The sequence below is a fragment of the Hordeum vulgare genome, chromosome 2H (genome assembly GCF_904849725.1).
Source record: "Hordeum vulgare subsp. vulgare chromosome 2H, MorexV3_pseudomolecules_assembly, whole genome shotgun sequence".
NCBI classification, from domain to species: domain Eukaryota; kingdom Viridiplantae; phylum Streptophyta; class Magnoliopsida; order Poales; family Poaceae; genus Hordeum; species Hordeum vulgare.
In genome coordinates, this window is record NC_058519.1 from 27,381,905 (window position 1) to 27,526,083 (window position 144,179).

A 144,179-nucleotide genomic window follows, 5' to 3' on the forward strand; every position below is an offset into this window, starting at 1 on the left:
AGTAAGGCCACAGGATGACATCCCCTACGCTCGCAAGATTGTAACAAGCGCACCCACTGGTCGTCCCGCTCTATATGCTTCAAATACCAGAAAATATCACCAGTGGACCGGGTCCATAATGCATGAACACCGATGGTGTGTGTTTCAGTATTGAACCCTAAACATCGCGCAAGCCATTCTGTCAACTGAGTAACACACCATGTTTTAGGGAAGGACACCTGCACCTCTGTGTACTGAAATTCACTAAGATCAGCTCTCATCTCATTTGTTTGAACGGTACCACGACCATAGTGCAAACATAACGTCACTAAATCAGACATCTCTGCTGACCTAACATATTATTCAACAAGGAAAAAAATTAGAAGAACGACAAACGGAAATATATTTTCCAAATCTATCGGAGAACCTAAACATATTTACACTACTTCATTTACTAAACTTAATTTATACTAATCTACCGGAGCACCTAAAACTAGTTAAACAACTAAATTTATACTAATCTACCGGAGCACCTAAAACTAGTTAAACAACTAAATTTATACTAACCTACCGGAGCACCTAAAACTAGTTAAACAACTAAATTTATACTAATCTACCGGAGCACCTACAACGAGTTAAACAACTAAATTTATACTAATCTACTGGAGCACCTAAAACTATTTAAACAACAAAAATATTTTACCCTTGAAGCGTGCGCAGAAACGATGAACGACGAACGACTCTTGACGAACACCGAGATTAATCCCACACCACTACCTCCAACTCCACCAAAACAACCAACTACACCCACACCACCACCACCACCACCACCACCACCACCACTACAACCTCCACCTCAACCTCCACCACCACCACCAAAAATAGCTTCAAAACAAGCACCACAAACTACCCCATCGCGAGTGAGAAGGATAGTTCGGATGCCCTCCTCCTTACACAACAAATGTACGGTTCAAAAAGTGGAAATGGCAGATTTTTTGGGTGGGGGGAGAAGGTAGGAGGAGAAAGAAAGAAAGGAGATAAGGTAGAAAGGAGAAGGAAGAAAGAGGAAGGAGGAAGAAAGGAGGAAGGAGGAAGAGAGGAGGAGGGGCTGGGTCGGCTGGCTGGCCACTAGTCGGCCTCCCCCAGGCCGATAGCCCTATCGGCTACGCCAGGGCCGACTGGCCTATCGACATGGCATGGCCAATAGTCGGCCGCCACATGGCCGAGAGGCCCTTATCGGCCGCCACTAGGCCGACTGGCCCCCTGTCGGGCGCCCCGACGCCGACAGCATCCTGTCGGTCACGCCAGGGCCGAGGCAGGCCCACTTTTGAAACTATTCAAATGGGCGCATTATTTTTCAAAAATAATAAAAAAACTATACAAGAGATAGAGCCATATCTATGCTATAACAACCTGCCTAGGACAAACATAACACAACGCACATGTTAGACTTAGAGATATATTGTGACATATCGTTTGTAATCTCAACCTCTTCTATCTCTATCTCTCTCTCCCGTAGCTATCGTATTCTCTGTAACCACCGAATCCTATCAGGATCGATTTGCCTTTTCTTGTAAGCCAAGGCAAGGGTTTTGCCATGATCAGTATAAACACCCGCGGCTTCCTCTCGAGGGAGTAGGAACGCTTCCATCTGACATGGTATACAGAGCCAACCTCTTCCCATCTATTTAGCCAAAACAAAACTCCACCGATCGCCATAACCGATCGCCATGTCTTCTTCGGCTACCGTCGCCCTCAACCTTGGAGCGCCGCCCGCCGAGAAGCTCACCAAGGGGAATTTTCTCCTATAGAAAGACCAAGTGATGTCGGGCCTGCGAGGAGCACAGGTCACCGGCCTCCTGGATGGAACCGATGCAACGCCCACGGAGACAGTGGCGCAGCAGCAGGCAGACAAGACGACGATCATGGTGCCTAATCCTCTTTATGCGCCATGGTTGTCCAAAGTTCAACAAGTCCTCAGCCATCTCCTCAATTCTCTGCCAAAGGAAATCCTCGCCCAAGTTGTGAGTAAAGAAAACACCTTTGATTTATGGACTGCTATCATCACTATGTTTGCTTTGCAGTCCCAATCTCGAATCACAAATTTGAGAATTGCCATCACCACCACCAAGAAGGGCTCCATGTCGAGCACCTCTTACATCGCCCGGATGAAAATCTAGGAGATGAACTTGCTGCTGCAGGCCGGCCCGTCTCTGATCCAGAGATGGTGGACTATGTCCTTGCCGGTCTTGATCGGGACTACGACCCGGTTGTGGCAGCAATCGGCGCTGTTAAAACCTCCATCACCGTCGACGAGCTTTTTGCTCAAATCTCCGCCTTTGATCAACGGGTGGAGATGCTAGGTGACGGACCAGAAGCTGGCTACAACACCTCTACAAATATGGCTTACAGGGGGCGTGGCCAGTCCCGCGGCAGAAGACGCGGGCGTGGCAGCAGAGGCCGTGGTCGAGGGAGACGCTCACCCTCCTTCCCTTCTCCAAACGGCGGCAACAGGAGAGGTGGTCGTCCCCAACAACATCAGCAGCAACGCTCACCGCACCGGGACTACCCCGAGTGCCAGATATGTCTCAAACATCATCGCGGGGGTGCCCGTGAATGTTGGGATCGCTATGAGGAAGATGAGTATGAAGAAAAGGAGGCAAATGTCGCCTCCGACTCCTACGGCATTGACACACACTGGTATGCCGACTCCGGTGCCACCAATCATATCACAGGGGAGCTTGACAAGTTGACGGTCAGATATAAATATCGTGGCCATGATCAAGTGCACACTGCAAGCGGTTCTGGTATGAAAATTACTCATGTTGGTAGTTCAATTGTTAAAACCCCCATGAAAAATCTACACCTTAAAAAAGTTCTATATGTGCCCACAACATCAAAGAACCTTCTTTTTGTTCATAGATTTACTCTTGATAATCGTGTTCTCATTGAGTTCTATCCATATTTCTTTTTGGTAAAGGACTTGGACACGAGGAAAATACTCCTTAGGGGCAAATGTGTGGGAGGTCTCTACCCACTCATATCTTCATCAACACCATCCAATAAACAAGCCTTTGTTGCTTTCAAGCCTTCATCATCAAAGTGGCATAGTAGACTAGGTCATCCTTCTTCAGTTATTGTTAAATTTGTTCTTAGCAAGAACAATCTTCCTTATTCTCATGAGTCTAATATTGAGTCTGTTTGTGATCCATGTCAACAAGCCAAAAGTCATCAATTTCCATACCCTATATCTACCAGTATTTCCACTACACCTTTGCAACTTGTGTTTTCAGATGTGTGGGGGCGAGCCCCCACCTCTGTTGGCAGACATTCATATTATGTAAGCTTCATTGACGACTTTAGCAAATTTACATGGATCTATCTCCTCAAGAAACGATCCAAAGTGTTCAAGTCTTTAAGAACTTTCAGAATCGCAAACTAAACACCAAAATCATTGCCATGCAAACAGATTGGGGAGGTGAATACAGAAAGCTCAATCTATTCTTCCAAGAACTTGGTATTTCACATCATGTTGCATGTCCTCATGCACATCAACAGAATGGCTCAGCCGAAAGGAAGCATCGCCATGTTGTTGAAGTAGGACTAGCCCTACTAGCAAATTCATCTAAGCCACTAAAATTTTGGGATTAAGCCTTTTTAACCGCCACTTATCTCATCAATTTGCTACCTAGCAAAGTCATCAACTTTGAGACTCCTATCACTCGCCTCTTTGGCATCTCTCCTGACTACAAGTCACTCTGTATCTTTGGTTGTGCCTGTTGGCCTAACCTTCGGCCATACAACACACGCAAACTTGCGTTTCGTTCAAAAAAATATGTCTTTCTTGGATATAGTCCTATTCATAAAGGAGTCAAATGCCTAGATGTTTCCACTGGCAGAATCTATATTTCACGTGATGTAGTCTTTGATGAGTCATTATTTCCCTTTGAAACTCTTCATCCCAATGCCGGAGCACTTCTCAAACAAGCCATTCTTCTACTTCCACCACACCTCCAAACTTCCGATCATGGGGGCGAAAATTGTACTAATCCAACTGATAATTCTATTAGCAGAGATGTACCTCCATGTGTGCAGGATCCTACAGCAGCAAATGGCGCAGAAAATGGTGAAGAAAATGATCAAAATTTTGGAGAATTGCAACCTATATTTCATGCAGCAGAAGAGGAAGAAGCTGGCACGGAGCACGAGGAAGATCCGGCGTCACCTGAGACTCCTGTGCGCGCGCAGACCCGTACGCCAGTCAGCGTCGCCCTCGCTCCGCACCAATCGGCCGCTGCCACGTCAGGCGGGAACTCGTGCTCTGCACCGCGTCCCACGCGCGGGCCGACAGCAGCAGTTTCGGCGGGGCCCACGTCAGGATCGACAGCGACCGCACATTCTGCGGGGCCCGCGTCGGGATCCCTGTCCCGTGCACGCAGGCACACGGTCGGCAACGACGGATATTCTGCGGCGGTTTCCTCTGATACATCAACCACACCGCAGGCCACAGAGGTGGTCTCGGGATCTCCCGCGGACAGCGAATCTGAGAGGGTCTCAGGATCTTCTGCGCCCGAGACTGTTGTGTTACTTCCTGTGCCACAACCAGTGCGAACACGACGAAGCCAACTTCAAGCAGCCACAACTTCTCGTGTTACAACTCGGTCACAAAAAGGTATAAAAAATCCAAAGGTTCGAACTGATGGCACTATTCCATATGCCATGTTATATGTAGCAGGAGAACGAGCAAAATTGGAGGATGCACTTGGAGATCCAAAGTGGAAACATGCAATGGATGAAGAATATTCAGCGCTCATGAGAAACAAGACTTGGCATCTTGTGCCAGAGAAGAGAGGTAAAAATATCATTGATTGTAAGTGGGTTTACAGAATCAAAAGAAAAGCAGATGGCTCCATTGACAGGTATAAAGCTCGTTTAGTTGCAAAAGGCTTTAAGCAACGGTATGGCTTGGACTATGAGGACACCTTCAGTCCTGTTGTTAAAGCTGCAACTATTAGACTTGTGTTAGCTATATTTGTATCCAGGGGATGGAGTTTGAGACAGCTAGATGTTCAGAATGCGTTTTTACATGGTGTTCTGGAAGAGGAGGTTTACATAAGACAACCACCTGGGTATGTTGACAAGAAGGTACCTCATTATGTATGCAAGCTTGACAAAGCACTCTATGGTTTGAAACAAGCACCAAGGGCATGGTACTCAAGGTTAAGTTCACAGTTAAAACGTTTAGGCTTTGTTGCATCCAAAGCTGACACCTCTTTGTTCATTTATAACAAGGCAAATACAACTATATTTGTATTAGTATATGTTGATGACATCATAGTTGCAAGTTCTTCACAAAGTGCCACTAATGCCCTCTTGCATGATTTGAGTTCAGAATTTGCATTAAAGGATCTTGGTGATCTACACTTCTTCTTGGGCATTGAGGTAAAGAAGATTCAAGATGGCATAGTATTGAATCAAGAAAAATATGCCACTGAACTTTCTAGTTCGTATGGGAATGAAGGATTGTAAGCCTTCACCCACACCTTTATCATCTTCAGAGAAACTCTCAGCATTTGAAGGTGAGCCACTGAAGGAAGAAGAGATCACAAAATACAGGAGTGCAATAGGAGCTCTACAATACTTGATACTCACAAGACCTGATATTTCATTTGCCGTCAATAAGGTTTGTCAGTATCTTCATGCACGTACCAGTATACATTGGACTGTTGTTAAAAGAATTGTACGGTACATAAAACATTCTGTGAGCTTGGGTCTTCAAGTTAAACACTCTAAATCCACCCTTGTTAGTGCCTTCTCTGATGCTGACTGGGCAGGATGCAGTGATGATAGAAGGTCAGTTGGAGGTTTTGCAGTGTTCTTTGGCTCTAACCTCATATCTTGGAGTGCCAGAAAACAAGCCACAGTATCCAGATCAAGTATTGAAGCTGAGTATAAATCATTAGCTAATGCAGCTGCTGAAATCATTTGGCTTGAATCATTGCTAAATGAACCGGGAATTAAACAGCATCGTGTGTCATGTTTGTGGTGTGACAATCTAGGAGCCACATATCTTTCTGCAAATCTAGTGTTTCATGGCAGGACAAAGCATATAGAAATTGACTTTCATTTTGTCAGAGAAAGGGTTGCAGAAAAGAAGTTAGACATACGTTTCATTCCTTCCAGAGATCAAGTTGCAGATGGATTCACTAAAGCTTTACCAGTCAAGCCATTTGAGGAATTCAAGAGGAATCTTAATGTAGGATAATTGAGATTAAGGGAGGGTGTTAGACTTAGAGATATATTGTGACATATCGTTTGTAATCTCAACCTCTTCTATCTCTATCTCTCTCTCCCGTAGCTATCCTATTCTCTGTAACCACCGAGTTTGGTTTGCCTTTTCTTGTAAGCCAAGGCAAGGGTTTTGCCCTGATGAATATAAACACCCGCGGCTTCCTCTCGAGGGAGTAGGAACGCTTCCATCAGACAGCACACACCCATCATGACATAAGTCGCATCGTTACAACTCAAGTCTATTGTCTAACAACGACAATTTGTTACAATCATCGTGGGCTTTTGCTATGACTGCCAAGGAAAACATGCTACTCGTCCGTCACAGTTTAGAAGGCATGCACGTGTACATAGATCATCAATCTGACTTATATAAAATATATTATTTAACATCAAAATTATATCATTAAAAAATAAAACATCTAAAGTTTCTAATGATATATTTTTTTATATGCCTCTCATTAAGTTGGTCAAATTGACGACCTGAATACATGTGCCGGACTTGTAAATTGAGACGGAGGAAGTACGATTATTTCATGACGGTGACTGGTCAGTGGTGGTAGTTGTGCATGGAAATCGAGGAAAAGCCGGAACCGTCGATGGGGCGGAGCTTCAGCGGCGACGACGAGGATGGAGCGTAGACTTCCTGGAACGGCCGACGATGGTGGCTACACAAGCATGACTTGTGTGGTGCTGCGAGGACCTGATGCTCGAAGCACGAACTGGTGACCAACGTGATGCAATCAACATTGGCAAGTGGAGAGGGAGCGCTATGCGATGGTGCTGCCAGGGTCGCCGACGCCGACGGACGCGGCCGTCGTGTTCCGCGAAGGAGTACCGATGGGCGATGGAGGACGTCGTGTTTGCATGTGATGACCAGTTTCTCTTCTCGTGCTTGTTGTTGTGATTTGGGGGGCAAAAGGAAAGGGTGCAACAACGAGATTACGAAACAAAAACATTTTTTTTCAAAACAAAAACTGACTGATAAGATCAGATCGTGGCATACACGGAAACAACAAAATACTTTCCGGTGCATCGCTTCTGGGCATGCCAACATTCAGTCCTATTCTGGCAATGTGTGCAATCGGAGCTGAGGGTTCGGTTGGAAGGCCCCCCTGGGCACATCGAGTCCCACCGCGCTCTCGCAGCTTGGCTACTAGGCTCGTTCGCTGGGGCTTCGGTCGACGAGAAGGAAATCATGCTGCAGGCAGTGAATGGCCTCTGGCTGGCTAGGAACAATACCCGAGATGGACGACAACTTGTACAGCCAGAATCTGCTCAGAGGTGGGTACCTCCCGCACATGGATGGGTAAAGATCAACTCCGATGGCGCAGTTTCAAGGAACGGGGAGCATGGAGGTGGTGGGGCGGTATTCAGAGATCATAATGGGGGTTTCTTGTTAGGGATGTGCCATTTCTTCCCAAATTTGTGTGATCCAGAAGCGGTAGAAGTATTGGCCTGTAAGACGGCACTTCAGGTGGCTGTTGAGAGGAACTTGCAACGGGTCCATGTGGAGCTAGATAGCAAGGAGGTGGTGAGGCAGATTAACCAAGCATCCAACAATCTGTCAGCGTTGGGACATTGGATACAGGATATCAAGGACTTGCTTCGGTCAAGGATGGAGGCCAAAGTATCTTGGGTTCGTCGTTCAGGAAATGGTGTTGCGCACAAGCTTGCTAGAGTTGGTGTAGATGACAATAGGTCACAGCTTTGGGTGGGTTCACCACCAGACTTTATCCTTAGTGTAATTTCTGACGAGATTCCAAGTGTGGGTTAAATAAAGTGCGGCACTAATCCTAAAAAAAAATACTTTCGGTCGGTTGGACTGTGTATATATATCTCACCCGATTACAACTCTATATAAACGGGCTTCTTCTCTTATTACCAATCCCATGCATGCATGCATGCATATATATAAATCGTCTTTTCAAAACCTAAAGTTTCGTGGCGTCGATTTTATCAAGTCGTGAGAAAGACGATCGATGCCGCCTTACTACGTGCCCTCGGATAATCTGCCACGCGCGGAGGCCTCGGGGTCCACCGTGGCCACCGTCGCGGTCGGCGCCGGGGAGCACACGCTCTGGGTGTTAGGATTAATCTTGATTGTATCTGCATGTTTGGTTTTGTTCTGCATGTAGCTTAGATAGATTAGGGAGTTGTCCAATAGGAATTCAGGCACGACGGGAAGAAGCGAGATGTCAGCCTGCTACGCGAAGGGGCATGCAAGACGTGATGTTGTGGTGTCGTGTGATGCGGCACGGCCGTGAGAATCGGCCAGGTTCGTGATGGGCTGGAGTATTGGACGCGTCGGTTTGGACATGAGAAGAATCAGCATGTTAGTTAGTTAGTTTTGCATGTGTACAGGCCCTAGAGAGATTCTAGGAGAGATGGTTATCTTGACGTGGGTACGTGACTTAATGGCCGGTTGTGGAGGCTGGGTTAGTACATGCGCAAGACTATTTAACACTTGTTGTCATGTTTGCTTTGAACGGAGAATACGAGAGAAAGAAAAGAGCTTGGCTGTGAGAAACAGCAGCTCATCAAATTTCTTGTGTTCTTGTGTGTGTTGTGTGAAACAACAAAGAGAGAAGAGGTGAGCTGAGAGAATCAGCTCCAACATTTGGTATCGGAGCTAGGTTGAAGATGACGCGTGACTCTTCAGCGAGTGGAGCGCTGGTGCCGGCAGTGTCCGCGACGGCGGCGGCGGTGACGGCGACGGTGGCAGCGGGAAAGCTTCCATTCCTGCTGCTAACAAGGACGAACTACGCTGCATGGGCGATGAGGATGAAGTACCTCTTGCGAGCCAACGGCGCATGGGCTGCCGTTGATCGCGAGGCGTCGTCCATGGAGGTCGACAAGGGCAAGGAGGAGATGGCCATGACAATCATCTCCCAGTCGATCGACGACATGACGCGGTTGCGCATAGCGGAGAAGGAGACCGCTGTCGATGTGTGGGCGGCTCTACGCTCCATGCACGTTGGCGTCGAGCGCGTCCGGGAGGCGAGGATTCAGTCCTTGCGCTCGGAGTTTGATGGCCTCAAGATGGGTGATGCAGAGTCCGTGGATGATTTCGCGGCGAGGCTCACGACGCTCGTGGGACGCATCCGTGAGCTTGGTGATCCGTTGAAGGAGAAGTACGTCGTGAAGAAGCTGTTGCGAGCCGTCTCCAACAAGTTCATCCATGTTGCTTCTTCAATTGCGTTGTTCGGCGACACCAACAAGATGGCCATGGAGGAGGCCATTGGTTCACTCAAGGCACATGAGGAGCTCGTCAAGGGGCGGGAGACGACGCGTGAAGAGGAGCAACTTCTCATGGCGAGAGGGCATGACTCGTCGCAAGGACGGGGTCGTGGCCGTGGACGTGTCCGCGGACATGTCCGTGGTGGAGGGCGCAGAGACAAAAGCGAGGTACAGTGCTATAACTGTAATGATTTTGGACACTTTGCCTGGGAGTGTCCGGAGAAGAAGAAGGACAACAGGGAGAAAGCACTGCTCGGCGTCGAGGATGAGCTGGCTCTTCTCTGAATGCTGCATCAGGAGTGAAGAATCAAGATTACGGAGGAGAATGTTAGGATTAATCTTGATTGTATCTGCATGTTTGGTTTTGTTCTGCATGTAGCTTAGATAGACTAGGGAGTTGTCCAGTAGGAATTCAGCCAGGGCACGACGGGAAGAAGCGAGATGTCATCCTGCTACGCGAAGGGGCATGCAAGATGTGATGTTGTGGTGTCGCGTGATGCGGCACGGCCGTGAGAATCGGCTAGGTTCGTGATGGGCTAGAGTATTGGACGCGTCGGTTTGGACCTGAGAAGAATCAGCATGTTAGTTAGTTAGTTTTGCATGTGTACAGGCCCTAGAGAGATTCTAGGAGAGATGGTTATCTTGACGTGGGTACGTGACGTAGTGGCCGGTTGTGGAGGCTGGGTTAGTACGTGCGCAAGACTATTTAACACTTGTTGTCATGTTTGCTTTGAACGGAGAATACGAGAGAAAGAAAAGAGCTTGGCTGTGAGAAACAGCAGCTCATCAAATTTCTTGTGTTCTTGTGTGTGTTGTGTGAAACAACAAAGAGAGAAGAGGTGAGCTGAGAGAATCAGCTCCAACATTTGGTATCGGAGCTAGGTTGAAGATGACGCGTGACTCTTCAGCGAGTGGAGCGCTGGTGCCGGCAGTGTCCGCGACGGCGGCGGCGGTGACGGCGACGGTGGCAGCGGGAAAGCTTCCATTCCTGCTGCTAACAAGGACGAACTACGCTGCATGGGCGATGAGGATGAAGTACCTCTTGCGAGCCAACGGCGCATGGGCTGCCGTTGATCGCGAGGCGTCGTCCATGGAGGTCGACAAGGGCAAGGAGGAGATGGCCATGACAATCATCTCCCAGTCGATCGACGACATGACGCGGTTGCGCATAGCGGAGAAGGAGACCGCTGTCGATGTGTGGGCGGCTCTACGCTCCATGCACGTTGGCGTCGAGCGCGTCCGGGAGGCGAGGATTCAGTCCTTGCGCTCGGAGTTTGATGGCCTCAAGATGGGTGATGCAGAGTCCGTGGATGATTTCGCGGCGAGGCTCACGACGCTCGTGGGACGCATCCGTGAGCTTGGTGATCCGTTGAAGGAGAAGTACGTCGTGAAGAAGCTGTTGCGAGCCGTCTCCAACAAGTTCATCCATGTTGCTTCTTCAATTGCGTTGTTCGGCGACACCAACAAGATGGCCATGGAGGAGGCCATTGGTTCACTCAAGGCACATGAGGAGCTCGTCAAGGGGCGGGAGACGACGCGTGAAGAGGAGCAACTTCTCATGGCGAGAGGGCATGACTCGTCGCAAGGACGGGGTCGTGGCCGTGGACGTGTCCGCGGACATGTCCGTGGTGGAGGGCGCAGAGACAAAAGCGAGGTACAGTGCTATAACTGTAATGATTTTGGACACTTTGCCTGGGAGTGTCCGGAGAAGAAGAAGGACAACAGGGAGAAAGCACTGCTCGGCGTCGAGGATGAGCTGGCTCTTCTCTGAATGCTGCATCAGGAGTGAAGAATCAAGATTACGGAGGAGAATGTTAGGTTAATCTTGATTGTATCTGCATGTTTGGTTTTGTTCTGCATGTAGCTTAGATAGACTAGGGAGTTGTCCAGTAGGAATTCAGCCAGGGCACGACGGGAAGAAGCGAGATGTCATCCTGCTACGCGAAGGGGCATGCAAGATGTGATGTTGTGGTGTCGCGTGATGCGGCACGGCCGTGAGAATCGGCTAGGTTCGTGATGGGCTAGAGTATTGGACGCGTCGGTTTGGACCTGAGAAGAATCAGCATGTTAGTTAGTTAGTTTTGCATGTGTACAGGCCCTAGAGAGATTCTAGGAGAGATGGTTATCTTGACGTGGGTACGTGACGTAGTGGCCGGTTGTGGAGGCTGGGTTAGTACGTGCGCAAGACTATTTAACACTTGTTGTCATGTTTGCTTTGAACGGAGAATACGAGAGAAAGAAAAAAGCTTGGCTGTGAGAAACAGCAGCTCATCAAATTTCTTGTGTTCTTGTGTGTGTTGTGTGAAACAACAAAGAAAGAAGAGGTGAGCTGAAAGAATCAGCTCCAACACCGGGTCCAAGGCTACTCGCGGCTCAAGACCATGAACGGCGGCTACCTGGAGTCCAGCGCGTTCGAGGCGGGAGGCCACACCTGGAGGATCCGCTGCTACCACAATGGGTCGTGCAACGAGAACGCCGGCTTCATCTCGGTGTTCCTCAGGCGCGTCACCGCCGATGCAGCCGCCGATGCCGTCGACAAGGGGAGCGTCGTCCAAGCCGAGCTAGAGTTCGCCCTGGTGCACCACCGGGGCACACTGAGAGCATCTTCAACAGTCCGTATGTTCAATCGTCGGTATAAGTGTCCACATCAACAACCAACAGCACGTCATACAAGCTCTTCAATGGAGTGTATGTTAATCGTACGTAAATAACTAAACGGGTCCACTAAACATGAAAGAAACAACCATGCTTGCCTCAGAGCTTGTGTGTGAACCGTTGCTTCAAGTTCATACGATTTCATTCTCTCTTCTTTTATTATGCGACATGTCATCAAAATCATCTATGTGACAATTTTACCAACGATGATCATACAACCATTGGAGATGGCTCATACTCAGATTGGCGGACTTCTCCGAGAACGTCTCCATGGGCTACCCGCGGTTCGTCGGCGTGGAGGACCTGAAGCGTTCCAGGTTCCTCAAGGACGACAGCTTTGCCGTCCGGTGCAAGGTCACCATCCTCCAGGTCCAGGAGTGGGCCGTCAAAGGGGACCCGAGGCCCCGTCGGACGGTGTTTGCTAGGTTCTTTAGTTGCATCCGTGGATAGACGTGCCCTGTTGAAATAATTTTTGCCCATGTTGGGAGAAAATTTATTAAGATATCTGGATTAAATAGGAAAAATGATTCTTGTCAACCGGCTGATTTCTTGGATCCCATCCGCCGCCTCGCTCGCACAACACGCGTTCCACCTGACACGCTGCTTTGTTTCTGGTGGTTTTTTAAATTTTTGCAACACCATCTATGATGCAAGTTTCTTTCATAACATTAGCTATGTTGCATAAACACGAGACAAAAAAATAATTGTGCAACAAATGCTCTATTGCAAAAATAAAACAGCAATCTTCGTTGCAAAAAAAGCATAAAGACGAAGACGAAAAAAAATCTGCAACAAAATCTCTGTTGCAAAAACAAATCTGCAGTAAAACTCTAGTTGCAAAAAAAAGTGCAACATGATTTTTGTTGTGGAAATTTTTTGCAACAAGATCTATGTTGCGGAGATGAAAGGCGTCGATGCACCAAATCTAACGTTCGACGAGCCGGCCGATCTTTTAAAAAGATCAGCCAGCGAACGCGTAGCAGTCCCCATTAAATAGAGTGAGAAAAAACGGCTCGGACCAATAGTTTGCAAAAAGAGGTCGTACCCAAACCTTTCCGCCCCCATGGCCTTCTTCATATCGCCATCTCGTTGTACCTCCTCTCTCCCACCTGGTGGTCTAGCTGGAGTTCTACCAGTCATTGGTTTCCTTAGGTTTTTGTTTGCTATCGGCATCGACGAGGTGGTGATGTTGATGCCACATTGAAATAAGGTCTCTCCGGCATCTCCTTACCTCAACGACGTTTGATCTAAACATCAACAACGGGCTTGTTGCAATTCGTGCGTCAATCAAGGAAAACGGTGGGTTGCCCTTGGTGCCGCAACTTCGACATCTTCTTTAGATTTATTTGCGGGCATGATTTGTTTTCTCCAACCCTTTTGACTAGTGGTGATTGGTGAAGGATTACAACCGTGCATTGCATGGGTGATGCCCCGACCGATGTTCCTTCATGGATTATTAGATCTCGTTTCTAGCAGCACGTGGCTATTGTTGTCTTTGAAGTCTCGTATAGCTAGGTTGTTTGCAGCTGTGTCTTTCCCTTGCTGGTTCAGTGCAATATTATGCTCACACAGGAGGTCTGCGTTCAAGAAAAGATAATAATAAATTCGCAACAAAAAGGATAATAGTACTAGCATAATATACCACTATTTATCAAGAAAAACATTTGTATGTACTATATTCGCAGCACTCGGTTGCATGGTTCTCTTGGTTTAAAAAAAATCTATGTTAACTTGAGCTAATTGATTAGCATGTATATCAGTTTAGTTACGAGGCATCCAAAGCAAGGAGAGGATGGATGAACTCAACAATTTTGAAATTTGACCCATATTTGGTCGGGAAAGGCCCACGGCAACCCCAAGGGACTGTTGGTCGAAAAGGGCCCATGGCAGGCCCAACAAGGATGTTGGTCGGGAAAAATACTCTATGGTCGACAAATAGTTGGTTGGGAAAGGGTGTTAGTCGGCAATAATCTTTCATGGCCGACTATCTGTTGGTAGAACTTGTATTCTCAACCAACCTGGTTGTCAGGGATGTAGTGTTTTTTTTAACCAGACGAGCCCCTTTCCATTACTAAACATAACGGAAATACAAAGTTCGGAACAACAAAGAAACCAAAATGGAAAGCGAGTTCAAAGCATTTTTGAAAAACCCGCCATAGACACTCGTCATCGAGCAACATACGGCAGGATGAAAACCCAGAAACACCATAAAATGCACCAGCAAACCTAACCAACAAAGCCAGGGGAAACAAGTCTTAAAACCACTACATGATGTAGTGTTGCGGTGTAGTGAGAGGAGCATTCGATTCAGTAATTGAAATTGGATATGGAAGTCAACGACTCTAGCCTTTCTACAAACATCGCGCACCAACTCATTATTAAATCCACTAAAACATGGAAAATCATTTCAACTAACCATTTGCTTGATTGTAGCTATCAAATGATGGCCTTAACGACAATGACACCTTCTGAAGAAGGTTTGGTGGCAGTGAACACACGCTTGCTTGAGTTGGATGAAGTGGACTTCGGGAGGATAACTCCCACCACCCTAAATCTGCCTTGAAAGTAGATTAATGCCGGCTTAGGAAAGGCGTCTACTGGTAGTCTATCGACAAGGGATCACATGGCCGAGACATGGGATCATGATCCGCGTCCATACGAAAGAGGATGTGCTACACAGTCTCTTCCTCCTCTAGCGTCTTCCCGATAGCAGCATTTTTGCGGTTTCATCACCTAACACCTTTTATCTTGCCGATATATTGGCCGATTGTGGGCTTCCTTTTCTTAGCGCATCCGGATGTTCACCGTGCGCATATGAGTGTGCAAGGTAATAAGCCATGCCCCGAACAAGCTTCAACTAAAGTTGGTGTTAGACTGTATATACGTAGCGTCTTTATATATAACTGTATATGACTTGTATGGTACCTCTTGGTACCCCCCTTTATAATGAGATAGCCGCACCCACGTTTAGGGTGTCGAGCAGTTCCCAAAACACATTATCTAATATGGTATCAGGTTAGGTTACGATGTCGTCTTCCGCTGCCCTAGACGCCGCCACCGGCTCCCCCGCAGCACCGGCCCTAGCCGCTGCTGCCGCTCCTCCCGCCGTGACGGCCTCCGCCGCTGCTTCGCCCTTCCTCGCCTCCAACCCCCTCGCGTGGTGGCAGCCTCGATCCCCGGCTCAGCCCTCGCTGGGATCGGTTCCGCCGCCGCCTGCTATCGGGCCTGGTGCGGGGGGCGATCCGCCGCTGTCGGTCTCCTCTGGTGGCCTGTCTGCCTCGACCAACGTGGTCGCGCCGTCACCCCCTCGTGGCCCCGCGCCCGTCCCCTCTGGCGATCCCTCAACGCACACCCATGGCGCCACGCTCGCGCTGACCTACGGCGCGCCTCACGCGTCGGCCTACGGCGCCCCGCCCGCGTCGCACTACGGCCCCCCCTGCCTATGGGGCCCCATCGATGCCGCCGTCCTCCTGGTTGGAGCCTCCCTACGGTGCGCCGCCTATGCAGCCCTACGCCGCGCCTCCGGTGCCGCACTACGGGGTCCCACCTGCGTCACCCTATGGGGGCCTACCTGCGCCGACCTACGGCGCCTACCCGTCGTCAGCGTATGATGGTGTGGCGCCTGCTGCTCCTGCACCGTCCATGGATACGGCGCCACTGATGGGCCACTACGTGTCTCCGCCATCGGCTCCCGTTGATCATGCCGCGACACCGTCGCCCTTCTACTTCTCGCACCTCATCCCGGTGCAACTCACGCCCGACAATTACCTGTCTTGGCGTGCACAGGTGTTGCCGCTCCTTCGGAGTCGCTACCTGGAGGGCTACGTCGACGGCACCCTTCCGTGCCCGCTGGTGTATCATCCAGCGTACCATACGTGGGTGGCACAGGATCAGGCCATCCTCTCTGCCATCCAATCGTCGCTCACCTCGAGCGTCTCGTCGCTGGTCCTCTTCGCCTCTACGTCGCGGGATGCGTGGACGGCGCTCCACACCAGCTTTGCCTCTCAGTATCATGCTCGGGCTCATGCTATCCACACTGAACTGGGCGAGACGAAGCTCCGTGACAGCAGCATCACGGACTACTTCAACAAGATGACTGGCCTCTCTGACACGCTGGCCTCCATTGGCCAGCCGCTTCGCCCCGAGGACTTCACCACCTACGTCTTGAACGGCCTCGACGACGACTATGATAATCTCATTGAGAACATCAACGGTCGCGACGCTCCTCTTCAACCTCGTGAGCTCTACTCACGCCTCCTCGGCCGCGAACAGCGCATCAAAGCGCGTCATGCCTCCCCGAGCTTCTCCGCCGCCAACACCGCAGCCCGCGGCAAACCTCAGAAGCCGTCCCCTGGCGGCAAGCCGGCGACCGCCCCTCAGCAGCATCCCCGCGCCTCTGCGCCTTCCGTCACTGGCGGGGGTCACCCGCGCGCTGTATGCTCCTCTTGCGGCGCCCAGCAAGCTTGCCAACTGTGCGGTCTTGAGGGTCACATCGCCTCCCGCTGTCATCGACGCTTCAAAAAGGACTTCCTCGGCATTGGAAACAATGGCAAAGGCAATGACAAGCAGGCTGCTGTGGCGAGCACCGAGCATGGGCACACTCCGTCCTACTCCACTGATCCGGCATGGTACATGGACACGGGAGCTACCAATCACCTGACGAGTGAGATGGGCAAGCTCTCCACCCAGGAGCCATACCGCGGTCATGATCAGGTTCACACCGCCAACGGAGCAGGTATGCGCATCTCACATCTTGGTCAGGCCGCTCTTCTTACACACAATTCCAGAAAACTGCACCTTCGTAACGTTCTTCGTGTTCCTTCTGCTACACGTAGTCTGTTATCTGTTCCTCAGCTTACTCGTGATAATCATGTCTTCGCTGAATTTCACCCTTTCTTATTTTATATTAAGGATCGGGACACGAGAGCCGTTCTGCTTAAAGGTCGTCTTCGCCATGGCCTTTATGCGCTTGATGCGCCACCTGCACCTCCTGCGCCACATTCCCCCCAGGTGTTCGCTGGTGTTCACGTGTCGTCTTCACACTGGCATGCGCGCCTTGGTCATCCTGCTGCTCCCATAGTTCGTCATGTCCTGCATCGTCATGAACTTCCAGTTGTGTCCAATAAAATTGCTGAAACTGTCTGTGATGCTTGTCAGTAAGGCAAGAGTCATCAACTTCCGTTTTCTGAGTCTAGTCGTGTCGTTAAACAGCCTCTTGAGCTAGTGTTTTCTGATGTATGGGGTCATGCCCAAACGTCTGTCAGTGGCCATAATTATTATGTGAGTTTTATTGATGCTTACAGTCGGTTTACGTGGCTTTATCTTATCAAGCGTAAATCTGATGTGTTTGATGTGTTCACTCAGTTTCAAGCACATGTTGAGCGTCTCCTTAAGCATAAGATTCTTCATGTTCAGTCAGATTGGGGGGGTGAATATCATCATCTCAATTTGTTCTTTAATAAGCTTGGGATCTCGCACCGTGTGTCTTGTCCTCATACACACCAGCAGAATGGCGCCGCTGAACGTAAGCATCGCCACCTTGTAGAAACTGGCCTTACTCTACTAGCTCATGCCTCTGTTCCGTTTCGGTTCTGGAGTGATGCTTTCTCCACAGCCTGTTTTTTAATAAATAGGCTTCCCTCACGACTCTTGAAAATGAAAACTCCTCTTGAACTCTTGCTCAATGAACTCCCAGACTACACTTTCCTGAAGGTTTTTGGATGTGCATGTTGGCCTCACCTTCGTCCATACAATAAACGTAAGCTAGAGTTTCGGTCTAAAAAGTGTGTTTTTCTTGGGTACAGTTCCCTTCATAAAGGGTACAAGTGCCTTCACGTTCCTACCAATCGCGTTTACATCTCACGTGATGTCGTGTTTGATGAGAGTGTGTTTCCTTTTGCTGCACTTCCGAACAACTCTACCAATCCTACACCACATGTGCACTCTACTTTACCTTCGCCTGATCAATTTGTAGATGTTGCATATGCTCCTATGTTGCTCCCTAACCATGCTGCAGGTATTGGACGTGGTGCTCGCCTTGAACTTCTGGATGATCAGGCGACCGAAGTCGCTCACGCTGGCGTCGTCGATCCCGTGCATGGCGCATGCACGCCGGGTCGCGCCCGCCAACCCGCTGCTGTGACGCCCGTGGCGGTCACGCCTGTGCCGGCCTCGCCTGTGTCGGCCTCCCCCGCGCCGACTTCTCCAGGCCCAGCTTCGCCCGAGCTGGACTTGCCCAGCCCAGCCTCCCCGGCCACCTCCTCATCGCCTGGCCTCGTGGTCAGCTCTGCCCCGGCTCCGAGCGAGCCGGCCTCGCCCGGTTCATCATCACCGGCCTCCTTGCCAGCGACGGACGCTGGCTCCCCATCGCCACACATCGCCTTGCCTGCATCTGGCTCGTCATCGCCACCAGCGTCCCCTACTGCTGTGGCTCTTCGCCCTCGTACACGCAGTCAGGCTGGCGTTTTTCGTCCAAAGAAGCGCACTGATGGGACTGTTGCATGGATTGCTGCCTGTGTTGCTCATGCCGTTGTTGATCCCACTGCTGAGCCTAGACATTTTCAGGCTGCTCTCGGTATTCCGCACTGGCGCGCTGCTATGGAGGAGGAATTCCAAGCTCTCTTGAAGAATGATACTTGGCGACTCGTTCCTCCTGTTTCTGGGGTCAATATTATTGATTCCAAGTGGGTCTTCAAGGTCAAAAAACATGCTGATGGTTCCATTGAACGCTACAAGGCACGGCTGGTTGCCAAGGGCTTCAAACTGAGGTATGGTCTTGATTATGAAGACACGTTCAGTCCAGTCATCAAGCCTACTACCATTCGTTTGCTGCTCTCTTTGGTTGTTTCTCGCGGATGGTCTCTCCGTCAGCTTGATGTGCAGAACGCCTTTCTGCATGGAGTTCTCGAGGAGGAGGTTTATATGCGTCAGCCACCTGGTTTTGTTGATCCTGCACGTCCTCAGCATCTCTGTCGCCTGGTGAAGGCTCTCTATGGACTGAAGCAGGCCCCTTGCACATGGCATGCACGCCTTGGTTCGGTTCTTCGAGCTCATGGTTTTGTTTCCTCCACAACTGATACATCACTGTTCATTCTGCAGCGTCCTGAGGTGACAATGTACATGCTGGTCTATGTGGATGATATCATCCTCATTAGCTCGTCTGATGCTGCTGCCGACCGCCTTGTTTCTTCACTGAGTGCGGTTTTTGTTGTCAAGGATTTGGGTGCTCTGCACTATTTCCTTGGTTTGGAGGTCTCATGGTCTTCTGTTGGGTTGACTCTCACTCAGCATAAGTACTCTCTCGACTTGTTGCGCCATGCTGGTATGTTGAAGTGCAAGCATGCTACCACTCCTATGTCTGCCACTGATCGGTTGTCTGTGCTTGATGGCGACCCTCTTTCGTCTGATGATGCTACTGAGTATCGCAGCCTTGTTGGTGGTCTGCAATATCTCACTATCACCAGACCGGATGTCTCTTATGCAGTCAACCGTGTTTGTCAGTATCTTCATGCACCCAGGTCATCTCATTGGTCAGCTGTGAAGAGGATTATGCGCTATGTCTCTCTGACCGCCTCGTATGGCTTGCTCCTTAAGCCTACTACATCTTGTGAGCTTTCGGCCTTCTCATATGCAGATTGGGTTGGTAGTCCTGATGATAGGCGATCCACGGGGGGCTATGCAGTATTCTTTGGTCCTAATTTGATCGCCTGGAATGCTCGCAAGCAAGCTACAGTATCTCGCAGTAGTACTGAAGCTGAATACAAGGCGGTTGCTAATGCCACAGCTGAGCTCATATGGGTACAGTCTTTGTTGAGAGAGTTGAGAGTCTCTCAAGATCAGCCTCCAATACTTTGGTGTGACAACATCGGTGCTACATACATCTCATCGAATCCGGTATTCCATGCCCGAACAAAACACATTGAAGTTGACTATCACTTTGTCAGGGAACGTGTTGCACAGAAGCTACTCCGTATCAAGTTTATCTCTTCCAAGGATCAACTTGCTGACATCTTCACGAAGCCTCTTCCACAGCCTCAGTTTGTAGGATGTAGGCACAATCTTAACTTGATTTGTACTTCAGGCCACAGTTAAGATTGAGGGAGGGTGTTAGACTGTATATACGTAGCGTCTCTGTACATAACTGTATATGACTTGTATGGTACCTCTTGGTACCCCCCTATATAATGAGATAGCCGCACCTACGTTTAGGATGTCGAGCAGTTTCCAAAACACATTATCTAATAGTTGGGGCAAAGGCGACCTGCTACGATGATTTTGCAAGCGCTCGTGAGGAGTAACGAGAGGTCCTAGGCCAATAACACTCCATAAATTGGGTTGGCCTCTCTTTGCGTCATCTTGCCGTCGGCCTAGATGATATCAATCTGTTCTGGAGGTGCCTTTCCGGAGAACAAAGGACTTGCAACCTTCATTACAGGATGTTGTCATTTTTCGCTGGGGTGGGGACTGTTAGATAGAAAATGGAACCACCGTACTCCGGCGATCACCGGAGACGAGGTGCCGTGACGAGAGGAAGAAGACAGTGGTTTTCCCGGCGCTCGAACACCTGTGCCGCCAGAACGGCGCGCTCTCTGTATTACTGGCAAGCTCGAACTCGCCCTGCCTCCCACAGCCTTACAACGACACCCACACGGGTTCTTATACCCAGGCCCAGCGCCGGCAACAACCTTGCGCTCCCGCCTCCCCACGCGGACGAACTGCTCCCGCTCTGACCGCGGCCACCTCGCGCACGCCTGCGCGCTGATCGCGTCGAGCCAGCTCGATCGCCGTAGACTCCCGGTCCAAGTCGCGATCCTAAAACTGCGGTGAGCCACACGCACGCACCCACGCACGCCCTAGCAGAACGCAACACACGCACGCACCCTGCCACGAATCCGTCGTGGCCCGTGCACGCGCACAGGCCCTCCTCCGCCGCGGTCCGACGCGCCCGACACATCGAGCTCGTGCCCATACACGCGCTGGACGTGCCCAACGCCTCGCCGCAGCTTATTGACCCCAACAATCTCGCCCTAAGACGCGGCTCAGAACAGGCCGGCATCCTCGACGTCGCCGTCGACCTGCAGTGCATGCTCCGCCACCGGCGCCTTCTTCCACTGCGGGCACTCGCGTTTGAAGTGCCCGCGTTCACCACACTTGTAGCAGCGGCCGCGCCGTTTCCCGCCGAAGCCCGACGCCTCGCTGCGCGCCCCGTCGCCGTCGTCCTCTCCATGTGCACCGCCCCGACGCCGCTCGCGCGCATGCCACTGTGCCATGGTCAGCAACAGCTGCTCGCCGCCGCGATCGCCGCCGTCTTGCCCACGCCTCCGCAGCCTCTCGTCGAATGCCTTGAGACGACCCAGCGCGTCCTCGAAGAGCATCTCCGACACGTCGCAAAACTGCTCGATCCCTGCCACCGCCGCGTACAGGCGGTCCGGCACCGAGTAGAGCAGCTTCTTCACAAGCGCGGAGTCCTCCAGGGTTGAGCCCAGCGCCGCGTACCGCGCCGCCATGCCTCCAAGCCTGCCGGCGAACGCGTCCAGGGTCTCGGACTCCGCCATGCGCAGGAGCTCGAACTCCCCCCGAAGCGTGCCGAGCCTCGCCGCACGCACGCGGTCCGCGCCTACGAACCTAGCCCGCAAGCTCGCCCAAATCTCCGCCGCCGTCTTCTTCGACGCGACTTGCAGCAGCAAATCGTCGGCGAGCGCTCGCAGCAGATAAGCGCGCGCCGGTTTGTCCTTCTTCGCGATCACCGCCGACGCTGCTTCCTCCGGCGGAACCACCGCCTCCCAGAGCCCGGCAGCGTCGAGGTCCGCCTCCACCTTGATAGCCCAGGTGGTGTAGTTCTCCCCCGTCAGCAGAGGAACCGACGTCGACATCGTCGTCCCCGACCCGCCGGAGTACGGGACCAGCGCCATGGACGTCGAGCTCCCCGGTCGCGCGTGGCTCTGATACCAAATGTTAGATAGAAAATGGAACCACCGTACTCCGGCGATCACCCGAGACGAGGTGCTGCGACGAGAGGAAGAAGACAGTGGTTTTCCCGGCGCTCGAACACCTGTGCCGCCAGAACGGCGCGCTCTCTGTATTACTGGCAAGCTCGAACTCGCCCTGCCTCCCACAGCCTTACAACGACACCCACACGGGTTCTTATACCCAGTCCCAGCGGCGGCAACAACCTTGCGCTCCAGCCTCCTCACGCGGACGAACTGCTCCCGCTCTGACCGCGGCCACCTCGCGCACGCCTGCGCGCTGATCGCGTCGAGCCAGCTCGATCGCCGTAGACTCCCGGTCCAAGTCGCGATCCTAAAACTGCGGTGAGCCACACGCACGCACCCACGCACGCCCTAGCAGAACGCAACACACGCACGCACCCTGCCACGAATCCGTCGTGGCCCGTGCACGCGCACAGGCCCTCCTCCGCCGCGGTCCGACGCGCCCGACACATCGAGCTCGTGCCCATACACGCGCTGGACGTGCCCAACGCCTCGCCGCGGCTTATTGACCCCAACAGGGACTGCTGGGTATGTTTTGGGACGGAGGGGATGGAAAAACTTTTTTTAGATATCATAGAAAAGTTGGAAAGCCTTCCTTATCCTTACACAACAAAAACCGAAAAGATAACGTCCACATGTGTGGACTTTTGTAAACCGCTTACACGCATGGATTTCGTACGTTTGTGGTTGCACGAATCTTGACGATTTTTGGCAGATTTTTATTCCACGTAGTAACGGGTTGCTGTGTGGACGTTTATCAGTTCGCCTACACACCTGCTTCGTGCTAACCCGACGTGTGGTGGAACTAGCTTCGCGCACACAAGCCCGCATGCCTGTTAGTTGCCATGTCTTTCCAGTGTTACATGGCAACTGAGTGGAACTGTCATGTCTGCATGCCTGTCAGTTGTCATGTCTTCCCAGTGCTACATGGCAACTGAGTAGAACTACCGTGCCCACATGTCTGTCATTTGTCATGTCTTCCGAGTGCTACATGGCAACTGAGTAGAACTACCGTGCCCACATGTCTGTCATTTGTCATGTCTTCCCACTGCTACATGGCAACTGAGTGAAACTGCCGTGCCCGCATGTCTGTCATTTGTCATGTTTTCCTAGTGTTACAAGACAACTGAGTGGGCCCAGCCACCGCACGTGTGGGCTGCGGGTTGAGACGCCCGGACGTGCGTGATGCATGCCACATAGGTCCTGCGACAAGTACCTCTCACCTGTCACGCGTACGGCAGATATCGCGACCCTAACAAAAAAAAACCTGACTCATGGCCCGTGGTGTTATACAACGGAAACTATCTCATCAAATCAAAGAAAATATCAAATCAAACAAAAGATCTTCCAGTTCACAATATACTCTGTTTAGAAGTTTACGAAGAACTTCCAAGCTACGGCTACAGCTCGAAGCTTCCTCGAAGCGAAGACGCAGAGCGCGTCACTTCTCAAAAGGAAAGGAGCGAGGCTGACTCCTGGCTGAATCCATCCATGTCGTCCCTTACCAATCTTCTGCATATATAAATCTTCCAAACATGATGTAAAGTCCCATCGCATTGCACCGTCGACTGCGTTCCCATCGATCTAGAGAGATGTCGTCGTGTCCGCCGTACTACGCGCCCGTGCCCTCGGATGACCTGCCACAAGAGGATGACTCCGTGTCCACCGTCGCCGCCACGGTGGTCGGCGCCGGGCAGCACATCCTCAGGGTCGAGGGCTACTCGCGGCTCAAGACCATGCACGGCGGCTACCTCGAGTCCGCCGCGTTCATGGCGGCGGGCCACGCCTGGCGGGTCTGCTGCTACCTCATTTGTATATATCTACAACCCTGATGAGGCATGCCAGCGTGGCCTGGGGCCGCTGTCAGTGACCGGATGATGTATTGGACGTCTAGAAATATTCAGCTTATATATTTTTCGAACAGATATAACACTGGAGGGCACACAAGTAAGAAACAACACAAATTGCATTGAGAGAAAATAATGACCATCGCTTCGAACCTAGAAAGAGTGATGTGACATTATGTGCACAACTAGGGTAGGTGAATTCTATATTCTTTGCTAACACTTTAAATTATTATTTTTAACTCGTCAAATGAAAAAAGTATCCAAGGGGCTCGAACCAGCAACCTGAAGATCTCAGATTAACTACCAGAGCCTCCAAAATTTGTTTGCTAAATAGGCTATTGTATTCAGACCTTACACAATATAATTTTTGACTTGTAAGTGTTGCACATGATTTTTCGTAAATGAACAGTATTTTGTTTCCTAAACTTCATAAACATTTTGGAAAATGCGAAAATGATTATATGCTGCATGAATATTTTTATTAAAACATAAATATATAAAATTATATGAATTCTTATATATATATATATATATATATATATATATATATATATATATATATATATATATATATATATATAATGTTCATGTAATCCAAATAATATCAATTTTGTTTTAAGACATTAATCTATATCTATACCTAATAATAAAGCGGCTACTACTTCCGACGGAAAACCCACCGCGGTATTTTTATAAAAAAGCCTCTGTATTTTTTGTTATTTAACCCGCGCTTCATCATTTATCTGCAACGTAAAAGAAAAAAACGATTCGCTGCAAAAATTATACCTGTACGCATCGCCTCCTCCCGTCGACCCTGGGCCACCCTGGCCTGTGCCCAGGCCGCCGCCACACCACTCGCCGTCGCGACCGACCTCAACCGCCACCGCTGTCGATCTCAACCCACCCGCCTCCGCGGCCGTACCTCTCCCCACTCACTGCCCCCGTTGCGGCGCTCGAGCGCATCGCGTCGACCCTGGTCCACCCAGGCATGTGCCCAGGCCGCTGCCACACCACTCGCCGCCGCGACTGACCTCAACCACCACTGTTGTCGTTCTCAACCCACCCGCCTCCGCGGTCGTACCTCTGCCCGCTTGATGCCCCCGTTTCGACGCTCGAGCACAGCTTCTGGATCAAATCAACGCGACAGCTACAGTGATTGGGGATGATGCGTCTGCTCGATGCAGAACGGCGGCGGCACGGCGGAGCGAAGTACTTGCAGGTGGAGGCGGGCCTCTATGGCTCACACGGGGAACTCCGAGGTTATGGCGCGGCAACAGCGACTCCTTATGGCCAGATAGAGGCATCTAACCCTTGCTCCCCTCATCATATCCCCTCCTCCGGTAGGAACTCATCATCTGGTGAGATCCCCTCTCCATGTCTCCAACCAAGTGCCAAGCACCGTCAATAAATTTTGTTTTGTGGGGATTTGTTTGCTGATGAATGAATGTATTGAATGTAAGATTGTATTGTTGTAGAGACAGAGAATGAAACACCACCTTCAATTTGTCATCTGATCCCACATTCTCTACCCCATGAGCGAAATAAGATAACAGTTCATTGATCAATTCACGTAGCCTCTTTGTTTTGCTTTGCTTGTCCCGCTCAATTTCTCATCATGGTGGAATTAACAATGGACGGGTTGATTTCTCAACAAAATAAATTTTATTAAAAACGCGACGGATAACCTTAGGTATGATCTTTATCTTTATTAGTATTCTTATTCGTGGGACAACTTATTGTCATTTATTGTTTTCAATATATTTAACCTCTATATAAATACATTAATATTTTTAAAATTTTATGAATATTTAGTTAAATCTATTTTACCTTAGTTAAATATATTTAAATAAATGTTTGTATTATTTGAATTAACTTTTTAAAAAACTAGTAATGCAATAAATAAAATTTCCAGACTTTTGGAAACTATTTATGTACTTTTAGGAAACAAAATATTTATGCTTAATGAAAAATCATGTGCACGTTTATAAATAAAATTTCCACTCTTTTGGAAACTGTTTATGTACTTCTAAGTGTTGGTTTGCACTGTGGGAATAGGAGGTCGCTGGTTTGAATGATGGGACCTTTTTCATTTGAGTTTAGAGTTTTAATTTATGTTGTTAGGCCGAACTGTTATAGAAAATATTTATTTTTGTAGGGCACCAAATGTCATCAGGCCTGGTGGTTAATCGCCAATTAGGTCGTACCTTTTTCATTTGTGTTCAAAAAGATTAATTTACGTTGTTAATCTAAAGAAAATCACTGATCCCACCTCAACAACAAATGTCATCGGTTGTTTTGGTAAGACGTGCTTCGAAATATTTCACAGTTTTCCCTCTAAATACGACTTGTGTTGTTTCTAACAGGTGGGCCTCCGAGTGTTATTTTGTATGAAAAAATAAAAAAAAACTATTCTTTTGCAAAAAAAAAGGCAGCCCAAACAACGTGTCCAAGTGTCTAGATTAAATATGGTAATGAAATAAGGCCATCTCCAACATGCGACTCCATCCTATCTGCCCGCGTCTGTTTGGGCCAAAACAAACAGATGACGCGGCCCAACGCACAGCCGCATCCTCAAATTATGTGTGTTCGATGTTCGGTTCGCCCCATTTTCTACGAAAACATGCACTTGCTTTGCGTTCACAGGAACGCCGAACAGACGGGCACGCGCCTGCAGGTCGTCTGCCTCGCTGACGCATGGCAGCTGCCCAACTACTTCAACCACCCAACTTAAATGCGCACACGTGGCGGGCCTCGGCTGTCAGCCACACATCATGCGGTCGATGTCCAAGCAAACCCTCGGCCTCCCCCTCTCCACCCCTCTCCACCGGCGACAATGGTGGGGTGGTTCCCTGGCCACAAGACGAGGCACGACCACGAGGCATGCTCGTCGTCCGATCACCATCACCGTTCTCACACCCCACCTCCACCTCCGACTCCACATTCACCTCCACCGCCCGCCTTTCATATCGCACTCGGCAGCGCCCCACCTCGCCGGCGGCCGTACGTCAAGGCAGAGGTGTGCTAGCGGTACTGGAAGACGTGCACGCCCTTGCCGTGGGGAGACGTGCATGCCTGTCCCGCCGGTGTCGGTGAGCTGTCGCGCCCGTCGGGAGGAGATCCATCATCGCCGCGCCCACCTGCCTCGGGACCGAATCCACGACTAGAGGTATGTCGTAGACTCGCCGCTCTGGGATACATGGTTCCGCGACGAGCACGACATCTGGCGGCAGTCCTATTTTGCAGGCCGAACGGCGAGCACGCGTCGCCCGTGCGCTGACCGCCGCATGCCCGCTCCCAGCGTGCCCCAGGTACGCAGCCGCAGGCAGGTTCGCGGCCTCACCCATCGTCGTCGTCGTCTCCCTCCCTACCCCTGAGCTAATGTCGGCCGCCGTGCAGGAGGAGCTCGAGAGGATGGTGTTGGAGGAGTCCCTCCACACCCACGACGAGCGCCAATGGGAGGGCCTCGAGGAGATGTTGCCCTCTCCACGGCCGGCACGTCGCCTTCCCCGAGCTCGACGCGTATGTGAAGGAGGAGGCCATGGAGGACGCGCGACCAGAGGTGGCGAAGGAGGAGGCGTCGGGACGGAATTCGGCATTGGTCGGGCAGTCCTGGACGTGGACGGAGACCGTGCCGTGCACGCCCGAGGTGGACGTCGTCCACTGTTCACCATCCCCACTGCGCGAAGAGGTGGTGCGAGACGTTTTAATTTTTTTTATTATCTTGTTTATATTAATGTCGAACTTGGATAATGTGGGCGTTTTAATGCGTGTATTTAATATTTTTTAGGTTGTTTTTAATGTTTAATTTGGGGTTTTGGGAATTTATTTTTGAGTCCAAACAAACGGACCGTTTGGGCTGCAGCCGGCACGTTGGACGCACCGACATCCGCACGACCGCAAGGCGACGGGCGTGTCCATTTTCCTGTCCCAGAAAAACAAAAAGTGGACGAACCGGACGTCCGTTCCATTTGGGGTCGCGTGTTGGAGTTGGCCTAACCTCATACATTACATCTACAAAAGGGACAGATCTTCACAACCACACACTCACTTGGTCAGACCAATAGTTTAGAGCATCTCCAGCCGGTCGGCCCCCGAGGGGCCTGAAATAGCGCCGCATGGGGATTCGCCGGCGCTAATAACGGCATGGGGGGTTTGGGTTCCCAGACGCCCACCCAAGGGCGCCCTCCAGCCGCCGCTTTCGGCCCAGATTCAGCGCAAGATTGGCCCACTTTTGACCCATATTCAGCATTCTTCAGCATAAATTGAACAACAATAGTTATTTTTTATCACATAGTTCATCAGAGAAATCAATACAAATCAAAAAATAGTTTAACAAGTCAATACAAATCAAAAATCGAAGTAGGTGTTGCCCATCAGCCTCCATAGGTGCTCCACCAAATCGTGTTGCAGTTGACGATGCACCTGTGGGTCTCGGATCTCCTGACGCATGTTGAGGAAGGCAGTCCAGGTTGTCAGTAGCTGGTGATCAACTTGGGCAGGAGGACCTTGCATGTAATATGGTTCAGTGTCAAACACTGGCCCCTCCTGCTCGCTCTCAATGATCATGTTGTGCAATACAACACAGCAAGTCATGACTTCCCATATTTGATATTTTGACCAGGTCTGAGCGGGGTACCGAGCAACAGCAAAACGAGATTGAAGCGCATCAAATACCCGCTCGACATCCTTCCTACAAGCTTCTTGACGCTTGGCAAAATAGGAGTGCCTAATCCAAAGGTCATGTGTGGCCACTACCTCAAGTGTGGTGTACCACACTGCAACATCCTTTGGCGTCTTTGTACATCCCTTGCTAAGAAAATGGACATTTTTTTTCATTTTCAATGCATGCAGTCCATACTTCCAAGCATCCCAAGAAATCCTCTTTCTGCATTCTGTACTTGGATCCGAGCAGTGTCTTCAGTATTGGGTGATCGTAGATATTGGGGTCCAAAAACTGCCACCACTGCCCTGCAGAACTTGTAAAAACACTCAATGGTGGTGGACTCAGCCATGCGTCCATAGTCGTTCAGAATATCACCGGGAGATCCGTACGCAAGCATCCTCATAGCTGTCGTGCATTTCTGGAGCGAGGTGGATCCAAGTGTGCTGGTGCAACCCTTTTTACACTTGGAGTAGCTGTCGAACTCCCTGATGAAATTCACAATTCTGAGGAAGAGCTTCCGGCTCATACGATAACGGCGCCGGAATACTTTATCGCCGTGCAGAGGTGCGTCTGCGAAGTAGTTGGCGTAGAGCAAGCAATAGCCTTCCAGTCGATGCCTCTGCTTTGTCTTCAGTCGGCCCGGCGCCGAGCCACCTCGCTGTGGCTTTGCGTTGCTCGCGAACAGGCAGGTCAGAGAGGCGAGGACCACGAGGTGCTCTTCATCCTAGGCGTCGGCATCGACTTCCTCATCCAGTAGCGTCGTGAACGCCTCCTCGTCATCGGAGTCCATCGTCCTGGCAAATAGCCGAACACCTGGCGGGTGTGGCGGCCGCGTACATGCCCGAAGCGCCGGGAAAACTCGCCAAGAAGCGGGGCGCGGGGTAGCGGGCGAAGCCACGGCGAACCCTACGTCCGTCGATGGGGAGATGGCCTTTGTTGCGGCAGTAGCCAGGTGGGCGGTGCCGGAATCGACACGGTGGCGAAAGATCTGGTGCGCGAGGGACGGTTTCGGAGAAGAAAGGGCCTTTTTTCTTCTGACAAGGGACCCGACGCGTCGTTTTTCCTTCCGCTGGCTTCCCCGGGCGTCCCCCAACGTGCTGGGTTCGGGTTAGGACCGTCGGGGAAAATTTTGACCCTAACCCACGGAAAACCGGTCCCTAAAGGTGTGACTGGGCCGTTTTTCCCTCGCCAGCAAAAAAAATGACCTGAGAAAGGCTTGTTGAGAGCATGGTTGGAGATGCTTCACAACCACAGAGTTACTTGGTCAGACCAATAGTTTAGAAGGTGCGGCCTCTGCCGTTGGCATCTTCGCCATGGTGGCACGGTGGCGACAGTCCCGCTACCGAAGGTGTCAGGGAGCATGTTCCCTCTCTCATTCATGGTCGACCGGTCGTTGGGAGTGGCAGCGGTTGATTCATCAGTGGTGTTTGTATCCTGCATCTCTGTATAATCGTGTACTTTTAGTCTAAGAATGGACTGGAATATTCTTTTTTCAACAATCATGTTCCTCTGTTCAGAGGGAGTATTACTTAAGGAGCCATCAAGACAAGTTGTTACACAGAGGCGCTAGAGAGCGAAGGCAAGGTATTGCCGCCAGGATACAGCCGCAGTCTTTTGTATATGCTTGGAAAATCCAAAACACTAAAGGGTAAAATCAGCTACAATTTTTGTGATAGTGAGATAGTGACTGACGGCTTCTCAAGGTGGAGGCATTCTGCGAGAACCACACCTTCCAAAGAATAAAGATGGCGACATCCGGCCACACCTCAGTATCGAGTCCCATAGGCGTCCTGACGTCCTAGATGTCGACGATGGAGGAGGGTGGTTATGGTCCAAGTAGAAGCCACACCACAAGAAAATGCAGGCATGTGAGGAAGATATGAGTAGCATCCTCCCAAGGGGCCCGGCACCTGGGACAGTCGCTGGAGTCGGAGATGTTCTTGTTGAGCTTGAAGAGCAGCCAGCCAACCATCCCGAGCTTGACGGGGATCCCGAGCGGACAGGATAAGGTCGCGTGGTGGAGTTGGCCTTAAGCCCAAGGGGCGGAATGCAGCGGTGGGGTAACTCCGGCGCTCGGCTCGCGGCAGTTAGGCGTCGGACTCGCGAGTGCTGCAGTGGCAGTGACGAGTGTGGTGGCACGGCTGGGCGGCTTGTTCTACCGGCGTGGAGGTGTCTTGGTGATTCCCATGGACACGGTGGGCTGCACTTGCTCCCAAATTTGGTTGGTGGTCTCCAATAGGATGTTCTGCTTCTCTGCGTGTTTGACGCCCGCGGGATCCCATTCGTATTGTACATTATGTTTATGTTTATGATCTATCATACCACACGGCATGACACGTGTGCTGGACTAGACGCACAGACTTGTGTGTCAAAAGGAAACATTTATGCTATTCAATGAGGACATCGGTTTTTCTCATATCAATAAAAAAAATCAAAAGCCCTCCATTCGAAAAGAACTTTCAAATTAAGCATGTTCAGGTTTGAGCAATTTCAGGATAGATGACCGATCGAAAAGTTATTTATGAATGCACATGAATGAAAACAAATCATCACCAACATGTGTGTCTAGGGTGTTACAAATCTTCAATGATACCTCCGCTACCACCGACAGGGGCAAGCGCATGGCTCTCCGACTAAGCTCGGCATTAGTCGAGGCGGCCCGCCAGCCCTATACACAGTGCAGGATGTAACGGAATGACTCTTCTGAAAGCTCCTGGCGACGATCGGGCATGCTGTCATGCCCTTGCGTCCTTCCAACGCTGGAAGGACAACAACACGGCCGGCAATTGAGGTGCCATAGGCCAACACGACCAGACGCACGAGGTACAAGTTAATTTAGCTTCTTTTAGATTTAAATTGAATGGACAAATATCATCCGGTTTGTGTAAAATATATCAAACTTTCGTTGTGTTTGCATGAGTTATGTTTGACTATACTTTGTATAGTGCATGGAGGTTTACGGTAAGTGTTGAACAGCCGGATGATTCCAGGACAAATACTACCCAGAAGCAGAGTGATACGTATATTATACAACCGGGTTTCGATTCTACCTAGAGGCAGGTCAAACTCAGGCCCTGTTTGGTTTCAATAAATCACGTCACTTATAAGTCAGGTGACTTAAAACCAGTGACTTATAAGTTACATCTGTTTGGTTGTCATCTGACTTATAAGTCACATTTTCATGCAAAAGTGAATGACTTATAAGTTTTAAGTTGGGGTAGAGCAACTAATGACTTATAAGTTGATGTGACTTATAAGTTGGATCTGTTTGGTAAAATAAGTCATTTTTTACACTTTTCAACTTATAAGTTGGTGACTTATTTGGAACCAAATAGGACCTCAGATGTCTCATCGCACATCTCTTTCTAATAATAAAGCGTTGACTGCTTTTTTTCATCCGTTATGCTATCTTTACAAAAAAGCCTCTGACATTTTCCGAAATCAACCAACAGTCCGGATTTAAGTCAGAAAACGAATCTTTTTTTTTAAACCTCATAATGTTTCAGGTAAGCAACCTGCCCTTCGTAGTCAACTGAAACCGAAACGTTTTTTCGTTTTAATAAAAAAACTGACTTTTCAGTTAATCAATCCACATTTTATCTAAAACAAAATTATCCATATCTTTTAAAACATAACTTTAATTTTAATATGTTATATATGAATTTGATTAAAAAATGTGTAGAATCTAAATAGGATGTTATTTTTAACTGTTGAATATTTCTTAAATATTATTTTTGATGCAAACTTAATTTGTAGTGCATGATCCTTTTTTCTCTCTTTCCGGCGACAAACGAATTGCAATAAATATCCATTAAATTAAAACCAAATTAAGAAAAAAAAACACCGTTAACCATACATGCACACCTTTGAAAACCTTATGGAGAGAAACAACATATTTCTCATCTTATTCCGAGTGACTGTACATTCAAACGCGTTTTTGTTGTGTGAACACTAAAAACATTGTCGGCAACATAAATGTGATGACATGTGAAAATATATTGTGTTCAGACCGCGCAAACGTGCGGGCTATTTTGCTAGTCTTTACCTAATAATAAAGAGGCTATCGCTTCCGTCGGAAAACCCACCGAGGTGATTTTACAAAAAAAGCTCTTACTGTTTATGACATTAAACTTGTAGTATATATTAAATATTTTTTTAAATACTCATATCTTTTAAACCGTAACTTCAAATTTAACATATTATACATGAAATTTGATTAGAAAAATATGTAGAATTTAAATATGATATTATTTTATCTGTTAAACGTTTAATAAAAATACTATCTAGGGTGCAATATTAATAAATAAGTCATTATTCGTCTTTCTTTTATACCGGTACTCATCCGGGTTGGGAATGAACACGTCAACAAAATCAGGATTAGAGATGAAACTGAAGGTCACTTGACTAATTCTTTGTACGTATTAAATCTACATGCAAGCCATATTAAAATAGAAGACCTGTAAAATTTTGAACTGCATTTTTGTAGGATAAGACCATCTTTATTTGTATCGTAACTATAAATTCTTAAATTATAGACATTTTTTATAAATTAAGAGCGTGTGTCGTGTGGTACTTCTTTCTCCCGTTGCAACGCATGGGCCCTTTTGCTATCTATACCTAATATAAGAGGCTATCGCTTCCATCGGAAAACCCACCGCGGCATTTTTATGAAAAAAACCTATATTTTTTGTTATTCAACCAGCGCTTCATTATTTATCTACAATGCAAAAGAAAAAACAATTCGCTGTAAAAATTATACCCGTACGCATCGCCTCCTCCCGTCGACCCTGGGCCACCCTGGCCTGTGCCCAGGCCGCCGCCACACCAATCGCCGTCGTGGCCGACCTCAACCGCCACCGCTGCCGATCTCAACCCACCCGCCTCCGCGGACGTACCTCTCCCCGCTCACTGCCCTCGTTGCGGCGCTCGAGCGCATCGCGTCGACCCTGGTCCATCCTGGCCTGTGCCCAGGCCGCTGCCACACCACTCGCCGCCGCGGCCGACCTTAACCACCACTGTTGTCGATCTCAACCCACCCGCCTCCGCGACCGTACCTCTACCCGCTTGCTGCCCCCGTTTCGGCGCTCGAGCACAGCTTCTGGATCAAATCAACGCGACAGCTAGAGTGACTGGGGATGATGCGTCTGCTGGATGCAGAACGGCGGTGGCGCGCAAATAAGGCGTGGCGGAGTGAAGTACTTGCTGGTGGAGGCGGCCTCTATGGCTCACACGGGGAACTCCGAGGTTTTGGCGCGGCAACGGCGACTCCTTATGGTCAGATAGAGGCGCCTAACCCTTGCTCCCCTCATCGTATCCCCTCCTCCGGCAGGAACTCGTCATCTGGTGAGATCCCCTCCCCATGCCTCCAACCGTGTGCCAAGCACCGACAAATTTTTTTGTTTTGTGGAGATTTGTTTGCTGATGAATGAATGTATTGAATGTAAGATTGTATTGTTGTAGAGACAGAGAATGGAACATCACCTTCAGTTTGTGATCTGATCCCACATTCTCTCCCCCATGGGTGAAATAAGATAACAGTCCATTGATCAATTCACGTAGCCTCTTTGTTTTGCTTTGCTTGTCCGGCTCAATTTCTCATCATGGTGGAATTAACAATGGACGGGTTGATTTCTTAACAAAATAGGATAGGACTGACTACATTAGTTAGTCAGCTTATTATTTTAATAAATCAAAATGATTATAAAAAGATTAAAAGTGTGTGGTATTTTTTTCTCCCGTTGCAACGCACGGGCCCTTTTGCTAGTACAGTATAAATCTTCCAAACCCAGAGTCTCTTCGCATTGATCGTGAGATTCGTTCGCCGCCGTCGAGCGTGTTTGCACCATCAATCTAGCCGGAGATGCCGTACGTCGTCTCCGCCCTACTACGCGCCCGTGTCCTCTTACGAACCTGAGGAGTCCTCCGCGTCCACCGTCGCCGCCACGACACGCTCAGGGTCGAGGGCTACTCGCGACTGGAGAACATGCACGGCGGCAACGGCAGGTACCTAGAGTCCAGCACCTTCAGGGCAGCAGGCCACACCTGGAGGGTCCGTTGCTAGCTACCTCGACGGGGCGCGCCCCCGCCGTTGCGGATGCCACCACCGGCAACGCCCCCGCCGCCGCGGATGCCACCGCTGAGAGCGTCGTCCACGCCGAGTACGAGTTCGCCCTGGTGCACCACCGAGGCATGCTGATAAAGTGGCCGTCGCGACCTCGGCCTTTCGCTCGAGCGACATGTGGGGCGTCTGGAGGTTCATCCAGGAGTGGACCGTCAAGGAAGAGGACGTGAGGCACCCTGGCCCTGGGAAGGCCGTTTCCTAGGTTTCTCTGTACGTCTCAATGTTTTTGGCATGCATGTTCAAGAGAAAATTGTTATGCGTTCTTCTTCTCGTTTCATGTGTGCCAATGGCTTTTTTTAAGTACTCGTATGCTTTTCTCTTCCTAGTCCTAGTAATAAAGCAAATTCGGTTTCTGGCCGTCCGTCTTGAAAATTACTCCTAAAGTTTGCATAAATTACCCACCATGTCACCGGTAAGTAATAAAAAACGTTTCATAAAACGAAAAATCTTGGACTGGACCGGTCCATGTAAAAACCTCCTATATTACGCTCTGCACGCTGGGAGAATATCCAGCACACCGTATGGGCCGGTCCATGCACAGGCCTGCTTTTAGTTCGTTTATTTATTTATTTTCAGTTCCTTTTTTTTAATTTAAATAATTTAGAACTTTAAATAATCTTTAAAATATTAATAAACTGAAAATTATAAATCAACATATTTAAAAAATTAAAATGTTTGTGACTTCAAAAACTGCTCGGAGTTTTGTAAAAATGTTCGCACATACAATAAAATGTTTCTAATTTTATAAAAATGTTTGTACAATAAAAATAGTCCATGATCTCAAATACAATTCCATGTATTAAAAACTATTAAATGCATTTAACAAAATGCTTTCTAATTCAAAATATGTCCTAAAATTTTAAAAATAGCTACTGCCTGTTTTGATAGTTTTTTTATTTAAAATTTTCCGTTCCATTTTTTTATTTATACTTTAAATATTTAGAATTACAAAAACTCTTGCATATTAAAAAATAGGAATTTGGATTAAAATGCTGACGAATTTTTATTTTGAACTAAAAATAGGATTCAAAAAAAGCGCCGGATTTTTATATTCTTTTTGCAAATTCCAAAACAAAGTCCATGAATTTAATAAATATATTACTGATTTATAAAAATGTTTTTTTATTCAGAAAAACTTCATGCATTTCAAAAAATGTTTGTGAATTTAAAATAAAATCCTCCAACATCAAAAATTATGTTCGTCTTTTCTTGAATTGGTGGCCAATTCAAAAGAAAATATTTAAACCCGTTCGAAATATAAAAAATATTCATGATTTTTAGTAAATGTTTGTAAATTGTAAAAAATGTTCTCAATTTTAAAACCGTTCCATATTTGTAAAATTGTTCACGAAAGATCTAATGTATGTAGTTAAACATTAATGTTTCTAAGTCTTTGTGACAATATACCTGTGTGAATTTTGAAGAATTAACCGTTGGATGGATCGGATTATTATTGTATGTTTTCTAAAAAAAAAAATTGAAATTCAAAATAAATCTTTGAGTTACCAAGATTTTTGACAACCATGATATATATTTTTTGAAAATGTAAAGATTGCTTCAAGTTGTGAATAAATTTAAAAGAAGAAACATTTTCTTGTGTTTGTGCACAAAATTTCTAAATCAAGCGATGATATGTGAACATAATGTGGTCATCATCATTGGAGATTATGTTTTTTTTTCCGTGACAACACATGTGCCATTTTGCTAGTATGTATTCAAAATCGTAAAGAGTTTTTGGTTCATACAAGCACACACTAACGCATGCACAAGTAACGAGAATAACAAAGAGCACCATAAAAGCATCTTCAACAAACACGTCACTTTAGCGCCCCTAGTTTTTTGTCTGCACGTGCAACCATTCTGGTTGCCCCAGCGGACGCATAAAAATCGTGTGCGCTATAGTAGGTTCAACGCGCGCAGCAAAACGGCATCGCGTGCTGTTTGTTTGGTGCGCCCGTTCGCACGCGCAACAAACTCTGGACTGCTACAGGTAGGGCCGCTGGATTAGACGCCGCGCTAGCACGCGTCTGTTGAAGATGCTTCAGTTCTCGCGCATTAAAAGTATTACAGTGACGTGCTAAAACTTTTATTGGACGTGAAATTTTTGTGTGGCCGTTGGAGATGCTCTAAAACAACTAAAACACCAAAGATCCGGGGATCCCCACCACCCGGGCTTCTAGATGAAGGCAAGAACGACGCCTAAGAGCGTCTCCAACAGACGCGCAAAAGTTTCGTGTCCAATAAAAGTTTTAGCGTGTCATTATAGCATTTTTATTGCACGTGAATCAATATAGCTTTTTCATATGCCAAAAAACGAACGCTAAAAAAACACACGGTGCAAATTATTAAATTGTGAAGTGCGCGTCATCCGACGCCCCAAATTTGCAGCCTGAAAGCCAGCGCGTCCAACATTTGCAGCGCGGGCGCTGGTGCTAGCCTGGCCCTATTTTACAGCCTCTGCTCAAGCATTGTCTTTTGTCTTCGACGCACAAAAATAGCAGTTTTTAACACGTAGCCTTTTTGATGCATGTTGGAGATGCTCTAAGCATGAACGGAGCACAAGAAAACTTATTCAGATGTGAAGTCGCCGGAACGGCATCAAGAGCGACTCTCTCAACCCTACCCCTATTGATAACCTATCCGACTCACAGATATGAGGTTCATGTGTACTAGTGTCTTGGAGGAAAATATTTGGGATTTACTAATTCTTCTTTCTTTTTACTGAAGTATATAGATTAAATAGAGTGAGGAAACAGATCCATATATGCATCTACAAAAAGGGTTAGATGTTGTAAAAAAACATATGTGCCACTTGATTTGACTGTAGTTTGGAAGAAAATGACCCCTTCGTTTTGCGGCCAGGCGCGCTGATCCGGCACCCCTGTATAAGCATATAGCTTTCTTTTCATGAAAAGACACATGCCTACTATAAAAAGTTCGGTCGGAGTACAAAACACCTTAAACATGATAAAAATTACATCACGATTTATGAGCTATCAAAAGACCATTACCATCCTCGGAATGAGCCGTCGACACGTCGTGGCATCACTCCCAAACCGGAGCTAACCTGACTTTACTGATGACAGCCGAAAAGTCTTCATGAACATATCTCTAAGGAGCGTCATGGCCTCACACTTATTGACGTTGAAGCCTTGAATCAATTTAAAGTGCCTAATATCATATCTCATCGTCGTGCATATATAATAAAAACCATAATATCAACGTTTCAAAGAGACGACATGAATCTACGTTGAAGCTCAATCAACTCTATCTTAACAACCAAATCCAAGGATCAAGGCCCAAAACACCAAATCAAAGATGAAGTGTCATCATCCATCTAATCGTCATCCTTAATCTAAAAAATCTTAACCTAAACTACTAGCTGAGGCGAGGCACCAGGATTCCCCATCACACCGCCACCACAGCAGCGAGTAACTTCATCGTGACAACCAAATCCAAGGATCAAGGCGTCATCATCTATATAATCATCACCCCTGCTCTTAAATATCTTGACCTAAATTACTACTACTTCCGTTTCTAAATATAAGTTTTTTTTAAACCATTAGAAGATTACATACAAATGTATATAGACATATTTTAAAGTATATTTTCATTCACTTTGCTTTGTATGTAGTCATTTAATAAAATCTTTAAAAAGACGTAAACAGAGGATGTAGATGAGGCGAGGCACCAGGATTCCCCATCCCTCCACCAGAGCAGCAAAGGGAAAGTGGAGTTTGGAGTAGAACTTTGGCATAGCTGCCTAAGCGTGAAAGAAAAAGAGCAGCAAGCAGAAGGAAGGCGAATACTTTTAGTCTATGAGTGGAGTGAATACACGACAGCACACACACAAGTATGTGATTCCATTCCGAAACAATTCAATGTAATACGTCTACACGAATGGTAATAGTACTGTCGAACTAGGTGATTAAATGAGAAGCAACAGCGATCATATACCAATAACGAGCAAAAAATGTGTTGGTGCGTGAAGGAAAACAAATGAGTCTCAGAACAATTCATTATCACAATAATATTGATCTCGCACAAACAATTACATTCATCAACTCTGCCAGCCTCTTCTCATGTAAAGTCAGCCACCTGGGAAGTAAAACCTCTGCCAACCTGAAGACTAGAGCCCAATCGACCCCGACAGATAACAAAAAGATTTGCAGAAAAATAGCCCGCAATAATATCCATGAAAACTCCAGCCGTCTCTTTAGAGTGGTCAAACCCACACGAAAGACCTAACACATAGAAGAATATGACCATCCAGAATGGAAAAACTGCTCACACCTCTCGCTATTCACACGTTAGTTCGCACTCTACACCTACACGATGAATTGGCGTCATCTTCGACAGTACATCACCGGACCGAAAAGCAGCGTATCAAATGGCAGCACCTGAAAAGAAAAATGAACATTAAATCCATCAAAGCATGCAGCTTATTGATCGAGTGTCGATTAATGTGATTAGTTACATGGTGCGTGGGGATCACCATGCGCTCCAAGCAATGGTGGCGCGTGATGCGCCAGATGTTCTTCAATGTATTCAAGAGAACATCAAAGAATCAGTTAGGAGGTATGCACATCTCATGCACTATTCAGGGCCAGCTGCAACTGAGCAAATGATGATGGATGGATCCTGCTGATGGCAGCATTGAAAGTCGAATCCCCGTGGTGGGCCGCACATGCGTTCAAGTTCTCTCTAAGTATGTTCTCTAGCGAAGCTTGTTTAATGGGATCTAAATCCTTTGCCTGGTCAAGGGAATTGTCAGAGGAAGAACCTAATAATCTAAACATTCAGAAAAGAGAAGTAAAAAGTGAAAAACACAGCTTACTTGTCGCTTTTTCAAGAATTTGCTCAGATAACCTGAATTATCATTGCCAAGCCAAGAAGAGCTTGTAATATCGCCACTGCAAACATTGTACCAAGAATTACGCATACAATTGAGAGAGGCCTTAAATATTTAGTTCAAATAAACAAGCTAAGGCATAGTAAGACAACAAATACAACACCTAGAATCATCCTCAGTCTTTACTTCACGGGCCCCAATAATAACAGTCGTGCAAACACTGCATATAATCATACAACCCATGATCAACAAACTACCAGACAACAACAGAGTCTTAATTTCAGTTATCATCACCAGAAATGTCCTACCTTAATATATCATCAAGTTTGTCGATGACTTGAGGTATCTGCAAGGTCAAAACTACAGAGAGAGCCATTGCGTATTCCTTCTGCTGTATAGCAGTTGCATTGTCCACCTGTCCAATGATATAGTGTTTGTTAAACAGGAATGCATAAACAAGTGGGACTTCAAGAAATTAAAAGTGCATGCCAACGCCTAAAACATATTAAGACTATATAATTGGACATACTTATCCTGTCAGTAAACATAAACTGCGCGCATTATCTGAACAGTAGATTCAAAGTTACGTTGACAATGCAAGCATATTGACAATATCGGCTGGGAAATTTTAAGCATTGCACAACATGCTTTGGTAAAAAAATGTCTAGAAGTCAGTATCACCTGGTAAGGTTTAACACTTCCAAAGAATATATTTACTGGTCTAGTGAGTTTTATAATGTGCACATCATATTTTCGTAAAAACATGTGTAAATCAAATGGTGGCAGTAAAGAACCTACATCATTACCCACTTGAACTATAAGAGCATGTATTAATTGACATATCAATCTCAGTCTAATAAACAGGGAAATGCTGCAAGATGTACCTTATCAATCCACATGTCAACCAAAGAAAGTAGCAGATTATCTTTTAGAGATATCCCTGACTGTTGAATGTTTGCCAAAAGGGCAGGCTCTGATAATAGCTGTGCCGAAAAGTTCGTATTCATCACCAAAAGCCTAGCGAGAATTGCTCCAGAGGATGCACGTACAGTTGTCCTAGAAGGGTTATGCTCATCATCTCGACTCAAAGATATGAAGATAAGTTTCTAGAGGTTGGCATGAATAAACAAGTAAGAATGATGGAAGTAAAAAAAGAACAGAATGGAATGGAATGGAAAGTCATTTGAGCATTCCAAACCTGAAGAGCGCTGGATATCAAAGGTGGAGCTTCCTGAGGAAAGAGCTGCACCCAAAAGCTACGATTAGATTGATAAAAAAAAGAAAGTGAGGGGGGAAAATAGAACTTACTGTAACATGTTGACATAAAAAGAAACAGACACCTATAGTTCCATTAGACGGTATTACAACCTAACTTGCACAGATTAAATGGCCATTAATTAGTTCACAGAGCATTCATTCCTTAACCCTGATGCTAGATATTCAGGGAGAACAGCGTTCATGCTTTCAAGTAGTAAGAAAACTTGTTCCCCGACATTGTCCAAGATGATGGTCAAGATTGCTATAAGAGCATGTGTAATGTTTCAAGAAACTTGGTGCTAAGAACAGCCCTAGCCCCAAGCTCAGCTGCTGCATAATGCCGATGCTAAGAGGGTTCTGCTGGAGTTGAATCCTGAACAGAGCCGAGTCCAGGGATAGAAAAAATATTTCTTTGCGGCACAACATGCTCTCACACATATCATTGCTCTTTCATGTCATGGTTAAAGTTGTCAACATTTAAATTTCTTTATCTATCTAATGGGTGCCATGAAGAGAAGCTAAACATTCAACGGGTTTTACTTTAGTGTTCTGACCCAGCTCATCTTGTTAGTTATCCTCGACTCAACAATGCTTATGCCATAAATGATCATAGCTACCAACATCAGGTAAAGTTCTGCAGAGGGTCAAGTTAATCCGAACTGGAAAATTAATAATAACCTGAATAAGAAGATCAATAACTGGAAGTGTGGTGCGAAGTCCCTTGTCATTTACATTTCCAACAATAGTATCGAGAACATTCGCCAAACTTGTACCGTGGCTTTTCAAAAATTCTGATCCACCAAAAATTGTGTAATCCTCAACTATGTTGATCGCGACCTACATCATCCAAAAGTCTTTCAAAAGGTCAAGAAAACAAAACCCTTCAAATCATTAATAGTAGCATGCAATATAAGGAAACAATCCAAATGACACGCAGTAGGTTTACTTTGTGCAGCTACCTATGACAAAATCATACTGTGCTTACAAAAAAAATCTTCCGGTAAAAAAGTAAGTGTCATCCTAGAAGGCCAAACTATTTCAACTTTAACCGGCAAGTCTTACTGTAAATAACCAGATCAATTATATGGAAATATAGTAGTTTTGTCTCAGAAATATTTTCTTAATAGTATAATATTCTGCATGTGCATATTGCGACCGAAACCGGCGATTGAATGTATATGTTTTGGAGTGCATCAGTGCCTACAATAACACTTGAATGTGACCCAAGATGATTCCCTCTTCTGTTTTTTTGGGTAGACAGGTGTGTATTCTAACCTCCAGATGGTCGAAACTTCTATTCACAATGCCCACAAGATGAGGGAACAAATCCATTAGTTGAGGTACAATAGATGGGGCATTCGAAAGGGTTGCTTCCCACAACTGCATTATGAAGCTCAATGTTAGATAATTTGCGGAAGTGCATGCAAGCCCATCGGTGTGTACTTGGTTAAGAACTACTCACCAGAACACTGTCCTCGAGAAGATTAAGAGCATCAGGGCTATCAACATTTATACCACTTTGCAGTATAGGCATAAGCATGTGATAAGAAAGAGGTGACTGGTATCCAAGAGAAGAAACAAAAGTTCGAAGTGCTGTTAGCAGTTGAATCTGTAGCAAGCTTTCACCTGCAGATTCATCCCAGATCTGGAAAAACACGCTCAAATTAGAATAACTAATTAATTCATAAAGCAGGAACAAAATTTGCATAGTTACTGAACCGACTGATAAACTCATTCACTAAGTTAAAAGTTGACATTGTATCACTTGTAAAAGTTGATAGTCAGTTGAAAGGTAAACTGAAGAAATCCAATTGCTTCGAAAGGCTAATTTCTCTCTTCTGAATCTCTGATGTATTAACAAATGGTACAATTTGAAGCATAAAATGCATAAACAGCTCAGCTCAAAACTAGTGTGCTTTGTCATCAGTCCATAAATAGAGTACCGCCAAAATGATAATGGGCTTTCTAGCACATATTCGGAACAGAATGCCTGAGCTATACCTTCTGAAAAAATTGTGATAACTGACTTGCAAATGGAATAACCTTGTCTCCGACATGTTCAAGAAGAACTGAGATGAAATTCAACACATGCACCTACATAAAACCAAAAGGAAAATATTTAGGTAAAGATAACGTTACCAGGCATGGGATTGACTAGTAACATAAAGATGACATTCAAAATGGTACAGTGGGTCAATGACCCATTTAGAAACCTCACAGAAACAATAGGTGAAGGAAACAAAAGATGTACTATGGGAATCCAAACCTTAGAATCAAATTCTTGGACATCTTCTGTCAACTTGAAACACATTGTCCAACATGTTGGTAGACATTCAAACAAATCAAGTTCTGAAAAGCTAGATTCTTGGAAAAGATAACACAGAGAAGAGCATGCTGCTAGCTGAAAGTACAATAGCATGAACAAGTTATTAAACAAAGTAGATGAATATATGGAAATGACTCATATTCAAGGAATCGTAAACGCAAAACATACCCTGACAGCTATGTCATTATCCTGCAGCAACTGAACCAACGCAAGGTAGACCAATTTCCGTGTGTCACCCTTGATCTGTAAAACTACAATTATCAGAAACTGAAGATGCGAGGAACCTACAGACTGCCAACTAAAACTCTGACATTAGTGATGTTTAGCTTTTCTAATATAATGATAGAAGAGTGAACCTCAGAAATCCATTGCCCAAGTAGCAATGCAACTTTTCGACGAATGATGCGCATATTGGGATGACCATTCGAAATTTCTATAGATAGAGATCCATGGAACCTGCAGAAATGAAAGAAAGAAAAAAACTAAGGAAAGGCAGTGAAGTAGGATTTGCTCTAGCTATTGATTTTGCAACCAACTTAGCTGTCCCATGAAAAAGAAAATCAATGTCCTTAGTGCATAACATATAATTGCAACATCCAGTTGCACTTGCAAAGAACTGTATAAAGACTGATCAAAGTTTACTAAATAATTTAAACCATTACAATTTACAAACATAAGCACGGATCAAATGCGCACCACACATCCAACCTTTTTGCAAGTCAATACAGATACATTGTTGCTATTCAACTTACCATTCATTAAAACTGAGGTAATTTGAAAGTTCATAATACACATGCCCAGCAGCTGTATAAGCAGCATCCTTTAGAAGCATTCCAGATGTAACATCTGTTTCGAGTGGTGGAGAAACAGACATGGCTTCTCGAAGAATAGAAACGACAACTGGAGCTAGTAGCTGGAAAACAAATTATTATATAAGCATTGCAGCATTCAACAGACTCGCAGGTTAGCTGAAAAGAATGTTATGATGTGCATGCCTCTCGATAGTTCTCAAAGATGACAATGAAGAGGGCTTCAGCGCATGGCCGTTGTTTCTCAGTCCACTGGACTAAATTCTGCTCATGGTGAAAGGATTCAGGATTCTCTGACCATTCCTCCAGATCTTTTGCTGTATAAATAAAGTACCTGCACAAGAATTGGTAAGTTCCTGAATCAAAGAAGGCTGGTAAAATCCAAAACAAAAATGTGAAGGCACAAATACTAGAAAACAATCCCCTCATCTCAGGAATCTGTGTATACATGTAGTGTGCATATAAGAAAATTTACAAAACAAACACCAATAATAACATATTCTATTACACCAGTACTCCACAATCCATAAAGAGGTTCATCAAGAATGTTGCATTATATGCTTTTGGTGCAGAAATAAAGTGTGCTCTGTAGCTCACAGCGGCATTTTTGTGTACCATTATATGTTTATATCATTTCTAAAGGCCAACTATCATTGAAATAAAGTGCACCAACGATGCCGGTGCCTCATGTCCAGCCACGACTCGCGCTCCTGCCCCAAGTGCCGGGAAGCCGCTGGGCAAGCTCGCGCCACCGCTGGTCGCACGGGGCCTGCCGCCGCGGGGCAAGGCCACCGCCAGGCCTCTCCCCCGCCGCCGCCCCGCCTCATGTCGCCCCTACGGCCGCCATCCCCACACCACGCGGGCCAGAGCCCGTACGGGTAATCATGGCGCATTCCGTCGCGATGGAAGAGGCTGAGGAGGTCCTAGGCCAGGCCATGGTGGCCTCCGTCACCCGCAACCGTCGAAGTCTCCGATGTGCTTCGCTCCACCTTCGAGCTCAAGGACGGCGACTTCACCGGGCACGCCCACCACCCAGAGGACTTTTTGATTCTCTTCACCTCGCACTCCGCCTGGACGAAGACCACTTCATCAGCTCGCCGCGGTTCTCGCTCTCCCTACGGCCCTGAAGCAAGCTCGCCCACGTAGGCTCCGGCGAGTTCGAGTACTGCGTCGAGTTGGAGCTCCCCGGCATTCCCACACAGGCTTGGCATTTCTCCACGACGGTGTACATCCTTGGAGAAAGCTGTTGGATTGAGCGCATCCACCCCAACACGCGCTCCAGGGCCGACCTTGACACCTTCCGGCTGGCTGGGCGCACGCATGACCACGACAGCATACGCCGCGCCGCCATCCTGGAGATTGTCCGGCGCACTTGAGCTCCGACGCGCCCGCCATCCGGACTCTCACATACCCCATCCCAATGTCGTGGCCCGCGTCATGGCGACCGGAGCGACTTCTCTCCGCGCCCGTCATGGCCCCGGACATGGTGGCGACGGCAACCGGGATGTAGACGGCCACGACAGCGCGCCTAGACCCAGCACTAGGCGGGCGCGCCGCCGAGGACACAAACGTCGGCACACGGACGCGCCACCGACCAACTGGGCGGACAGCATGGCCATGGACGACTCGCTTTCGTGCTCAAACAGCCATGCCCACCGCGCCGATGGAGCCGCCGTCGCATCCACCTAGCCCGCCCCCGCTGGCGTGTCTGTGCCGCCGCCACCGCCCTACTGCATGATCGGGGTAGCATGGCCCCATGGCCAGGTTAGCATGGGCCCCGTCACTCTCATCGCCATGCCAAAAAAGGGAACGGTAAAGGAGCTTTGCAGGTGGACCAACCGTGCAAAGCTGGAGGAAACGCAACAGGCACCAGAGCCGTGACGACACCGCCAGTTGGCTGCACAAAAGGCGGCGACCCGCCGTTCGTGGGGAACACTCCAGACACAGATCGGGATTTGAATCAAGCCGCACGTCGCCCACCCCAGGACGATTGCGGCGGGGGGGGGGGGGGGGGGGGGCTCTGGGTCGTCCGGCCGGATGCTTGGTTAGGACTTGCCTGCTTTGAGCGAGGTTCCAGACTCGCAGCAAACTCCACCGGATCGGCATGCGGACCTGTCAGGACAAAGCGGCGCTTCACCTACGCCAGCGACCACAACGGGGCCAGATGCACCCGCTGACCAATCGCCCGAGCCCCGCGTGCGCGTCGCGGTGGGCGGGGAAGCGCTTTCGGCCATTGGCGCGAAATCCCCCACGACACAGCCGGAGCCTTGCACGCCGTGACAATTCTACGAAGGCCTCGGACCCAACCAACCACACCCGATGGGCTGTTCGCGGCGCCAATTCCACTACCGGTGCTCTCGGCCATTGTAGCCCTGGTTGATCGTGAGATCCCTACAAGCTTGCAAGTCTCGACTGCGACGCGTTCGGCGCACAGCCATACGATCGCTGCTGGACACCACTTCCGCCTCCATTGTATGCCTACAGGAAACAAAAATGGCGTCGATCTGCTCGTCTGTTGTCCTCGAGAAGCTAGGCTCTGAGTTTGATGATTATACGTATCTCCCGACACAAGGTACCCGGGGTGGCATATTGTTGGCTTGGAAGAGTCGGGTTGTGACCATCACGGACCCGATGTTCACCACAAACGCCCTCACGGCCAAGGTAGCGACGTCCTCCGGCACGCCCTGGTGGCTTTCTGTGGTATACGGCTCTCAGGAAGATGCTGACAAGATCGCCTTCCTGCAGGAGCTTCACGACATACGCACAGAATGCCCAGGGCCTTGAATGTTATGCAGGGACTTCAACCTAATATTGCGCGATGAAGATAAGAGCTGTGAAAACTTGCACTGTCGCGTGATGGGCAGATTTCTCCGCATCATCAACGACCTCACTCTGATGCACGTGGTCGAACAAACAGTCACCACCAACCCTGGTGCACCTAGACCGCGTGCCCTGCACCTCGGAGTGGGAGGATGCGCATGGAAGCTGTCATCTGCAATGTCTTGCCTCCGTCGTGTCAGATCACTGCCCCCTCCTCCTCGACTGCTCGCCCACGCACACGGCACATCAGCGCTCCGCTTCGAGGATAATTGGCTCATGTTGGATGGGTTTCACGACACGTTGGCCGCCGCTTGGGGCTCGGTGCATGACACAAACCCCTTCCGTCGGCTAATGCTACGGCTCCAAGCCACGCCCCGCAAGTTGACGAGCTGGAGCGCCAAATCCAAAGGGAACATCCGGGACAATATGGCCATCTCCAGGGAGCTGACCTCATGCTTTGACAAGGCCTAGGAGGACCGCATGCTCTCCCCTGCTGAAGGTTGGCTGCGCAAGCAACTTAAGATCACCTATCTTGGGCTCGCTTCCTTGGAGCGCACCATTGCGAGGCAACTCACAAGAATCGCTTCCCTTAAAGATGGTGATGCCAACACAATGTTCTCCCATCGGCAATGCTCTTTAGGCGGCAAAAGAACCACATATTCAGCCTCACTGTGGATGGCAACGTGATCACAGACCAAGGAGGGGATGGCACATGCAGCTTTCTCACACTCCGACGAGTTGCTCGGCCTCCCCCCCCCCCCCCCCCCCCCGCGCGACCAGACCCGACGGGTTTACAACCGAGTTCTTGCGGGCATGCTGCGACATAGTACGACGGGATTTTCTAGATGCCTTCCAACAACTCTTTGAGTTGCCCGGCCGCGGCTTCAACAAACTAAATCAGGCCCTCCTGACCCTGCTTCCGAAGCGCGCCGATGCCTGCCAGCTTGGCGACTACCGCCCGATCTACCTCATACACATTGTGGCCAAGATTTTCGCGAAAGTGATCTCATTGCGCCTTGCCCCAAGACTTGGAGAACTGGTAAGCCACAACCAGAATGCATTCATCCCAGAGCGGAGTCTACATGATAACTTCGTCCTTGTTAGGCAATCGATGAAGCAGCTGCACCAGCTCGCGGCCCCGAGAGTCATGCTTAAACTGGACCTAACGCGGGCTTTCGACTCCTCATCCTGGCCCTTCTTGTTTAAAGTGCTCCGCCAATACGGTTTTGGGCCTCGATTTCGGGAGTGGATCGCGATCTTACTCAGCAACTCGAGCACCGGGACCATGCTCAATGGAGAGCCAGGGCCGCCTATATGGCACCGATGCGGGCTACGCCAAGGGGACCCCGTGTCACCGCAACTCTTCGTGCTTGCTGTGGACATCCTTGGCCGCCTCATCCGCCACGCCCACGATTGTGGCATCCTACAATAGCTGCACCCACGACCGAACATCCAGGCTATCTCACTATACGCCGACGACGTCATGCTGTTCTGCCATGCCACATCGAACGACATGGAGGCCATCAAGGGCATCCTCAACTTGTTTAGCAACGCCAGCGGCCTACGAGTCAACTATGCAAAGAACTCGGCCACCATCATGCACGGAGACCCTGACGCGACCACGATGATCACTCAAATGGGATGCACGGTGGTAGAGCTCCCCATCACCTACCTGGGCATTCGATTGAAGTTGAGATGCCCCACGGCCGCTCAGCTCCAGCCACTTGTCGACTCGGTGGCTGCAAGGCTGCCGACATGGAAGGCATGGCTCATGAACAAGGTCAGAAGACTCGCATTGGTCAAATCGGTACTCAACGCTATCTCGGTTCACCAAATGCTGGTATTCCCCCCCCCCCCAAAAAAAAGAAAGAAAACTCTAGAGAAGATCCATAGAGGCTTTCTGTGGGCCGGCCGCACCGTGGCCAATGGCGGGCACTGCCATGTCAACTGGCGCCATGTGTGTCGCCCGATTGAGTACGGTGGCCTGGGGATCCGAGACCTAGAGCACGTCGGGCTAGCACTCCGACTTCAATGATTGTGGTACGCCCGCAACAACGGAGACCGTGCATGGCAAGGACTCGACCTACAATTCTCCCGTGAGGAGCGAGCGCTATTCTTCGCATCCACTTCCATGGTAATTGGAGATGGACGGACTGCCCTGTTTTGGGACGACCGCTGGCTACATGAACAGTCTGTGCACGAATTTGCACCGGCGTTATACAAATGCATACCCAAACGGCGTTGCAAAACGAGAACACTGGCGGAGGGGCTCGCCGGCAACTCATGGACGCTTGACATCCAAGGAGTCATCGGGATGCACGAGATTGGATAATATCTGCAGCTTTGGAAGGACATGCAACACATCGCCCTCACGCACGAGCCAGACCGAATGATATGGAGATGGACAGCAAGCGGCACATACTCGGCACAATCATGCTACACCACGACGTTCCACGGCTCCACGCGTTGCCCCTCGTGGAAACTGAGGTGGAAGAGTTGGGCGCCGCCTCGCGTTAGGTTCTTCAACTGGTTGGCAAGCAAGGATCGATGTTGGACGGCGGAGCAGCTTGCTCGACGCGGCCTACCACACCACCCCCGATGCCTACTGTGTGACCAAGCCCCGGAGACTATGCAGCACCTACTGTTGGTATGCCCGTTTGCCCGGCAAACTTGGCACGACATCCTGGCCTAGACACGCATACCAGCACAACCCCCAACCAGCGAACCTACACTCATAGACTGGTGGCAGAGGGCTAAGGAACAGACACCCTCGAGGCTACGCAAAGGCATGCAATCAATCGCCATAATCGTCCCCTGGATGATTTGTAAACACCGGAACAAATGTGCCTTCGACAATGCGCGACCCTCAATAGACACATTAGTGGATAAGATCAGAGATGAGACCAAGTGTTGGGCACTCGCTGGGGCACAAGGACTACGGGTTGTCCTGCCCACATCCTGGGATGTACACTGATCGGGCGCACGACCCATGTATAACCAGCCTCTTAGGAGGATTGTACTTTCCATCTTTTCAATGAAATGAAACGCAAAGAGTCTTGACTCTTTGCGTTTTCTCGAAAAAACTATCATTGAAAATGCATTTTCATGTTATTTGCCGTATATGGAACCATCATAACTGATAAGAAAGTTTAATATGCTTTACTAATCACAAAAGAACAACAGCTCCTGGCTAAACTATTTTTACAATTCTTCAGTTCAAGGTTCATCATAAGGATTTTAAATTATTTCTCTAATGCAGAATATAACATGGTTGCCCAAAGGATGTCATCGTCTAGCATTAATGCATCACAAAAGACCAATAGCTCCTGGCTAATCTATGTTTGCAGTTCTTTAATTCAGGATTCATCATAAGAATTTTGAATTATTTTCTTCTGCGGAACATAAAATGGTTGGCCAAAAGATGTCCTCGCTCAGCACTAATGCATCTGTTTAGTTAAAATTAAGTCTTAAGTCATATCCTAACTTACACAGACTTAAACATGCAAACTAGTAGTATTGCAATAACCCAGTAGCTTTCCACAAACAATAGTATAAAAATGCTATTCTAAGTCAGAATGTTACCTCCTTATTAAAATGTTGCAAAGCAACACAACACGATCACCAGGCAAAACAACCTTCAGCATGTCACTAGCCACTGCTGCAAAGTTTTTTTTCTTCTGCTCTAGGCTTAAAGGTTGTGTACTTTCATTGATGACGCGGCCTGTGGCACTTGGTTTGTACTCTTTGCACTCTGATACGGATTTAACCAAAACCATGCATTGTATAAGAAACTCCTCAAAGGATGCGCCAGCCTGTTCAGGATTTGTGATTATATTCAAACAGAAGCCAACTGTAGCAGGAAGCACTGTTTGGTGTACGAAAGAATATGGATGTCTGCCTTGTAAGGTGACAAGAACTTTCATCAACTTAGTGCATGCCCTTTTTGCAAATTCCCATAGTTTAGCTTGCTTATCCTTAAAGGACGAGTCTGTCAAGTAAAATACAACAAGGAACAATTTACTCGTGAGAACTGAACTGAAATCAATCAGCACACCACACTTGACAGGTCAAACAAACTAACATCGGAGAGGGAACGTCCAAACAAAGGTTTAACATCATGAGCAGATATAAACAAGGGCCATTTACATAAATAATAATGTTATGTTCTTCAAGTTTTCTGGGGAGCAAAAGGAATAATTCAATCATATATTCAGTTTCTTGCATGTTCTACAAAGAAAAAACAGTTTTAGTTTCTTCCATGTTCTCACAAAAATAAGTTTCCATTTCTTGCTGTGAGATTTAATGACCAGGTCAAATAAAAATGCAGGACAACAAGATATACTTGAACCTTAACAGTTAATACTTGAAATGCCAAATATAGCTTATGATGGATCATTATTTGGTGAAGTCAGAGCAGTTTCTGTCTATTAGATCAAGACCACAAAGGAAGAGAGAATAATTCACTTAAAATTACAAGAGAAAAACTTACAGTAAGGAAGAAGAGATTGAATGGCACTCAAAACTGTTGGACATACTTCCCTGACCTGCCAGACTTCCTGCAAATTATAATAACTATTTACGGCTTTTGTTTCCTGGACCAGCTCATGAAGATCATATAACAGTCTAAGTATGAGCGACAAAATAACAGCAAATCTGACTACCTGCGCTGTTGTTGAATCACTTTCATAACCTGAAAAAATTAGTTGTCGGATGATCTTTAAACAAAGCAACCAACGGTCGCATATCAAGATTAGATCGTTTGATTGCTCCAAAATGGAATCTAAGTCATTCCTCTGAGAGAGCATAGAAAGATTTTGCAATATAGTCTGCACGTCGCTCTTCCAAAGGTTCCAGGTATACTCGAACAAGTGGCTAGTAATCTGCATATGACAAAAAATATGAATCAGAACATAAGACCGACTTTATGGTCAGTATTTTAAGTCATTTACTGTTTATACTCGACAAATTTTGCAAAAGGAATCAAAAGCAAGGTGCATGAATTCATGCTTTGAGAAAACAGTAACAGAAATGCTATGGATGGCATGTCTCTTGCCATACTTTGACAAAACAGTAACATAAAATATATGGATAGCATGTCTCTTGATCAATTTAAGAACTACTCTATTTGGTAGTAAAGGAAGGTTCAAATTATAATAATCCTCTGGCTTAGCACTTAAGATGACTTAACATGCTTGAATTCAAAAGTACTAGTGGAGTTAATGCACATCAGCTAATGTTGTGCGCCTGTGTGCGACGATGCACGTTACGGGCCAACTAGCTGGTACTATACCAAACTAATAATGAGAAAACCAGAAAATCGAGCACATGCACATCTTGAGTAGTGATACTACTTATAGATGGATATGTGATTTTTGCAAAATCAAATACCTCGGCATAATTCCTCTGATCAACAGCAAGCCGTTTACTTGACAGCTCCTTTAAAGTTCGAAACAAGACCATAAACACACGATGTGAAGCAAGAACATCAGCTGACTGCAATTGTTGTGCCAATATAGAGAAAAGGTCCCGCCTGAATGATATGACTGTAAGCAACAACTCAACCCATGTGAAAGATAGTTGATAAGAATTGTGCTAAGAATACTTACCATTCTCTTGGGTAATCCAAACGTGCAATCTTCGAGATTAGTACAGCTAGCTGAAGTGCAATCTACATTACGACATTAAGATAACATACTCGCATTAATACACATGATTATGCGTTTGATATCATAAGATCACATATCATACACATTATCTAGTTTGCACCTGGTTATTCTCCTCTCGTATGTTTAACAAGAGATTTTTACGAAGGTGGTCCTTCTCCTCATTGCTAATTCCACTACAAAAGATAATTCAAACCGATAAGTGATATCTAACATGTCAGAGTTTTTTAACAAGGTGTCAAGTGATTATGTACCAGAAACTTGCAACATTATAAATTATCAAAATAAAAGTAACAGCAGAAAATCTACTTCGGATGTGCAGAGATAGGCTTATAAACAAATCTAAAGTCATAATTTACTCCATAGAGAGGTGATCCATAACGAAACTAATATGACAGTGGATCAGCTACTGTTTCTTTTTCTTTGTTCTTTTTTGAGTGAGGATCAGCTACTACTGTTCTTTCCTGTTGGACACCATCAGCCACAATTCCATAGTTTAAGTTAGGACTTGACAAGGACATTCGACATTAAAGCAATACAATTATTCTAACACCACCATACTAACAATAAGAAGCGTAGGCAGAGCCAGATGGCCTCGGTCACAGTATGACGTTCTAACGCACATTGTCATTGCTGTCATACAATACACTCGAGGAATCATAATTAACCAATGGTACTGAACAGAGGGTGACTAGGAATCCGGGCGAGTCCACCAACAGTGGTTGATGCTATTCTCAACAAATTCACTCCATAGAGAGGTGATCTCGAATAAAATTGATACTGTAGTGGATCAGCTATTGTTCCTTCCTGCAGGAAACCCTCAGCTATTTTGTTCCATGGTATTATTATTATGCTAGGACTGTCAATGACACTAGGAAAACTGCATCGAACATTAACATTAACGCAATACAATCATTCTAACACCACCGTGCTGACAGTAACAAACTTAGGCAGAGCCTAAATCGCAGCATGATAATATTCTACCGCACATTGTCACTACTGTCAGCAAAAGGAAGTTGGAAAAAACACTCGATGCTTCATAATGAACCAACGGAGCTGAACAGAGAGTCTCACTAGGAATCCCGGCGAGTCCGCCAGTAGCGGTTGATGCTGTTCTTAAAATAAACCGTGGCGAGCAGGCGCACGTCCTCGCGGCAGGACGAGCCCCTGGCGGAGATGATCTCCTGCAGAAGCACCAGATCAGCGAGTCAGCACGCTCGAACCCCATGGCACCGCCCCCCAATCGCCCGTAGATCGGGGTAGGCCCGGGAGGAGGAAAAGCCCTAGAGCCCATTCCCCGCGAAGCGAATGAGGGGCGGGAGGGGCGGGGATGGGGCGGCTTACCAGGAGGCAGGAGCAGAAGCCGGGGCGGGGCTCGCACTGCGCGAGGGCCGACTCCGCGGGGTGCCGCGTCGCCTCGTCGGCGCTGAGCGAGTTGGCGAGGACCGCGTACATGGTCGGCACGTCGCCGGCGGAGAGGGCCATGCTGTCCTCCGACCAGCCGCGGACACCGACGGGGAGGGCGGCGGCGGCGGCGGTGACTGGGAAGGAATGATCGGAGAGGAAGGAAGGTCGCGTGGGGTTGCGAGCGGAACAAGGGAAGAAAGGGTGCGGAAGAAGGCTGAGGAGGCCTGGGACCTCCTGGACGGCAGAAGACGTCTACTCTTCCGTAATACGTACTCTTAAGCTTACGTTTTCGTTTCGGAAATACGCTTTCAGCTGCTCACCGTCCGTGGCCGCATGACGTATGCTCTGATTCACGCCAGTTTCCATCAAAAGAAATACTCAGTCCGTCTCATAATATAAAACGATTTTACATATTATGAAACGAAGGAAGTAAGGTTTTGACACATATAACAAATCAATATATATATATGTTTATTCCGTGATTACAAAAATAATAATACTATATGAAAATTAAAATATAGAGTGTCTCAAACTAACTCAAGAACGGAAATAAAAACGAGACGTATCCATCAACTAGCTCAATGCGCACCCCTGTTACAACAAAACGCCTTTGTCGCTTACAAGCCCACGTGTTAAACCACCAACTCCGGAGGAAAGACCCAAGTTCCAGATGAAACAGCGACTTCCCATCTTACCGGACTGCAAGTGTTGGACCTCATATTGAAGACTTCGCCGGTGTTGACAAAATAAATGCAATCCTTCTCCACATTACCCCAAGGTGCGGGAACCGACTTCGAGAAGCGCATGCTGACAAAGAGCGCCTGGTCACCATCAAGTCCATCGGTCATCGGAACCCATGTGTCTGCATTCGCCTCGAAAACCTCTGCCTGACAAGTAAAACGTGTCGGCAAACCAATAGGCGTGGTTAATTGCATATAATGTTTCACCATGAGCAACTTTCCGCGAGACTCTACAAGGTAGCGTACAATGCTGGTGAGAGCCTTGGATCCGTGGGTCGCGTCATCGTACACATAGTCAAAAGCATCGTTTATAGCATTCTCATCCCTCTCGCATGGCTCGTCATACTCCTCCTCGTATATGACATTCTCGTTTTCTGATGTTGTTGTGCCCCATTCTTCATCAACATCATCATGTAATGGCAGAGTTGCATCTTTGCCTGATGTCCTTGATGCATCTTCATCTATTTTTTTCGCTACCTCATCATCATCATACTCACTGAATGCCTTCATTGTCTCCTCATCAGATGCTCCCACCGCCTTCTCATTTGATGTTTCAGCTACACCCACATTGAATGTCCTAGCTGCCTCCTCGTCTGATGCTCCCGCTGCTTCCTCTCATCATCATCATCATCCTCCTCCTCGTCCTCAAAGTCGCTCCATCCATGATAGCCATAATGACTTATTGGTTGGCTTACGACGCGTCTGCCAACGGCAACCATGAGCTTACCGTCGCCATCCAAGCACATATGAATCGGAAAGAGGTTCTCATCCTAGGTGAGAGCGTAGAGTTTGTCTCCGACGAAGGCAATGTCGATGATGTATAGATAAATAAGAGCCCACGGCCCGGGCGAACAAACGTCCTTCCCTCCATGACTCAAGATGAATGAACGCCTGATATTGTTCGTCAGGATGGCCACGATCAGGTCGCCTGTGGTGGTAGACCGCACAAGCACCTTGCGGACTTCGGTAGCCTTGGCGATGACGGCGTCGAGTTCAAGGGGAACACTTTTGTTCAAAAAAGGATTGTGTAAGAGGAAGTTGCGTCCGTCGACGTGGTCGTGGTGGCGAAGGGCAATCCAATCGTCGGTGGAGCCGATGCAGATTGTGTCGTGTGGGAAGGAAGGCAGGGGATAAAAGCGGCCGTCGGACAGAGTCATGAAGCTGCCTTCGGGCTGAACAACTAGCTGTTGATGACCGTGGCGGCGCACCGCCGAGCGCCACGATCGGCACACCGCCCGGAACCGAGCGCGGTCGTTGGGGAACGGGAGGCGAGCGATGAGCTGCCCCATGAGGTCCCATGGGAGCTCGGGCCATGGCGACGCCATGGACGATACAGATCGGTCGATCGGTGCTTTTTGCCAAGACGCTGGCCGGATCTTGCGCCGAGACCGCGAGGTTTATTATATTGGCTGCGGAAGTTTGGGACGCAATGAGAAACAGAGAAAGATCGATTCGTTTACGTTGGAACAGGGACGTATTCGATCAGTTTACGTTGCCGTTTTTTTTATCGAGATGGATCGTACAGGCTCGTGACTTTCCCTGCACGCGGTTGATACTTGCTACGGGAACGAGGGACCGCGACGTCGTACTAGTTCGGTACTTACACTGCTTGCACGGAAAGGCCTCCTCGTGAGTCACGAGTCGTGTGGTGCCCCGTTCATGCATGTGCCCAGAGAGAGCCTCCTCGTGTTCTTTTTTTGCGGGAAGAGAGCCTCCTCGTGTTCGCCTACAATTTCAATACCACGAATCACCATTTTTAATATCAAAATTTTTAATACTATAATTCACGATTTCCGCGCCTTAAATTACAATTTCAATACAGAGGATCATAATTTTTAGTGTCATGGATGATAAAAAACAAAGATTTTTTCTATGTGAATCACAAGTCACAATTTCAGTTTAACAAATCACAAATCAATGTCCCCTAAAAAAACCACAAATCAATGTCCCCTAAAAAAATCACAAATCAATGTCATCTTATCAATATCAATATCACAAATTACCGGCAAAAATATATATCAATATCACAAATTGATAATAATGAAGGGATCGACTACGGAGCGGCACCGCACCTTGGTGCTCCCGTGCGGCGGCTCCTGGCTCCTGTAAACATGCACAACACTAGCAAAGTGAAGTAAAAAGAACATGATTGAACAGTACTACTAAGCTAAGTATTGTCATCACCTAAAAAAATGCTAAGTATTGCCATCATGCGCCGAGTTCCCTCTCTCTCCCCATTCATGCATGGGATGAGTCAACAAGAATCCCTTTAATGTTTGAAATTTAAAAAAAATTATCTTCAAAACTGTTAATTCTATTGATGTTCTTCTTTCATTGTTGGCTTTGTCGTGACAAGATATTCAAAGTAGATCTTATATCGACATGTTCCGACAACTTTTTTTTGCGTCCGTACTTGTCATTTTGTTTCGCTCACTTGTCATATTATTAACTACTTACTTGCTTGACAAATATAACTTAATTGCCATATTTTTGATGTCATTTCATACCAAGCTTGTCGGTGCTTATAAATCTAGTTGCCACAATGTTTTAATGTGGTTGTTATTTATATCTCTACCTAGTTTTCATGTTGTCTCATAAAACTTATTAATATTTAATTATAAAATCTAGACACCACAAATATTTTGTTGTGTTTATCATTTTAATCCTATCTAGTTATCATGTTGTATCATAATACTTGTCGGTTATTGTAAAAACTAGTTTCCCATAGTGTTTTGTTGTATTTATCAGTACAATTATACTTAGTTGATGTCTTGTCTCATAAAAACCTTAATGATTGTTCCAAAACTTAGTTGTCATGGTGTTTTATTGTGCTTATCAGTTTAATTCTACTTAATTGTCTCATAAAAGAGTGTCAGATATTGTAATATTTTCCCTTAAAAAACGTTGTAAAACTAGTTCTTGCATTATTTTGCCGCTTCTCATTTAAAAATCTACCTAGTTGCCAGTTATTTTCATAAAGCCTCATCCGTTCTTACTAATGGTTGTATGAGAGACAAAGAGATGTAAGTGTTGCAAAGTCTTTTGTGTAATAAATCCACTTTCAAGTAGATAAAGGCAGCCTCACACATTCATGCAACGTTACAGCTTTTCTTTACCTAAGCTCTTGTAGCCCTTTAAGGATCTAGTATAGTCTAAGAGCAACTCTAGCAGACCCTGTATAATCATGATCTGCAAACGCGTTTTACAGTTCGACGAAGTGGGGTTTTGTGGGACGAAATGTTGCGCTGCAGAACAGAACCCGCATAATGAAACTGCATAATTTGAAAAATAAACATTCACGGGCGAAATTGAAACCACAGTCATGATCATACAAACTGCATTCAGTACTAGAGGGGGGCATCACCTACTGGAGCTCTCATCGGAGATCGCCAGAGCTACTACCTATCCTACCGCACTATGCAAAATTGAGCTCACCGGAGTCGAGCTCGTGCAGTAGTAGATATCCTACATTCAGTCGTCGTCCTCGTCGTCCTCGTCAGAGGAGAGCTCGACGTAGATGCGCTTTTGCATAGTCGCTTCGCGGCGCCACTCCTCCACCTTGTGGCCGAAGGCAATGGCCGACGCGACACCCTGCTTGTAGAGCACGGTGTCGATCTCCTCCTCCCTCCGGCGGCGCTGCTGGTCCTCTTCCGCCTCTCGTGCACTCCGCGCCAGCAGCACGGGCAGAAGGCTATCCGCCTCCGCCGAAGGAAGGAAATCCTCCGGTCCAACGACGGCCCCGGCACGTCGCTCCGGCACCGCCTCGGCCTCCAGCTCCATCTTCACCGACGGGAGCTCTTCGAGCTCCCTCTTCACCGGTGGGAGGGAGGAGGACGAGCGCGAGCTCGACGCCTCGAATGAGCTGCTGCCGGAGAAGAGGCGGCCGCGCGCGCGGTCGTATTCCTTTGTCTCGTGACGGAGGAGCGACGGCGGCGGCGTCAGGCCCCACTGCGTGTACCAGCGGGCGGCGCGCTTACGGGCGGCGTCGGATCTGACGCAACGAGCCCTCTCGGGGTCGTCGTTCCTACGGCTACCGGAGCTGGCCATCAAGGGCGGTGGAATGGACCGGCTACGCGGCAGAATGGAGGCGCGCGACGGCGGATTGGAGGCGCCGGCGATGAGGTGGGGGGACTTTTCGTGTCGGCGGAGGGATAGGGTTTCGACCCGCATCCAGCGGTCGAACCGCAGTTATACCGGTCGAGCGGTCGCGTTTACGGGCCACCACAAAAGTTTTACGGGTCGGGCCACGTTTGCAGTGTCTGCTCTGACAGGAAAAACAGCCAAACCCGTATAGTCGCCGAATTTTGTGCGGGCCGACCGTTTTGCGGGGTCTGCTAGAGTTGCTGTAACCACTCACAAAAAACTAGCCCTAATTCACATGATGCGTGCATATTACCATATGTACGTGTTGCCAGCCACACAATGGAGCGCGCCATACACATCCGACCCGTCGCACAAGGCGACCAGGGTGCACACGCTATAGTATAGATTTTCTCAATAATGAATTTAGTATGATTTCACACATTCAAAAATTATATCCATCTAAGCAACAAAACTTGTCTCCATCAGACACAATATCAATTGTAGCGCATTCCGCCTTTAGGAAAAACACAGCAAGAATGTGGTGGGCTAGAGGAGACATATTATACGGCTCGTCAATGCGGGGTCTGTTCAGACGCCACCGCGTCGATCCGCAAACCGGAAAACCACCCAATAAGACATAATTGGAATTTAACAACGATTTCGACAATGAGTTCGAATTTAAACAATAAAGTATAGTTCGCGCGCGAAATAAGAGCATAGTTTGAAAGACAAACGCAAAAGGATTTCATGCATCCTGGTCGTTCTTCAGTCTGCACCATCGAGTTCATCGTCGCCCCCGAATCCATCGACTCCCCCGAATCCATCGCGTGCACTTGTTCCTACTCCGACACTTGTCCCTATTCCGACATCGAAATCACCGGTTTCGATTTCAGAGGATAAATCATAGTCACCATTGTAAGACGCAAGCATCCTCCTCTTCAAGATTTATCTCCTTGTCATATCATGCCATTCTTTGCTGATATCGTTCATGTCATTGTGGTTCAAAGTCATGATCATATTCTCTTCGGCAAGAAGGTTGGCCATGGTTTTGTTCTCAGCGGCACGTGCTTTTCTCTCCTCAAATTGCTTGAGCAATTTCCACCTCTCTTGCTTCTCTCGTGCCTTCTTCTCGGCCAACTCTATCTTTGCATCCAAAGACTTCGCCAGCAATACCTCATTTGATTGCAGCATGGAATCTATCTTGTCCCGCATGGTCGATGCTTCGCGTTCCCTTTTGATCTTCTCCTTTGTCCTTTTGCCACCATCAGGCGTGTTCAAGTTTCTTGGGCCATCATCATCTTCATTTTCATCCATGTTCGTAAGTGAACCTCTCTTCGGTGGGGATTCTCTGTCGATCGACGCCCACTTGTCGTAGTTTATGAGCAATTCCCAACAATGCTCTAGTTTAAAAAATCTGCCTTCAGAAGCATCCATGTCTTTCTACCGTTGTTGGGCAATTTTTTCCTACATAATAAAAACAAAGTCAAACTGATGGAATCATTGTACATTATGCAAACTAATGGAACCATTTGACATGAACCAACTCACATAGTCGGATTCGACGGTTCCACTTGGAGGAGCATTGTGAACTTGTTTCAAGCAAGTTGTCCAACGGCTACAAGTCGGCTTGATCACGTCCCAACGACCTTGGAGTGACTGAAAGTTCCGTGTTGTCCCGTTGGGATACTTGGCCATCAATTGGAAGTATTGATCTTCAATTCTTTGTCAATACGTCTTGGTGGATTGAGACACACCCGTGCAAGGATCCATAGACACCGCACTCCAAGCCTTGATCAACATTTGATCTTCTGAGATCGTGTAGTTCTTTGATCTCACACTTTTTTCCTTGCGATTGTTGATACGTCCCCTCATCTATCTCCTCCACCTCGTCTTCACCACCATGGTCATCAACGCCACCCTCCAATTCATTGTAATCGAAACCACCGACCAGGGCTTGATCGATGTCGACTGCGTTGGTGGCCAACAAGTTCACGAGCTCGACAGTGGCATTGTTCGAACCACGGCTACATCGAGTAAAAGCACATCACAATGGCGAATAATCAAAGCAAAAATAAGTGAGAGAAGATGCATACCTTCCGGCCCTTTCATCGAACACCTCGCCTGCGGTGGAAGCAGCGCTGTAGGAAGGCACCATCGGGGAACGTCTCACCGGGGCAGATGGAGTGGCCAGAGGTTTCGTCGTAGGAACCTTCTTCCGCTTAACGCCTGAAACCTTGTTCATCTTCCCCGCCAGCGGTCAGGCAGATGGCGCAATAACGGCGGCGCCTGGCGCGCCTTCCCTTCCGGCTGGGCCAGCAAGAATGCCACTCTGCACGACAATGTTACCCTATCGCTTGCGGGCTGGCACGTTGGCAACAACGGGAGCGGGGGCGACATGGCCGGCGACGAGATCCGCCGGACGGGATTGCGCGTGCGCGACCTCCACGTTGACGAGATTCACCGGCTGGAAGGCTTCCATGGCGGCGAAGAATGGCAGGGAAGAAGGTCCGGAGCATCCGGTGGGCGGGGCAACGACTGCCGAGGAGGGGGAATGGGGGGAACGACGCAGAAATTTCCCTCGCGCCAAATCTCGTTGCGGATAAGGAGCGAGCTCGGGTCGGCCTCCCACTCCGTGAATCTGAAGGTTGAAGGCGAACTTTTGCCGCGCCCTGCAAAAAAATTTACGGACCGGACGCATTTGTGGGGTCTGGTCTGGCAGCATTTTTCATCCCGACCCGTATTTTGATGGTTATTTTGCGTGTCGGTGCATTATACGGGGTCTGCTAGAGATGCACTTAGGCACGAGTGGATAGATGGAGACGGGAGGAGAGAATGGGGAGAGAGTGCGATCGGTGAATTGATTCGATATTTTATTCAGTTGTGATGGGGTCAAGGTGAGAGAAAATATATCTGATTTTTTAATATTCTTGTTCAAAATGTGTTTCTAGTCTCTCCCTAATAATAAAGCAAGGATAGTTTTTGTCGTCCGTCGTGACGCTTTTGTAGAAAGGCCCCTGTATTTTCCTCTAATTAACCCGTAGTCCGTTTATAAGTGAGGCCGGACCGTTTTTTTCGCATTTTACACAAACCCCCTCACTTTCGTGCTAAATAACCCGTGGTCCAAATTATAGTCAGAGTGAATCGTTTTTAAACAATTTTACGTAAGCCCCTCACGTATGCATTAATAACCTCGAAGTCCATTCAGAATAAATACGTATTTTCAAATAACAATATCTTTTAAACTGTAAATCCAATTTAATCATGTTATATATGAAACTTGATTAGAAAAATGTGTAGAGTTTGAATATGTTGTTATTTTACATGTTAAATATATTTAAAAAAAATACTATATAGGATACAATACTAATCAATATTTGTCTTTATTTCGTATCGACTATTTGTATTGTAACATGTTAACTTAAGCATCAATATTTGAGAAAATGTTATAATCTTTGGAAATTATGTATTTGCACTAGGTTCTTTCTTTGTACATATTTTATAATTGACCTTACATACGTGTCTTTTTTTGACAGTATCCACGCACGTTTTTACCAATGGACTACACTTTTTTCATTGTTCATTTTTCTTCCGTTGCAATGTACGGACATTTGTGCTAGTAGAAAACGATAGCGATAATGTTCAAGCATAACAAATTCAGATTCATAGTTTATGAACTTGTCAGTTAAGAAACATTATAGACAAATTGACAAAATCCTCACTCTAAGATCAAAATCAGCATGTTATATACATGTGTGTTTCTACAAGACATTGTGCATGTCTTTGATATAAGATGAAGCGGTGTGGATTTTTGGAACCTTGGTCTAGGCGCGTCCGATTAAGCAATTTTTTTTAAAAAAAATAGTTAAAAAATATATGAAACTTTTTTGGAACAAGCATTGTCTAGTGTATTACTCATGTGTAAAGTTTGTCTTCTATTGTATTGTTGGAAACAAAAGGTAAAATTGCAAGTACAAACTGTGTGAATAATAAGTTTGTATAGTGTTGATTTTGATTTGAATTGTTCAGATTACCATGAAAGTCATTTTGTCACCAAAAAATTACACGTGGGTAATACAGTCGAGAATGCTTGTTCCCAAAAATGTTTTAAAGTATTTGACCATTTTTACTCTCTTTTTTGCAACTCAAGTCATGTGCACCCATGTCCCAAGGTGTATTTTAGTAAGATGAAGTTGTAAATAAATTGTTCCATTCGATCCATATTACTTGTCGCTACTCGAGAGAGATGTCGCTGACAGCTTCAACTTCTTCTTGAACTCCATTTGCAACTTCAATGCTTCTTTCACTTCTTTGTGTAGTCCGTGTTGAATGGAATCCCTGTAACGAATTTGCAACATGAACAGTTGCACCTCAGTCAATCCACCAGGTAGATTTTAAAAACTGTGTATACGAGGATTCATTTACAAATGAAACAATGTTGTTACCTTTCTTTGCCATTATTGATTTTAGCCAATCAAAGCAATCTTTCTTGTAATGCCTAGTCTTCTTAGAGTGGATATGTGTATATTTGTCCACTCGGAAAGGCTTATGCGTGGGAGCTTTTCCGTGTGCCTTTGAAGGGGAACCATTGCTATTTTAATTGTAGTTCCTTTTCTTGTTCTCCTTCACATAGTTCAGAGAATCACCATGTGAGGTTTTAAATCTTTCCTCTTCTTGTACACACATGACTATGGTCTTTTAATGTCCCATTTTTCAGGCGACATGTCGTAGTTGACAACAAAAGTGTCAAACTCTTTTGGCAGTGAAGCCATAACCAGGTGAACAAGGAGCGCGGGTTTGAGCTCCAAGTCCGAATCCATGGGTTTAAGGTTAGCTGCCATGTTGCTCATCCTGTGGATGTGCTTTCTTATGCCATGTCCATCGCATGTGTACTTTTCTATCACCAATTATTTTTAACAACTGAGTAGCATATATCTTTGAAGAACCAGTGAACTGATGATGACCCACAAGTATAGGGGATCTATCGTAGTCCTTTCGATAAGTAAGAGTGTCGAACCCAACGAGGAACAAAAGGAAATGTCAAACAGTTTTCAGTAAGGTATTCTCTGTAAGCACTGAGATTATCGGTGACAGATAGTTTTATGATAAGGTAATTTGTAATGGGTAACAAGTAACAATTGTAGAAAAGGTGCAGCAAGGTGGACCAATCCTTTTTGTAGCATAGGACAAGCCTGGACAAACTCTTATATAAAGAAAAGCACTCCCGAGGACACATGAGAATTTATGTCAAGCTAGTTTTCATCATGCTCATATGATCCGCGTTCGTTAATTTGATAATTTGATATGTGGGTTGACTGGTGCTTGGATGCTGCCCTTACTTGGACAAACCTCCCACTTATGATTAACCTCTCTCGCAAGCATCCAAAACTATGAAATTGGAATTAAGATAAATCTAATCATAGCATTAAACATATGGATCCAAATCAGCCCCTTACGAAGCAACACATAAACTAGGGTTTAAGCTTCTGTCACTCTAGCAACCCATCATCTACTTATTACTTCCCAATGCCTTCCTCTAGGCCCAAATAATGGTGAAGTGTCATGTAGTCGACGTTCACATGACACCACTAGAGGAGAGACAACATATAACTTATCAAAATATCGAACGAATACCAAATTCACATGATTACTTGTAACAAGACTTATCCCGTGTCCTCAGGAACAAACGTAACTACTCACAAAGCATATTCATATTCATAATCAGAGAAGTATTAATAAACATTAAGGATCTGAACATATGATCTTCCACCAGATAAACCAACTAGCATCAACTACAAGGAGTAATCAACACTAGTAGCAACCCACACGTACCAATCTGAAGTTTTGAGACAAAGATCGGATACAAGAGATGAACTAGGGTTTGGAGAGGAGATGGTGCTGATGAAGATGTTGATGGAGATTGACCCGCTCTCGATCCGAGGATCGTCGGTGATCACGATGGCTTCGATTTCCCCCTCGGAAGGGAAGTTTTCCCGATGGAATAGCTCCGCCGGAGCTCTGGATTGGTTCTGTCGAAGTTCCGCCTCAAGACGGCGGCGTCGCGTCCCAAAAGCTCTCTTATGATTTTTCCAGGTCAAAACCCTTGATATAGCAGAAGATGGGCACGAAGGCTTGCCAGGGGGGCCACAAGCATGCAGGGCGCGGCCAGGGGGGTAGGCCGCGCCCCCTGGCTTGTGGCTTCCTGGTGGGACCCCTCCAGGACTTCTTTCGCCCATTATTTTTTATATATTCCAAAATAATTCTCTGTAACTTTTCAGGACTTCTGGAGCTATGCAGAATAGGTCTCTCAGATTTTCTCCTTTTCAAGTCTAGAATTCCAGCTACCGACATTCTCCATCTTCATGTAAATCTTGTAAAATAAGAGAGAAAAGACATAAGTATTGTACCATAATGTGTAATAACAGTCCATAATGCAATAAATATTGATATAAAAGCATGATGAAAAATGGACGTATCAACTGACTCTTTATCTTTTCAAGAAACTCCCCTACGGAAGTACATTCTGCAATTGAGCCCACAATAGCCTTCTTAATTGTGTTCTTTATGAAAGCCATGCACTTTTTATTGGCGGTGAGCCACTTTTGGTCGTTGAGGGTATATGGCATCTTCAGTGGAGCATAATCCCTCCTCTTTTTGTCCCAAGCATCATCATATGCATCTCTGACTGGCTCTGTTGGTCTCACCGGCTGTGGAATGTCCACAACCCAGTTCACCTCAACAAAAAACAAAAGGCAAGTCGACCTTCTTTCTCCATTCAGTGTAGTTGTCACCTCTGAGGGTTAAAACATCCTTGATGCAGCTCATCAAGTAGTACCCTCCTGAAAACCACAATGAAGTGAGATCATAACAACAATTGCATGCATTAATCCAACGTTGGTCAAAATTAAAATATACAACTCTTTGTGCAATTAAAACTATACCATCGTTGGGCAGAAAATAGAAATAAATGCACATGTTGCAACAATAAATCATGATCGTGTTATTTAGCAACGTTGGTCATAAAAAAATAACAGAATCATAATTGTTTCAATAATCACTTTGACATGCTCTTAAAATTTAATTCTCACTGTTTATTTTATTTACCTTTAAAAGAGCACTTTTTATTTTATTTGCAGCGAAAAACATGAATAAAATTCATGAACTTTATACTTTGGAGAAACAGTTCTTTTACTTTTCTATTTTCCAAAACAAAATTTTCGTTGGATAATTTTGAATAGAAAAAACTATATTAAATTTTCCCAAAAAAAAAACCGCGGCCTGTGCGATGCTCTGCCCGGCCCATGAGCCTGGACACGGTCTGGTCCGGTCCGGTCCCGGTCCGGTCCGACGTTTGGACCGGCCGCCGGCGGTTCGGTCCGGACCGGACCGAGCTCTCTAGCGGGCTTGTTCCCAGGGACCGGACCGGAGCAGAGCAAAGCTCGGTCAAGCTTTTAGGACCGACTGGACCGACTTCAAACCAGCTCCAGCTGCTGCTTAGTGTTATTTAGCTGCAGTTTAAATACTCTGATCAAGCTTTTTAGGCATGTGTTGGTATCTAAACCAGCTCCAGCTGTAGTTGCACTTGAAATATCACTAAACCAGCTCCAGCTGCTGCTATCTAAACCAGCTTCAGTTGTAGTTTAAATAGCAATAAACCTGCTCCAGCTGCTGCTATCTAAACCAGCTGCTCTGGTCAAGCTATTTTGACCGACTGGACCTATTGCAAAACGAGTTCCAGCCAACATGTGTTGATTGTTGAGAGCAAAACAATTACAAATACAACATTTTTTTGTCAAACGACAACATTTGGACAGCAAGCAGTGGACTAAATTTGGACAGCAAGAATAACTAAATATCACATCTACAAACAATTCATTTGGACAGCAAGCAGGATTAAATTTGGACAGCATTTCATTTGTTTTTTGGACATCAAAACAACTGATTTAGATAGGAATTTGGACAGCACAAATATCACATCCACAAATTTGGACAACACAAATACCACATCCACAAACTTGCAATGACAATTTAGAGTGCATGTCAATTGACAAGTTGAATATAACACAAATGAGAGGTTCATCTCCAAAGTTGCAATAGCAATTCATAGTTCATGACTCGACAAGTTCGAACATAACACAAATTCAATCTTTGATCTCCTCCACAACGGGTAACTTGATGGTCTCAACAGCATCTTCTTCATTCTCATCCCTTGGCTACAAGTGTGTAAGTTAGACAATGATCATATCACATACAACAAGACAAAAATTGGCAAGGAAGATACTCGAAACATACCACCATATTCAAGTCAACGTGTGCACCCTTGATATAAGTTGCAGCACAAACTAACGCCTCTACCATAACCGGCTTTAAAGAACTCCGGTAGGCATCTAGTATGAGAAGTAGTTCGAGGATGAGAAGTTGGCAAGTTTATATCTAAAGTTCATTTGTAGGAGTTGACATACCTAAAATCCGTCCGTTCGTGCTGAAGGTAGATTCCGAAGACACGGAGGTAGCCGACATAGCAAGGAACCTCTTGGCTATCTTGGCCATAATTGGGTACCTAGGAGCATTAATCTTCCACTAATCAAGAATATCAAGACATGTATCGGCAGCGGCAACTTCATCCTCTAAGTAGTTCCTCAACTCACTCTTTGATACTCTTGTTGAACGGGCTGATAAGAAGGACTGGTACCCAGCTTGAACCGGGATACTAGGAATGCTTGTAGTTGTAGATGAAGAACTTGCTCCATTTCCAGCTCGCTTATCTTGGGCAACACATTTGTCATACAAGGCCTCCAACTCTTTCTTCACATCACTCATTTCATTTCTGAACCTCGCAGTTTCTTTTCCATATAGTTCTCCAAAGGCCCACTCTATGTAATTCATCTTGTACCTAGGAGAAAATCAGCAAGTATTCTATTAAAAACAGCAAGCATATAGTTCTCCAAAGGCCCACTCAATTGCTCGCACAAACACAAGTATTCTATTAAAAACAGCAAGTATTCTATTAAAAACAACAAGTATTCTATTAAAAACAGAAAGTATTCTATTAAAAACAGCAAGTATTCTATTAAAACAGAAAGTATTCTATTAAAAACAGCAAGTATTCTATTAAAAACAGCAACCAGGAATTTCTATTCATACTTAATAAATATGTTGATGAACATAAGTTGATTAAAACATAAGTTGATGAACATAAGTTGATTAAAACAACAAGTTGATGAACATAAGTTGATTAAACAGCAAGTTGATGAACATAAGTTGATTAAAACAGCAAGTTGATGAATATAAGTTGATGAACATATTCAAGGACCTATTTGATTCCGCTGATTAAAACATAAGTTGATGAACATCAAAATGGACATAAAAACAACCTATGTGTAGACTCGGGAAGATGGAAAATATTAAAAACATCAAGCATACCATGGATCAAAGATTGTTGCAATCATCATGGAATCGTTCCTTTCTTCCCAATATTTGTCAAACTTATCCAACATCTCTTCACCCATTTGATTGTAGTGCTCACTATCACTATCAATTGCATGTTTGATTGCAATCTTGACACCAACAATGTATCACTACTGGAATTGAGAAATTTGCCATCTGCCATGCCTTTGCCGTCTGCTGACGCATGGCAAAGATCCTCTTTGCCATCAGCTGGCACAAAGCAGACGGCAAAGAGATTGCTGATGGCAAAGGTTTTATTTGCCGTCGGCCACCTCTTTGCCGTCTGCTGACGCATGGCAAAGGCCCCGGAGGCGGACGGCAAAGGGGCGCCACCCTAACGGCCGAAGCCCGCCCCACCCACCCACCCCTTTGCCGTCCGCCTCCCAGCTTCTGCAGACGGCAAAGGAGGGCTCCCCCTAACGACACCCAGCCCCCACCCCCGCTCCCCTAACGGCACGCTCCCCCTCGATCTCCTGCCTCATCTCGCGCGCGCCCCTGCCCACTACAGCACCGCCGCCACCACCCCCTTCACTGCTCCGGCCCACCGCCGCCGCCCTCCTCCCTGCGACCCTCCTCCCCGCGGCCCTCCTCCCCGCCGCCGACGACCGGCTCTCCCCGCTCCCCTCCTCCCCGCAAAGGGGCGCCACCCCCACGGCCGGAGCTCGCCCGCCCCTCCTCCCCGCACTACAGCGCCGCCGCCACCACCCTCTTCACTGCTCCGGCCCACCGCCGCCGCCCTCCTCCCTGCGGCCCTCCTTCCCGCCGCCGACGATCGACTCTCCCCGCTCCCCTCCTCCCCGCAAAGGGGCGCCACCCCCACGGCCGGAGCTCGCCCGCCCCTCCTCCCCGCGCACGTCATCCCCACGCCCCTCCTCCCCGCCGCCCAGGGCCGGAGCTCGCCCTCCCCTCCTCTCACTGCCCTCCTCCCACTGCAGGTAATTGTTTTTTCTTTTTTCTTTATTTCCTGTTTTTTCTCAGCTTAAATTGTTCATAGGAGGCTGGATTTTATTTTGCTAGTGTACATTTTTTTTCATAATCTTACATCAAGGTAAAGCCTTATTTTATTTTATTAGCTATAAAGTCTTATTCATAGTGTAAGTATGTTGATTCATGTTACTTGTGTATGTTTTAGAAAACAGTAAGAATCATCAATCATGTATCCCACAAGGAGGTGTGATCCCGGAGCTGAAAAGAGTTCGTATACGATAGTTATACAGATATTATATTAAATAACACATGTTTGAAGTTATATAATAAAGTAGAAGTTTGCTTTACTTATAGGTTCTTTTTGGATATTTAGAGCCCCGTTTTTTATGTGAAATTAGATAGTTAGTTTATTAGGTAGAAAAAGTAGATAGAGAAGACAACAATAGATAGAAAAAACTTAGAAGAAAATAAGAGAATAATAAACTAGAAGAAAAAGGAAGAAGAAGAAGAAGAAGAAGAAGAAAGAGGAAAGGTGGAGAAAGATAAAAGAAAGAAGAAGAAGAGGAGGAGGAGGACAAAGAAGAAGAAGAATAATAATATGATGATCAAGAAGAAGAAGAAGAAGAGGAGAGAGGAGAAGAAGAAAGAAAAGGACCCCGACCCCCGACCCCCGACGCCCGACGCCACCAACCCCCGACCTCCGACGCCACTGAGACCCGACTCCCGACCCCCGACGCCCGACACCACTGACCCCCGACCCCCGACTCCCGACCCCCGACTCCACTAACCCCCGACCCCCGATGCCCGACGCCATTGACCCTCGACTACAGAAGCCACTGACCCTCGACCCTCGACCCTCGACGCCCGACGCCACTGACCCTCGACCCCCGACGCCCCTGACCCTCGACCCCCGGCCCCCTACCCCCGACCCCCGACACCATTGACCCCCAACCCCCGACCCCCGACACCTCTTCGGCCTCTTGTTGACCAAAGAGATCCCAACCCCCGACGCCAGTGATCCTCGACCCCCGACAACACTAACCCCCGACCACCGACACAACTAACCCCCGACCGCCGACACCACCGACACCCGACACCACCGACCATCGACGCCACCGACACCCGACACCACCGACCATCGACACCACTAAGCCGACGGGGTCATAATTTTGTAAATTATGAGTTAGGTCACATGTTTTCCGATTATGTTAATTATAAAAACATCATATTTGTGTTGATCGGGTGAATTTCAATGTGCAGTTGTTCTATGACCTCCACGTGCGTTGGACGAGCTCCGCCCTTGCGTTTGTTGGTGAGCACAAATGACTTCTCCTCCTACCCCCTTAATTTGCTCTGTCCCGGTCTTCGTGCCGATGAAACTTGCTAGCTATAGGTTTCTTCAATCATGAGTATGCGTGACCAGTATGTGTCTCCTGTTCGAAAGGGCAACATCTATAAATATGCATTTCTTTGCATATTTATAACCGCCATCCTTTCGAATTGTCCAACATTATCCATGGACAGCCCGAGTATGTGTAGATTGGGTTTGTTTTCCCGTATGTTGTGCTCCAGATCCGATGCAAAATTTCGTCAGTGCCTCCCGTGTTGTTCTCCGGGTACACATCCTCTCTGCTTATTGCCGAGACGTGTATCAGGAGAATAGCGGGGAGGTGCTGCCGAAATTCTACGTCGCATCTGGAGCAGAGCATGGGAAAACGAACCCAGTCTGCACATACTCGGGTGGGATTAGGACCTATCTTTACCTATTAGCGTGTAGGTTGCATGGACGTAATAAAACTGACAAACTTGATTAGCGTATGAATATATATGATGAATTATATATTTATTTCTTGTGCCCCCATAGGTAGCTAGGCAACATGAGTGATCGTGCTTGGATGTACACTGGTCACCCTAGTCAGAAAGACATGACCCATGAATGGTTAACAAAAACCAGGGGGTTTGTGAGAGTCGCATTTGCAAATGGCCAGCATAAAACATGGTGCCCCTGTCCCAACTGCGACAACTGGAAAAAGCAGACAGAGTTTGAAATGGGTAAACACCTGCAGAAGTGGGGTTTTACGCCTAATTATACGGTGTGGACTTTTCATGGTGAGTCCGACCAACGTGCCAGAGCTGAGGTGATTCGTCGTCGCACCGACGAGCATGGTATCGTGATTGAAGATATGGTGCAAGACTTTGATGATGCTCGTGATTCGGACGATGAGATGGAGGAATCTGCAAAGGCCTTCTATGAAATGTTGTAGTCTTCAAAACGTCCTCTCCACGAGCAGACTGAGCTTTGTCAGCTGGATGCCATCGCACAAGTAATGGATCTGAAGGCTCAATTCAACCTAGGCAGAGAATGCTACGACGCGATGATGATGATATTTGGACGCTTTCTATCCAAAGGCCATGTACTGCCTGCAAACCTGTACCAGTCAGAGAAAATCCTCCGTGTACTTAAGATGCCCTATGAGAAGATACATGCCTGTGAGAATGGATGTGCCTTATTTAGGCTTGAGTATGCGGCCTTGAACTATTGCCCCATTTGCAAATCTTCCAGGTATATTGTGGTAGACAACGACATGGGTGAAAAGAATCAGACCAAAATCCCCATTAGTGTTCTTCGATATCTTCCAATCGTACCAAGACTTCAACGTATTTTCATGGTCGAAGAGATGGCCAGACAGATGACATGGCACAAATTGGGCAAAAGAACCGAACTAGATGCGGATGGGAACAAGATGCTGGTACACACTTCAGATGGTTTTGCGTGGAGGCACTTCGATGCATTACATAAGGATAAATCGGAAGATCCAAGGCAACCTAGAGCTGCCATCAGCACGGATGGGTTCAATGTGTATGGTATGACGGCAGCACAATACAGTTGTTGGCCTGTATTTGTCATTCCACTAAATTTGCCACCCGGAGAGATTATGAAAAGAAAGAACATTTTCCTGATGTTGATAATTCCAGGGCCCAACTATCCGGGGAAGAATATGAATGTGTACATGCAGCCGCTTAAGGATGAGTTGCAAGAAGCCTGGGATAATGGGATCAAGACCTACGACACGGCTACCAAAACAAATTTCAAAATGCATGTGTGGTACATGTACTCGACGCATGATTATCTGGCGTTTGCGCTCTTCGCTGGCTGGTGTGTGCATGGAAGGTTCCCGTGCACCACATGCAAGGCAGCTCTTCAGTTCTGTTGGCTGCAGGCTGGTCGCAAGTATTCTTGCTTCCACATGCATAGACAATTCCTGGATCCTGACCATAAGTTCAGAAAAGACAAGAAGAATTTCATCAAAGGTAGAGTTGTCAAAAACACTGCACCAGCTCCGTTGACAGGCCAACAGACCCTTGATCAGTTAAACACTCTAGAGCCTGATCCTTTGCGTCCAGGATACTTCAAAGGGTATAATACGGAACACGCCTGGACTCACAAGTCATGCTTATGGGATCTCCCTTACTTAAAAGACCTCCTTTGCCCACACAACATTGACGTGATGCACACTGAAAAGAATATTGCGGAGGCCATTTTTGGTACATTGTTCGGCATAGAGGGGAAGTCAAAAGATAATCCTAAGGCTAGAATCGGCCTGGAGGCTCTATGTGATAGACCGTTGCAAAACTTGCGAAAACGGAAAGGAAAGCAAAGCATAGCGAAGCCAAAGGCATGGTTCAATCTTGAAAGGCCAGCTATGAGGGAAATGCTATTGTGGGTGAAAATGCGGTTGATGTTCCCCGATGGGTATGCTGCGAATCTAAAGAGGGGAGCGAGTCTTGAGAAATTGGAAATATTTGGGCTCAAGAGTCATGATTGGCACATATGGATTGAGCGGGTAATGCCGGTGATGTTGTGTGGCTTTATCCCTGAGGATGAATGGCTAGTACTGGCAGAGCTGAGCTATTTCTTCCATTCTCTTTGTGCGAAAGAACTATCGCCTGGCATGCTAGATGAAATGGAAGAGTTGGCGCCGGAGTTGATCTGCAAATTAGAAAAGATCTTTCCACCGGGCTTCTTTAATCCAATGCAACATTTGATTTTGCATCTCCCGACCGAGGCAAGAATGGGGGGGGCGTTCAAAATCGATGGTGCTACTCAACTGAGAGGATGCAGAAGACGCTTCGAGCTAAGTGTAAAAATAAACGTAGAATTGAAGCATCGATGGCCGAGGCATTCATTACTGAGGAGGCGGCAAACTTCGTGACAGCACACTACGAAGCCAAAAATCATCATTTGCATAACCCGAAGCCTCGGTACAATGATGGCGATCGAGAAAAAGTTCGATCCAACCTCAGCCTATTCAAAGGTAAGCTTGCACCATCCGGTGCTTCGAAAGGGAAATCATTGGATGTCGAAGAATGGCGGACCATTTCATGGTATATCTTCACCAACCTAACAGAAGTGCGGCCGGACATCGAGTAAGTTCTCGGTAATTTATTATTCCGCAAATTCTAATTGCTTTGAACTAATCTTATTCTTGGATATTTGATATAGTCGATACGTCGCCGAATTCTCGGATGGAGCGGTCATCGAAAAGGATTCCGTCGAAGAGTATGAGCTCCTCGCAAAGCATGGAGGCGACTATCCCAGTTTCATCTCTTGGTTGAAACAAAGGGTAATTTATTACCATTAAGGGCCCATTTGATTTATTGGTCTAATTTGCGGCTAATGCATCCATTCTTTCGTATTAAACTTGTAGGCTGATGCAGAGTCTATGGACACCGAGTTGAGACAAGTCGCTAATGGTTTTGACTATAAGGTCTGTTCATTTGACAAATACAACATCAACGGATATCACTTTCGTACCTTTGGCAAAGAGCTATCTATGCCCGACCTAAAGACTACAAATTGTTCTGTCTCTGCTATCGGCGAAGGAGACACCGAGTATTATGGAAGAGTTGAAGCAATTTATGAACTTCTATTCTATGGTGAAAACCCACCGACCATCGTAGTCTTCAAATGTTATTGGTTTGAGCCAAGGGAGACTAGAAGGACTCATGAACATATAGGACTAGTCGAAATCAACCAAAACACCCACTTAGATGTCCCCGATGTCTATATTACGGCTCAACAGGCGACACAAGTTTTCTATCTACCGTGGGCCTCCCAAACTGATCCAAATCTCAAAGGTTGGGATGTCGTTTATGAAGTGCCACCACATTTTAGACCACCTACCCTCAATGAAGAGGATTACGAACCTCACATTAACCCAGACACATATGAAGGAGAATTCTTCCAAGAAACACGTATGTCTAAGAAACGTTTCAAGAACCGCTCTACTTCACCCCAGAACATTGAAGTAGACAGCGACAGTGAATCCGTCTTAACCCCTGAGCCCGAACAGGAAGAGCTGGAAGAAGAAGAGGTTACTGCTGCGGAATGACCTGTCACTTCTTGACCGATTACATAATGGTGGCCTTCCACATGTTCTTCGTGATAGTGATGATGATGATGCATTTATTGATGATAGTGATGATCATGATGCATTTATCCCCGAAGCATATATAGACGAGGACGATTGTTATTAGTTCATGTCAGGTATTCAACTATTATACTATATATAAATTTTGAGTTCATGTTAGGTATTCAATTTTTATTAGTCATGTTGGTATTTATGACGATGATACACTTAAATTATATACATTTTATTACTCCTGTTGGTATTTATGTTGTACTAATTTCATTTACTCTTTGTCATGACAGGTGTTGAAAGATGGTGGGAAAGGGCGGAAAGCACTCCGCGGCTGCTTCTTCGTTGGCGAGTGATGGGATGGGTACTTCCATTCCTGCCTCGCCTCTTCGGAGAGTGTTGCTCTCTACTTTGCAAGGAGCGCCCCCCCGTGAGAGGAGGTCGACCCCCCGCGAAGCCGAGAGGCACTAAAGGTACATGTTGTATTCATGTTGGTATTTATGTTGTACTCATGTTGTATGCATATTGGTATTTATATACATTTTATTACTCATGTTGGTATTTATGTTGTACTAAAGGTACACGTGGCCGCGGGAGAGGTAGGGCTACACGGTCTCCGCCACCACCCCAAGCTTATTCACCTGAGCATAAGACTTCTAGGGTGGATTCGTCTGAGGTGGAGGCTACACGGTCTCCGGTTCACGAGCCTCGGGTCGATGAGCCTCAGGTCGACGAGCCTTCGACCCACGAGAATCCTGTCCCAGAGGCTTCCTTCCATGCGACTCCGGAGCAAAGCAGGGATGAGGGTACGTCCTAAGAGATCGAGTGGGATACCTGGCCTGAGGCAAGTGGCCATGCTGGTAGCGACGAGGAGCTGGGTGAGGGGGCTACCGTCTACCAGCGTGGTAGTTCGGGGCTCCCGCTCGTGCCAGCGACTCCCGAGCAGAGGTGGTCGATTAGGCCAAATGGGGAGAAGTAAGTTAATTTACTCTTAGTTAACCTTTTGCCTTCGCGTTTTCTCAAATATCTAATGTTTTGGCTTTAATTTGTCATACTGTAGGGGTTGGATTGTTGCCAAGGGTGTCCGCAAGCCCAACAGCGTCCTTGGTGTTCTTTGCCGTCAAAACTTCCCAGGGTTTGTTACGTTGCCCGGTCGGGAGCGAGAGGTAGGAATGACCTGGGAGCACTACTTGGGTGCCCCGGCCCCGCCGGAGGTGGAGATCGACGGTGTTTTGTGTGACACGAGGGCGGACATGGTGATCCGAAAGTTCTGGGTAATTTCTCTTTCACACAATTATAAATCAACCATAGCTATTTATTGTATTAATCGGTGTTGTCTTGTTTGCAGACCTACTACAGGTGTGAGGAGGGATACGAGGAGGACACGACAGAGGTTATCGAAACCGAATGTCGCCGCCTACTTCAAAACTTTCGGCACGAGGCTCGGGTGCAGGCTGTTCGAGACTACTATGCCATGCAGCGTATTAGGCTTGACAAGGCGAAGTGCCGTGATGCTAAGATGGAGAAGGAGCATTACATGAAGGTAATTACATATTATTAAGGCTTTGTAGTTAGTTTCCTTGATTTGGTTCTTACGCGCTCAAATTTCTCTTTATTAACTTAGGTGCCCCCAAGATGGTGTGTGGATAAGATGGATTGTTGGGAGGCCTTGGTGGATCAGTGGTGCTCCCAAACGTGGGAGGCCAGCCACAACAACGCCAAGGAGAGGCGTGGAAAAATGGTTGGCGTGCCACACCATCAAGGGAGCGTCAACTTAATCCAATTTGGCGAGAACTGGGTATGTGGTTTGCTTCATGCCTCATGCAATTCACTCTTAATGCTATCTTGAGCCCTTTACCAATACAATTTTCCTCTCTCTCTCTCTTTTAGGCGCGTCACAATAAGACGGAGGCGCCACAGATGTACAACCTGTATGCGATGGCCCATACTGCCTCGTACAATAAGGTCAAGGCATTCTCTGACTCTGACCTCGAGCATCCAGAAAACTTCACCAACATCTCCTCCCACGACGATCTCATGAAGTACAAAGATCACGAGAAGGCGAGGAAAGGGGATGACTTTAACCCGAGCGAGGGGCCTATTGATCCAGAGCTGGTGATGATAGCTGGCAACGGGAGGCCCCATGGCTCGATCGCCATTGGAGACGGCCTTATATGTTGTCCTAGCTCTCTCCGGCAGATAAAGGCACGCCAAACGAGCTCTTGTCCGGAGATAACATGTCATCCACGGCCAGTCGAGCTCGCCATCGAGGTTAGTTTAATGGACTCAAATATCTTTCCGCATTATGTTGTGCGTTGGAACCAATATGCTAACAATGAGTTGTGTTGTAGGCTGCTATTCAGAAAGAGAGAGAGGCAATGCAGGCGGCTATGTCGGAGAAGGATAAGGAAATTAGGGAGATGGAGGAGAGGACGACTGCATTGGTGGAGGCGGAGAGGGCACGAAATGATGCGTCTACCAGGGCCACATACGAGCTCTTCGTGGTAAGTTTCTTCTTCATGTTATTTCAAATCTTGCATTTGAATGTCCGTTTCATTAATAAATAAAAAGTTTGACTTGTCGAAACCAAATGTACAGTCTATGTGCGAGAAGAACGGCCAAGTCCCTCCACCGATGCCAGTCGTTAACGTGGCGGGGACGGTGAGTTTCATTTCAGTGGAGTGATCTTAACAGTGTCCTCATGCTAACTACACATTGCAAACGATGTTTGGTGCAGAATATGTCCCGAAACGCATCACACGACCCTGCTACAATCGAGCCTTCTCCAAGGCAGCCTTCTCTAGGTGAAACAAGCCAGAGCCACCGTGCTTGACCCTAACTTAGGTATGTTATTTCTAGTGTTTTAATAAAAGATAGCTAGATAACATAATTAGCTTAGTTAGCTCCAAAAAGACCTATTTAATAAAAAAAATGACCTATACTTAGCTAATTATCCTCGAAATGACATAATTAGCTCCAAAAAGGCATTCTTAGACAATTTAGCCCGAAGAAGGGGACGAGAGGAGAAGAAAGAGGAAAAATGAAAGGAAGGAAGGAAGAAGAAGAGGATAAGAAGAAGAAGGAGAGGGAGGAGGATAAGAAGAAGGAGAAGGAGGAGAAGAAGGAGAAGGAGCTCCTCCTTCTCCTTCTTCTTCCTCCTTCTTCCTCCTTCTCCTTCTTCTTCTTTTCTTCTTCTTCTCCTCTTCCTTCTCCTTCTCCTCCTCCTCCTCCTCCTTCTTTTACTTCCTCTTCTCTTTCTCTTCTTCTACGTAGCTTAGACTCATCCAACAAAGCCTAAATTGGCTAATTATCCATCTAAATGACATAATTAGCTTAGTTAGCTCCTAAATGGTCTATTTAATAAAAAATGACCTATACTTAGCTAATTATCCTCGAAATGACATAGCTAGCTCCAAAAAGGCATTCTTAGCCAATTTAGCCCGAAGAAGGGGACGAGAGGAGAAGAAAGAGGAAAAATGAAAGGAAGGAAGAAGAAGAAGAAGAGGAGAAGAAGAAGGAGAGGGAGGAGGATAAGAAGAAGGAGGAGAAGGAGAAGGAGCTCCTCCTTCTCCTTCTTCTTCCTCCTTATTCCTCCTTCTCCTTCTCCTTCTTCTTTTCTTCTTCTTCTCCTCTTCCTTCTCCTTCTCCTCCTCCTCCTCCCCCTCCTCCTTCTTTTACTTCTTCTTCTCGTTGTCTTATTCTACGTAGCTTAGACTCATCCAACAAAGCCTAGATTGGCTAATTATCCATCTAAATGACATAATTAGCTTAGTTAGCTCCTAAATGGTCTATTTAATAAAGAATGACCTATACTTAGCTAATTATCCTCGAAATGACATAATTAGCTCCAAAAAGGCATTCTTAGCCAATTTAGCCCGAAGAAGGGGACGAGAGGAGAAGAAAGAGGAAAAATGAAAGGAAGGAAGAAGAAGAAGAGGAGAAGAAGAAGGAGAGGGAGGAGGATAAGAAGAAGGAGGAGAAGGAGATGGAGCTCCTCCTTCTCCTTCTTCTTCCTCCTTCTTCCTCCTTCTCCTCCCCCTTCTTCTTTTCTTCTTCTTCTCCTCTTCCTTCTCCTTCTCCTCCTCCTCCTTCTTTTACTTCTTCTTCTCTTTCTCTTATTCTACGTAGCTTAGACTCATCCAACAAAGCCTAAATTGGCTAATTATCCATCTAAATGACATAATTAGCTTAGTTAGCTCCTAAATGGTCTATTTAATAAAGAATGACCTATACTTAGCTAATTATCCTCGAAATGACATAATTAGCTCCAAAAAGGCATTCTTAGCCAATTTAGCCCGAAGAAGGGGACGAGAAGATAAGAAAGAGGAAAAATGAAAGGAAGGAAGGAAGAAGAAGAGGAGAAGAAGAAGAAGGAGAGGGAGGAGGATAAGAAGGAGGAGAAGGAGGAGAAGAAGGAGAAGGAGCTCCTCCTTCTGCTTCTTCTTCCTCCTTCTTCCTCCTTCTCCTTCTTCTTCTTCTTTTCTTCTTCTTCTCCTCTTCCTTCTCCTTCTCCTCCTCCTCCTCCTCCTTCTCCTTCTTTTACTTCTTCTTCTCTTTCTCTTCTTCTACGTAGCTTAGACTCATCCAACAAAGCCTAAATTGGCTAATTATCCATCTAAATGACATAATTAGCTTAGTTAGCTCCTAAATGGACTATTTAATAAAAAATGACCTATACTTAGCTAATTATCCTCGAAATGACATAATTAGCTCCAAAAAGGCATTCTTAGCCAATTTAGCCCGAAGAAGGGGACGAGAGGAGAATAAAGAGGAAAAATGAAAGGAAGGAAGAATAAGAATAGGAGAAGAAGAAGAAGGAGATGGAGGAGGATAAAAAGAAGGAGGAGAAGGAGGAGAAGAAGGAGAAGGAGCTCCTCCTTCTCCTTCTTCTTCCTCCTTCTCTTTCTCCTTCTTCTTTTCTTCTTCCTCTCCTCTTCCTTCTCCTTCTCCTCCTCCTCCTCCTCCTCCTTCTTTTACTCCATATTCTCTTTCTCTTATTCTACGTAGCTTAGACTCATCCAACAAAGCCTAAATTGGCTAATTATCCATCTAAATGACATAATTAGCTTAGTTAGCTCCAAAATGGTCTATTTAATAAAAAATGACCTATACTTAGCTAATTATCCTCGAAATGACATAATTAGCTCCAAAAAGGCATTCTTAGCCAATTTAGCCCGAAGAAGGGGACGAGAGAAGAAGAAAGAGGAAAAATGAAAGGAAGGAAGAAGAAGAAGAGGAGAAGAAGAAGAAGGAGAGGGAGGATGATAAGAAGAAGGAGGAGAAGGAGGAGAAGAAGGAGAAGGAGCTCCTCCTTCTCCTTCTTCTTCCTCCTTCTTCCTCCTTCTCCAACTCCTTCTTCTTTTCTTCTTATTCTCCTCTTCCTTCTCCTTCTCCTCCTCCTCCTCCTCCTTCTCCTTCTTTTACTTCTTCTTCTCTTTCTCTTATTCTACATAGCTTAGACTCATCCAACAAAGCCTAAATTGGCTAATTATCCATCTAAATGACATAATTAGCTTAGTTAGCTCCTAAATGGTCTATTTAATAAAAAATGACCTATACTTAGCTAATTATCCTCGAAATGACATAGCTAGCTCCAAAAAGGCATTCTTAGCCAATTTAGCCCGAAGAAGGGGACGAGAGGAGAAGAAAGAGGAAAAATGAAAGGAAGGAAGAAGAAGAAGAAGAGGAGAAGAAGAAGGAGAGGGAGGAGGATAAGAAGAAGGATGAGAAGGAGAAGGAGCTCCTCCTTCTCCTTCTTCTTCCTCCTTATTCCTCCTTCTCCTTCTCCTTCTTCTTTTCTTCTTCTTCTCCTCTTCCTTCTCCTTCTCCTCCTCCTCCTCCCCCTCCTCCTTCTTTTACTTCTTCTTCTCGTTGTCTTATTCTACGTAGCTTAGACTCATCCAACAAAGCCTAGATTGGCTAATTATCCATCTAAATGACATAATTAGCTTAGTTAGCTCCTAAATGGTCTATTTAATAAAGAATGACCTATACTTAGCTAATTATCCTCGAAATGACATAATTAGCTCCAAAAAGGCATTCTTAGCCAATTTAGCCCGAAGAAGGGGACGAGAGGAGAAGAAAGAGGAAAAATGAAAGGAAGGAAGAAGAAGAAGAGGAGAAGAAGAAGGAGAGGGAGGAGGATAAGAAGAAGGAGGAGAAGGAGATGGAGCTCCTCCTTCTCCTTCTTCTTCCTCCTTCTTCCTCCTTCTCCTCCCCCTTCTTCTTTTCTTCTTCTTCTCCTCTTCCTTCTCCTTCTCCTCCTCCTCCTTCTTTTACTTCTTCTTCTCTTTCTCTTATTCTACGTAGCTTAGACTCATCCAACAAAGCCTAAATTGGCTAATTATCCATCTAAATGACATAATTAGCTTAGTTAGCTCCTAAATGGTCTATTTAATAAAGAATGACCTATACTTAGCTAATTATCCTCGAAATGACATAATTAGCTCCAAAAAGGCATTCTTAGCCAATTTAGCCCGAAGAAGGGGACGAGAAGATAAGAAAGAGGAAAAATGAAAGGAAGGAAGGAAGAAGAAGAGGAGAAGAAGAAGAAGGAGAGGGAGGAGGATAAGAAGGAGGAGAAGGAGGAGAAGAAGGAGAAGGAGCTCCTCCTTCTGCTTCTTCTTCCTCCTTCTTCCTCCTTCTCCTTCTTCTTCTTCTTTTCTTCTTCTTCTCCTCTTCCTTCTCCTTCTCCTCCTCCTCCTCCTCCTTCTCCTTCTTTTACTTCTTCTTCTCTTTCTCTTCTTCTACGTAGCTTAGACTCATCCAACAAAGCCTAAATTGGCTAATTATCCATCTAAATGACATAATTAGCTTAGTTAGCTCCTAAATGGTCTATTTAATAAAAAATGACCTATACTTAGCTAATTATCCTCGAAATGACATAATTAGCTCCAAAAAGGCATTCTTAGCCAATTTAGCCCGAAGAAGGGGACGAGAGGAGAATAAAGAGGAAAAATGAAAGGAAGGAAGAATAAGAATAGGAGAAGAAGAAGAAGGAGATGGAGGAGGATAAAAAGAAGGAGGAGAAGGAGGAGAAGAAGGAGAAGGAGCTCCTCCTTCTCCTTCTTCTTCCTCCTTCTCTTTCTCCTTCTTCTTTTCTTCTTCCTCTCCTCTTCCTTCTCCTTCTCCTCCTCCTCCTCCTCCTTCTTTTACTCCATATTCTCTTTCTCTTATTCTACGTAGCTTAGACTCATCCAACAAAGCCTAAATTGGCTAATTATCCATCTAAATGACATAATTAGCTTAGTTAGCTCCAAAATGGTCTATTTAATAAAAAAATGACCTATACTTAGCTAATTATCCTCGAAATGACATAATTAGCTCCAAAAAGGCATTCTTAGCCAATTTAGCCCGAAGAAGGGGACGAGAGAAGAAGAAAGAGGAAAAATGAAAGGAAGGAAGAAGAAGAAGAGGAGAAGAAGAAGAAGGAGAGGGAGGATGATAAGAAGAAGGAGGAGAAGGAGGAGAAGAAGGAGAAGGAGCTCCTCCTTCTCCTTCTTCTTCCTCCTTCTTCCTCCTTCTCCAACTCCTTCTTCTTTTCTTCTTCTTCTCCTCTTCCTTCTCCTTCTCCTCCTCCTCCTCCTCCTTCTCCTTCTTTTACTTCTTCTTCTCTTTCTCTTATTCTACGTAGCTTAGACTCATCCAACAAAGCCTAAATTGGCTAATTATCCATCTAAATGACATAATTAGCTTAGTTAGCTCCTAAATGGTCTATTTAATAAAAAATGACATATACTTAGCTAATTATCCTCGAAATGACATAATTAGTGTTGGAAATATGCCCTAGAGGCAATAATAAATTAGTTATTATTATATTTCTTAGTTCATGATAATCGTTTATTATCCATGCTGTAATTGTATTGATTGGAAACACAATACTTGTGTGGATACATAGACAAAACACTGTCCCTAGTAAGCCTCTAGTTGACTAGCTCGTTGATCAAAGATGGTCAAGGTTTCCTGACCATAGACAAGTGTTTTCACTTGATAACGGGATCACATCATTAGGAGAATCATATGATGGACTAGACCCAAACTAATAGACGTAGCATGTTGATCGTGTCATTTTATTGCTACTGTTTTCTGCGTGTCAAGTATTTATTCCTATGACCATGAGATCATATAACTTACTAACACCGGAGGAATACTTTGTGTGTATCAAACGTCGCAACGTAACTGGGTGACTATAAAGATGCTCTACAGGTATCTCCGAAGGTGTTCGTTGAGTTAGTATGGATCGAGACTGGGATTTGTCACTCCGTGTAACGGAGAGGTATCTCGGGGCCCACTCGGTAATACAACATCACACACAAGCCTTGCAAGCAATGTGACTTAGTGTAAGTTACGGGATCTTGTATTACGGAACGAGTAAAGAGACTTGCCGGTAAACGAGATTGAAATAGGTATGCGGATACTGATGATCGAATCTCGGGCAAGTAACATACCGAAGGACAAAGGGAATGACATACGGGATTATATGAATCCTTGGCACTGAGGTTCAAACGATAAGATCTTCGTAGAATATGTAGGATCCAATATGGGCATCCAGGTCCCGCTATTGGATATTGACCGAGGAGTCTCTCGGTTCATGTCTACATAGTTCTCGAACCCGAGGGTCTGCACACTTAAGGTTCGACGTTGTTTTATGCGTATTTGAGTTATATGGTTGGTTACCGAATGTTGTTCGGAGTCCCGGATGAGATCACGGACGTCACGAGGGTTTCCGGAATGGTCCGGAAACGAAGATTGATATATAGGATGACCTCATTTGATTACCGGAAGGTTTTCGGAGTTACCGGGAATGTACCGGGAATGACGAATGGGTTCCGGAAGTTCACCGGGGGGGCCCACCCACCCCGGGGAAGCCCATGGATGTTTGGGGTGCCGCACCAACCCTTAGTGGGCTGGTGAGACAGCCCAAGAGAGGCCTATGCGCATAGAAAAGAAAATCAAAGTGGAAAGGAAAAAAAAAGAAGGAGGTGGGAAAGGGAAGAAGGACTCCACCTTCCAAACCAAGTAGATTTCGGTTTTGGACGGGGAGACCTTCCCCCTTGGCTCGGCCGACTCCCTTGGGAGTCCTTGGACCCCAAGGCAAGTCTCCCCCCTCCTCCTCCTATATATAGTGGGGTTTTAGGGCTGATTTGAGACAACTTTGCCACGGCAGCCCGACCACATGTCTCCACGGTTTTACCTCCAGATCGCGTTTCTGCAGAGCTCGGGCGGAGCCCTGCTGAGACAAGATCATCACCAACCTCCGGAGCACCATCACGCTGCCGGTAACTCTTCTACCTCTCCGTCTCTCTTGCTGGATCAAGAAGGCCGAGATCATCGTCGAGCTGTACGTGTGCTGAACGCGGAGGTGCCGTCCGTTCGACACTAGATCGTGGGACTGATCGTGGGATAGTTCGCGGGGCGGATCGAGGGACGTGAGGACGTTCCACTACATCAACCGCGTTCACTAACGCTTCTGCTGTACGGTCTACAAGGGTACGTAGATCACACATCCCCTCTCGTAGATGGACATCACCATGGTAGGTCTTCGTGCGCGTAGGAAATTTTTTATTTCCCATGCGACATTCCCCAACAGTGGTATCAGAGCTAGGTTCATGCGTAGATGTCTTCTCGAGTAGAACACAAAAGTTTTTGTGGGCGGTGATGTGCGTTTTGCTGCCCTCCTTAGTATTTTCTTGATTCCGCGATATTGTTGGATCGAAGCGGCTCGGACCGACATTACTCGTACGCTTACGAGAGACTGGTTTCATCGCTACGAGTAACTCCGTTGCTCAAAGATGACTGGCGGGTGTCAGTTTCTCCAACTTTAGTTGAATCGGAATTGACCGAGGAGGTCCTTGGATGAGGTTAAATAGCAATTCATATATCTCCGTTTTGGTGTTTGCGTAAGTAAGATGTGATCCGACTAGATACCCATGGTCACCACGTAAAACATGCAACAACAAAATTAGAGGACGTCTAACTTGTTTTTGCAGGGTATGCTTGTGATGTGATATGGCCAATGATGTGATGTGATATATTGGATGTATGAGATGATCATGTTGTAATAGTTAATATCGACTTGCACGTCGATGGTACGCCAACTGGCACGAGCCATAGGGTTGTCTTTATAACTAATGTTTGTGCTTGCTGATGCGTTTACTATTTTGCTAGGACGTAGCTTTAGTAGTAATAGCATGAGTAGCACGACAACCCCGATGGCGACACGTTGATGGAGATCATGGTGTGATGCCAGTGACAAGAAGATCGTGCCGGTGCTTTGGTGATGGAGATCAAGAAGCACGTGATGATGGCCATATCATGTCACTTATGAATTGCATGTGATGTTAATCCTTTTATGCACCTTATTTTGCTTAGAACGACGGTAGCATTATGAGGTGATCTCTCACTAAAATTTCAAGACGAAATTGTGTTCTCCCCGACTGTGCACCGTTACTACAGTTCGTCGTTTCGAGACACCACATGATGATCGGGTGTGATAGACTCAACGTTCACATGCAACGGGTGCAAAACAGTTGCGCACGCGGAACACTCGGGTTAAGCTTGACGAGCCTAGCATGTGCAGACATGGCCTCGGAACACATGAGACCGAAAGGTCGATCGTGAATCATATAGATGATATTGTTGGGGAACGTCGCATGGGAAACAAAAAAATTTCCTACGCGCACGAAGACCTATCATGGTGATGTCCATCTACGAGAGGGGATGAGTGATCTACGTACCCTTGTAGATCGTACAGCAGAAGCGTTAGTGAACGCGGTTGATGTAGTGGAACGTCCTCACGTCCCTCGATCCGCCCCGCGAACAATCCCGCGATCAGTCCCACGATCTAGTACCGAACGGACGGCACCTCCGCGTTCAGCACACGTACAGCTCGACGATGATCTCGGCCTTCTTGATCCAGCAAGAGAGACGGAGAGGTAGAAGAGTTCTCCGGTAGCGTGACGGCGCTCCGGAGGTTGGTGATGATCTTGTCTCAGCAGGGCTCCGCCCGAGCTCCGCAGAAACGTGATCTAGAGGAAAAACTATGGAGGTATGTGGTCGGGCAGCCGTGAGAAAGTCGTCTCAAATCAGCCCTAAAACCTCCGTATATATAGGTGGGAGGGAGGGGAGGAGGCAGCCTCAAAACCCAAAGGTTTGGCCGAAATTGGAGGTGGAGGAGTCCTACTCCAATCCTACTTGGAGTAGGATTCCACCTTCCCACTTGGAAACTCTTTCCACCTTGTGTTTTTTCCTTCTCAAACCTTATGGGCCTTAGTGGGAACTTATTCCAGCCCACTAGGGGCTGGTTTATCTCTTCCCATAGCCCATGAGACCCCTTGGGGCGTGACACCCCTCCCGATGGTCCCCGGCACCCCTCCCGGCACTCCCGGTACACTACCGATGAGCCCGAAACTTTTCCGGTAATGCCCGGAAACTTTCCGGTAACCAAATGAGGTCATCCTATATATCAATCTTCGTCTCCGGACCATTCCGGAAACCCTCGTGACGTCCGTGATCCCATACGGGACTCCGAACAACATTCGGTAACCAACCATATAACTCAAATACGCATAAAACATCGTCGAACCTTAAGTGTGCAGACCCTGCGGGTTCGAGAACTATGTAGACATGACCCGAGAGACTCCTCGGTCAATATCCAATAGCGGGACCTGGATGCCCATATTGGATCCTACATATTCTACGAAGATCTTATCGTTTGAACCTCAGTGCCAAGGATTCGTATAATCCCGTATGTCATTCCCTTTGTCCTTCGGTATGTTACTTGCCCGAGATTCGATCGTCAGTATCCGTATACCTATTTCAACCTCGTTTACCGGCAAGTCTCTTTACTCGTTCCGTAATACAAGATCCCGCAACTTACACTAAGTTACATTGCTTGCAAGGCTTATGTGTGATGTTGTATTACCGAGTGGGCCCCGAGATACCTCTCCGTCACACGGAGTGACAAATCCCAGTCTTGATCCATACTAACTCAACTAACACCTTCGGAGATACCTGTAGAGCATCTTTATAGTCACCCAGTTACGTTGCGACGTTTGATACACACAAAGCATTCCTCCGGTGTCAGTGAGTTATATGATCTCATGGTCATAGGAATAAATACTTGACACGCAGAAAACAGTAGCAACAAAATGACACGATCAACATGCTACGTCTATTAGTTTGGGTCTAGTCCATCACATGATTCTCCTAATGATGTGATCCCGTTATCAAGTGACAACACTTGCCTATGGCCAGGAAACCTTGACCATCTTTGATCAACGAGCTAGTCAACTAGAGGCTTACTAGGGACAGTGTTTTGTCTATGTATCCACACAAGTATTGTGTTTCCAATCAATACAATTATAGCATGGATAATAAACGATTATCATGAACTAAGAAATATAATAATAACTAATTTATTATTGCCTCTAGGGCATATTTCCAACAGATATGATTAGCATGGGGATGCTTACCACTGAAACTATGCTCAGCTCACGTGATGATCGGACTTGAGCTAGTGTAAGTGGATCATGAACCACTCAAATGACTAGAGAGATGTACTTTTGAGTGGGAGTTCTTAAGTAATATGATTAATTGAACTAATTGTCATGAACATAGTCTAATGGTCTTTGCGAATTACGATGTAGCTTGCGCTATAGCTCTACTGTTTTTATATATGTTCCTAGAGAAAATTTAGTTGAAAGTTGATAGTAGCAAACTTTGCAGACTTAGTGTGTAAAACCGAGGATTGTCCTCGTTGCTGCGCAGAAGGCTTATGTCCTTAATGCACCACTTGGTGTGCTGCACCTCGAGCGTCGTCTGTAGATGTTGTGAACATCCGACATACACGTTTCTGATGACTACACGATAGTTCAGTACAAAATACTTAATGGCTTAGAAGCAAGGCACCGAAAACGTTTTCAAACGTCACGGAACATAAGAGATGTTCTAAAGAGATGAAATTGTGATTTCATGCTTGTGCCCTTGTTAAGAGGTATGAGACCTCCGACAAGATTCTTTGTCCACGAAGTAAAGGAGAAAATCTCAATCGTTGAGCGTGTGCTCAGATTGTCTGAGTACGACAATCACTTGAATCAAGTGGGAGTTAATCTTCCAGATGAGATAGTGATGGTTCTCCAAAGTCACTGCCACCAAGCTATGAGAGCTTCGTGTTGAACTATAACATATCAAGGATAGATACAATGATCCTTGAGCGATTCGCGATGTTTGACACTGCGAAAGTAGAAATCAAGAAGGAGCATCAATAGTTGATGGTTTGTAAAACCACTAAGTTTCAAGAAAGGCAAGGGCTAGAAGGGATACTTCGTGAAACGGCAAAACAGTTGCTGCACTAATGAAGAGACCCAAGATTAAACCCAAACCCGAGACTAAGTGCTTCTGTAATGAGGGGAACAGTCATTGAGGCAGAGCAACTCTAGATACTTGGTAGATAAGAAGGCTCGCAAAAGTTGAAAGAAGTATATTTGATATACATGATGTTGATGTGTACTTTACTAGAACCCCTAGTAGCATGAGGGTATTGGATACCGGTTCGGTTGCTAAGTGATTAGTAACACGAAATGATAGCTAGGGCGTAAACGGAGACTAGCTAAAGGCGAGGTGACGATACGTGTTGGAAGTGTTTCAAAGATTGATATGATCAAAACGTCGCACGCTCCCTCTACCATCGGGATTGGTGTTAAACCGAAATAATTGTTATTTGGTGCTTGCGTTAAGCATGAACATGATTGGATCGTGTTTATTGCAATACGATTATTCATTTAAAGAGAATAATGGTTACTCTGTTTGCTTGAATAATCACCTTCAATGGTTTATTGAATCTCGATCGTAGTGTTACACATGTTCATAATATTGGTACCAAAAGACACGAGGTAATGATGATAGTACCACTTACTTGTGGCACTGCCGCTTGAGTCATGTTGTTATAAATTGCATGAAGAGGCTCCATGCTGATGGATCTTTGTACTCACCTGATTTCGAATCACTAGTGACATGCAAATCATACCACATGAGCAAGGCCTTGTTTTTCATTGAGATGAAATAAGATAGTAACTTGTTGGAAATGATAGATTTTGATGTATGCAGTCCAATGGGTGCTGAGGCACGCAGTGGATATCATTATGTTCCTACTTCACTGACGATTTGAGTAGATACAGGAGTACTTACTTAATGAATCAAAAAGTCTGAAATATTGAAAAGTTCAATTTTGTTTCAGAGTGAAGTTTGTCGTAACAAGAGGATAAACTGTCTACGATATGATCGTAGAAATGAATATTTGAGTTACGAGTTTTGGTACACAGTTAAGACAATGTGGAAATTGTTTCACAGTTCATGCCACCTAGAACATCATAGTGTGATGATGTGTCTGAACGTCATAGCCACACACTATTTGGTATGGTGCATGCTATGACGTCTCTTATCGAATTACCACTATCGTTTATGGGTTAAGCATTAGAGACAACCGCATTCACTTTAAATAGGGCAGCACGTATTTCCGTTGAGATGACACAGTATAGACTGAGGTTTAGAGAAATCTAAACTGTCGTTTCTTGAAAGTTTGGGGCTTCGACACTTATGTGAAAAAGTTTCAGTCTGATAAGCTCGAACCCAAAGTGGATAAATGCATCTTCATAGGATATCCAAAACAGTTGGGTACATCTCCTATCTCAGATCCGAAAGCAAAGTGTTTGTTTCTAGAAACGGATCCTTTCTCGAGGAAAGGTTTCTCTCGAAAGAATTGAGTGGGAGGGTAGTAGAACTTGATGAGGTTATTGAACCATCAGTTCAACCATTGTGTAGTAGGGCGCATGAAGTTGTTCCTGTGGCGCCTACACCAATTGAAGTGGAAGCTGATGATGGTGATCATCAAGCATCTGATCAAGTTACTACAAGCCTCGTAGGTTGACAAGGTCGCGTACTACTACAGAGTGGTACGGTAACCCTGTCTTCGAGGTCATGTTTTTGAGCAACAGTGAACCTACGAGTTATGGAGAAAGCAATGGTGGGCCCGGATTCCGACAAATGGCTGGAAGCCATGAAATCCGAGAGAGGATCCATGTATGAAAACAAAGTGTAGACTTTGGAAGAACTACTTGATGGTCATAAGACTATTGAGTAAAGATGGATCTTTGAAAGGAAGACAGACGATGATGGTGACAAGTCACTATTAAGAAAAGCTCGACTTGTCGCAAAGATGTTTTCGACAAGATCAAACAGTTGACTATGATGAGACTTTCTCACTCGTAGCGATGCTAAAGGTCTGTTAGAATTATGTTAGTTGTTGATGCATTATTTATGAAATATTGCATGTAGGATGTCAAAACATTGTTTCCTCGACAGTTTCCTTGAGCAAACATTGTATGTGATACAACCAGAAGGTTTTGTCAATCCTAAAGATACTAGCAAGTATGCAAGTTCCAGTGATCTTTCAATGGACTGGTGCAAGCATCTTGGAGTTGGAATATACACTTTGATGAGATGATCAAAGATTTTTGGGTTTGTACAAGGTTTATGAGAAACTTGTATTTCCAAAGAAGTGAGTGGGAGCACTATAGAATTTCTGATAAGTATATGTGGTTGACATATTGTGGATCAGAAGTAATGTAGAATTTCTGTAAAGCATACAAGGTTGTTTGAAAGGAGTTTTCAAAGGAATGCCTGGATTGAGCTACTTGAACGTTGAGCATCAAAGATCTATGGAGATGGATCGGAAGCGCTTAATGGAAGTTTCAACAAGATGCATGCCTTGACAAGTTTTTGAAGGAGTTCAAAATAGATCAGCAAAGAAGGAGTTCTTGGTTGCGTTGTAAGGTGTGAATTTGAGTAAGACTCAAAACCCGACCACGGCAGAATAAAGAGAATAGACGAAGGTCGTCTTCTATGCCTTAGCCGTAGACTCTAAAGTATGCCATGCTGAGTACCGCACCTGATGTGTGCCTTGACTCAAAGTCTGTTGAGAGGTACAGAAAGTGATCCATGATTGAATCACTCATCAACGGTCAAAGTTATCCTTAGTAACTAAATAGACTAAGGAATTTTTCTCGATTATGGAGGTGGTTAAAGAGTTCGTCGTAAAGGGTTATGTCGATGCAAGCTTTGACACTAATCCGAATAACTATGAGTAGTGAAACGGATTCGTATAGTAGAGTAGATATTTGGAGCATTTACGAATAGCACGTAGTAGCAGCATCTATAAAATGACATAAATATTTGTAAAGAACACACGGATCCGAAAGTTTCAGAACCGTTGACTAAAAACCTCTCTCACGAGCAAGACGTGATCAGACCCCAGAACTATATGGGTGTTGGATTCGTTGGAATCACATGGTGATGTGAACTAGATTATTGACTCTAGTGCAAGTGGGAGACTGTTGGAAATATGCCCTAGAGGCAATAATAAATTAGTTATTATTATATTTCTTAGTTCATGATAATCGTTTATTATCCATGCTATAATTGTATTGATTGGAAACACAATACTTGTGTGGATACATAGACAAAACACTGTCCCTAGTAAGCCTCTAGTTGACTAGCTCGTTGATCAAAGATGGTCAAGGTTTCCTGACCATAGACAAGTGTTGTCACTTGATAACGGGATCACATCATTAGGAGAATCATGTGATGGACTAGACCCAAACTAATAGACGTAGCATGTTGATCGTGTCATTTTATTGCTACTGTTTTCTGCATGTCAAGTATTTATTCTTGTGACCATGAGATCATATAACTTACTAACACCGGAGGAATACTTTGTGTGTATCAAACGTCGCAACATAACTGGGTGACTATAAATATGCTCTACAGGTATCTCCAAAGGTGATCGTTGAGTTAGTATGGATCAAGACTGGGATTTGTCACTCCGTGTAACGGAGAGGTATCTCGGGGCCCACTCGGTAATACAACATCACACACAAGCCTTGCAAGCAATGTGACTCAGTGTAAGTTACGGGATCTTGTATTACGGAACGAGTAAAGAGACTTGCCGGTAAACGAGATTGAAATAGGTATGCGGATACTGACGATCGAATCTCGGGCAAGTAACATACCGAAGGACAAAGGGAATGACATACGAGATTATATGAATCCTTGACACCGAGGTTCAAACGGTAAGATCTTCGTAGAATATGTAGGATCCAATATGGGCATCCAGGTCCCGCTATTGGATATTGACCGAGGAGTCTCTCGGGTCATGTATACATAGTTCTCGAACCCGTAGGGTCTGCACACTTAAGGTTCGACGTTGTTTTATGCGTATTTGAGTTATATGGTTGGTTACCGAATGTTGTTCGGAGTCCCGGATGAGATCACGGACGTCACGAGGGTTTCCGGAATGGTCCGGAAACGAAGATTGATATATAGGATGACCTCATTTGATTACCGGAAGATTTTCAGAGTTACCGGGAATGTACCGGGAATGACGAATGGGTTCCGGGAGTTCACCGGGGGTGGAAGCCCATGGGTGTTTGGGGTGCCGCACCAGCCCTTAGTGGGCTGGTGAGACAACCCAAGAGAGGCCTATGCGCATAGGAAAGAAAATCAAAGAGGAAAGGAAAAAAAAGAAGGAGGTGGGAAAGGGAAGAAGGACTCCACCTTCCAAACCAAGTAAATTTCGGTTTGGGAGGGGGAGACCTTCCCCCTTGGCTCGGCCGACTCCCTTGGGAGTCCTTGGACCCCAAGGCAAGTCTCCCCCTCCTCCTCCTATATATAGTGGGGTTTTAGGTCTGATTTGAGACAACTTTGACACGGCAGCCCGACCACATATCTCCACGGTTTTACCTCTAGATCACGTTTCTGCGGAGCTCGGGCGGAGCCCTGCTGAGACAAGATCATCACCAACCTCCGGAGCACCGTCACGCTGCCGGATAACTCTTCTACCTCTCCGTCTCTCTTGCTGGATCAAGAAGGACGAGATCATCGTCCAGCTGTACATGTGCTGAACGCGGAGGTGCCGTCCGTTCGGCACTAGATCGTGGGACTGATCGCGGGATAGTTCACGGGGCGGATCGAGGGACGTGAGGACGTTCCACTACATCAACCGTGTTCACTAATGCTTCTGCTGTACGGTCTACAAGGGTACGTAGATCACACATCCCCTCTCGTAGATGGACATCACCATGATAGGTCTTCGTGCGCGTAGGAAAATTTTTGTTTCCCATGCGACGTTCCCCAACAATTAGCTCCAAAAAGGCATTCTTAGCCAATTTAGCCCGAAGAAGGGGATGAGAGGAGAAGAAAGAGGAAAAATGAAAGGAAGGAAGGAAGAAGAAGAGGAGAAGAAGAAGAAGGAGAGGGAGGAGGATAAGAAGAAGGAGGAGAAGGAGGAGAAGAAGGAGAAGGAGCTCCTCCTTCTGCTTCTTCTTCCTCCTTCTCCTTCTTCTTCTTCTTTTCTTCTTCTTCTCCTCTTCCTTCTCCTTCTCCTCCTCCTCCTCCTTCTCCTTCTTTTACTTCTTCTTCTCTTTCTCTTCTTCTACGTAGCTTAGACTCATCCAACAAAGCATAAATTGGCTAATTATCCATCTAAATGACATAATTAGCTTAGTTAGCTCCTAAATGGTCTATTTAATAAAAAATGACCTATACTTATCTAATTATCCTCGAAATGACATAATTAGCTCCAAAAAGGCATTCTTAGCCAATTTAGCCCGAAGAAGGGGACGAGAGGAGAAGAAAGAGGAAAAATGAAAGGAAGGAAGGAAGAAGAAGAGGAGAAGAAGAAGAAGGAGAGGGAGGAGGATAAGAAGAAGGAGGAGAAGGAGGAGAAGAAGGAGAAGGAGCTCCTCCTTCTGCTTCTTCTTCCTTCTTCTCCTTCTTCTTCTTCTTTTCTTCTTCTTCTCCTCTTCCTTCTCCTTCTCCTTCTCCTCCTCCTCCTCCTCCTTCTCTTACTCCTTCTTCTCTTTCTCTTATTCTACGTAGCTTAGACTCATCCAACAAAGCATAAATTGGCTAATTATCCATATAAATGACATAATTAGCTTAGTTAGCTCCTAAATGGTCTATTTAATAAAAAATGACCTATACTTAGCTAATTATCCTCGAAATGACATAATTAGCTCCAAAAAGGCATTCTTAGCCAATTTAGCCCGAAGAAGGGGACGAGAGGAGAAGAAAGAGGAAAAATGAAAGGAAGGAAGACAAAGAAGAGGAGAAGAAGAAGAAGGAGAGGGAGGAGGATAAGAAGAAGGAGGAGAAGGAGGAGAAGAAGGAGAAGGAGCTCCTCCTTCTCCTTCTTCTTCCTCCTTCTTCCTCCTTCTCCTTCTCCTTCTTCTTTTCTTCTTCTTCTCCTCTTCCTTCTCCTTCTCCTCCTCCTCCTCCTCCTCCTTCTTTTACTTCTTCTTCTCTTTCTCTTGTTCTACGTAGCTTAGACTCATCCAACAAAGCCTAAATTAGCTAATTATCCATCTAAATGACATAATTAGCTTAGTTAGCTCCTAAATGGTCTATTTAATAAAAAATGACCTATACTTAGCTAATTATCCTCGAAATGACATAATTAGCTCCAAAAAGGCATTCTTAGGCAATTTAGCCCAAAGAAGGGGACGAGAGGAGAAGAAAGAGGAAAAATGAAAGGAAGGAAGAAGAAGAAGTGGATAAGAAGAAGAAGGAGAGGGAGGATGATAAGAAGAAGGAGGAGAAAGAGGAGAAGAAGGAGAAGGAGCTCCTCCTTCCCCTTCTTCTTCCTCCTTCTTCCTCCTTCTCCTTCTCCTTCTCCTTCTTCTTTTCTTCTTCTTCTCCTCTTCCTTCTCCTTCTCCTCCTCCTCCTCCTCCTTCTCCTTCTTTTACTTCTTCTTCTCTTTCTCTTATTCTACGTAGCTTAGACTCATCCAACAAAGCCTAAATTGGCTAATTATCCATCTAAATGACATAATTAGCTTAGTTAGCTCCTAAATGTTCTATTTAATAAAAAATGACCTATACTTAGCTAATTATCCTCGAATGACATAATTAGCTCCAAAAAGGCATTCTTAGACAATTTAGCCCGAAGAAGGGGACGAGAGGAGAAGAAAGAGGAAAAATGAAAGGAAGGAAGGAAGAAGAAGAGGAGAAGAAGAAGAAGGAGAGGGAGGAGGATAAGAAGAAGGAGGAGAAGGAGGAGAAGAAGGAGAAGAAGCTCCTCCTTCTGCTTCTTCTTCCTCCTTCTTCCTCCTTCTCCTTCTTCTTCTTCTTCTTTTCTTCTTCTTCTCCTCTTCCTTCTCCTTCTCCTCCTCCTCCTCCTCCTCCTTCTCCTTCTTTTACTTCTTCTTCTCTCTCTCTTCTTCTACGTAGCTTAGACTCATCCAACAAAGCCTAAATTGGCTAATTATCCATCTAAATGAGATAATTAGCTTAGTTAGCTCCTAAATGGTCTATTTAATAAAAAATGACCTATACTTAGCGAATTATCCTCAAAATGACATAATTAGCTCCAAAAAGGCATTCTTAGCCAATTTAGCCCGAAGAAGGGGACGAGAGGAGAAGAAAGAGGAAAAATGAAAGGAAGGAAGAAGAAGAAGAGGAGAAGAAGAAGAAGGAGAGGGAGAAGGATAAGAAGAAGGAGGAGAAGGGGGAGAACAAGGAGAAGGAGCTCCTCCTTCTCCTTCTTCTTCCTCCTTCTTCCTCCTTCTCCTTCTCCTTCTTTTCTTCTTCTTCTCCTCTTCCTTCTCCTTATCCTCCTCCTCCTCCTCCTCCTTCTTTTACTTCTTCTTCTCTTTCTCTTCTTCTACGTAGCTTAGACTCATCCAACAAAGCCTAAATTGGCTAATTATCCATCTAAATGACATAATTAGCTTAGTTAGCTCCTAAATGGTCTATTTAATAAAAAATGACCTATACTTAGCTAATTATCCTCGAAATGACATAATTAGCTCCAAAAAGGTATTCTTAGCCAATTTAGCCCGAAGAAGGGGACGAGAGGATAAGAAAGAGGAAAAATGAAAGGAAGGAAGAACAAGAATAGGAGAAGAAGAAGAAGGAGAGGGAGGAGGATAAGAGAAGGAGGAGAAGGAGGAGAAGAAGGAGAAGGAGCTCCTCCTTCTCCTTCTTCTTCCTCCTTATTCCTCCTTCTCCTTCTCCTTCTTCTTTTCTTCTTCTTCTCCTCTTCCTTCTCCTTCTCCTCCTCCTCCTCCTCCTTCTTTTACTTCTTCTTCTCTTTCTCTTATTCTACGTAGCTTAGAGTCATCCAACAAAGCCTAAATTGGCTAATTATCCATCTAAATGACATAATTAGCTTAGTTAGCTCCTAAATGGTCTATTGTATAAAAAATGACCTATACTTAGCTAATTATCCTCGAAATGACATAATTAGCTCCAAAAAGGCATTCTTAGCCAATTTAGCCCGAAATAGGGGACGAGAGGAGAAGAAAGAGGAAAAATGAAAGGAAGGAAGAAGAAGAAGAGAAGAAGAAGAAGAAGGAGAGGGAGGAGGATAAGAAGAAGGAGGAGAATGTAACGACCAAGATGCGGTCCTTTCCGAGCTGGGGGTCGAGGCCCCCGAATAGGAAAGAAGCGCATCTAAGCGTTTCGCAAGCAAGTAACATAGCACCAATAATAATAAAAGTAGACAATTCGGGATTCAACTATCTTCTTATTAATAACTCAGAGTACAACACAGATACAATCAAAGTAGTTCCGCTATGGACTACAAAACATGGAGAAATGCTATGCCACCCTGCTGCAGGCCCACGATCACGACCACGCCTCAGTCCTCTGGATAGTTCACGTAGAGGCGGTCTGTCTCCTCGTCGTACTGCCACGGTAGCTGGGTGCCGTCGGTATCATCTGTCTCTGGGGTACCGGTACCTGCTGGGAGTTTCTGAGGAATCCGTGAGCCACGGGGACTCAGCAATCTAAGACCTTGGTGCCAGAACTAGTCATGTTATTGGGTAGGGTAAGGGAGTAGTGTATCAGGCTGCATCATCCTATGCTTGAATAAGTGGCTAACTTACGCAAAATAGAAGTGAAGGTGGTCTATGCCAACGGTCGGGTTTACTTGATTAGTAAGTGATCCTGAACACCTACCTACGGCATTCATAACCCCACTGTGTTCCCGATCGAAGAGAGGTCTTCGAAGGGACAGTCACGGCTACGCACACAGTTGGCAATTTTATTAGCTTAAGTTTAAGTTCTCTAATACCGGATCTTAACAAAATATTCCAAGTTGCCACATAACCGCGGGCACGACTTTTCGAAAGATTAAACCCTGCAGGGGTGCTCCAACTAGTCCATCACAAACGAACACAGGCCGCAAAGGCATCCTCTATCACGAATCTCATGATCTCGTCGGATTCCTTAGAGGAAAACCTCAACTCTGGGGGAACCAAAGCTTCACTGGGATTCCTATACGCAAGATATACCGCTAAGGTAAGGCAAGGCTAGCAGGACCTCCCGACGTGTCGACGACCCTGATAAGAGCCGCGTATCTCAGTCTCAGGACACGCCGGATGAGTCACACTACAGCTATACCAAACCTCAGGTTGCCCTGTGGTGGCCCCATAGTCTGCCCAGTTTGGACCAACACTCATGAGGAGCACTGGCCCGGGTTGTTGATTAAATACTCGGGGTAGCTATTCCCTATGCAGTTTATTATTAAGTGATTAGCAAATTAACACCAATGTTGGGTCCTGCCGGACAAGCCTTAGCGCTACGCGATTTATCGAGGGGGTCCCCATAACAACCCCGAACGTGTTAGGAGCGATCATTATGGAATCAAACACCGGTAACCGGTAACTAAGGCGGCAATAACGGAACAAAGCACCCGGCAAAAGGCTAGGCCTCCCGTCATTTACCAAGTATATAGGTGCATTAATTAAATAACAGAATTTAAGATAATGATATCAAGCTCATGTTTACCACATGAGTCAAAGCACCTGCAACTAGCAATGCTAACATTAGTAGGTGAGCAAGCCTACTTAGCCACACAAGTTTGCTAGGAAGGAGAATGGTGTTTGGGCTCATGGCATTTCAAGAGGCAATTTAATTCAGTGGTAGGCAGCGAGCAATATGACATGGAAATGAAACTAACATAACAAGTCTAGAGATGGAATCAAGGTGATATCATATTGCCTGTGATATCCTCAGCTTGGAATGGTTCTGGTTCGTCCTGCACGTACTCTCCTGACTCCACGTATTCGTTCTCCGATCCCGGTGTTGGGGAACGTCGCATGGGAAACAAAAAATTTCCTACGCGCACGAAGACCTATCATGGTGATGTCCATCTACGAGAGGGGATGAGTGATCTACGTACCCTTTGTAGACCGTACAGCAGAAGCGTTAGTGAACGCGGTTGATGTAGTGGAACGTCCTCACGTCCCTCGATCCGCCCCGCGAACTATCCCGCGATCAGTCCCACGATCTAGTGCCGAACGGACGACACCTCCGCGTTCAGCACACGTACAGCTCGACGATGATCTCGGCCTTCTTGATCCAGCAAGAGAGACGGCGAGGTAGAAGAGTTCTCCGGCAGCATGACGGCGCTCCGGAGGTTGGTGATGATCTTGTCTCAGCAGCGCTCCGCCCGAGCTCCGCAGAAACACGATCTAGAGGTAAAACCGTGGAGATATGTGGTCGGGCTGCCGTGGCAAAGTTGTCTCAAATCAGCCCTAAAACCCCACTATATATAGGAGGAGGAGGGGGGAGACTTGCCTTGGGGTCCAAGGACTCCCAAGGGAGTCGGCCGAGCCAAGGGGGAAGGTCTCCCCGTCCCAAACCGAAATCTACTTGGTTTGGAAGGTGGAGTCCTTCTTCCCTTTCCCACGTCCTTCTTTTTTTTTCCTTTCCTCTTTGATTTTCTTTCCTATGCGCATAGGCCTCTCTTGGGCTGTCTCACCAGCCCACTAAGGGCTGGTGCGGCACCCAAAACACCCATGGGCTTCCCCGGGGTGGGTGGGGCCCCCCGGTGAACTCCCGGAACCCATTCGTCATTCCCGGTACATTCCCGGTAATTCCGAAAACCTACCGGTAATCAAATGAGGTCATCCTATATATCAATCTTCGTTTTCGGACCATTCCGGAAACCATCGTGATGTCCGTGATCTCATCCGGGACTCCGAACAACATTCGGTAAACAACCATATAACTCAAATACGCATAAATCAACGTCGAACCTTAAGTGTGCAGACCCTGCGGGTTCGAGAACTATGTAGACATGACCCGAGAGACTCCTCGGTCAATATCCAATAGCGGGACCTGGATGCCCATATTAGATCCTACATATTCTACGAAGATCTTATCGTTTGAACCTCAGTGCCAAGGATTCATATAATCCCGTATGTCGTTCCCTTTGTCCTTCGGTATGTTACTTGCCCGAGATTTGATCGTCAGTATCCGCATACCTATTTCAATCTCGTTTACCGGCAAGTCTCTTTACTCGTTCCGTAATACAAGATCCCGCAACTTACACTAAGTCACATTGCTTGCAAGGCTTGTGTGTGATGTTGTATTACCGAGTGGGCCCCGAGATACCTCTCCGTCACACGGAGTGACAAATCCGAGTCTCGATCCATACTAACTCAACGAAAACCTTCAGAGATACCTGTAGAGCATCTTTATAGTCACCCAGTTACGTTGCGACGTTTGATACACACAAAGCATTCCTCCGGTGTCCGTGAGTTATATGATCTCATGGTCATAGGAACAAATACTTGACACGCAGAAAACAGTAGCAACAAAATGACACGATCAACATGCTACGTATATTAGTTTGGGTCTAGTCCATCACATGATTCTCCTAATGATGTGATCCCGTTATCAAGCGACAACACTTGCCTATGGCCAGGAAACCTTGACCATCTTTGATCAACGAGCTAGTCAACTAGAGGCTTACTAGGGACAGTGTTTTGTCTATGTATCCACACAAGTATTGTGTTTCCAATCAATACAATTATAGCATGGATAATAAACGATTATCATGAACTAAGAAATATAATAATAACTAATTTATTATTGCCTCTAGGGCATATTTCCAACAGTCTCCCACTTGCACTAGAGTCAATAATCTAGTTCACATCACCATGTGATTCCAACGAATCCAACACCCATATAGTTATGGGGTCTGATCACATCTTGCTCGTGAGAGAGGTTTTAGTCAACGGTTCTGAAACTTTCAGATCCGTGTGTTCTTTACAAATCTTTATGTCATCTTATAGATGCTGCTACTACGTGCTATTCGGTAATGCTCCAAATATATATATACTCTACTATACGAATCCGTTTCACTACTCATAGTTATTCAGATTAGTGTCAAAGCTTGCATCGACGTAACCCTTTACGACGAACTCCTTAACCACCTCCATAATCGAGAAAAATTCCTTAGTCCATTAGTTACTAAGGATAAATTTTGACCGCTGCTAGTGATTCAATCATGGATCACTCTCTGTACCTCTCAACAGATTTTGAGTCAAGGCACACATCAGGTGCGGTACACAGCATGGCATACTTTAGATTCTACGGCTAAGGCATAGAAGACGACCTTCGTCTATTCTCTTTATTCTGGCGTGGTCGGGTTTTGAGTCTTACTCAAATTCACACCTCACAACGCAACCAAGAACTCCTTCTTTGCTCATCTATTTTGAACTCTTTCAAAAACTTGTCAAGGCATGCATCTTGTTGAAACTTCTATTAAGCGCTTTTGATCTATCTCCATAGATCTTTGATGCTCAACATTCAAGTAGCGTAATCCAGGTACTCCTTTGAAAACTTCTTTCAAACAACCTTGTATGCTTTACAGAAATTCTACATTACTTCTGATCCACAATATGTCAACCACATATACCTATCAGAAATTCTATAGTGCTCCCACTCACTTCTTTGGAAATACAAGTTTCTCATAAACCTTGTACAAACCCAAAATCTTTGATCATCTCATCAAAGTGTATATTCCAACTCCGAGATGCTTGCACCAGTCCATTGAAGGATCACTGGAGCTTGCATACTTGCTAGTATCTTTAGGATCGACAAAACCTTCTCGTTGTATCACATACAATGTTTGCTCAAAGAAACTGTTGAGAAAACAATGTTTTGACATCCTATGTGCAATATTTCATAAATAATGCATCAACAAGTAACATAATTCTAACAGACCTTTATCATCGCTACGAGTGAGGAAGACTCATCATAGTCAACAGTTTGATCTTGTCGGAAACATCTTTGCGACAAGTCGAGCTTTTCTTAATAGTGACTTATCACCATCATCGTCTGTCTTTCTTTTAAAAACCCATCTTTACTCAATAGTCCTCTGACCATCAAGTAGTTCTTCCAAAGTCTACACTTTGTTTTCATACATGGATCCTCTCTCGGATTTCATGGCTTCCAGCCATTTGTCGGAATCTGGGCCCACCATCGCTTTCTCCATAACTCGTAGGTTCAGTGTTGCTCAACAACATGACCTCCAAGACAGGGTTACCGTACCACTCTGTAGTAGTACGCGACCTTGTCAACCTACGAGGCTTGTAGTAACTTGATCTGATGCTCGATGATCACCATCATCAACTTCCACTTCAATTGGTGTAGGCGCCAGAGGAACAACTTCCTGCGCCCTGCTACACACTGGTTGAAGTGATGGTTCAATAACCTCATCAAGTTCTACCACTCTCCCACTCAATTCTTTCGAGAGAAACCTTTCCTCGAGAAAGGATCCTTTTCTAGAAACAAACACTTTGCTTTCGGATCTGAGATAGGAGATGTACCCAACTGTTTTGGATATCCTATGAAGATGCATTTATCCGCTTTGGGTTCGAGCTTATCAGACTGAAACTTTTTCACATGAGTGTCGAAGCTCCAAACTTTCAAGAAACGACAGTTTAGATTTCTCTAAACCTCAGTCTATACTGTGTCATCTCAACAGAAATACGCGGTGCCCTATTTAAAGTGAGTGCGGTTGTCTCTAATGCATAACCCATAAATGATAGTGGTAATTCGATAAGAGACATCATAGTATGCACCATACCAAATAGTGCATGGCTATGACGTTCAGACACATCATCACACTATGATGTTCCAGGTGGCATGAACTGCGAAACAATTTCCACATTGTCTTAACTGCGTACCAAAACTCGTAACTCAGATATTCATTTCCATGATCATATCGTAGACAGTTTATCCTCTTGTTACGACGAACTTCACTCTGAAACGGAATTTGAACTTTTCAACATTTCAGACTTGTGATTCATTAAGTAAATACTCCTGTATCTACTCAAATCGTCAGTGAAGTAAGAACATAATGATATCCACTGCGTGCCTCAGCACCCATTGGACTGCATACATCAAAATGTATCACTTCCAACAAGTTACTATCTTATTTCATCTCAATGAAAACAAGGCCTTGCTCATGTGGTATGATTTGCATGTCACTAGTAATTGGAAATCAGGTGAGTACAAAGATCCATCAGCATGGAGCCTCTTCATGCAATTTATACTAACATGACTCAAGCGGCAGTGCCACAAGTAAGTGGTACTATCATCATTAACTCGTATCTTTTGGCACCAATATCATGAACATGTGTAACACTACGATCGAGATTCAATAAACCATTGAAGGTGAATATTCAAGAAAATAGAGTAACCATTATTCTCTTTAAATGAATAATCGTATTGCAATAAACATGATCCAATCATGTTCATGCTTAACGCAAGCACCAAATAACAATTATTTAGGTTTAACACCAATCCCTGATGGTAGAGGGAGCGTGCGGCGTTTGATCATATCAACCTTGGAAACACTTCCAACACGTATCGTCACCTCGCCTTTAGCTAGTCTCCGTTTATGCCGTAGCTTTCATTTCGTGTTACTAATCACTTAGCAACCGAACCGATATCCAATACCCTCATGCTACTAGGAGTACTAGTAAAGTACACATCAACATCATGTATATCAAATACACTTCTTTCGACTTTTGCCAGCCTTCTTATCTACCAAGTATCTAGAGTTGCTCCGCCTCAGTGACTGTTCCCCTCATTACAGAAGCACTTAGTCTCGGGTTTGGGTTTAATCTTGGGTCTCTTCATTAGTGCAGCAACTATTTTGCCGTTTCACGAAGTATCCCTTCTAGCCCTTGCCTTTCTTGAAACTTAGTGGTTTTACAAACCATCAACTATTGATGCTCCTTCTTGATTTCAACTTTCGCAGTGTCAAACATCGCGAATCGCTCAAGGATCATTGTATTTATCCTTGATATGTTATAGTTCATCACGAAGCTCTCAAAGCTTGGTGGCAGTGACTTTTGGAGAACCATCACTATCTCATCTGGAAGATTAACTCCCACTTGATTCAAGTGATTGTCGTACTCAGACAATCTGAGCACACGCTCAACGATTGAGCTTTTCTCCTTTACTTTGTGGACAAAGAATCTTGTCGGAGGTCTCGTACCTCTTAACAAGGGCACAAGCATGAAATCACAATTTCATTTCTTTAGAACATCACTTATGTTCCGTGACATTTTACAACGTTTTCGACACCTTGCTTCTAAGCCATTAAGTATTTTGCACTGAACTATCGTGTAGTCATCAGAAACGTGTATGTCGGATGTTCATAGCATCCACAGACGATGCTCGAGGTGCAGCACACCGAGTGGTGCATTAAGGACATAAGCCTTCTTCGTAGCAACGAGGACAATCTTCGGTTTTACAGACTCAGTCTGCAAAGTTTGCTACTATCAATTTTCAACTAAATTTTCTCTAGGAACATATAAAAACAGTAGAGCTATAGCGCAAGCCACATCGTAATTCGCAAAGACCATTAGACTATGTTCATGACAATTAGTTCAATTAATCATATTACTTAAGAACTCCCACTCAAAAAGTACATCTCTCTAGTCATTTGAGTGGTACATGATCCAAATCCACTATCTCAAGTCTGATCATCACGTGAGTCGAGAATAGTTTTAGTGGTAAGCATCTCTATGCTAATCATATCAACTATACGATTCATGCTCGACCTTTCGGTCTCATGTGTTTCGAGGCCATGTCTGCACATGCTAGGCTCGTCAAGCTTAACCCGAGTGTTCCGCGTGCGCAACTGTTTTGCACCCGTTGTATGTGAACGTTGAGTCTATCACACCCGATCATCACGTGGTGTCTCGAAACGACGAACTGTAGCAACGGTGCACAGTTGGGGAGAACACAATTTCGTCTTGAAATTTTAGTGAGAGATCACCTCATAATGCTACCGTCGTTCTAAGCAAAATAAGGTGCATAAAAGGATTAACATCACATGCAATTCATAAGTGACATGATATCGCCATCATCACGTGCTTCTTGATCTCCATCACCAAAGCACCAGCACGATCTTCTTGTCACCGGCGTCACACCATGATCTCCATCAACGTGTCGCCATCGGGGTTGTCGTACTACTCATGCTATTACTACTAAAGCTACGTCCTAGCAAAATAGTAAACGCATCTGCAAGCACAAACGTTAGTTATAAAGACAACCCTATGGCTCCTGCCGGTTGCCGTACCATCAACGTGCAAGTCGATATTATCTATTACAACATGATCATCTCATACATCCAATATATCACATCACATCGTTGGCCATATCACATCACAAGCATACCCTGCAAAAACAAGTTAGATGTCCTCTAATTTTGTTGTTGCATGTTTTACGTGGTGACCATGGGTATCTAGTAGGATCGCATCTTACTTACGCAAACACCACAACGGAGATATATGAATTGCTATTTAACCTCATCCAAGGACCTCCTCGGTCAAATCCGATTCAACTAAAGTTGGAGAAACTGACACCCGCCAGTCATCTTTGAGCAACGGAGTTACTCGTAGCGATGAAACCAGTCTCTCGTAAGCGTACGAGTAATGTCGGTCCGAGCCGCTTCGATCCAACAATACCGCGGAATCAAGAAAAGACTAAGGAGGGCAGCAAAACGCACATCACCGCCCACAAAAACTTTTGTGTTCTACTCGAGAAGACATCTACGCATGAACCTAGCTCTGATACCACTGTTGGGGAACGTCGCATGGGAAACAAAAATTTTCCTACGCGCACGAAGACCTATCATGGTGATGTCCATCTATGAGAGGGGATGAGTGATCTACGTACCCTTATAGACCGTACAGCAGAAGCGTTAGTGAACGCGGTTGATGTAGTGGAACGTCCTCACGTCCCTCGATCCGCCCCGCGAACTATCCCGCGATCAGTCCCACGATCTAGTGCCGAACGGACGGCACCTCCGCGTTCAGCACACGTATAGCTCGACGATGATCTCGGCCTTCTTGATCCAACAAGAGAGACGGAGAGGTAGAAGAGTTCTCCGGCAGCATGACGACGCTCCGGAGGTTGGTGATGATCTTGTCTCAGCAGGGCTCCGCCCGAGCTCCGCAGAAACGCGATCTAGTGGTAAAACCGTGGAGATATGTGGTCGGGCTGCCGTGGCAAAGTTGTCTTAAATCAGCCCTAAAACCCCACTATATATAGGAGGAGGAGGGGGAGACTTGCCTTGGGGTCCAAGGACTCCCAAGGGAGTCGGCCGAGCCAAGGGGGAAGGTCTCCCCCTCCCAAACCGAAATCTACTTGGTTTGGAAGGTGGAGTCCTTCTTCCCTTTCCCACCTCCTTTTTTTTCCTTTCCTCTTTGATTTTCTTTCCTATGCGCATAGGCCTCTCTTGGGCTGTCTCACCAGCCCACTAAGGGCTGGTGCGGCACCCCAAACACCCATGGGCTTCCCCGGGGTGGGTGGGGCCCCCCGGTGAACTCCCGGAACCCATTCGTCATTCCCGGTAACTCCAAAAACCTTCCGGTAATCAAATGAGGTCATCCTATATATCAATCTTCGTTTCCGGACCATTCCGGAAACCCTCGTGACGTCCGTGATCTCATCCGGGACTCCGAACAACATTCGGTAACCAACCATATAACTCAAATACGCATAAAACAACGTCGAACCTTAAGTGTGCACACCCTGCCGGTTCGAGAACTATGTAGACATGACCCGAGAGACTCCTCGGTCAATATCCAATAGCAGGACCTGGAAGCCCATATTGGATCCTACATATTCTACGAAGATCTTATCGTTTGAACCTCAGTGCCAAGGATTCATATAATCCCGTATGTCGTTCCCTTTGTCCTTCGGTATGTTACTTGCCCGAGATTTGATCGTCAGTATCCGCATACCTATTTCAATCTCGTTTACCGGCAAGTCTCTTTACTCGTTCCGTAATACAGGATCCCGCAACTTACACTAAGTCACATTGCTTGCAAGGCTTGTGTGTGATATTGTATTACCGAGTGGGCCCCGAGATACCTCTCCGTCACACGGAGTGACAAATCCCAGTCTCGATCCATACTAACTCAACGAACACCTTCGGAGATACCTGAAGAGCATCTTTATAGTCACCCAGTTACGTTGCGACGTTTGATACACACAAAGCATTCCTCCGGTGTCCGTGAGTTATATGATCTCATGGTCATAGGAACAAATACTTGACACGCAGAAAACAGTAGCAACAAAATGACACGATCAACATGCTACGTCTATTAGTTTGGGTCTAGTCCATCACATGATTCTCCTAATGATGTGATCCCGTTATCAAGCGACAACACTTGCCTATGGCCAGGAAACCTTGACCATCTTTGATCAACGAGCTAGTCAACTAGAGGCTTACTAGGGACAGTGTTTTGTCTATGTATCCACACAAGTATTGTGTTTCCAATCAATACAATTATAGCATGGATAATAAACGATTATCATGAACTAAGAAATATAATAATAACTAATTTATTATTGCCTCTAGGGCATATTTCCAACACCCGGTGCTACCCAACATGAGAATAACAGCCAATGAACAGCAGCACGACAAGATGCAACAATCACATGATGCAGGAGATGAAAATTGAGCATGCACCACCATTTCTAACACTAGCACAAGCAAAATAAACTTCTGCAAGTTTCTGGACAGAACTGTACACTAAGCTATTTTGACATGCATGAGAATGGCATGAACAGATGCGGCTCGTGAAAATGATGCAAAACCATATAAAGAACATTGCAAACGGAGCTACGGATCAACGGGAATCAACGAAACAAGATATGAAGCTCTACGTGGAAGATTCAACACCACACTCACATTTGGCACAAATCTGGTATTCCCAGGTTGCCAAGACAAATAACACCCAACATGAATGGATTTGAGCAAGGAATAACACCACAACATCAACTAAGCACACACATTGACCAAAATGACAAAACTACATAATCTGCCATAATCTGCATCTTAGCTCTTTGGGAGCTGCATGCAACATAGCTACAGGTCTTCAAACATGACAAATAATATATGTGGTTGTTGCCAACCAAGAACACTACAAGCACCAGCAAGAATCACAGCAAAAGGAATTAAACTCTAGAAGATACAAGGCCACAAACTTTCCCAAAACCATCAGATCCCAGGGACTTCGTGAAAATTCCTGCACCTGAGTTTCTGTCTCTGTTCTTAAGCTTTTTGACAGCAATCAAAACACAACCTACTGGACTCCAAATGATTTGAAATTTGACAGGAATCTTCACAAACATACCAGGTTCAAAATCCTAGCACTGAACTAAGGCTAGTTCTCAACATAATGACCAGCAAATCCTTATCTATAGGGGAAGAAAAAGTTTCCAGAATCCCAGACTTGCTGAAATTTCAGATTTCACTAATCTGGAATTTTTCAGCCACATGCCCACTTTGTCTAGGCATAGTTTGCACACACATAACACCAAGTGATAAATGACACCACTATGGTGTAGAGAAAAACCCCTACTACTATCACACAAAAGCTCATGCCCTTGGGCTCCACCTATTCCATGGAATCAAGGAACAAACTTGCAACAAACCTGAATATGTCAACTCCATAAAGTATCCTAATGGAAAAACAAACTTCACCACTGGATTCCTTGGGAGATTCTACCCCAAAATCATATATAACATGTGAGCACTTACTTGGATCAAGTGGCCACAAATTAAGGAAGAGGAAACTACTCCAAATCATGCCTAGTAATTAGTGCATCATTTCATGTAGTTCCTACTAAGACAACAACTACAAAGGTTGTGTTCATGTGCACAATGACAAAGCGATATGGGGGTTTGAACCCCATGTTTGTGTCATGCACATCAACTCCACAAGCACATCTACCAAGCTATTCCCACACACAAAACACCATGCCCTCTCACATATAGACATGTGAAGGTGCATAGTTTTGCAAAGGTGGGGAAGTTCCACACACACACATATACTCCACAGCATTCACAACAACATCATGCTCTTGATCAACATAAACATGCAAGGCATCTGTATATGAACATGGTCATGGAAGAATATTACCACATACACTCCCATTAGGTGCCACATGAGCCAAGTCCATGTGTGTGGTTCACACATACACACACCACAACTCATGCAACTAAAACTACTAGCACAAGCCACCCAACTTAGATATAACCCAACTAGCATATACACCAAGCTACACATGCTCTTCTAGGATGTGTGCCTACACCACATACACACATATACTCCACTATGCCCATGAATACACAAGCACACATATCACAAGGTTCAACTCCTTACATGGGCAACTACACACAACCAGCAAGTTAGTGTGCAAAATATACTGTTGAGAGGGCAGTGTAAAACGGCCTCATGGTGTGTTGCACACCACATCAACAAAACTCAAAGCAGGATGCACAATACAGGAATTAATTGCACTGCAAGAAGGAAAAAGAATAAAAGGAGGAGGTAGGGGTCGAACCCTGAACCTCTGGTACACAAACTGCACCTCTCCCACTCTGCTACCGACCCGTTGCTGGACAGGAACAGAGAGGCTAACGGTATGAGCTGCCTCTGCTACGCAAAAATACTGTGCCGAAAAAACCACACAAAAGGGGGAGGCTTCCACTGGGATCGATCACTGCACCTCACGTTAGCAAACAGAACTGCCAACCACTGCGCTATGACACGGTTTGTGACAGCCTAGAGTAGAATTGGGAAATATACTTCATTTGCTGCGTGCCTGCACTGCACGGAGGTGCGCCGGCAACAGGGAGGCCGCCGGTGCACCGCTCTGCTGTTGCTGCTGCGACGCGTCAGGGAGGCCGTCGCCTGCTACTGCGGCACGCCTCCCACACGGACTGCACCTGTGCTACAACACACACACCAACAGCCATGCGCGAAGCACCTGCAACTCTCTGCTGACAAAGATTATGGCGGCATGGGGGCTCTACGTCGGCGAGGGGTCCGAAAGCCTCGGTGCTACTACTACTACGAGAGGAGAGGGAGCATCCACCTGCGCCACACACCCACACACAAAAGCTCATGCATCTCCTACCACTAACGTCAACCTGCTACTACTGCTGCTCGAGCAGCGAGAATGCCCACGCCCTCGTCAGATCCGGGATGACCACAGAGGAGGAAGGAAGGGGGAGGACGACCTCACCTAGAGAAGGAAGGAGCAGAGGCCACCCGATCGAAGGAGTAGCCGAAGGGGAAGAAGTGCCCGACGGTTCCTGCTGCTGCTGGGGTAGAGGAAGACGACGGTGCTCCAAGGACGAGGTGATGACGCGCTGCTGGCCGTCGCTGCGGTCGCCCCTCGTCCTCAACGCTGGTGGGAATGGGTCGCGGGGAGTCTCCCCGAGCTCCTGGGCATGGCCGCCGGCGCTGCTCGACGTAGATGGCGGGGTAGACGCGGCGGCCGGACTCTCTCTCTCTCTGCTACTCGTACAGAGACTTACCAGAGGGGGAGGAAGAAGAGGAGAGAAGGTGGCGGCGCACTGGAGGGAGGAGAGGGAACCCTAGGGGAGGAGCAAGGCTGTGGGCTCCTTATAACATCTCTGGAGGCGAGCTTGGAGCCACCAGATCGATGGGAAAGGGAGATCAGTGGTGGAGTGTTGGTCGTACACAGTGACGTCGCGAGGAGGAAGACGAGGGACGTCGTGTGGGCTTCTGGCGCGAAGAGGCTTGGGCCAGGGAGGAATTGGGCCACAACGCCAGGGAGAGAAGAGGGAAACTTGGCCCTTGCCAATTTTAAAAACACCACCACAGCAAATAAATCCCCAAGAAAATCTAAGGCCTAAGAAAAATAGAAACAAATACTCCTGGGCACAAGGGAATTATGCCCCAAATTTCTAAAATACCAAAATGATATTTTGACAACTAAAAATAATTGCCAATCAGATTAAAAAATCTGAAAATAAAGGAAAACCCCAAACAAAATAAGTTTTTAAAAACCCCTCTGCTTCATACCCACATGCCAACTAAAATGCTCTAAAGGTGTAACATTTTTGAAACAACATAGGAGCAAATAGGATTTCAACTTGGGAATAAAAGAATAAAAAGGGTTTGAAACTACACAAGGGGGTTTGAAAATAATGCCAAGCACCACACCCTCATTACTTCACAACACATCATCACATATGCATCAACACATGAAATCACAAGATCACATAAATCACACCTAGCAAGATCACATGCAATCATATCAAGTCATAGCATCATAAGGTATGGCAAGGATGGTATGGCATGGATGCATGCATGCAAAAGAAGAACACAAGGTAACACATTAAATCACACATGCATAGATAGCTCTCATGACAATGTCAAGGTGGTCCCACATGGAAGGTTACAAAAAGGGAAAGCTTTACAGTTGGGGCACTACAGAGAAGGAGGAGAAGAAGGAGAAGGAGCTCCTCCTTCTCCTTCTTCTTCCTCCTTCTCCTTTTCCTTCTTCTTTTCTTCTTCTTCTCCTTCTCCTCCTCCTCCTCCTCCTCCTTCTTTTACTTCTTCTTCTCTTTCTCTTATTCTACGTAGCTTAGACTCATCCAACAAAGCCTAAATTGGCTAATTATCCATCTAAATGACATAATTGGCTTAGTTAGCTCCTAAATGGTCTATTTAATAAAAAATGACCTATACTTAGCTAATTAGCCTCGAAGTGACATAATTAGCTCCAAAAAGGCATTCTTAGCCAATTTAGCCCAAAGAAGGGGAAAAGAGGAGAAGAAAGAGGAAAAATGAAAGGAAGGAAGAAGAAGAAGAGGAGAAGAAGAAGAAGGAGAGGGAGGAGGATAAGAAGAAGGAGGAGAAGGAGGAGAAGAAGGAGAAGGAGCTCCTCCTTCTCCTTCTTCTTCCTCCTTCTCCTTCTTCTTCTTTTCTTCTTCTTCTCCTCTTCCTTCTCCTTCTCCTCCTCCTCCTCCTCCTGCTTATTTTACTTCTTCTTCTCTTTCTCTTCTTCTACGTAGCTTAGACTCATCCAACAAAGCCTAAATTGGCTAATTATCCATCTAAATGACATAATTAGCTTAGTTAGCTCCTAAATGGTCTATTTAATAAAAAATGACCTATAATTAGCTAATTATCCTCGAAATGACATAATTAGCTCCAAAAGGCATTCTTAGCCAATTTAGCCCGAAGAAGGGGACGAGAGGAGAAGAAAGAGGAAAAATGAATGGAAGGAAGAAGAAGAATAGGAGAAGAAGAAGAAGGAGAGGGAGGAGGATAAGAAGAAGGAGGAGAAGGAGGAGAAGAAGGAGAAGGAGCTCCTCCTTCTCCTTCTTCTTCCTCCTTCTTCCTCCTTCTCCTTCTCCTTCTTCTTTTCTTCTTCTTCTCCTCTTCCTTCTCCTTCTCCTCCTCCTCCTCCTCCTCCTTCTTTTACTTCTTCTTCTCTTTCTCTTATTCTACGTAGCTTAGACTCATCCAACAAAGCCTAAATTGGCTAATTATCCATCTAAATGACATAATTAGCTTAGTTAGGTCCTAAATGGTCTATTTAATAAAAAATGACCTATACTTAGCTAAGTTCTCTCCTAAATGACATAATAAGGCTTACGTAGCTGCAACATGACCTATTCCCCCTAACTTAGGTATTAAATGGCCTATAATTAGCCTAGCTAGATCAAAAATGGCTTAATAAGCATAGTTTGCTCCGGAATGACCTATTTTACCCAAGTTAGCTCCGAAACGACCTATAGTTAGCTAGGGTTCCACCTAAATGACATAATTAGCTTAGTTAGCTCCTAAATGGTCTATACTTAGCTAATTTCTCTCCGAAATAACCTATATATACACTACTTCATCTAGTATTATTCTTCTAACTTTCTTATTTGTCATTTTGCAGATTACCTTCACTTCATGGGAAGCTTGGAAAATATGGATGGAATGCTTGAAGATGATTTCTTGTACCATGGGTTGTATTGAAACTATTGTAGTATATGAATATATGAAACTTTGTATGCACATGGATGAAACTGGTGTAATATATGAAACTTTGTATGCACGTGGATGCAACTTGAAAGCTGGATATAAGAGGTTATTTTAATATGGTTATGAGTACGGAAATAAATTTATTTATGTCAAATATATATATATATATATATATATATATATATATATATATATATATATATCCTGATTATTGTTAAAAATGCTGGATATAACAAAAAATAAATAAAAAAGGGGCTAGTTCCCCTCTTTGCCGTCTGCCCCCACATGGCAAAGAGGGGGAGGCAGACGGCAAAGGGGGGTATCTGCCCCCTCTCTCTCCCCTCTTTGCCGTCTGCCCCCACATGGCAAAGGGGGGAGGCAGACGGCAAAGGGGGGAATCTGCCCCCTCTCTCTTCCCTCTTTGCCGTCTGCCCACACATGGCAAAGGGGTGGAGGCAGACGGCAAAGGGGGGAATCTGCCCCCTCTCTCTCCCCTCTTTGCCGTCTGCCCCCACATGGCAAAGGAGGGGAGGCAGACGGCAAAGGGAGGAGGCCTGCCGTTAACACTTAACGGGGATGTTGCACCCTTTGTCGTCCCAGTTAATTTGCCGTCTGCCCCCTCATGGCGAAGATTCTTTGCCGTCCGCTTTGGGAAAGCTGACGGCAAAGAACCACTTCACCGGATTGTTTTTTACCGTCTACTTTGCCGTTTGCTGACCGACGGCAAAGCCTTTGCCGTCCGTGGTTGCACCCTTTGCCGTCCGCTTTGGCAGACGGCAAATTTTTGAATTTCAGTAGTGTATGGGTAGAAGATGTTCTAAGTGGGATATAAACTTCCTGAAAATGCTTTTGTCACCTCGGCGAAGCTCTTAAGTAATGGAGAGATAAGGTCATACATGTCCCACTTCGCGTTTGTCGGTGCCCAAGCATAGTTGGCATTGGAGTCAGCATGAGAGGTCAAGGCTTCCTTGTATTGACGGGCAGTGCTAATCATCTTATAGGTTGAACTCCACCTTGTTTGACAATCTAGGTGTAAATGGTTGCCAACTTTGACACCCATGCTTTTGCAAGTGTCAACAAAAGCATGGAGACGAGAAGGTGACCTCTTGTTCACCGTCTCTCTCAAAATCTTTATCAAATTATCTAAGACATTTATGCCATCTTGCACCACCAAGTTGAGGATGTGTGCACAACAACGGATATGAAAATATCGGCCTTCAAAGTCCTTACCTACAAGAGGTAACAAGCGTATGAGCACAAGTAGCAAGCATAGGAATAGGACCACAAACAACAAGCATAGGAACAAAATCAGCAAGCATACCTCTCCGATAGAAGAACTTGGCCTTCAAAGCTTCGATTGCACCATCATTGTTTGAAGCGTTGTCTAGTGTGATGGACATAATTTTTGTCTCAATATTCCAATCTGTCACACATGCATAGAGAGCATCCGTCATGACAATTCCAGCGTGAGGAGGATCCAACTCTAGGAAACCAAGTACACGGGTTTGGATCTTCCAATTATCATCTATATAGTGTGCAACCACACACATGTAAGATAAGGTTTGGTTGCTTGTCCACAAATCCGTGGTTAGAGATATGGAGCTCACACCCCTTAGGATAGATTTAAGCACCTCTTTTTCTTTCTTGTAAACCCTCATGCACTCGGCTCGTATTGCCTTCCTTCCAATGGATATATAATTTGGATTCATGCACTTCATTAGAATGTTGAACCACTCATGTTCAACCATTCTAAATGAATACTCATGCACACATATCATCTTAGCAATAAGCTCCTTGATGATTCCTTGGTCATAATCAATGGAGGGGCTCATCATTGGAACACTTGATGTACCATTGGTTTTGCGCAATTCAAGAGTTGTTTGGATGGTAGCCCTAGCCATCTTGGCCTTGTAATTCAAACATTTCAAATGATGCCTTCCAATAGTTGATGTGCTGCCACCTTTCTCATACGCATATTTTTTTGGACAATAATTGCAACAAGCCTTCAACACAATTTGTCCGGGGTTCTTCAACGATGGCTCCTTGACCTTGTGAAAATGGGCCCAAACATCTGATGTTGTTCTAACAGGAGCATTGGCTCTTGGCCTCTTGTTCTTTTTCTTCTTCCTTTCTCTTGCTTCCTCCTCAGAGTCCTCACTAGAGATGACATGCACAAGTGATTCCTCGGACATAGTGTCACCACCTTCTAGTTCATCAGCTGATTCCTTGTACCCATCTGATGTATCATCATCCGACATATCACCACCTCCTGGAATGGCGGGACCACAAACATATTATGCTCGTCATATTCCTTGTCCTCGTCCTCGACATCCTCCTCCTTCTCCTCGTCGTGTAGCACCTACCACACATGATCACACAAATAAGGAAAAACATCTATATAGTTATATGGAAATATGGCTACATCAAGCATCAAGGAAAGGAATCATACATGACTAATATGAGGCAGCTTCGAGCCGGAGGCAGCGGCTTCCGCGGCACGCACACCGGCACCGGTGCGATCGAGGAGACGCGGAGGAGGCGGAGGGTGTTTCTTTATGCTACAAATAAACTCTCCCATTGGGGCATTGGGAAATTATTTTGCCTTCCTAATCCGTGCCTTATGCTTGCCCTTCCTCGAAACCGGCGGAGGCAGCGGCGAATCTTGCCTAATTAGGTAATTAACGCTCTTCGCCTTTGTCTTCGCCTTCCCATTCTCCTTCTCCTTACCAGCCGCTCCTTTTCCCTTCTCATACCCATTCCCCTTCACCATTCCCTACAAAAAAACCCCACATCATAGCAGTTAGTTAGCACATAAATTACAGCAGCAGCGACAGCTAAAATTATAGGTAGCAGCGGCATATTTGGCTACTGAAACAATTAAAGCATCAACGTTTTCTTCAGAAAAAACAGAGCAATGGCCAGATTTCTTCAGAAACAATTAAACCAGCAGTCCATCCACGGATCCACCATCACCAGATTCTACACAAACATATTTGGCCAATGAATCACCGATCCACCATCACTAGATCCACCATCACCAGATCCTACACCACCAGCACCAGCAGTTCAATAACAGTACACCACCAGCACCGAATTGTACCCAAGGAGATTTCTACATGACTACGAATCTATGATGATAGCACCAGACATGACACCACCACCATCAGCCACGAGGATTTAGAACAGAGCATGTGAGACGAGAAAGAAAGAAAACAGAGCATCCTTTCATACGCATGCATCATCGACACAGGCAACTAGGGAGTGAGGGAAGGTGGCGAGGTTACCTCTTCCTCCTCGTGGAACTCGACGAGGCACCTGGGGAGGCGGGATCGACGGCGTGGTCTTGTTGCGACCCCAACGTGAGGACGATCCTCCAGCTTGGACTAAGAGCAGATGTCGTCGTCTCGTCGTCTCGTCGACTCTTCGGTGAAGGAGAGAGGCCGCGGAGGCGCGGACAACGGCGCCGTCGCCTTAGGGTTAGGGTTGAGGAGCCGCCATTCTACCTTAGGGTAACGAGGAAGAGGAGGCAACGAGTGAGGAGGACGCAACGAGCGAGGAGGAGGCCACTCGTTCTTGTTGTTATTGGGATCGGTCCATTCGTTCGGCCCGGTTAAAGACCGGACCGGACTGATTTTTTTCGGTCTGAATTATTGGGCCCGGACCGGACTATTTTCTTGTCAGGCCAGGACCGAGCGGGCCAAAATCGAACGGGCCACGAGCGGGCCTAAAAGCCCTCTTGGTACGTCTAGGCTGACCGGCCCATGGCCTTCGCGCGTCGTGCGCACCTCTTTGGGTCGAAACCGGCCCAGCTGACGGCCTGCATTGTGGCCCCGACCTGCCCTCTCCATGCGCAGCGCTGGCGTGACCCACGGCCCGCTTGCCGCAGCTCCCGTAGGTCTGTGCGCCGTCCGATGTGATCCGACAGACACGCACGCAGTTCGCGCAAACAAAACTAGCGCCTGAGGGGGAACCCTACTTCACCCCCTCCCCGCGCAACTCCGCCTCTCGCTCCATAGCGGTGAATCTCGCTAGCGGTCCAGCCACGCTGGCGATGGTATGGGACGCCATGGCGCCACGCGAGGCTCCTCTTCTTCCCCTTCCTACTTTCTCCACCCGTCGCCTCCTGTGGCAGAGAGAACGAGGCGGGTCTGCGCCCGCTCCCCCTCTGTTCATCATGTAGTGGACGCCGTCGGAGCATGCGGCGGGGGCGTCGTTGCCATCCCCTTCAACGGTTGCGCATTCCCCTCGTGGTGAGCGCGCCGCCGTTGAGTGGTTTGTCAACCAGTGCCCTTTTCCCCAGATGGGGTATGTTCTTATTCCCAATGCCTCGCTAGTCGATGTGCATCGGGATCGAGAGGAACGACGCGACACAGCGGCAACGCTTCTTTTCCGGCAAGCCTAAGGCCCTTCCAGAGTGAGGATTTCTTTGCCCTGTAATTAGGGTTCTGTGGGAGGGCAATTTCTTTTATTTCTTTTGTACGAAAAAATCCTAAATCTACTCTGTTCGATAGCATTGATAGAACTGTCGGATCGTGTAGGCTAGGTATTAGCTGGTAGTGCATCTATAAATCGCGTCTGTGTAGGCATTGTGAGAGAGTGAGATAGAACAGAGAGAGAGAGAGAGAGAGAGAGAGAGATGAGAGAAGGAGGGATACCTTCTACTTGGCTTGCACCTCCCGATGACGTGGCGATGGTGTTGTGGGCACTCGCGGTGACGGTGCTTCCCGTCACTACTGCGCTTAACCTAGATCGGTAGGGTTTGTCGGTGGGGTATGCGGCAACGCGACGAACCTTGTGTTGCGTGTCGCTGGCCCCACCTCTTTATATAGCACATGTGACAGGGACCCGTCAATCGTAGTGGGTTGAACGCCCCTGATGTCAGCTGTGCTTCCCTTGCAACGGCGCCAAGAATAATCGTGTCGACGGCACCAAGAATCCTTCAGCTGAGGCTACGCCTTAAGGGACTTCCTAGGCAAGTATGCAAAGAATTTCCCCCGTGGCCTTGGAGCCTTGCGTTGGTGTTCCCTCGAAGCGGAAAGGGTGATGTAGCACAGCGGTGGTAAGTATTTCCCTCAGTTTGAGAACCAAGGTATCAATCCAGTGGAGGAGTATCTCAAGATCCTGCACAAACACAAAAGCTTGCTCCCAGCGCTATGAGGGGTTGTCAATCCCTTATAGATTTTTTGCCAAGTGAGAACTGAAAGAAACAAAGTAACAAAGCAAAGTAAAAGCGGAGGTGTAAACGATGGATGTGAATAGACCCGGGGGCCGTAGTGTTTACTAGTGGCTTCTCTCATGAAAGCATGTAGACGGTGGGTGAACAAATTACTGTCGAGCAATTGATAGAACCGCGCAAAGTCGTGACGATATCTATGCAATGATTATATCTATAGGCATCACATCCAAAACAAGTAGACCGATACTTTCTGCATCTACTACTATTACTCCACACGTCGACCGCTATCCAGCATGCATCTAGTGTATTAAGTCCATAAGAACAGAGTAACGCCTTAAGCAAGATGGCATGATGTAGAGGGATAATCTCAAACCAATGATAAAAACCCCATCTTTTTACCCTTGATGGCAACTACTTGATGTGTGCCTTGCTGCCCCTACTGTCACTGGGAAAGGTCACCACATGGTAGAACCCAAAACCAAGCACTTCTCCCATTGGAAGAATCATAGATCTAGTTGGCCAAATAAAACCCAAGACTCGGAGAGACTTACAAGGATATCAAATCATGCATATAAGAAATCGGCAAAGACTCAAATATATATCATAGATAATCTGATCACAAATCCACAATTCATCGGATCTCAACAAACTCACCGCCAAAGAAGATTACATCGGATAGATCTCCATGAAGATCATGGAGAACTTTGTATTGAAGATCCAAGAGAGAGAAGAAGCCATCTAGCTACTAACTACGGACCCGTAGGTCTGAAGTGAACTACTCACGAGTCATTGGAGGGGCGATGATGATGATGAAGAAGCCCTCCAACTCCAAAGTCCCCTCCGGCAGGGTGCCGGGAAGGGTCTCCAGATGAGATCTCACGGAAACGGAAGCTTGCGGCGGCGGAAAAGTATTTTTGAGGCTCCCCTGATTTTTTGCGGAATATTTGGGAATATATAGGCCAAGGATCTAGGTCAGGGGGGCGGTCAGGGAGGCCACAAGCCGTGCCACCGCCGCCTCCCCCTAGTGGCGGAGTGGGGGCTTCTGGGCTCCCTGGAGCCCAACTGGCTTGGCCCAAAGGCCCCCTGATCTTCTTCCGTTCGGGAAAAAATCATTTCGGGGTTTTTCGTCCGTTTGGACTCCGTTCCAAAATCAGATCTGAAAAGAGTAAAACACGAAAAAACAGGAACTGACACTTGGCACTGAATTAATAAGTTAGTCCCAAAAAAGATATAAAAGTACATAAAACATCCAAAGAAGACAAGATAACAGCGTGAAACCATAAAAAAATATAGATATGTTTGAGACGTATCAGCCCCCGATCAGGACGCAGATCTAAGGGCCCGGTGGGCCATTGGACCCACTCGGGAGGAGATCATCCTAACAGTAATTCCTATGAGTGGTGTTGGTGTTGGAAATATGCCCTAGAGGCAATGATAAAATAGTTATTATTATATTTCCTGTTTCAAGATAATCGTTTATTATCCATGCTATAATTATATTGAATGAAAGCATAGATACATGTGTGGATATATAGACAAAACAATGTCCCTAGTAAGCCTCTAGTTGGCTATCAGTTGATCAAGGATGGTTAAGGTTTTCTGACCATATGCAAGTGTTGTCACTTGATAACTAGATCATATCATTAGGAGAATGATGTGATGGACAAGACCCAAATTATAAAAGTAGCATGTGATCGTGTTATTTTGTTTTATTTTTGTGTGTGTCAAGTATTCATTCCTATGACCATGAAATCATGTAACTCACTGACACCAGAGGAATACCTTGTGTGTATCAAACGTCACAACGTTACTGGGTGACTATAAGGTGCTCTACAGGTATCTCCGAAGGTGTCCATTGAGTTAGCATGGATCAAGACTGGGATTTGTCACTCCGTGTGACGGAGAGGTATCTCGGGGACCACTCAGTAATACAACATCACCTACAAGCCTTGCATGCAATGTGATTCAAGTGTAAGTCACGGGATCTTGTATTACAGAACGAGTAAAGAGACTTGACGGTAACGAGATTGAAATAGGTATAGAGATATAGACGATCAAATCTCGGGCAAGTAACATACCGAAGGACAAAGGGAATGTTATACGGGACTATATGAATCCTTGACACAGATGTTCAACCGATAAGATCTTCGTAGAATATGTAGGATCCAATATGGACATCCAGGTCCCGCTATTGGATATTGTCTGGGGAGTGTCTCGGGTCATGTCTGCATAGTTCTCGAACCCGCAGGGTCTGCACACTTAGGGTTCGGTGATGTTTTAGTATAGTTGAGTTATAGGTGTTGGTGATTGAAGGTTGTTCGGAGTCCCGGATGAGATCACGGACGTCACGAGGGTTTTAGGAATGGCCCGGAAATGAAGAATGATATATAGGATGGTTTCATTTGGTCACCGGAAAGATTTCGGGCATTACCGGCAGTGTACCGGGAGTGACGAACGGGTTTCGGATTTTCACCGGGAGGGGCCCACCCACCCTTGAGTGAGCCCAATAGTCCTAGGGTGGCGCACCAGCCCTTAGTGGGCTGGTGAGGCCAGCCGAAATGGGCTATGGCGCCACAAGGAGAAAACCAAAGAAAAAAAGAGGGAGGTGGGAAAGAAGGAGTGGACTCCTCCTCCTGTAAACCAAATTGGAGTGGGAGTCCATCTCCTCCTTCGGCCGGCGCCCTTGGGGCTTCCTTGAGCCCCAAGGCTAGCCCCTCCCCTCCTCCTATATATACTGGTGGTTTTAGGGTTTTTGAGACTCAATCTTGCCACGTGCAACTCAAACCTATACCTCGTAGGTCTTCCTCTAGATCGGATTTCTGCGGAGCTCGGGCGAAGCCCTGCAGAAATAGATCATCACCTTCACCAGCGCGTCGTCACGCTGCCGGAGAACTCATCTACTTCCCCGTCTATCTTGCTGGATCAAGAATGCGGAGATCGTCATCGAGCTGTACGTGTGCTGAACGCGGAGGTGATGTCCGTTCGGTGCTAGATCGGAACGGATCGCGAGATGATTCGTGGGACGGATCATGAAGACGTACCACTACATCAACCGCGTTTCTTAACGCTTCCTGCTTAGCGATCTACAAGGGTATGTGGATCCGATCTCCCTCTCGTAGATGAACATGACCATGATAGGTCTTTGTGTGCGTAGGAATAATTTTGTTTCCCATGCAACGTTCCTCAATAGTGGTATCAGAGCTAGGTTCATGCGTAGATGTAATCTCGAGTAGAACACAAAAGTTTTTGTGGACGTTGATGTTCGATTTGCTGTCCTCCTTAGTATTTTCTTGATTCGGCGGTATTGTTAGATTGAAGTGGCCCGGACCAATATTACTCGTACGCTTACGAGAGACCGGTTTCATCGACCAACATGCAACTCGTTGCATAAAGATGACTGGCGAATGTCCGTTTCTTCAACTTTAGTTGAATTGGATTTGACAGAGGCGGTCCTTGGAGAGAGGTTAAATAGAAAATTGCACATCTCCGTTGTAGTTTTTGCGTAAGTAAAATACGATCATGCTTGATACCCATAGCAGTCACGTAAAACATGTAACAACAAATTAGAGGACGTCTAACTTGTTTTTGCAAGGTACGCTTGTGATGTGATATGGCCAAAGACATGATGTGATATATTGGATGTATGAGATGATCATGTTGTAATAGTTAATATCGACTTGCACGTCGATGCTACGGCAACCTGCAGATGCGTTCGTGTTTGCAGATGCGTTTACTATATTGTTAGGTCGTAGGTTTAGTAGTAATAGCATAGATAGCACGACAACCTCGATGGCGGCACAATGATGGAGATCATGGTGTGGCACCGATGACAAGAAGATCATGCCGCTGTTTTGGTGATGGAGATCAAGAAGCACAAGATCATGACCATATCATGTCACTTATGAATTGCATGTGATGTTAATCCTTTTATGCACCTTATCTTGCTTAGAAAGACGGTAGCATTATAAGGTGATCCCTCACTAAAATTTCAAGATAAAATTATGTTCTCCCCGACTATGCACCGTTGCGACAGTTCGTCGTTTCGAGACACCACGTGATGATCGGGTGTGATAGACTCAACGTTCACATACAACGGGTGCAAAACAGTTGCACACGCGGAACACTCGGGTTAAACTTGACGAGTCTAGCATGTGCAGACATGGCCTCGGAACACAAGAGACCGAAAGGTCGAGCATGAATCATATAGTTGATATAATTAGCATAGAGATGTTTACCACTGAAACTATACTCAAGTCACGTGATGATCAGACTTGAGGTAGTGAATTTGGATCATGCCACACTCAAGTAACTTGAGGGATGTCTATTTGAGTGGGAGTTTATTAGTAGTCTGATTAGTTAAACTCTAATTGTCTTGAACATAGTCTAAGTCCACCTTGCAATATTTTATGTTGTAGATCAATGGCTCACGCAGTAGCAACCCTGAATTACAATACATTCCTAGAGAAATCTAAGTTGAAAGATGATGGAAGCAACTTTGTAGACTGGGCTCGTAATCTTAGGCTCATCCTACAAGCTGGGAAAAAGAATTATGTCCTTGATGCTACGCTAGGAGATGAACCACCCGCTATGTCTGACCAAGATGTTTTGAACGCTTGGCAATTGCGTAAGGAGGACTACTCAGTACTTCAATGTGCAGTCTTGTATGGCTTAGAACCGAGACTTCAACGACGCTTTGAGCGTCATGGAGCATATGAGATGTTACAGGAGTTGAAGTTTATCTTTCATAAGAACGCCCGGATCGAGAGGTATGAGACCTCCGACAAATTCTATGCTTGCAAGATGGAGGAGAATTCGTTTGTCAGTGAACATGCGCTCAAAATGTCTGGGTACTCAAACCGTTTAGCTGAGCTGGGGATTGAACTCCCGCAAGAGGCTATCACTGACAGAATTCTTCAATCACTGTCACCTAGCTATAAGAGCTTTGTGTTGAACTATAACATGCAAGGGATGAACAAGTCACCCGGCGAGTTATTCGCGATGCTGAAAGTCGCAGAGTCAGAACTTCGGAAAGAGCATCAAGTGTTGATGGTCAATAAGACCACTGGTTTCAAGAAAAACGGCAAAGGCAAGAAGGGTAACTCCAAGAAGAGCGGCAAAACTGTTGCCAATCCGACAAAGAAACCCATCACGAGAGGAAGCAAAAGCATGGTTGGGAAGACGGGTCTGATTTCGTTGCTTTCCCTGAAGCCGTGGATTAGACACAGAGTGGATAGATGGAGACCGGGAGGAGAGAATGAGGAGAGAGTGCGGTCGGTGACTTGATCTGATATTTTATTCAGTTGTGGTGGGGTCAAGGTTCAAACATACCGTATATCAGATTTGTACCGGTTTGACTTGAACATATCAGATGTCGGACAAAGACGATATATAGATATAGAAGAGAAAATGTATCTGATTTTTTTAATATTCTTGTTCAAAATGTGTTTCTATTTAAAAAAAGTATAGCAATAATGTTCTAGCATAACAAATTGAGATTCATAGTTGACGAACTTGTCAGTTAAGAAACATTATAGATAGATTGAAAAAAATCATCAGTCTAAGATTAAAATCAATATGTTATATATATGCATGTTTCTACAAGACATTGTGCGTGTCTTTGATATAAGATGAAACGGTGTGGATTTTTGGAACCTTGGTCTAGGCGCACCCAATTAGGCAAAAGAAAATTAAAAAAAGTAAAAAAATATATGAAACTTTTTTGAAACAAGCATTGTCTAGTGTATTACCCATGTGTAAAGTTTGTCTACTATTGTATTGTTGGAAACAAAAGATAAAATTGCAAGTACGAACTGTGTGAATAATAAGTTCATATAGTATTGATTTTGATTTGAATCGTTCAGAATACCACGAAAGTCATTTTGTCGCCTAAAATTTACACGTGGGTAATACAGTCAAGAATGCTTGTTCCCAAAATTATTTTAAAATATTTGACCACTCTCCTTTTTGCAACTCAGGTCATGTGCACCCATGCCCCAAGGTGTATTTTAGTAAGATGAAGTTGTAAATAAATTATTCCATTTGATCCATATTACTTGTCGCTATTTTAGTACAACTTTAGTGGTCGCTGTTTTAATACACTAAAGCACCTACAAGTAATATGGATCGGAGGGAGTATCTTTTTTACACTTTCTGATAATTATTTGAGTCCATTGACATACCAGTCTATATCATTGGTCATCATGGTCAGATATTGTCCATGTCATATTATATGATATGTTAAAAATTATATTTGTAAAATGATATATTATGTTTATATTGGTATAGCCCCAAAAATAATATATCAGGCTATATATTGGTCTTATGAGCCGAGGTTAAGATCTCCTTTGGTTTGCAGGAATTCATAAAAATTCTATAGGACGTGATTTTTATAGGAATTTTTCCTTTAGAGTCCTTTGGTTCATAAGAATTGATTCCTATTCCTACATAGTATTGGTTCATGTCCCCCACATTTCAAACGAAAATAAACCATAACCTAGTAAATGAAAAAATTCCTATGACGTGAACCAAATGATATCTCTTTTTCTAGAGAACGGACGTTTGGAGGCCGAGCTCCATGGAAGACGAATTTTTTGAAATATTCAAATTTCAAAGTTTTCCGTTTAAAATAAACTAAAAGAATATGCAAATAAATAAAGATGTTATGTGTATGTGTGTAAAATTTTGGAATAAAATACCTTAAAATACGATCTGTACAAAAAGGACAAATTCATGACGTGGAACAATGAATAGTATCATGTGTTAAAAGCCTTGTATTTGCCTTGTTGTACAGTCCTCATTTCAACATATTTTTTTCTGAATATTTACGCACATGTGTGTTACGTCATCACTTATCTTTGTATATTTTCTAGATTTTTTTAAAATATAAAAATATGAATTTTCATGAAATTTGTATTTCAAATTTAAAGGCCCCATGGAGGACCGCGTACATGGTCGGCACGTTGCCAACAGAGAGGGCCATGCTGTCCGTCGACCAGCCGCGGCGGTGACAGCAACAGTGACTAGGAAGGAGTGATTGAAGAGGAAGGAAGGTCGCGTGGGGTTGCGAGCGGAACAAGGGAAGAAAGGGTGGGAAGAAGGCCTCAGGGTGGGAAGAAGGCCGAGGAGGCCTGGGACCTCCTAGACGGCCGAAGACATCTATTCTTCCGTGTTTTCATCCCAGAATTATGCCTCCTGCTGCTCACCGTTTGTGGCTGCATGGTGCATGCTCTCATTCACGTCAATTTCCATTAAAAGTAATACTTCGTCCGTCCCATAATATAAAACAATTTTACACATTATAAAACGAAGAAAGTAAGGTTTTGACACATACAACAAATCAATATATGTTTATTTTATGATTATAGAAATAATCATACTATATGAAAATTGAAATATAGTGTGTCTCAAACTATCACAAGAATGAAAATAAAAGCGAGATGTATTCATCAACTAGCTCAACTAGTTAAATGCCCGTGCGTTGTCACATAATACAAAATATAATGTAAAAAGATTACTTGGCGGATTGATAGAATAAACTCGGTTATTTTCTATGAGTGCATTTTATGGACTATATCCCATAAGCATAACAATGTCGGAGATAATTCAAAATTTATGACCATGGACAAATTGCTTTGAAATGTAAACTTAAACATTCATGAAATTAACACAATCCCTTAAGACATCATCTACACAAATAAACATGACGGAACAGACATCTGCATAGTAGATGCAAATAAGTAGACGTGGTACTCAAAATTACAACTTGGCAGACACGCTCATTTATAATACACACAACCAATGTCCATTGTCTCTACTACAGGTGCCGAGCTCCCTTCTAGACATCACACGCCGAACTTTCTTTATAGACATCCTGCTTGCTAGAAAAGCCCACGTCCTCACGGGGGAGGCGTTTTGGCTCCCGGGTGCATTTGCACCTGGATGAACAGTAACGTCAAAAATAATACTAAATATTTTCAAAAAATTCTGATTTTTTTGTAGATGATTGTATTAGTGTCGCAAACATGCATGAAAATTTCCATGCGATAACGAGCAACGGTGTTTCGTCGGCGAAAAAATAAATTTGAGATGACTTTTGGTGTTCAATTTGTTTTTTTTTTTGGCACAAGCCAAAATATTTAACCTTTTTACCTCAAAATTTACAGGTAGCATTTGAATGTGACTAAGTACACAAATAAATTTTGTTTCGATTTTTTTCAACTCAAACTTTTTTTTGGCCCCGGGAGCATATGCTCCTGAGAGCCGAAATGCATTTCCGACGCCCTCTCAATAAATAGCCGTGCAAACTTCATGTCAATCAACCCCCCCCCCCTATTATTTTCTAGTGAATATTTGTATATATCCTTTTTGGTTTGATATCTCATGAATTGGGTATATCTATCCGCGCATCCATGGGATGTATAAATTTTTCTGAGTTTCCGTTCTCTTCCAATGACATCACCTCTGGGCTCTTGTTGTAGTTTTTTTTCTAAGGAACCACCAGGAGCATTGTATTTTCAAATAGAAGTGGGTGAAAACCCCCATATGTACAGAGATTCACATATTTTGAAGGGAGCGTGGCGAACCCTAGGAAATTGACCGCTACATGCTTAGCCCACACCTACAATGAACACATCAACACCAAACACCCACTCTCTTTGCTTGATACCGTCAAATGCCAGAATCACCACCTCATAGTGAATCTTTCGAGAACCCGTGAAAACCTTCATGTTTCTCGCCTTCCTAATCTCTACTATTAAAGGGGGATCGAACATCGTGATGGTTCGACCTACCCCTCCTTCTATCGATACATCCGCCCATCCCCCACGCCCCTATTGGTTTTTTCAATACCCTCCAAAAACTAATGCGTAGATAAGCTGCCCACTACGACACCTACCACACTGCTTTGCCTCCTTTTCGATCAACTCACCCCACAAGGTGGAGACATTTTCAGGATGTGGAAAGAAACGAAGATCCCCATGTGTTTAGGCAAATACATGGTTCAAACGTCGACCGCCATAGGGCAGCCCTTGCAAAGGTGGGTTGCTTTTTCCGGAGTCTTGTATTTGATGCCCAACAATATCCATAGTACCACAAACCCGTTCTGCAAAAGTGAAATATATTGACAAATACTCTCTCTGTTCATAAATATAAGTATTTTTAGAGATTTTATTACAGAATATATACGGAGCAAAATGAGTAAATCTACACATTAAAATATGTCTATATACATTCATATGTGACCCCTAGTGAAATCTCTTAAAATTTGTATTCAAGAATGGAGCAAATATAATCTAAATACAGTATCATGCACAACATGCATGTGATCCAAAAAGAATTCAATTGCCCCCCCCCCCCCCCCCCCCCAAAAAAAGAAGATTCAATTTCTTTTTTCGAAATACTATAGTACTTGAGCATATAGGGTGCGCACACACCTGGGAACACCAAAGGTATTTCCTCTTTGGTAGATTGTGTATAAACGTCGGTTCTTATGTTATACGTCAATAAAAGCATCTTCAACAAACACATAAAAATATCAAGCGCTAAATAGTTTTACAGCATCATTATAGCACTTTTAGCGCGTCGTGGCCAACATTGGTTTTTCAAATGTTAAAAACGCGCGTCAAGAAAACAGCAGTGAATTATGAAATGCACGGTTCAACGTCCAAAATTTATAACATGCCATAAGGCTTTTTAACGCATGTACTAATATATTTTTTGCATGCATTATTTTACAATATCTATTGAAGCGTCTCTGTTGTGAAAAAAGGACGGTTTTTAACAGACGGACTACAACCAAGACAAAAATACTACTCCCTCCGTTCCAAAATAAGTGTCTTAACTTTATACTAGCTCTAGCATAAATTTGTATTAAGCTTGAGAAGCTTATTTTAAAACGGAGGGAGTACAATTCTACATCCGTAACTACCCAGCGCTCATTGTCTCACTTCTTCCCTCACCACCGCTCACCCATCTGCCCTCCCGCGAGACACCCACCAACGCTAGGCACCCACCAACGCTAGGCACCCACCTCCGTGGCTCCGCCCACTTCACACGCAGAGCCCCTACACTACACCCACCCTTCCCTCCGGGCTCGCTGCAGCCTCGCGAACCGCCAAACCTGACTCCTTACTGTTCGGTGAGTTCCGTGGGACAGTGCTCTCATGGACACACGTGCAGTATGGGTGGAGACATCCACCGGTCGGGGCCGGGCCGTCGGCCCCCCCGTCCGTCCCGCTGCACCGGCGCCATGCCGGTCCAAACTGATGGTGGCTGCGCCCGGTGACTGGCGCACCGTGCAGCGCGAGGTGGGATCTGTCCTATGCGCCCGAGGGATGGGGCTCTGCGTCCCGGTGACCCTGTCCCAAGGTGTGTTCGCCCAGATGGGCGGAGATCGGCCTGGAGTGGATCCTGTGGTGCACCACGACGTCAACGGCTTTTCCTCGCCACCTAGCTCCTCAATCTGCAGGCTACCTCGTCGCCCTGCCACTGTTTTCCTCCCTCCGGATCAGGATCAGGTGCCCACGGATCTTACTTTGCAGGGACTCCTCTCCTCTCCATTCGCGTCATCCATTGGCAGCTGTATTGGATTGGCACAGCCGGTGAGTTTGATCTTGGAGGTGAAGCACAAATCTTTCACTTAGATTTCAACCCCCTTATATATACAAGGTTCGTAGGTGAGCTAGATGTAAACTATTAGTATCAACATATGGTTAGGATTAAATTTCTTTGGTTGCGGTAGCACCCAACGACGAGAGGCGAGCATCATAGTTTGGAGGCCTCCGGTGATGGCTGGGACATCACCCGGTGACAATAGGCGGTGGATCGGTTGAGGAGGCGGCACGAGGAGAGGGGAGTCTGGTGCTCAGGTGAAGAGGAGGTGCACGGAGGTCGGAGGGCTTGGCTTTTGGAAATAAGTGGCAAGGTCCATCTATTGGGACGTGCGTTAGTGGGTCTTGGACTGTTTTTTTTGTGTGTGTTGGCTTTTGCCCTGTTGTGTAGATCGTATGATGGGAGGAGGAAGGGGCTGACTGAACCGATTGGTTCCTCTTTGTTTAATTGCCGTTGGTTTTGGGAGGGTATTGAAAAACCAATGAGGGCATGGGGATGAGAGGACCTATCGATAGAAGGAGAGAAAGTCGAACCATCACGACGACGGCAGATTCCTCTTTAATAATAGAGATGTGCACCCATGTTACAAAATAATATCTTTGTCGCATACAAGCCCATGCTCACAGTCTGTGGCCGCATGGTGCATGCTGTGATGCACGTCAATTTTCCATCAAAAAAAAATACTTCGTCCGTCCCATAATATAAGAGAAAAATTTACACATTATGAAACGAAGGAAGTGAGGTTTTGACACATATAAAAAATTAATATATATGTTTATTCTGTCATAATAAAAATAATCATACTATATGAAAATTAAAATATAGGGTGTCTCAAACTAACTCAAGAATGAAAATAAAAGCGAGATGTATTCATCAACTAGCTCGATACGGACCCCTCTTACAATAAAACATCTTTGTCGCGTACAAGCCCACGTGTTAAACCACCAACTTCGGAGGAAAGACCCAAGTTTCAAATGGAATACCGAATGTCCATCTTACCGGGCTGCAAGTGTTGGACCTCATATTGAAGACTTCGCCGGTGTTGCAAAAATAAATGCAATCCTTCTCCACATTGCCCCAAGGTGCGGGAACCGACTTCGAGAAGCGCATGCTGACAAAGAGTGCCTGGTCACCACCAAGTCCATCAGTCATCGGAACCCATGTGTCTGCACTAGCCTCGAAAACCTCTACTTGACAAGTAAAATATGTCGGTAAACCAATAGGCGTGGTTAATTGCGTGTAATGTTTCACCATGAGCAACTTTCCACGAGACTCAACAAGGTAGCGGACAATGCAAGTGCAAGCCTTGGATCCGTGGGTCGCATCATCATCGACATAGTCAAAAGCATCATTTATAGTATTCCCATCCCTCTCGCATGGTTCGTTATCCTCCTCCTCCTCCTCGTATGTGACATTCTCGTTTTCCGATGTTGCCGTGTCCCATTTTTCATCAACATCATCATATAATGGCCATGCTAGCTCCACATTTGATGTTCCCTCTACCACCTTTTCATCCTCACCTGATGTCTTCATTGCCTCCTCCTCAGATGTTTCGACTACCTCCTTATCATCGAACTCATCTAATGTCACAGTTGCATCTTTGCCTGATGTCCTTGATGCCTCCTCATCTATTGTTTCACCTACCTCATCACCATCATACTCATTGAATGCCTCCGTTGTCTCCTCATCTGATGCTCCCACCGCCTTCTTATTTGATGTTTCAACTACCCCCACATTCAATGTCTCAGCTGCCTCCTCCTCCTCCTCCTCCTCCTCCTCGGTGTCCTCGAACTCGCTCCATCCATGATAGCCATAATAACTTATTGGTTGGCTTACGATGCGCCTGCCAACGGAAACCATGAGCTTACCATCGCCATCCAAGCACATATGAATCGGAAAGAGGTTCTCATCCTGGGTGAGAGCGTAGAGTTTGTCTCCGACGAAGGCGATGTCGATGATGTGTTGATAAATAAGAGCCCACGGCCCGGGCGACCAAACGTCCTTCCCTCCACGACTCAAGATGAACGAACGCCTGGTATTGTTCGTTAGGATGGCCACGATCAGGTCACCTGTCGTTGTAGACCGCACAAGCACCTTGCGGACGTTGGTAGCCTTGGCGATGACGGCGTCGAGTTCAAGGGGAACACTTTTGTTCAAGAAAGGATTATGTAGGAGGAAGTTGCGTCCATCGACGTGGTCGTGGTGGCGAAGGGCAATCCAATCGTCGGTTGAACCGATGCAGATTGTGTTATCTGGGAAGAAAGGCAGGGGATACAAGCGGCCGTCTGACAGAGTCATGAAGTTGCCTTCGGGCTGAACAACTAGCTGTTGATGACCGTGGCGGCGCACCGCCGAGCGCCACGATCGGCACACCGCCCGGAAGCGAGCGCGGTCGTTGGGGAACGGGAGGCGAGCAATGAGCTGCCCCATGAGGTCCCATGGGAGTTCGGGCCATGACGACGCCATGGACGATCGGTTCTGGTGTGTAGCGCGTGTAGCTAGCTGTAATACTTCGCCCTGATCAATTCCAGGAGACTGAATCGTACGAGTTTGCGTACCGGGGACGCGATTATATATACAGGGATGTAGCCATCATCGACTCGGAGACGGGGAGCCCCACAGCAAAATCAAGACGTACACGTTTCGATCAGCAAAAAAATTACGGAAGGAAACTTCCCATCCCGATTTTTTTTTAAAACAAGGCACACGCAAGCGCATACACGTTCGATCAGCAATTTTTTTATGAAAGGAAACTTCCCATCTGTTTTTTTTTAAACAAGGTATAGACACAAGCGCACGTATACACGTGTGTACACTCATCCTTATAAATTCACACACACATCTTACCCTTATGACCACATTTGAGTGACTGGGTCGACATATCACATTGAGATTTACGAAGTCACCGTATGCGCCTCGCCATCGACGAAAACGTCTCCTTCCAATGAATGTGCACACGAGTGATGTTTCAGAAAAAATGCAACATCGACGATAGTCACGGGCGCGATGGCAACCTGTGATGGGCGAGGACAGCGTGGAGGAGGTCGACAGCGACCATGTCGAGCTCGAGCGCTCCGTGATGGTGGTGAAGGTGATCAACATCCAAGAAGAGGGGCGTGCATGGTAGGGGTGGCGACTGCCGTTGGGAGGAGGATATGATTGGGTCGCTTGAAGGAGGACTGGGCCGGCAACCACGAGGGTTGGAAGAGTGGACGCAACGGAGGTGCACCCATTTCGTTCGAGATAAGAAGATGAAGGAGAGCGGTTGTTAGGGCATGTCAAATGCATAGCCTCAGGGTGATGCCTCGTATGCCATGTAGGATCGGATACCAGAAAAAGTAGGTTATGATGAGGAAGCGGGGTCCTTTGCAAGAGGCGGGTTCTTGAAGATAAAAAGTGTGCTCCGGTGTAAAAGATGGAAAAGTTAGAGTGGAAAGTAGAGATGCATGTGTATTACAGACTTTATTTTCTATTCTTTGATGAAGCCCACTAGTGATAGCTTGCATTGAAAAGCAAAAATCAATATAGATGCTTCAAACTACTTTTTATCATGGGGCATCTGTATCCATATGTCATCATTGTACATGCCTTTAGACCCATGTGGGCACTTGACGCACAGAAAAAGATGGCAAGGTTTATACGACCAAATGATGCCCGCCGCCCGTCTTTCACAAGAAGATTGCGCCTTATATGCTATAATAGACCATCTTGACAACTCGCCTAATGCGTGATGATATGTATTTTTTATATTTGTGTAGCAAGACACTTCCTTCCGTGCTTGAATATTCTGTCTTTAACCGGACATCGGCTTCTATCTCCCCTGTCAATAATTGGAGAGTGTTTCGTACTATGTATCATGTGGTAACATGAACTAATTTTTGAGAACTAGGCAATCCGGCCATGTGGTGCGAATAGATAGAGAGCGCACAGTAGGAAACATCTTCCGAAGAAAATAGTTCCTTTATGGGTTCCTTTCTTCGAGGTGCTACGGAAAACGTACGTGTTAGAGTTATGTATCCTTGTAGTGCGGATAGCTGCTATTTCAGGATGAATAACCCCCTTTTGTGGCGAAGATTGCCGATTATATGAACCTCATTCATATCCGATCTAGTTGTATCTAAAGAACCGCTAGCTTTCGGCTTCACCCATCTAAGGTACGTATCCGGTATCCGGGCGAACTGGTCGTAACAATCGCAAAGATGCTCCCTTTACCCTCTAGCCGAACATTCGAGAACGTAGGGCTAAACACAGGAGAAAGGAACCCAGCTTTGCAAGAATCTCAAGTCCAATTGATGCATATAGTGGCATAGATCAATATTCAGTCGAGGCATATAGTACATAAAGATGTAGGAGAAATAAATACTTTGGTCGACTTCGCTATAGAAGCCCCCAAGTGAAATCAGGGTAGAAACTCTATTTATCATGAATGTATTCCGATAAGTGCTTGAAGCGGACATATCCTGGGAAAACTTAAGTGATCCTACAAAAAGTAAAACAAGAAAAACTTGAAGAAAGAAGAAGTGTAAGGTTATGAAGAAGGGAGCGACATCGGTCTGGCCGTAGAAACGTCGAATATGAGCTGCATTCAATGGGTTTCGCTCGAGGCGATTATCCTCTGGGTTGCGCACGCGATAAGCTCCTCCCGTCATGACTTTAGCATTTATAAAAGGGCCCTCCCATTTAGGGTTAAGTTTATGCGTTTGCTTCTCTAGGAGGCATAGGACGAGTTCGACCATGTTGTATGCCTTTGCCCAGACTTCTTTGTTTTGATAGCACCGAGCTTGCTATTGATAAAAAGTAGAACGGGCTCGAGCTATATCACGATCACCTTCCAATGCATCCAAGTCGTTTTGCCGATCTAACTCGGCCTCTCATTCCTCGTACATGCGCACCCGAGGTGCCTAATGGATGATATCGCAAGGGAGGACCGCTTCAGCCCCATACACCGGGAAAAATGGTGTGTACCCTGTTGAGCCATTCGGGGTGGTGCGCAGGCCCCATAGCACAGAGTCAAGCTCCTCCACCCAGTGGCAGTCGGATCCTGTGAGAGTTCGGACCAGCCGAGGTTTAATACCACTCATAATGAGCCCATTGGCTCGTTCGACTTGGCCGTTTGTTTGGGGTGATATACCGAGGCATAATCGAGCTTAATGCCCAAGTTTGCGCTCCAATCTTTGACCTCGTGGGGAGTGAAGTTGGATCCATTATCCGTTATTATGCCATGCGGGACACCATGACGGTGTACGCCACTGGATATGAATTCAATCGCCGACTTTGCTTTGGCAGAGCTTACAAGCTTGGCTTCGATCCACTTAGTGAACTTGTCCATCATAACCGGGAGGTATTTCTTTTTCTTGGTCCCACATTTAAGTGGTCTGACTATGTCCAGCCCCGAGACCGCAAAAGGCTAGGTGATCGAAATTGTTCGAAGAGCCGTTCGGGGCATGTTGCTTTGATTTGCAAAGAGTTGACACCCTACACAATGCTGAACAAGTGTGTGGGTGTCTTCTCGAGCTGTGGGCCAGAAGAAACCGACTCTAAAAGCCTTGCTCACCAGGGCCCGTGCAACTGCATGGCGGCCACCCACATGGACCTCGCAGGCCTTTGATCGGCAGGTGATACGTCTCACCTCGGTTTGATCGTGAGGGAGCTCTTTGCGAAGAAGGTAAGCAAGGAAGGGCTCGGTCCATGGCCTCATGATCTGAAGGTGTTTCTTGATTGTGGATCTACCGATGATATCGTTGTCATACTCGGGTATGGGGGTGCGACCTGTGCCACAACAACAGTTGTCGTGCTAGTGTCCTCGTCTTGCCATACCACGGATGGCTTGAAAAGCCTCTCTAAGAAGGTGTTGTGGGGGACGGGATCATGCTTTGTGCCTAAGCGGGCGAGGATGTCTACGGCTTGGTTGTTATCCCTTGAGACGTGATGGAACTCCAATCCCTCGAACCGTGTTCATATCTTGAGGACGGTATTTCTGTATGCTGCCATTTTTGGATTTTTTGCATCGAATTCGCCGTTGATTCGTGAGATGGCGAGGTTGGAGTCCCCCCTTACCTCGAGTCGTTATATCCCCATTGAGGTTGCCATCCGAAGACCGTGTCGTAGTGTGATACGTCTCCAACGTATCTATAATTTATGAAGTACTCATGCCATGTTTACAATAATTTTATATGATTTTGGTATGATTTGATTAGAACTAATCCGGACTGACGTTGTTTTCAGCAGAACTACCGTGATGTTGTTTTTGTGCAGAAATAAAAGTTCTCGGAATGAGCTGAAAATTTATGGAGAATATTTTTGGAAAATATAAAAAATACTGGAGCGAAGAGCTGGGCCAGGAAGTGGACCAGGAGGTCACAAGCCTGCCATGCGCGGCCACCCCCGTGTCCTCGGCCCTGTGGCTTGTGACCTCCTCGGGAACCTTCCTAATGTGATTCCAACGGTAAGTACTCCTATTAATACCCAAACCTCCGAAAAGAAACTTAGATTGGGAGTTCCGCCGTCGCAAGCCTCCAGAGCCACGAAAAACCAATCGGGAGCCCGTTCCGGCACCCTGCCAGAGGGGAAACCATCACCGGAGGTCATCTTCATCATCACAGCGGTCTCCATGACGAGGAGGGAGTAGTTCACCCTCGAGGCTGAGGGTATATACTAGTAGCTATGTATTTGATCTCTCTCTTTCTCGTGTTCTTGAGATGGCACGATCTTGATGTATTGCGAGTTTTATTAATATAGATGAATCATATGTAGTTTTCCCCTCTCTATGTTCTTGTGATGAATTGAGTTTTCCCTTTGAATTTTTCTTATCGGATTGAGTCTTTAAGGATTTGAGAACACTTTATGTATGTCTTGCGATGGGATATCCGTGCTGACAATGGGGTGTTCTATTGATCCCCTTGATGTATGTTTTGGTGGTCAACTTGCGGGTTCCGTGACCTTGGGAATCTATGCATAGTGGTTGGCACATGTTGTCGTCTTGACTCTCCGGTATAAACTTTGGGGCACTCTATGAAGTTTTTTGTACTGGATTGAACATGATGAATCTGAAATTGTGTGATGCATATCGTATAATCAAGCCCATGGATACTTGTGGTGACATTGGAGTATCTAGGTGACATTAGGGTTTTGGTTGATGTGTGTCTTAAGGTGTTATTTTAGTACGAACTCTAGGGTTGTTCATGACAATTATAGGGATATCTCATAAGATTGATCGGAAAAGATAACTTTGAGGTGGTTTCGTACCCTACAATAATTTCTTAATTTCTTCTCCTCTATTTGTGACTTTGGAGTGAACTCTTTGTATCGCGAGAGGTATTTACATATGATTAAACTATGTTAGTATTGTTGAGACAACTTGCACTAGTGAAAGTATGAACCCTAGGCCTTGTTTCTAAGCATTGCAATATTGTTTGTGTTCACTTTTATCATTAGTTACCTTGCTGTTTTTATATTTTGAGATTATAAAAACCTATATCTACCATCCATATTACACTTGTATCACCATCTCTTTGCCGAACTAGTGCACCTATACAATTTAATTGTATCGGGTGTGTTGGGGTCACAAGAGACTCTTTGTTATTTGATTGCAGGGTTGCTTGAGAGAGACCATCTCCATCCTACGTCTCCCACAGATTGATAAACCTTAGGTCATCCACTTGAGGGAAACTTGCTATTGTCCTACAAAAGTCTGCACTTGGAGGCCCAACATGAGTCTACAAGAAGAAGGTTGTGTAGTAGACATCAAGCTCTTTTCTGACGTCGTTGCGTGGGAGGTTAGGTAAGTGGCACTCACATCCCGTCAATGAAGCTCTTTTCTGGTGCCGTTGTCGGGAGGTGAGTGCTTTAATGTATATCTTTAGATCTTGCAATTAAATTTTTTAGTTTCTTATTTTTCACTAGTTTAGTTTTTATAATAGAAAACTACAAAAAAATGGAATTGAGGTTGCCTCATATGCTTCATCTTTTTAATATCTTTCGTGAAAATGATGGAAGGGAAAATTGTGCTCAAGTGTTAGAAGAAGAAGTTATTGAAATGTTTGACACTAAATCTTTGAGCGATTAGCATGATATCAATATTGTTAGTATGAATTCTCTGAATATTCATGATGCTAATGATATGCAAAGCCACAAGCTTGGGGATGCTATGCTTGATGAATATGATATTTTTAGTCCCCCAAGTTTTGATGAGCAAAACTATTATGATGATAGCATTCCTCCTATGTATGATGATTATTGCGATGACATGTATGCTATAAAGAGTGATAGTAACCATGAAACTTGTTATTGTCATTTTAATATTTAAAATGGTTATGTCAATCAAGTACCTCATGATAGTTATTTCGTTGAGTTTGCTCCCACTATTATGAATGAGAAGAAGTTTGCTTATGTGAAGAGTGATAAATCTTCTATGCTTGTAGATCATGAAAAGAATGTTGTATGTGATAGTTATATTGTTTAATTCCTTCCTGATGCTACTGAAAATTATTAAGAGGGAGGAACATATGCTTGTAGGGATTGCAATAATATCAAGTTTCCTCCCTATGTGTTCAAAGTTTTGAAGTTGTGCTTATTTTGCCTTCCTATGCTAGTTGATTTTTGCTTCCATAAATTGTTTGCTCACAAAATCCCTATGCATAGGAAGTGGGTTAGACTTAAATGTGCTTTTCATGAGATTCATGATGCTCTTTTGCATGTTTCAACTATTATTCTTATATGAGCATCATTGAAATCATCATGTCAAGTTAAAAGGCATTAAAGAAAAGCGTTTATTGGGAGACAACCCAACACTTTTACTTTATGTTTTGATGTGTTCACATGATTAAGCTACTGTGGTAATCATGTTTTATGCCTTTTATTTTAATAAAGTGCCAAGTAAAGCCTTTGGGATAGTGTGGATGATAGTTGACTTGATTTAGTGCAAAAACAGAAACATTTTCTCTCAATCCAGGAACTTTGTAACTTCACTGGAACGTGATTTTGATCTTATTTTTTACACATGATTGATATACAAATTGCCTGTGCTGTTCTAATTTTTCAGAATTTTTAGAGACGGGAAAGTATGGTTACACTACAGATCTTTACAGACTGTTCTGTTTTTGACAGATTATGTTTTGCATGCATAGTTTGCTTGTTTTTAGTGTTCCCATAGCTTATATTCAGTGATATAAATTATGGGAATGGTAGAATACACTAGGTATCATGTGGGAACAATTATGAATCTTGTTTTGACACGAATGATTATTATCTATTATACTAACTCATCTCACAAAGTTTCGTTAAGTTTTGTGTGATTGAAGTTTTCAAGTTTTGGGTGAGACACCGATATGAGAAGAATAAGGAGTGACAAGAACCTAAGCTTGGGGATGCCCAAGGCACCCCAAGGTAATATCCAAGGAAGACTCAAGCGCCTAAGCTTGAGGATGTCCTGGAAGGCATCCCTTTTTCCGTCTTCAACATTTTCAGTATATCTTAGTTGGAGCTATATTTTTATTCGTCACATAATATGAGTTTAGAGGCTCACTAGGGACAGTGTGTTGTCTATGTATCCACATATGTATATGAGTTTCAATCAATACAATCCTAACATGAATAATAAACGATTATCATGAACAAAGAAATATAATAATAATCAATTTACTATTGCCTCTATGGCATATTTCCAGCATTAACAGTGGTGGAGAAGGTCTTGGTTGCTTCGATCGGAGGTTAGTAATGGTGGAGAGTTGTATTGCTCACGGTGAAGAATGGCGGCACAGGTTTTTCTTGCGTGTCGGGTGTTGCTGACTTACAACTGTGACCCTGACAAGAGGGTGTGGCAACATAGGTGGACTGCTTTTTGGATGGTGCTTCTCGAGTACAGAGTCACGATTTCCAGGATAAAAGTCCAAGGTCTGGCCTTCATTGGTTGTGCATGACAATGACCTTGTTGAAGGCATTATTTTGTGAACTCGGACTTTCTCAAGGATGAAAACTCAAGATCATCGACACATGTGCATTGCTTTCTTCTTGGAGATGTCGACTTCAAGATGTTGTGATCTAAACGAGAGAGATATGCAAATGAATCAACTGTGTACTTTATTCCTTGATGATGAACACTTATATACCAGGGGAAGGCGGTTCCTGGGGGCGACGCTCCAGGAAGGATATGTCGGTTCCGCATCATGGGAGGGATCCACGTGCGGTTACAAGTAGAGATTACTTAACTAATTACATAATTAATTAAATTCTAACACTCCCCCTAATCTATACTTGTCCTTGAGCGTGTTCATCATCTTGAAATAGTCTCCTCCAAAAACCCTGTGGGAAAAATATAAGGAGTAGTGTAGTATATGCAGCTAAAACTCCTTCAAACCCTGTGGGAAAATAAGGAGAAAATGATACCACATATAATGGTTATTGCTTCCGTTAACTTTATATGAAATGTATCCATAGAATAAGAGGACAATAAATATGTCGTATATACTTTCCTAAAAACCCCGGTGGGGAAAACAGATAGTATGACATATGATCTTATGTTGATATTACCTCATTAAAAACCTCGATGAGAACCTCTAAAGTAAACTCATAAAGGGAAAAAGAGTGTAATATGAGGCTTTGAACAGGAACAGTTTAGGAAGATACTCCCCCTGACTCTTGCAAATCTCGGAGCCGTCGCATACCAATTCCATGAATGTATTTCTAGAATGTTGAAGCTGGTAGAGACTTTGTGAAAAGATCAGCGAGATTATCACATGACTTGACTTGCAAGATGTTGATTTCACCACTTTTCTGGAGTTCATGGGGATAAAACAACTTAGGGGCAATATGCTTAGTGATATTGCTCTTTATGTATCATGTTTGCATCTGTGCAACACAAGCCGCATTATCTTCATAGCTAATGGTAGGTGATTCGATAGAACCAATTCCACATGACTGTTGTATGTGGTTTATCATTCTGCGAAGCCACGTGCATTCACGCGATGCCTCATATAAAGCAATTATTTCAGAATGATTGGTAGATGTTGCAACTAGGATCTGTTTTGAAGACTTCCATGATATAGCAGTTCCACCATGTAGGAACACAAAGCCGGTCTGCGATCTGGCATTATGGGGATCAGATAAATAGCCAGCATCTGTATATCCAATTATACCACAGTCCAGTTTTTTCTGGAACTCAAAGAATAGGCCAAGATCCTTTGTGCCTTGGAGATATCGAAAGACATTCTGGACTCCCGACCAATGGCGTTTGGTGGGAGCTGCGCTGTGTCTAGCAAGTAAATTTACTGCAAATGCAATATCAGGTCTTGTGCAATTTGCAAGATACATTAGCGCTCCAACAGCAGTGAGATATGGAACTTCAGGTCCCAGCACCTCTTCTCCATCATCCCTCGGTCTGAACGGGTCTTTCTCTACGTCTAGAGATCGAACCACCATAGGAGTTTTAGATGGATAGGATTTGTCCATATTAAATTTCTCTAATATTTTCTGGATATAGGCAGCTTGGTGTACCATTATTCCTGAGGTAAGGTGCTCGAGTTGGATACCCAAGCAAAATTTGGTTTGACCCAAATCCTTCATCTCAAATTCCATCTTTAGGTGATTGCGTGCTTTATCAATATCTGGTGCACTGCCGATGATGTTGAGATCATCAACATACACAGAAATGATGCAAAATCCTGTAGAGGACTTCTTGATGAAGACACATGGGCAATCATCACTATTGGAATAACCTTTCTGAAGAAGGAACTCACTTAGTCGGTTGTATCACATCCGCCCGACTGTTTTAAGCCATACAATGACTTATTCAGCTTTACACAATACATGTTGCGTTTTGCATTGTTACTCGGGACAGAGATTCCGTCAGGAACCTTCATATATATGTCCGAATCTAGTGACCCGTAAAGATATGCGGTCACGACATCCATCAACTGCATGGATAGACGATTTTGTACTGCCATAGATATAAGATATCGGAAAGTTGTTCCACTCGTTACTAGAGAGTATGTCTCATTGAAATCAATGCCGGGTTTCTGCGTAAAACCTTGTGCTACGAGCCTTGCTATATATCTCACCACCTCATTGTTCTCATTCCGTTTCCGGAGGAAAACCCATTTGAATCCCACAGGGAAAATATTGGGAGGTGTAGGTATTGCTTCAGTGAATACCTTCCTTTTGTTAAGCGAGGCAATTTCTGCTTGGATTGCATCCTTCCATTTAGGCCAGTCGGAGCGCCTTTGGCACTCAACGGTAGACTTTGGATCATGATCAGTGATAAGGATATCTGCAATCTTTTCAGCAAAATATATGTCGACAGTCGTAGACTTGCAGTCAAATGATTCTCCAGAATCAACATAGTTGATGGAAATTTCTTGCATCCCTAGAGACTCTTCGTTATTTCCCAATACGATTGAGTCTAGGTGTTCCGATGTTCCAGCTAGTTTGTGCACACTCGAGCTGGGTTGTGAAGGTTGCCCTTCCACTGGGTGCAAACTACCCATAAGGTGTTCATCAACGTTGAGTTGACTTGCATTTACTGATTTTGAGGATTTTCTCCTCTCTGTCCTTTGCTGCTTGCGAGAAGCAGGTTCCGGGTCAGAGGCCGTACTACTCCCCCTCTTTTTAGGAACAGGGAGTTGAGTGGTTTTAGTTGGTACCTCCACTCTTTCTGGCGCATTCCTGGCTGGAATCAAGGATTTTGTAACACCTTTTAGATCAGTAAATGAATCTGACAGATTATTAGCAAGATGTTGCAAATTGATAATTTTCCGAACTTGTAGTTCGGTCTCTTGAGTACGTGGATCAGAGGTTGAAATGGCAATGGCATTCCAATCAATTTCCGGGCATTCTTTCTGGTACTTGAAATCTCCCCCTAATGCCGAAAAATGTTCCTCGTCAAAAATGCAATCAGCGTGACGGGCTGTGAATAGATCCCCAGTAAGGGGTTCCAGGTACTTGATAATCGACGGCGATTTGTACCCCACATAGATCCCAAGTTTCCTGTGTGGGCCCATGGATGTCCGCTGTGGTGGTGAGATTGGGACGTACGTAGCATATCCGTAATCTTTTGTGAAGAGTAAAAACTCTTCGTTGTTGTCATCATGAGTTTCAATGTGAAAACCATTTTTACGGATATCTCGAAAACTGATGAGGGTACGGGATGAATCGGGATACAACAAGGCATCCTCAATTGTCACTTGTGTACCACCTGGGAGGGTAAATATGGCACGTCCAGTGCCAACAATTACCGTATCGCGTCCAGCGATTGTCAAAATATCTCCATTCATCTTTTTCAGAGTCTGAAAATATTTCAACTCCCTCAGTATGGAGTTTGTGGTAGCACTGTCCACAAGGCATAATTCCTCTTCCATCGGATTGTCCCCGTAGAAAGCTATATATAAAAAAAATGAGGAATTTTCAATAAGAAAAACCTTTATTTCAATACATAGAATACAATCTTATTATATCAAAGTGCTGATACAATATAAATGACAACAATACTTATGTTCTATTACAATAATCACACATGGATATGATTTATTTAATAAATCGATCACTAAGGAGATAATGGGACTAATCGAAGTCTCCAAACATGTCGGTTGAGGCGTACTCAACCATCATGTTCTCCGTGTCTGTAGGATCCTCTGATGTATGGAGTGTCATGGTGTTGCTAGATCCGGGAGGAACATCTTGCGAACCACCAGCTCCATTGGTGCCATCTGGATGAAGGTTGAAGTTGGCTTCAAACCTTTTCCCGTGAGGTACTTTGCGTCCCTTAGATTGCTGATACAGAATTGCCAGATGCTTCGGGGTCTTGCACTTACTGGTAGGATGCGTGTAGCATCCACACTTGTCACAAAGCTTAGTTTTATCAAACTTGGGCTTTGCGGTGCCTTTCCCACGGTCCGAGTTTCCAGGCTTTCTGTTCCGGTTGCGCTTGCATTTACCCTTGAAGTTCGATGGCTTGCCATGGGGCGCACCATCAAACTTTCGTTTGTTCACGACGTTCATATGAACTTCAGGCAGAGGTTGGGAACCAACCGGACGCTGAGAACCATTCTTAGCGAGTAGCTCATCATGCTTTTCAGCCTGAAGTAGGATATGAATGAGGTCGGAATAGACTTGGTAGTCACGAGCACGGTACTGTTGCTAGAGGATCCTTTCATATGGGAGCATAGTAGACAGAGTTTTTTCTATCTTTTCCGCATCAGTAGGTTCCTTCCCGCAAAAGCGTAATTTGGAACTTATCTTATGAACCTCATGATTGTATGCCCCGATGGATTTGAAATCCTGGAGTCGGATATGCGTCCAATCATGGAGTGCTTCCGGCAGGACAACTGCCTTTTGCTGTTCATAACTCGTCTTGAGGGCGTGAAACAGAGTAAGTGGGGATTCCTCCTCCAAAAATTCAGATTTGAGATCTGGGTGGATATGGTGCCTTATGATGTATAAGGCGGCATATTTCTGTTCATCTCTCAGCGGAGTAACTCCATCCGGAAGAGGATCTTCCGGAGTCTGGATTGCACGCACTAATCCACGGGATGCAAGAGCGATCTTGATGTCCATGGCCCAGGTAATATAGTTGTGGCCATTGAGGTCGAGTGCATCGAACTCTCTTCCAGCCATTAGTTACCTACATGGGTAAACCAGAGATTATTGATTTACACCAGGTAAATTAAAACCTTCATGGTTACGTTGTATTGAACGTTGCAAAATTAGTGATAACTTCAAGAAATTGGCTTGAAATCATTAGTGTGACTTTCAAATTGTTAAGTTTGACACATTATAGATACGCCCCAAAATAAAATTCGGGGTCCATCTCTCAGAACTAGAGAGTATAATCTGATAAAATCAGTAGATACTCATGTTTCTAGTACCTTATGTCATAACTTAATAAAATGTATGGGAGGGCACAATATTAAGCAATCATCATATCAATATGATAGAATGTAGGCTTAACTGTAGTGGCGATAATCTGCTATGCAGTAGATCAACTCACTACTGTGTGGTCTCAAAACATCAATTTGAAAGAAAATCACTTTAAAATTTTGCATATCAACCCGTGCTCGTATTAAGCCAAAAACTCAATTAAGACGAGGGGTTGATTTTTATTTGCAAGAAATTTAAAATCTCAATTACAAATAATACGGATAATAAATCTCAACATGTAGCAAACATGGAAATATATATCACATCACATATATGCTGGAATACAAAGTACTCTACAGAAATTAAAACAGGAATTAAGCAGGATCTAAAACAGGGATTAGTCTACTGCTAGATCTATTGTTTATGCTACAGGAATTAACCTAAAACAGGAATTAATCTAAAACTTGCTGCTAGACTAGGGTTGGTCCTTTCCAACACCACACAGGATAAGACAGAGAAGAAACAAATATTTTTTTTAGCCACCGCGTAGATAAGGCACAACCTGTGCTGTGCTAGAGAAGCAACTGCTGCCTCGTTACAGGCCTCCACCGCGCACGTCCTCGTCCTCATCAGAAAGCATGTCCGGAGGCAGAGAGCCTGGCGAGGCGCCATTCGCGAGCCCCAGGGCGGCCGGGCTCCAGGAGCCAGCGCGCGGGGCGCGGCTGCTCGACGCAGAGCCCGAAGCCGCCAGGCCGAAGGGCAACAGCCGGCGGCGAGGCGGAGTTGCGGCCGGCGCAGCGGATGGCAGGCGCGGGGGCGTAGCCGGCGCTGGAGACAGCAGGCGCGGGGGCGCAGCCGGCGCCGCGGGCGCGATGGTGTCGACGGCCGCCGCGCAAGAGAAGCTGCGGGCGGCGGAGCCAAAAACGAAGGCGGAGGCGGAGGCCCCGGCCGGCGCAGGCACGGGCGCGGAGGCGCCAAACGCGAAGACGGAGGCAGGGGCTCCGGCCGGCGCGGGGGAACCACCCCCCATCTCGACAACCGCCGGAGTCGGAGACGGGAGGCGCGGCGCGAAGGAGCCGCTCCCCATCTCGACAACCGTCGGGGTCGGAGACGGGAGGCGCGGCACGACGGAGCCACTCCCCATCTCGACAACCGCCGGGGTCGGAGACGGGAGGCGCGGCGCGACGGAGTAGGAGTCGGCTGCGGCGGCGCTGGTGGAGCCCAACTCGAAGATGGGTCCGGGCGCCTGCTCGACGGCGGCGGTGTCATCCCCATGGAGTGGGCAGATGACCCACCCATGGGCAGAACACCAGAAACCCGGCGAGGAGCCGAGCATCTGCGGGGCAGGGCCAACAGCCGCATTCGCACCGCTCAGGGAGCGGGTGCCCAGGCCGTGACGGAGTGCTCGGTAGCCGCCGGCGCCGTGGCGGCGGCCGATGTAGCGACCCGCTCCATGGCGTCTACCGTCAAAGCGGTGGCGCTCTCCGAACCTGCGGTGGAGAACAGCAAGGCGGCGACGACGGACGTCGTTCTGCAGCAGGCGACGAAGGTTCGTCGGCATTGAATGAGGCATCCTACCTTTTCTTTCTTGCCGGTCGATCTCGTCGAAAGCGCTCTCGAAGAGCAGTGCTGATAACGTGTTGTGATCTAAACGAGAGAGAGATGCAGATGAATCAACTGTGTACTTTATTCCTTGATGATGAACACTTATATACCAGGGGAAGGCGATTCCTGGAGGCGACGCTCCAGGAAGGATATGTCGGTTCCGCATCGTGGGAGGGATCCACGTGCGGTTACAAGTAGAGATTACTTAACCAATTACATAATTAATTAAATTCTAACAAAA

The 144,179-nt window shown here is 45.7% G+C and overlaps 2 protein-coding genes across 4 annotated transcripts; both read right to left on the reverse strand.

Moving 5' to 3' along the window:
* Nucleotides 1-21,200: 21,200 nt before the first annotated feature.
* Nucleotides 21,201-21,716, reverse strand: LOC123425145. Its single transcript, XM_045108819.1, has one exon. The coding sequence runs from the start codon at nt 21,714-21,716 to the stop codon at nt 21,201-21,203; it is 516 nt and encodes a 171-aa protein (XP_044964754.1).
* A 17,066-nt stretch (nt 21,717-38,782) lies between these two features.
* LOC123424604 (importin-11) lies at nt 38,783-54,129 on the reverse strand. 3 transcript variants are annotated; one of them, XM_045108246.1, is made up of 24 exons: nt 53,854-54,117; nt 53,584-53,693; nt 52,613-52,685; nt 52,453-52,514; nt 52,235-52,376; nt 51,508-51,726; nt 51,336-51,402; nt 50,429-50,834; nt 44,213-44,360; nt 43,970-44,130; nt 43,574-43,673; nt 43,386-43,460; nt 43,158-43,292; nt 42,893-42,985; nt 42,354-42,536; nt 42,167-42,271; nt 41,570-41,728; nt 40,833-40,877; nt 40,519-40,740; nt 39,943-40,049; nt 39,798-39,854; nt 39,620-39,695; nt 39,278-39,536; nt 38,783-39,182 (listed from the first exon to the last, which is right to left on the reverse strand). In XM_045108246.1, exons 1-23 carry the CDS (start codon nt 53,992-53,994, stop codon nt 39,372-39,374), a joined length of 3,051 nt encoding a protein of 1,016 aa, XP_044964181.1. In that variant the 5' UTR covers nt 53,995-54,117; the 3' UTR covers nt 38,783-39,182; nt 39,278-39,371. The 3 variants fall into 3 exon arrangements, with proteins under 3 accessions (XP_044964181.1, XP_044964180.1, XP_044964182.1); XM_045108245.1 differs by having other exon boundaries at nt 39,260-39,536; XM_045108247.1 differs by lacking the exons at nt 38,783-39,182; nt 39,278-39,536; nt 39,620-39,695; nt 39,798-39,854; nt 39,943-40,049 and having other exon boundaries at nt 40,561-40,690; nt 53,854-54,129.
* Nucleotides 54,130-144,179: the final 90,050 nt, after the last annotated feature.

Excerpts from the sequence above, each read along its gene's own strand:
- LOC123425145 (XM_045108819.1), bottom strand. The coding sequence starts at position 21,716 with ATGGCGGAGTCCGAGACCCTGGACGCGTTCGCCGGCAGGCTTGGAGGC.
- LOC123424604 (XM_045108246.1), bottom strand. The coding sequence starts at position 53,994 with ATGGCCCTCTCCGCCGGCGACGTGCCGACCATGTACGCGGTCCTCGCC. Across the intron at positions 52,377-52,452 it reads TTGGATTACCCAAGAGAATG|GCGGGACCTTTTCTCTATAT; the intron begins GTAAGTATTCTT and ends CATATCATTCAG. Across the intron at positions 43,293-43,385 it reads ATAATGACATAGCTGTCAGG|CTAGCAGCATGCTCTTCTCT; the intron begins GTATGTTTTGCG and ends TTGTACTTTCAG.